The sequence below is a fragment of the Glycine max genome, chromosome 8, assembly GCF_000004515.6.
Source record: "Glycine max cultivar Williams 82 chromosome 8, Glycine_max_v4.0, whole genome shotgun sequence".
Lineage (NCBI taxonomy): Eukaryota > Viridiplantae > Streptophyta > Magnoliopsida > Fabales > Fabaceae > Glycine > Glycine max.
The window spans coordinates 46,873,651-47,017,133 of record NC_038244.2 but is presented as its reverse complement, the minus strand read 5'-3'; the positions used below and the strand labels follow the sequence as shown (position 1 = coordinate 47,017,133).

Genomic DNA, 143,483 nt, shown 5'->3' with positions numbered 1-143,483 from the left:
TCTATTATATTTAGTTATTCAACTTGTTTTCTGTTCCCATACCCATTCTGGATTTGTCAAAATGTTTTTTTAACTTGATTTTGCAATATACTCTTGCTTGTTTTTGGATTTGTCAAAATCTTTACAAAATAGTCTGTTATGATTCTCATTCTTCCTTGGCTTCCCATTCAGATGAAAAACATCAATCTATGTCTTTTTTACACATTAGGTAGACTGTACCTGTATTTTTTATTTTGACATAAATAAATATATTTTTAGTCTATGTAATTTAATATTTTTGTTTTTTTTCTTGTAAAGTTAATTTTTTATTTTTATTTTTTACAAATTATATTTGTTTTTTTTTATAGTTCTTAAAATATTTTAGATAATATTTTTTTATTTTTTAAAATGATATTTAAAGTGTCTTAAGGACTAAAAATAAAGAAAAAGGAAATATAATTTGTAACAACTAATTTTTTTTTTTACAATGATAAAAAAATAAAAGAAATGTTAATTAGAAATGTATTTAAATCTTTCATTTTTAGTTTTAAAGTGGGATGAATCTTAACTAATTCAGAGAGCTTGAATTCGTGTTTGATTGTGATTTAGCCGCACGCCTAAACATGCCTCAACTTTAAGTCTAACACTAGTTATTCCCGAGACTTCCAAAATTTGTGTAAAAAACTATATAGGTTTGCATTGCAGTATAGGAATTGGCAGGATAAATGTTAGCTAAAAAGGAAGTTTGTATTGTATTCACAGTATAATCTTTCTTGTTTTGTATTTATCATTAATTTCTTTATTGTAATCTATAAATTCAAATACACATAATTCTCTGTACTTTTTTTATATAATTAATGCTTGACTAAGTTATACACCAATGTAAATATATTATAAAAATAATACTTTTTTAAACTATTTTTTTATAAATTAAAATAATATGATATATGTGATATATAAATTATTTTAATATATATCAATATTTATAACTATGTCAATATATTTTTGAAATATTTACATATACTCACTAATATATATTTAAAATTATTAATATACTAAAATTATAAATCATTAACTTAACACTCGTATAAGACACAAATTATTATACTAATATGTGATTAAATAACTGCATCGACACTATATATAAAAATCAAAAGATGAAACAAAGCAAGGGGACGTGAAGGAGAAATAAAAATAAAAAATAAAAGAAACATATAGTTAGGTACTCCTATTCTATTTTTGCAAAAATCCTCACTAATAAACTGATGAATACTACCATCAGACCGAAAAAAATCCTGTACTGAAATAGCAAAGGAGGCAATCTTGTCACAGGTATTAACCTCCCTATAAATCTGAGAAACTCTAAAGTTCATGTTAGAGATAAGAAGGCAATTGGACAATCTAGTTTTGAGTCTCCAAGGAACTATGCAAAAGTTGAGAATCACATTCGAGTCAAAGATTTGATCATCCCTTAAAAGAGGCAATCTCAATGGCTAACATAGAACCAATTAATTCTGATTGATAATATATATATATATATATATATATATATATATAAATCTATTCATTGACCATGCATAAAAATTAAAGACTTTGTAACTAAACTTAATTAATATGAAATTCTTAGGAAAAATTAATAAGTGTTTTTAGGGAACTAACTAATGACAATTTATGATTTGATGCATATGGTTTTTGTGGTCGAAGAAGAATGGAGGAATGATTTTTCATGGATGTAAGTGTGACTTTATCAGTGCCTTGTTAGGGAAGCAATGCAGGAGACTTATCACTCGTGAGGATTCTCTTGGAGAAAAATCTTCAAGAGTAGATATTATCCTAGAAGCTAAGGAAGGATTTCAGTACTGCACTCCAGTTATGCTTTGCATACCATAATCAGTGCCTGATAGGGACTCAACATATATGGGTAATTGGGAATTATAATGTAAATATCTTGCAACTTATAAATCCTTCTTTCTTTGCGGAATCTTATCACACAACTCAATGGTGAAGTGAAATGTTAATAATGCACATTGGTTTTTAATAAGTAATATGTAAATCACACTTCTACATAATAATTAAATATGTTGTGGGTTCATAAATTTTAATCAATAAAATATAACGTGTTTGAATGAGTGAGAGAAATTATATTTCTAATATTTTTTTATTACACTAATATAACTTACACCAACTATTATATCATTCATTCTATCGAATATATGATTTTTATTGATGCATTTTTAAAATACTGTACCTATACTATCTTTGATTGATTGTGTTGAATTTTGTGATTTTTATTGGTGTTCCCTCTATTGTTATGCAATAAACTTTGCTAAATTCCAAACTTTGCCAATTTGCTGAATTTTGGTATTCATTAAGTGAGAAAGAAAAATACTTCTCTTTCATCCTCTTCCTTTTTTTTCTCGATGTTAATTAAATTTGTTAACTCTACCATATTTTATCAACCCTAGTATAACGTGGTATCCATAAAAAAAAAACTTAGTCAAATCTTGTAAATTTCAAACTTTGTCAACTCTACTATAGTTTGGCATCCATTAAAGAGAGGAAGGAGTTTTTTTTTTTTCACCATCGTCCTTTTCGCTCTCTTCTTTTTCGTGATAGAATGGTCTAGTTTCATTTAAAAAAAAAATCATAAATAGGACTAGAAATAGGGTAGATCAAACTAAACAATGGTAGGTTGAACTTGACTTTGATTAAAAATATTTTGTCCAAGTTTGACATATTAATCTATCATAAATCTTTTTTAAAAGTCTAGTCCCATTTATATAAAAGTCTTGTCTATCTTACAAGTTTGTTTAAGGATATGCTTTGTCATAATTAGAGTTAAATTTAAGTATCAGACTTTATAAAAATTAAGTTTAACTCATTAATATGATATAAATATATTTTAAGATCTAATTTGGAATTTATAATAACTGATTTAAAAACATATTTGCAATAAAACCTCTAAATAAAATATAAATTTATCTTCTATAAACTCTAATATTGCTTTAATTAGTAATGAGTAGCTGATAATTTGAAATTTTATTTAATTAGCAGTTTATGTATATTAATGATTGTTTAAATTCTTAATTGGTAATTAAGAGATCAAAGTAAGAGAGAAATATAGAAAATTAATAAAGACTACGTAATTATTATTAATTACAGTATAGGAAAAAAACAATTTCTTTGGCCAAAACTCCAAAGTTACTTTAATTAGTGTCGAGTAGCTGATAATTTGAAATTGTATTTAATTAGTATTTATATATTAATAATTATCTTAATTTATAATTAATTAATGTAAAGACAAAAATATTACAGTAATCAACTTACATTACACGATTCAAGGAAATCATATTTAAAGCTAACCCATCACAAAAAAAAAACTATCTTTTTCAAAAATTCTTAATTTAAGTAATTTACTTATGTACGCAAACGATATGTGTGGGTCCATATCTAGTTTCTTCTAAGTTACAAGGTATAATGGATGGACTTAATTTGTTATGATTGTTTTAATCCTTTAAAGATTTTGTATTTTTTATTTTAGTCACGGGCTCATTGCTACTATAGCATCAACTATTGATGGAACAATAATATTAATAATCTATTAACTTGTTACGCCACTAAATTATGTTGATAAATTATGTTGATAAATTATGTTTTTAAGTCTCTTATCAACTAATCTCACATATACTGATTTTGTAATTTGTCTCTATCTTTTTCGTTGAAATGTATTTATGAGAATTTTGTATTCGGATTAGAGTACCCTTTTACTTTATTTATTTTGTTTGTAAAATCAATTATACAATTTAGAAGGACCAACCCAATAGAAAGGGGACCTAAAGAAAACTCTTCTTTGTTTAGAATGGGTTGTGTACTATTTAAGAATGCAAAAAAAAGCTAATAAATATCTTGACCTTTTTTTTTTTTTTTTACCAAAATGGTTAATTTTGCAAAACTATTTATGAATGTTTTAGAAAGCTATTTACCTGTAGAGTGATCTTTCCCAGTTAGGATTTAGGAGGGGCTATTCTGAGTGACGCTTTATGTTTTTTGTTTGTTTTGTAACAAGAGATGTCACCTTGATTGACTCCTTCTTTTAAGTGTTTTGTCAATACAAGAAGTGTCACCATGTGTGTAGCCAACAAGAGGCATCACCCGAGTATATTTCACCTCCCTCTTTTCCTCCTTCAATTTCATGCTCTCCTTCCTTCTCTCTTTCTTTTTTTTCCTCCATTGAAATTTCCTCTCTTAAGTTTCTTATTTAGGACACTCTCTTTGTGGTGAAACTCTTTCTTCCATGGCTTATTTCCTAGTGGATGACACTTCCTCTCACCTCTTCTCCTTTATCTTTCGCTGCATCTCCATGGTGAAAAATTATTATTGAAGAACCTTATTGAAGGATAGAAGTTTCACAAACAAACTTCCATCAAGTGCTCTCTAAAATAGGTATTTAACCTCAATCAAGTTGACTTTAAAAAAGAAAAACCACAATAAATACTTATTTAATGACTAAATATCATGTGAACATTTTCACTCAAAATAATCGTGTTTGGTTCAATTCTTCTTACTTTTTATTGATGCTTTCATTAATTTTTATTTTTTTATATTAAATTTTTAAATAAAAAGAGTGATAGTTTTATATTTATTAGAGAAAGCAAAAAAAAAAAAAACTTAAATGAAACAAGTTCTAAGTAGTTTTTGGTATATTTGTTGTTTTCAATTTTTGTTGTTTTCTATGGGGTGGGGTGGGTGTGGGCATGGGTGTGTGCTCATTAATGGAAAAAATGTCATATTATTGCCTCTTATTAATTTTTTAAAAGAAAATGATGATAAAATTTCATAATATCCTAAACCCAAAAAATGATATTTTTATAGTTATTAATTTCAATGTATAAGTTTAAAATAAAAATATACAATAAATCAAATATCATAATTTTTTTAAAAAAAAGAACCAAAAAAAATGTACAAAATGACTAAGGAGTTGTATGTTGTATTTCATAAAAAAAATTTAACGTCAACTTTTCTTTTGCAGAATCGCCTTGGTCGACACACATACACACACTTTTACATGGAAGGTAATGCAAGAGTTGAAGCCTGCCTTTCTCATGGTGTTGGTGCAGGTTTCATATGCTTTTACGAGTGTGCTTTACAAGCTCGCCATAAATGATGGAATGGCGTTAGAGTAGCCAGTACCTACCGTCTCATTTTCGGAGCTGCTTACTCTTATTTTCGAAAGGTGGATTCACATTCCCGTGGCATGTTAATAGCTACAAAATTACATAATATGTATTCTGTGGTCCTTTGGCAAAAATCTAAATGATCTTGATGTTTAAAACAGAACGAACAGACCAAAGTTGACGTGGAGGGTACTTTTGATGTCATTTTTTTGCGGCCTATTTGGGTATGGTTGATGTAAACTCTTCGGTACGGTCTTCACACTTGAACGTTCTTTATTATGATTATTGGGCATGTATACATGTTCCTAAAATAATTGTGTATTGAAATTAGTTATTACCAAAACTAATAGTTATTTATTTATAATATAAACAGAGGAAGTTTATTCCTAAACCTTTGGCTTTGGTATCAGCAACATATGCTTACGCTATTTTTAATCTGGTTCCTGCAATCACTTTTGTCCTCTCCATCTTGTGCGGGTACGTACGTTTTATATTTTTATTTTTCATGGAAGAGAGTTAATTTAATTATTGCAGTACTAATTAACTCTTATATGTAATTTTGTAGCTACGAAAACTTAAATGTGCGAACCGCAGCAGGAAAGGCTAAGGTGTTAGGAACGATACTGGGAATTAACGGGTCAATGCTGCCCTCATTTTTTAAAGGGGTGAAAATTAATATTTGGAACTTTCACATTAATCTTTTGCATAGTCATCTAGGAATGCAAACTCCAAAAACAGAATGGCTGCAGGGAACTGTGACCTCTGGATTTGTGATTATTGCCACAACAGGGTGTGTAAGGAAGAGAGGTCCATTGTATGCATCTGTTTTCAACCCCCTTTACCTTGTGCTCGTGGCTTAGCTTGCTGCTACCGTCTTATTACAAGTGCACCTATACGTAGGTTTTCCTCTCTTCTCTTCCTTATTTATCAAAGCTTAATAGGATATGAATTCCTAGAATGCAACGTAATTGTCAAAGCAGCACAAACAAATGATTATATTTCCATAAAATCATGATTTTTTAGTTTAGTAATAAATCAATCAAATATTGACATTTTTTCGTATCCTAATCTTTTCTGTAGAATGTTTACTAATGCTCACTCAACTTTACTTCTTAATTAATAATACCAAAAGATGAGAATAATAATACCAATGGAATGTAATCTTTGACTAAAAAAGTTATAAAAAAAATTCACATGCATCAGTCTCACCTTTAATTTGCGGCTATTTTAGACTGAAGTTTGCAAAGTATTTTTTTTTCAAATTTTAAAATTCCAATGCTTCAAATAAAAAAAGAAAAAATGTTTTATTTTAGTATTAATATTTATTCTAAAGTAATTCTTGTAATTTATAAATTAGTTATATTTTATGAGTAAATGGAGATTACAAACTAAACCACGACTGGAGCTATAAGAAATTAAATACTTTTTTTTGAGTTATAAAAAATGCGTTTTACGAAAATGTAGGATTTATGAGAGTCTGGGGCTTTAATTTTTCTTAATTTTAAGTTGCGGGGCCATGTTGTGCTAGCTTGCAGTCACCACATGAACATAACCTTAACTGAGTCAGAGACGGATTTACTGCAGTCCGCAAAACTTATATCAATAATCTTCCCAAAGAACAATTTCTTAAATATTTTTTCCTCCACAAAATTTGTGAAAAGAAATTTAAACTTGACCACAATTTTTAAATTTGAAAATAAGCTAAAGAAATTAGTCTTAAGTCATTAAAAAGTCAATTAGCTAAACGAAACTTCTTATCTGTTTCTTTCTCTTATTGCAGTCTTTTCCACAAATACTGCTATCAAATGGGCCCATTATTTAATATTTAATCCAAAGTTAAATGCACGGATCGAGACACTATTATGTATATCAAACCTCACAAACTCCACACAGCTAAATGATTAACCAGTTAGCTAGTAATCCATGATAGCAGCTACGAGTTCCAAGTAAAAAAGAAAGGATTTGGATCTCTCAATATTGAGTAACAGGATATGGATATAGTCACCTTATAGCTAGAGAGAAAGATATAATAAGTAACATGACTCACTATGATTGGTTCCAGGACCCTCTAATTATATGTAATAAAAGTTATAGTCTTCTATCAACAACGTGATCATATCATGCTGTTTACTAATAAGAGAGAAATCAAATTCAAAAAAGAATTAGAAGTGGATTTCAGATTATTTATCAGCCAATGATCAGATTCTAACAAATATTGGGATTCTGATGGTTCAAGAAAAAAGGTTTTTGGTAAGTAACAAATTAGAGAACTTGATCAAATCCAACTGTATTTGGCTTTATGTTGAATTTGGATTCGTGTGGTCCTTGCAAGACTACAATTATGATTTGTATGTTGCGGAAAGGAGTGAAGAAATGTCCCAAACAAATTAAATGCTAGCATATCAATGAAATTGTAGCAGACTGGACAAGTAACTACTTGTTTTTAATTAAGAACATGCTGAAGTTGTAAGAGTTATTTGGTGTTGAAAGTTCAGTAGCTACATGGAAACAGGAGTATAAATTGAACATATTTACTTCACGTTGGATTGGATTGGATTGAACGCTTATTCTTAAGTTCAAAGTTACAGTTATTAGTTAGGGAGCACCTTTTTCTACTTATGTTCTTATTTCTAGCCTTTTGCTTTTGTACTGTTGGATAGTTTATATCCTTTAACATAAGCACTCCGTTTTTGGCCTCATCAACCTCCTTCAACACCTGAGCTGAGTCTGTGCACCCAAACATTGGTAGCTTCCATCATGGTATCCAGGTGATCGGTGGTTCTCACGGTACACAAAACCTTTCGGCACTCTCACACCAAATGAAACCATCAAAATTCAAAACCAATGTAGAGTTGCATTGAAACTAATTAATTCACCTCCAACTCGAATTCCAAGCAAGGAATCCATCCATCTTCCTTTAACAATTGCTCTCGTGTAAGTGGTGGCAGATAGGATAGAGTCTCAAACTTCTTCTTGCCAATCGGAGGCCATACCTGGTAGTAGAGGGTTATAGTTAGTTAATAAACTTTTATTTGCATTGTGTGTTGATGCATTGTACTCTTCCAGTGTTGCTTGCGATAGAGGTAATGTCATAGTTAGTTTTTCTAACTGGGAAGCCAGCCATAGACTTGAGGCCAGTAAATGGAGCCACCATGCTGCCCCGGTTAACGGTGGTAACAGCTGGGGAGGACATCATAGAGGAAGCCATTTCTTTTTCCCTTATCAGCTTCTACTCACACTCTGATAGCTGTTTGTTTGTTTGAGATGCAAACCTTCTACTCGAAAACTTGCTGTATATAGAGACCAAATGACCTCAAAAAACTGAGGGGATTGACTGGTGCCTAATCTCAACCGTTGGATTGTGAAAATGATTGCATTGCAGCATATTAGCCACACCAGAATGGAAAATTTTGAATGCTGGCCTTATGGAATTTTGTGACCATCCCTTCTTCACAAATACTCCATCTATCATATAAGGCATGGGTTAAGCTAAATGACATTTCAGGGTAGGAAAAATTCAATGGAAAGAACCTTCTCAAGTCTCAACTGACAGTCTCTTGCCCTTTTTGTTGGGTAGTAGTTGAGAAATGTGCTTCTTTCTTCACTAGTGCATGCATGGCAAAATCCTTTCTACATTTCCCTCAAAAGCAAAGTCTAAAGTGGATAAGCAAAATGAAATATGAAGCCAGAGCAAGAAGAATTGACTGATTAGACTCCATACCGTTCATAGTTGTTTAATGGACAAGCTTATATGTGGAAATTGGAAAACAACGATCATGACCGATCATTATGTGATTGATAAACTTTAGCAAACCATACAATGAAAACCAAAATTGTAAATCATAAGACAGCCTTAACTTGCATGATTACAACTTACAAATATCAGAAGTGACGTATTTTCAGGTACCCTCTCTCCCACTCCCTTCTTGATTCAACCAAATTGAAACTCAGAAATGAAGCTGGCACCTGAAGACAAATTGCATTATGTGACAATTTTTTCCTTTAAAATATAAGGACCAGTTAGCGAAATAAAATCTAGACCTTTAGATTGTTTTGTCTTTTCATCTCAGCTTTAAATTACTTTGGTTGGAGTATGGAAGTTTAATCCGTCATGCAGGCTTAAAGATCTTGTGTGGGCTGGGAAGAGGTTTCAAGAGATGCCTCGGTTGTTTTGCTTGATTTAAACTGTGACAAGATCGTTCCAAGAAATGGCAAGAGGAAACCATGCATAACTCACACCGCGGACCCAAGTTTACGTCATACAAACAACTCTTTAATGCAACATATTTCATTCATAATAATTATGAGATGATGTGTCTCTGAACTGACAATATAGTCATCTCTCATTTACTGGAGAATGTAAGAGTGAATTAGCAGACCGGAAGAAGCCATTACTTGTGTGGGGGAGGCCACAGCCCTATATAAGTTACAAGAGATGAAACATGCAAGAGGCTGGTTTTCAGAGTAAGATCAAATTGTTAATTAGAATTATTAGATTGGGCTTAATTGCTTGAGTATAAATCTGGCACGTGTTAGAGAGAAAAAAAAAACTTCGTACCCCATTGCCCAGAGGCTCTTCGCTATGCGAAGGTATGGGGGAGGGATACTGTACGCAGCCTTACCCTTGCATATGCAAAGAGGCTGTTTCCGGATTCGAACCCATGACCAACAGGTCATCAAGGCACAACTTTACCGTGAGAAAATTGATTTGGCAGAGAATAATGGAAGAAATTTTGTGGAGGGGGCTTTCTTCACTTTTCCCTTCATATCAGACCCACCCAATTTGAAGCTCCAGTTTCTTGAGGTCAACAAGTTTAATAAGCCACCCGAACTGGGGTTACCTGACTGGTTAGACCAACCAGCCCAAACCTGTTAGTTAGCTATATATACCTAACTACCTTAATCAAATTCCTCAAAGAACTAATCAGTAATCATCGCAAATTTGATGAAACAACGATCTATTCACCAAAAACCTTTATATTAGAGTAGTGGCATCAGGACGTTAGCAGCAGCCAGTAGTAGCATTTGATTTCCTATTAGTTTCTTTCTCCTGCGGGATAGAAACATGATCCACATATATTTCATTTTTTGACTTTACTTTTTCGGCACATAACAAGGTCCAAGACTACACAATTATATTCCCAGCAATGAAATTTTCAGGTATACAACACCAAAAATGTTTTACTTACATGAGTAAATTATTCATGGGAATATTTTAAAAATCCAAGAAACAAGTTGGTGTGGGAATGAAGTTACTAGCTGGGTTACAAGATAATTTCCAATATTCCTGAGGGAACACGCACCCCTCAACATGAAAATGAACACACAGGAATGTCATATTCCTAAGTTCACATTCCCGGAGCTTGAAAGTTGAAACAAACACAATAAGTGCAAGGGGAGTCATAATTAGAAAACACGTTCAATCGAGGTTTCTACACATATAGCCGAAATACTGCCATACAGTTAATTTCTTAGTTCCAATTGGCATACTTATGAAATTTCAGTTAAAAAATAACTGATACAATTAAAAGAAGACATCTCTGGCTAAATATTAACTCACAAACATTGCTCCTACTAATCCAAATGAGAAATAAACTGGTAAGTCCTTTCATCAATCACTCGAAACAGGATGATGGAAATGACACAGTCATCTATTCTGTTCCGATCTTTAAATTTCAACGAAATAAAAAGAATCAGTCTTAATAACTATCTATTCCAAAGACACTGATTATTTCCAGTTCAGAAAAACAACAATAATCATTCAGCTCCTCTCTCAATTTCACTAGAGTCACCAATAAAGTCCAGTGCAAATGACCTTAACACTAAACAGCATTCACCAATCCATGGTTCATGCCTCAACATTCAGAGAAACACAACCTCAACTAGCAATTAATCCTTTTAAAAAAAAAAGCGAGAGAGATTATAAGTTTAGTTTTACAATTCTGAACACCATCAGTCAACTCAACGAGCAATGCTTTGCCACGAAATCGCTGCTTTACGTTTGTTCCTATGCGCCCACGCGTCGCTATTCCTTCTCCAATGCCGAACCTCCAACGTCTCCTCCCCTCTCGCACGCTGCGCGAAGAACGGAGCCCTCGCCGCCGCAACCGCGAACCTCGGAATTCCGAGCGAAGAAACCGATTCCGATTCTGATCCCTTGGCCTTGGACGCCAACGCAGACAGAAAAAGCTCTCTGGAGGATGTTCCAGCGTGAGTGTGCGGCAGCATCGAATTGAGAGCGAAAACGCCGCGAATGCTGTTAGCGTCGTTAGTGGCGGGATCGAGATGGAGGAGCTTGGGCGAAGCGGCGTTGGCGGAGGCAGCGCGGCGGCGACGGTGATGGACGCCTTCGATCCAGCGAACGAGGGCGATTTTGGAGGAGCGGTTAGGGTCGTACTCGATCCTTTCGACGACGCCGAGAGAAGAAGCGGTATTCCGTTTGTGATCGACGGTTCGTTGCAAGCGCTTGGCTCCGCCGCCGCGGTGGAAGGACGTTATGCGCCCCGCCGAGTTGCGACCGGCGGTCTTGCCGGTTCCGAAGGTGAACTGCCTCAGTGCTCTCTTCACGCCAGACATTTTTTCTTCTTTCAGCTTAGGGTTCGTCAATCTCGTTTCCTACTCTTACACTCTTTTCTTCAGGTTAGCGTTATTCAGAGTAAAATAATTCTAATTACCTATATATATATATTCAATCTCTGTATTTTCATTTACGTGTTACTTTAATTTTTTAATAGTTTAACAATTATAAAATATTTATATTAAAAAAGATTAAATTATAATTTTGGTCTCTATATAATTCTATTCTAAAAAAAAAAGATATTTTTAATAAAAATTGAAATTTTTATTTTTTATTCATAAATATAAAAATAAATTATTAATTCACTTATTTTTTTTAATTAAATACTTTAACATTATGTTTTATGTATTATTAGTTATATGAATTATTAATTTTTTAAAATCATCAAAATTAATAAATAAAAAAATATTTAATATATAAATATTTTTAATTTTATTTTATATCATTTTATATATTTTTATTTTGAATAGTGTAATATGTAAATTATTTACATGATTTTTCTGTAAATTAATTTTAATATACAGATTATATAACAAAAAAAAAACAATGGAACACACAAGATGTAGTAATAAAGTTGTTTTTTTAATTAGTTTTAATTAAATACATTAAGTACTTTTCATTTTTCGTTTTATACATTCTTATTAAATTTTTTTATTAGATTTTTCTTAATTTCTAAATGAACTTTAAAGGAAAAAGAATCAGTTTTAATTATTAAAAAACTATAAAAATTAAATGAAAACAATTAAAATAAGGTAGACCAAAATCATTTTACAATTAAGCTAAGTTATTTTTATTAATATTATTATTTATTAAACAATAAAGCATTAAAAATTTACTTTTGTTTTAAAAATATTAAAATTAATTACTAATATGGATTATTAAAATATTACTAGTATTTATTTATTCAGTGACTTAAAATATAAGTATAAATGTTATATCAAAGAATATAACATCTTGACATTTTTTTTATTTTTTATGATAAGTTGTTTCATTTTAAGATAAGATAATACAAACATATATTAAGGAGATTTAATTCAGTTGGTTAAATATGATATATAAATATTATAAATTTTTTTATACTTGCTACATATAAAAAAGACAATACAAAAATATTTTCATGAGAAATTCACTATTAAAAAATAAAGACTTTTAACAGTTTTAACTATTTTATTGTAGCAATTTTAATCACTAGACATTTAAATGCTATAAAACAATAAGATATTTTGTTTTTTTGGCAAGTTCGGGGATAACATACCCCAATGAGAAACTTTATTTAAAATCCACAAGAAAATTGAGTATCAATTACATCAACCACAATAAAACTAGTTAGAAAAGGGGGAAATAAAAAAATGTTAACATCTCTCTGACTACTCGACAAATCCTGTTTAGCAAGCGCATCATCGACATGGTTAGCCTCTTTGTAGATATGGCTCCAGGTGGAAGCTAACACCTTTGATGGAAAATTCTTAGATAGTCTCCACTACTAGAGAAGATACATGTGAATCAACAAAATATTATAGTAGATTTAAATTGTTATAATAAGTGAAAATTTTAATATTGTTAAAAAAAAAGCCTCTTATAAATGGACTTATAAGCTTTAGGCTAGAGCGGATCAATTAAGTCAAAATAAATTCAAGCCTAATTTTGGGCAATTGTTAAATATACCTCCCCATATTATTAAATATACCTCCTTTTTCATTTTTATTTGGTCAAATGACCAATTTCATGCTTTATCTTATTTGTTTAATTTATTTTGATCCTTTATCTTTTAGAAAGTTTAATTTGATCATTTATCTTTTAAAATTGATTCAAAATGATCCTTCTATCAATTTAAAGTTAATATTGTTAAATAATTTACAAATAACAACAACTTTTAACCAACACAAAATGAACAAACTCAAATTTTCAAATTAAAAATGACAAATCCTAATTCTCAGATTGAAAATCACAAAGTGAATGATAGGCAATTTTTCGTCCTCTTCAAGCTTCTTCCAAGGCAATCAGTACAACAACACTTCCATCTTAACACATGTCCTCTATTATGAGATTTTGAGAGTTTAAATATGGTGTTGCGTTTCAAATCCACAACATTCACATATCTGAGGGTCTTCTATTATGAAATTTGGGGCTTTATATTTTTATTTTTTTGTTTTTCAGATCAATATTCACAATTTTACGGCGTTTGCGCATTTGAATCACCATCTAGAATTTTTTGTTCCCAAACCTGGTGTTGTGTTTTTGACAAATTTGGGAATTAGGTTTTGGGTTAGGGTTAAGATTGGGGTGGCAAACATGGTGGTCGTGCACCACTAGTCTTGGTGAACTAGCCATGTTGTCAGTTCTGCCACCATAACAAAGTGGAGGAACTTGTGCAAATGAGAATTGTTTTGTGAGATAATGACTTCGTGGCGTGTGGATAAGAGGATCCACACAGGTTTCTAAAATGTAAGAGGTCATTGACGTTGTCGAGGAGAAGGAGGAGGAGGTTATGTGACTCGAGGTCCGAAGAGAGAGAGAGAAAGGAAGAATGATAATAGAGAAAAAGAGAGGGAGAAGATGAAGAGAAAAAACTTATATTTTGTAGTGATTTTTAGTCATTAATATCTTTATTTCATTAACAACATCAATTTTTAATGGATGGAATGACCATTTTGAATAATTTTTTAAAAATGACCGAAATGAATATTATAAAAAATAAAGGATCAAATTGAACCAAGCAAATAAGATAAAGGACTAAATATGTTATTTGACTTCTTTTTTATTTTTCCCCCTAAAAATACCTATTTCTACAACATAAGTGATAGATTGTTTCGATACCTTTTATAGGAGATTAGAAGGTGATATACTATTTCTTCTGTTTAGTCTCTTCAATAATCAGTAATATGAACTTTTTGGGTTTGATACTAAAGTAGTGGCAAACTTCTGAGAATGTGCTTGTTGATTATCCACACAAGTTGAGTTCATGTTGTGATTGTAAATTGGTCAGTTTCAGGAGGAAAGTAGCAAGTGGGAGGGAAACATATTGGTTATGTCAACTTCATTGAAGTGCTTCTGAAAAATTCCATTGAGTTAATAACTATTTGGTAAGAAAATATTGTGTTGGATATAATTGGTGTGCACTATTTTTGTGTATATAATGATTTAGATTTGGTTCGATTATTATTTTTAATAGTTGACTATTGATTGTCTTTTCTCTCTCTCATTAAAGCACTAATGGAACAATCTATTTCTAATGTAGGACCACTTCACAAAGCTTCTTGAAAATCATGCTAAAAATATAATTGCAGTGTGTAATTTTGTGGTGAAAAATATTTATGTGGTACTAACTGTAATGGTACCTCTAACTTAGTTAACCACTTGAAATCATGTTCTGAATTTTTGCATGCTATCCTTAATCACGCCAACCAAGATGTTAATGAAGCTCAAGATGTTTAGCTCTTTTAAGAACAAGGTATAAACTTAGAAGATTTCATTTAATTAAAAACAAAAACCCAATGACTTATGCAATATGACCATTGTACTAACAACATTGTTAATTGTTAGCTGAATAAGCAAATTGAGGTTTTGGTCTTTTAAAAGGAAGACTCCCCACTATGAAAGTTGAAAGTTGGAATTAGATGTTACGTGAAGATGCAAATTGACCATTGTTGTGAAAATTTAAAATGTAATTATTATTATGACATGTAATAACCTATGGGAGTAGTACATTACTAGGCTGCATATTTGGTGCCTTAAAACTTTTTTAAGCTTTACAGATTTAGTTTGTATTTGAACATCATTTACTCATCCAGTCATTTGATGTTTTATTTTTAGTTGATTTTTTAGTCTTCTAGCCATTTAATTTCAATTAATACAAAATTTTATGGACATTAAACAACAAAGAAAAAATTGAATGATAAAATTTGGCTTGACAATATGGGCCAAACCCAAATGAATAAATTAAGAATATGAAAAAAAAGTTTAAACTCTTGGTCCAACCCATTTGAACCTAATCGACTCACCCGTAACTCGCCCAACCCAAACCCACACAACTCGAAGACAAAAAGCGATCGAAGTGAGGCCTGTTTTGTAACTTATCGAATTGGCTTGGATTGCTTGAGTTGGCCCGAAACCCGCTCGAACCCGACCCATGCTCAACCTTACCAGCATGTATTATATTTTCTATAAACTTATTTGGGAGGAGGGGAATTAAAAAAAAAAAGGTATCTTAAAAAAAATATGGAAAAATATACTTAACAACTACCCTAATTTAATGGCTAAACCTAACTTACACATTAAACTAATTGAATCAACCTATCGAACTTGACTCATTTTAAAATCTCCAGTATTTAGGATAATAAACATTTTAGAAACAGTCCAACTATTTTTATCTTTATTTAGTTTATTTATTTATCTATATTTTTTAAAATTTGAGACAATGTCAATTATTATATTTTTAATTTATCATTTTTAACTAAATGTTTATTTCTACTTAATTCTGAAATATTTTATAGAGAGAAATGATAACGAGAATCATATTAAAAAGTTAAATAATATATAAATAAAAATCTTAATTACAGTACATTTTTTAACTTTATTTCCATCTTAAAAAAATAATAAAAAGAAATAGATGTAATATTTTGTACACTTAACATAAGTATGAAAGAGATGATAATAAAAATTATATTAAAATATATTTATTATAATTCATAATCTACATGTCATTTTTTTAAAATAAAGAAAGGAGGAAGTATAATAATAGCCTGATGATGATAATTAAAATAAAACCCTCAAACATATGGACTCAACTGAAGAAATAAAAAAGAAAAGCAAAAAACATTTGACCTTCACATGAAAGCATATTTCAATGCAACAAATAGATGGCTGTTTAGAGGATTTAAGCATTTAGCTCCATCGAAAAAGTTGAGAGAAGATAGGAGTTGAATATACCATATAGTTGGTCAGCTACTGGGCCAATCCACTAATGAGTAATAATCCAAACATTTTTGGTTTAGAATTAAGAAATGATCACTAATCAAGGCTTTCACATTAATGAAGCATTCAATTCAATGAACGTAGATTGAAAATAGTAGCGTGTGGGAACCACAGCAGAGTCGCCCATAGGACTGAATCTAAACCAGAAACCAGGCATTGGTTTTTAAGAAAACCAGTGTTAGCAACACTTAACAACAATTAATTAAAGTATAGTTCCCAAAAACCAGGAGCTTAAGTGGAAAGATGGGATGAGATTCCAAATAAATTGGCTTCTGACATTCCAACCACGCGCTCTCCTCTTCTGCTTGCATGTACGCCACATTTACCACTTTCATCTCCTTCTCCACACGTGTCCACTTCAACGTAAGATTAATAATCATTTTCTCTAGCTTGATAATTTTTATTTAATATTGTAAAATACTAACACCAGCATAAAAATTTCCTAATTATGTTACATATGTTGGTTATCTTCAACGGATCGGGAATCCGTGTACGCAAAACAAAATGGCATTTTTCGTTTTCCTGAGTTTTCTTGGGTGCGTACGTAATGAGAAAAAAACTTTTACGAATAAGAATATTATGACTACAAATTGATTAAATGAATATAAGCATAAAAACCAAATTAAAGATTACAAAATGATCGAATATCTTCACGTACACGCACATGTATATATAATGTATTACTATTACGTATATAAGTAAACTCATTTTATATATGTATCAATATACATACATATGGTGTATTGAAAATTAAATAGAATTCTGAGTGGAATTATACAGTCCCCAAAACCGAGAGCTGTAAACGAAGGGGGAGGGAGACAGTATTGGATCATGGATGGCATTGTGTCGTTCACAGCTGAATGGATTTCCCTGATCTGATCACACAAACGTGACAGAAATTTAAGTCAAAAAGTGATGAGTACGTGCCACAAAGCCGTATGCAAATCGTGTTTTTCCTTCCCCTAAGCTTTTATTTCCCTCCATCTTTCTGTATCTTTTATTTTATTTTCCCTGATCAATATATAAAGTCAGCGTCTGTGCTCTGTATTGAGTGAAAGAGATTTATAAAAAGCCAATACAAAATGCTTGGAAATGAGTTCATTAACATATCGCAAAATTTGGTAATAGAAATCCTTAATTTTACTCAAATGAAACTTCACAGATAAATATTACTATAAGATATATAAAGTATCAGCAACGACTGAAACGTACATGTACATCCATATAAAATACTTGTACTAAACAACCAATTTAGTCTATATACATATTACTTTAGTTGGTATCAAAACGAATAAAATTTAGACCGAGTTTGCTGCTGAATGCAATGATCAATCATCAATCTAATACTAATATATATGTGAGGAATATCAAAGTTATATATTATACACCAAATCATATATAATGAAAATTATTTAAAAAAAACTCATTGATGATATAATTTTATGTATTTTAATAAAAATATTTATTTTTTTAACATTTAATATATATTATTTTTTAACCAATATCCTAAAAATATTGGTTAATAATAACGAAAGAACGTGAAGGAAAAGATACTAGATTAGGAAAATAAAAAAATGTATAAAAACTATGGAAGGTGTTAGTTAGAGCAAAGTGCCTAAAGAAATGCAAGTCGGGCATGTTCATTCCCCTTATTGAAGGAGTATCAATTTTTATTTAATTTTTTATATTCAAAACATAGTACTATTATTTATTATTTTCCTAAAATTGATTAGAACCAAAAAACGGCATCTCCAAAACCATATCCTCTTTGATCAACCGCGCCCACAGTCTTAAAAGCAAAACCGGAAACCAGTGTCCGGTTTAGTCCCAAAACCACTTTCCATTCAATTCCCGAAAACCAGGAGCTCTTTCCCATTTTTGATATTTTCATTAAAAAAAACCACTCTATGAAGGGATCCTTATTCCACAATATGTGGCGATTCGACCGCACTCTGTCACCTGACCGTGGCCGCCACGCGCTTCATTGTTCTCTCCTCAATTTTTGTACCCATTTGCATGCACTTCCCTCTTTCTCTCTTCCCAGTGCCAGATTCCGTAATTTTCCAACCTTGCAACTTGCACCAGACACTTTCGGGTCTGTGCCATTTAAGGCTTATCCCACGTCACCTACGTCCCAATTACAGAGGAATGAGTCTCCCTATGATTGGGAGTTGAGCGCACGCGCTTCTCACGAGACTCTCCTTTTCACTTGCAAAAGTAGCTCTTTACTTCCTCCAACTCCATCCTCTTTCAACGTGGAAACCATGGTTTGTGTGTTGCTGTTCTTTGTTACTACTACTAATACTATAAAACAATTCTTGAGAAACAACTGCGTCCCCCACAATCCAGTACCTGAAAAATCCACTGCCTCTCTCTCTCTCTCCTAACCCCCCCCCCCCAGCAAATATATACCCTTCCTTCCCACAATTCTATGATCACAATCTTCTCTTTCTCTCCTACTTCTCCGCCTCCTTCAAAATCGTCATCAATTTCGCGTCTTTCTTTCTCAATTCTCTTAGATTCTCAATTGGGTCTTCAAAAATGCGGATGAGTTGCAATGGATGTCGAGTTCTGAGAAAAGGTTGCAGTGAAAATTGCAGCATCAGACCCTGTTTACAATGGATCAAAAGCCCAGAATCCCAAGCCAATGCTACTGTGTTTCTCGCTAAGTTTTATGGTCGTGCTGGTCTCATGAACCTCGTTAACGCAGGCCCCGAACATCTTCGTCCAGGTTTGTGTCATTTTCTTGCACTTTCTTAAAGTCACACATCAACTAAGACATGAAAGGTGTTTACTAAATTTCAGTATTTTTGTTTGAATTTTCGCAGCGATCTTTCGCTCGTTGTTGTACGAGGCATGCGGTCGGATAGTGAACCCGATTTACGGGTCTGTCGGGCTATTATGGTCCGGGAGCTGGCAGCTGTGTCAAGCCGCCGTGGAAAACGTCTTGAAAGGCGCGCCGATTACGCCGATCACGTCTGAAGCCGCGGCTAGCGGGCGGTGCCCACCGCTCAAGGCTTACGACATACGCCACGTGTTCAAAGACGAGAACTCCGCCGCCGCGTCCAACGAAACTCAGCACCAACGAGTCAAGACCCGCTCTCGAGTGAAGCGACCCCTCGCCAAGCCCAAATCCACCGCCAACCAAAACAACAACATTAACACTAAGAATACGGGAACCGAATTCGGATCGGATGAACCGGGTTTGGTGGCATGCGATTGGACCGAGGAGGCGTTGAACCGGTCTGGAAGTCACGATTCGACGCTGAGCCACCAGTCGGAGGCGGCGAATGCGGTGGAAAGTGAGAGCATTTTGTCTGCTGAGACTTCGATCCTCTTCCGAGATGAACCGGAATCCAACCCGAAGCGCTTGGACCGGACCGATGATGTTGGTTTAGAGCTTACGCTAGGGTTCGAGCCGGTATCAGGTGCGCAGCACGTGGTTCCGGTGAAGAAGAGAAGGATTGATTTGAAGGATTTTAGTGGCTCGTCGTGCAAGATGGAGCTGGGGCTTGAATGCTCGGCTTGAGGACTAGTGGCTCGGCTCAGTTTTGACTCATCGGCTTTCTGTGTTTGATATAAGAGAACAGAAGTACAGAACCGTTTTAGTGTTGTTGTTGTTGTTGTTTTTTTTTTGTAATTTGGGTTATTGTTAACCCCTTTGTGAATGCGGTGCTGTACAACAGTACAAACTCAAACATGAATGCTAGTAAGTAGATGAACAGGTGCATTTCAAAATTGTTACCTTGGGCCACCAAGCTTTCTTGTCATTTTAAGTATTTTTTATTTTAAAAATACGAATGGCATAATTCATTTAGATTATAAAAGATAGAAATTTGAGTTTAAGTAAATTTATTTTTTAAAATTAACAATGTTCAATAATTTTAAACTTTTTTTTAACAACTTGAAAGAGAAAAAAAAATACCAGTAAAAGGTTTGGGTAAAAGAGTATTTATTGCATTGAAAATGTAGAAGTATAAAAAAATGGGTTTAATAAAACTTTAAACTTTTAATTGATCACTAATAACATAGTTTAGTAATTATTATAAATTATAAAAAAATTATTGTTAATAAATTATATGGTGGTTTGCATTATGGTTTGCGATTGTATTAGTGTATAGTCTAATGTTTCACATAAAATGTTTATAAATGCTTATAATGGATGATGTTAGTAAAATTCTTTTTAAATGTAAGGTAAGGTAGCTTTTGGAAAGGAATGATTTTGAATTCTTTTACAGTTAATTTTTCCTAATAACTTCTGTATTTTTTTTTTTTGTAGAATGTTGTATTGAATGCATTTAATTTTTTTTTATTAATATTCTGTTATGAATAAGAGGGTTTACAAAAAAAATAAACGACTACTCATTCTCAAGAGGTCCATGTTTTGAAGAACACTATTGTTTTTCAAAATTAAAATTTTTACCATAAAGTTATAAGATTGTAATGATTTCTGCTGCTTACCCTTAACCTTAAGCATCACGAATTTTCCTTGGACAAAAATATGAGAGACGTTGTCTATAGTGTAGTAGTAAGAGAGAGTCGGCATGTGAATCCTGAAAAAGAAAAAGACATAAAAACAGGCGTGTGTATATCCTACTATCATAGTTGTGGGGATAGGAGTAAAGCCCATATTCGGAATAATAAAAAACCAAAAGACTTGGACAATTAAGCCATTATTTCCACCCTCGATTACTGGGCTTAAATATCCATAGGAGTTATTGGGCTGGGTAAACCCTACACACACAGCACAAGCAAGTGTCATTGTCATTGTATAGAAAGCCTAGATAAGTCGATGATGCTGTACTACACATATATACGGCATTTTCTTCTGAGAAAAAAGAACAAGTTCACGTTTTTAAATTAGATGAATGCTGTGCTGTCCTTTTCTCTTCCTCCGCAAACAAATAGGAGGGAAAATATTTGGATAGACTATGAACAAAAGATAAGTTACACCATATTAGAACTTTAGGAGATAGACATTGTAAAATATTAGTGTCCAAAGGGGTGAAATAAGAGTCATTTATGATTTATGCCACTAGATCTTTATTATAGAAATACGATTCCCTATTTGATGTTTGTTTTCACTATCACCAAACATTTTAGTGCTTTTGTAGTTAACCTTATATCTTAATCTATACTTTCTTGAGTGAATTTGTAGGCTGAACCTTTTTTTTTAAAAGGTTAAATTATTTTTTATATTCAATTTGGTTCTTTAATTTTTTTTTTGTTTAATTTGGTCATTTGATTTCTTAAATTAATTCAATTTAGTCATTCACTCTAAATGGTAAAAAATCACATTTTGTAATTATTCAAAATTATCACTCAGTCAATCTAAACCGTCACAAAATACATTTTTTTTTTAAAATGAATTACAACTTAAAAAATTACAGGATTAAATTGAATAAAAAAAATACAGAATCAAATTAAACCTAAATAAAAAATTAGAGGACAAAAAATTAATTTAACCTTTTTAAAATGATTAAGAATACAGAAAATTCTCTCCATTTTACTACCAAGGCAAACCACCAAATTAATGGTTTACAAGGCAAATTACGTACATATCACTTATTGATGGAAAAAAATGTTAGTAATATATTTTTAAAACATTTTTTTTATTAGTTGAAATTTATGAAAAATTACAAAAATTCTGAGTAAGTTTCCTTATTTAATGATTTTTTTTTACTTATGATTCTATAGTTTTTGACAAAGAGAAAACAGATATGGCTACCAACATTATCTTATTTGGGAAATGAAATGTTACAAGAAGGTGTGTTGCTAGGTGCACCAACATTATTACTTGTGCACCCAATAATTTTATGTAATTCTGAAAATATCCTTTTGCTTTCTTCTTCTTTTTTAAGTTGGTTTTTTTTTTCTTTTCAATTTGAGTTATGCATTCATTCCTTCTTTTTTTCTCCGTTTCCTCTTGATTTTTCATTGTTGTGAGAGATACACGTTGTCGCTTCGATCGAGGTGAAAGATCCACGGAGGTACATCAATAGTTGGTTCGATTGTTAACGGAGATACGTCGGAGATACATCGTTAATTTTTTTTGTTTGTGTAACATACGAATTAAGTAATTCGTAAGTTTTAATATAACTTACGGATTAACTAATCTGTATATATCAATCGGGTGCAATGAGTTCAAAAAGAGTGGGATGAAACAAGGATTTTAGATATTTTAATTGGGCGATGCTCTCTTCTCTCTTTTAATCTTTTGCAATGTGTCACTGGGAGTTAGGAGTGGTGGGATCAACCCACAATGGAGAGGGAGGGATGATTTGGGTAAACGCACAATAAAGATGGGAGAACGATAAACACACACAAAGAAAAAAAGAGAAACATTCTACCCTAAACTGCTGAATTCTCCCTTTTCATTATTTGAAAATTTTCTTTTTCTTTTATTAAATATAAAATGATATATTTTATTCCATATAAGCAGTGGTTGGATGATGGTTATTACTACGTGTATCACTGCTCTATTGTGAATTATGATTCCTATTTCTACTCTAATCTTCACTTTGCCCTTTGTCTTTGAGCAGCTTGACTAAATATGCAAATCACACTTAATACTACATTGCATATCTCTATACTATTATTACTTTTTTTATTCCTTATCCCAAACCAATCATAAAAAATAATCATATTTATTGTTAAGAAAATTTTCTTAAGAAATCATAAAAGAATTATTCATATTAAGAAAAAATTGATTCAAAATCATACTGAACAGAGATGTGAAAGCAAAAGATTTGTTTGAGCTGAGGATATGACCTGTCTGCTTTTGTTCATGACATTTTAAGTTAACAGTAAACAACGTTTTAAAGGAAAACTAAAATGAAATTCCCATCAACGGTTCTCGTAATTTGGTGCAAAGCAAAAGAAAAGAAAAGAAAAGAAAAGTTCTTATCCTTAGGAATATATATGATATATGATGGTAGTGTTATACAGAACAGAATGGTGTCACTTGATTGACAACACATTTGTTTCAATTGGTTATTGGTATAGAGAGAAGTACGATCATGGTACTGTGTTAAAACAAATTCAGTCGACCCCATCTTGTAGAAGTAGAATAATAATCTCTTTAGCAAAACATGCTCCAAGTCTTCCTCTCATCCTCAACGGTGAAGTGGTCATCCACTTTGGCCACTTTAAGCAAAATGGTGCCAAACGCTGTTCATAAGTATCGCATTTTCTTGTTTGTCTCGTCATAACATAATGTTAACGTATTATAGCATTTTATCCATAGAAGGATATGATGTTGATATGTATTGGGGTGGTCACTAGCATTAGCATGTAAGTGCCTTGTCAATTCTATCAAAATACTCATCAAGGGAAGAGGGCATTGCATTGCATTGCCTTGCCATTCTTTCTGAGCCGTCACTTCTCCAATCTCAGTGCTCCAACTATGTCTATACAACTTGCCTTGCCTGCTTCATCAAATACAAATTTCAGAGGTTTTCTGTTGGACGCCTTATAACATGGGACCATTCACTTTTTCCACTCTAAATCTTTTTTTATAAACAAAATTCTAACTTAGATATCTTATTTCAAGTATATATGTACACAAGCCGAATTATAAAACCTTTTACAAATCAATGAGGGCTATACCTGAGTTGGTTAAATAAGATACTGAAGTTATGGTAAATCTCATACTTATCTTGGATTCCTATACATATAAAAAAAAAACCTTATACATATTCTCTCATATTTTATAAATATATTATCATTAGTTCAATTTTATTATCATTATTTTTAATTGTTAATATTTCATACTATTATCAAATAGGTGATCAATCCATTAAGAAGCACCTTGAATCTCTCTACCCTTGATACTTTGAACACTTGAGATCAATTTACCATGTACTTGTAGAACCGATAGAAAAGTTCCCTAGTTCACAACAGTTAAATACTTAAATTTGAGTTATAAAAGAGAATACATAACAAAAATAAGTTATTTATTCTAAATGTTGTATGCTTAATTTTTTAGAAAGTATAAAATTATTAAGAGATATTGTAAAATATATCTAGGTTTCGTTTTATCAGCTAATATTGATATTGTTAATTCCATTAAAGTACGCATGAACCGATGCTGTTATAGTGTTATTTCCATTACTATACGTGTACCCTCCAACAGATCTACCATAACCAAGGTTAATTGGAAAGCAAATCGCTTAAAATCCGATATGATAAGCATAAGTGATCAATATTATGCAATGCACAGTTCATTACGTTTCTCTTTTTTCTTTTTCCCTACCGTGGAGAAAATTAACTTGCAAGTTGCAAACAATCGTAGATCTTAATATTTATTTTTGCTGATTCTACGCGATTTTTATTAATTTCCTTACTCTTTTCTGTATGCATTGTTAATACTTATTTATTTCTCTAAAAATCAAACTCTCACTCTCATTGTCGTATCAGAGAATTACATTCTTACAAATTATACACTAATACACGTGATCTATGCGAAATTCTTAAGCCGGATCGAGTTAGAATTTTTGCTTAGCAAATTGAGGATATATTTAGATTTATGACAGAGCATGAAAAATAAAAGAATAAAATACAATAGCATTATGTTTTATTATTTAAATTGATAAAATCAAGGTGGAATATATATAGTATGAAAATTAGTGAAATCTATTTTATTCTATTGTTTAGTTTTGTTTCCCCTTCTTAAAATTTAAAATAATGAGATGGAATAAGAGTCTGATTCCCTTCTATTGACATATTTAAACCATGAAATGAATTTATTTTATTTTACTCCATTTTATTTTAATCTATTTTATTTAAAGAAAAAAATATAATTTTGGTCTTTCTAAAATTTTTGCAATTCAATTTTAATTTTTCTAAAAAAATGTCTGTTTTTCGTTTGTCTAATTTTCAAAAGCACAATTTGTAGCCCATGGACTATATAGAAATAAAAAGTGATTTAGATAGCATTTGAGAATCAAATGCAGTACATTTCAAAATTTAAGAAACAAAAAGTAGATAATTTTTTAGAGGACTAGAATCGAACTTTGAAAATTTTAGAGAATAAAATTACATTTTATTTTTATTTTGTTTCTTTTTATTAATCTGAAAATGTCATCATCATTCAAATACCAAGGAAACCTATATTAACTTTTTTGGTTATCAAAACATATAAACTAAAGTTCATTTTTTTTTTCTTTTTACGTTAACTTAAGTTCAATTTTAGATCACATGTGAATGAAAAATGCTGATAATAATGTACGTACATGAAAAAATATTTCTATTGAGAGAATGGAATTGTAAGACCAAAGCTTATAGACTTATAGTATAGCAAATCAGTCAACTCTAAAGATTTTGTACCCATTAATGCGTACCGATACTACTTATGCTTAACAGATAGATGGCATTTGATATGCAATGGCATTCCCTTCCATCAGTCGCAATAGAGAAATGGGACGATATATAGGAGTATATAAACACTCATGCATGCAGTAAATAATATAATTGAGAGAAAAAAATGAAATATAATATAATAAAATGATACAAGGGAAAGAAATAGGCACTGAAATAGTATTATATATAAATCATGAGTTATTGAATAACACAATTTGGTGCAGAAATTTCTCACTCGCTATATTTCCCTAGCCTTATGGTGAAATTTTTATTATTTAATTGAAGAAAAATACAGAGAAAAGAAAGAAAGAAACGCGCACTTAAAAAAAAAAATTTCTTCTAAATTCACATTTTAAAAAAAATTGTCCTTCTTTTGATTTTCCCCTCTGATTCGAATAAGGGTAATTTGTTGTTTCCCACACTGAACTAATTACATGTGTCCCATCACTGACTTGTATATTATTTTTTGGTCAAGCATTATGTGCCCCATGAAAGCTGTGTGGTGTGGCCACTAAAAGTCAACGGATCCGATCAAGGATACGGCAACATTCAACATTTGACCCTAAAAAACGGAAAGGTTGGTTGCATGAGGAGAATTGAGAAGGACTCTTAAAAGTGTATGGCAAGAGATTATGCGCACTGATTTATATATACAAAACCATATTCATCATTCTTTTTTGTTTTTGGATAATGAAGTTTCAGTAAGCTTTTTTGAATTGTAGGGTATATGTAGCTCAAAATTCTACCAATTGCTCTAGCAAGGTCACACTGCACTCAGCCGCCCTTAATTAAAACCAAATTTTACGCACAAAAACTAATTAACGTGAATTAATGCTGAATACGTACAGTGGATCATATATCTTGGATCCTACAGAAGACTTTTAGTGTGTTTAGAAACGAACTTGCAAAGGTTCACACATTATTCCATGAAGCAATTTATAAGGATGATCCACGTTAAGTTGATTTTACTTTTAATGGATTTCCATTAAACACACTTTGCCAATGACAATTGACAGGCAAAACTACCATACACGTACATAAGAGAGACGGTGGCGATTCTCACAATAAAGAAAGCATGATTTTCTTTCTTTCAATAGATAATGATGTTTTAAATTAAATTTGGATTTAGAAACCTTAAAACTGTAATTTGTACAAGCTTAGATGATTTAATGAAATTAACCCCTCAAAATGTTATAAAAGTTATTTAAATATATATTTTCTGTCTAATCAACTAAAATATTTTTTTTTAAAAATATTAATTATAAACAAGGAGTTTCTACCTAAAAGTACGTATATAGCTGCTCAGGATAAAAGTCACGGGGAATTTAATTAACCACTAACTTGACCCCAAATTGCGTGAATAATCATAACGATGAAAAAATGGCTTTGAAATTAGTAGATGCCAAGCGGAAGTGTTATTTTTTTTTTATATACAAATCCGGGGATGACATTAATTTAGTGGAGGGAGATGAGATCAGATCATGCGTTAAGTTTGCTTTAATATCTCCTTTAATTAATACTATATGTTAATATTAATATTATGAAGCTATACGTAGCGTCAATGTTGCCACGTTTTCAGAAAAAGTCCACATAAATTTTGTTCATAAGTTCTTTCATTTCCCTTCGAAATGTACCCATTGATTTGGTGATGCTTTGGGAGCATTACGTTTTGGGATTAAGAAAGCCAAACTCTTCATTTACCACGCTTCGAACTTACAGAACTTTCACTTAGTTTTTTTTTGTTTGACTGGTAAAAAAAAACGAGCTTTCCCTTTCTTGATGATTTCCATTATGAAGATTTCTTCTTCCCTAACGAGTTTTCAATATATACGTATCTCGGAGGTGGAGACAATGATGATAAAGTCAACCAGATAAAATGTTAAAAGATTTTGCATAATATTGTAGAAACCTGGTTGACATTTGCTCACTTTATATCTGTGTGTGTGTGTGAACTCTTTCCTCTAGCAAAACACATGGGAGTGACATCATTAAATTAATCACCAAATATGCATTTTCTATAACCTCTTTCTTCAAGTATGTTTCATTCATAAAAATTAGTCGTCACTTTTGCCAAATACAAACTTGAACAGTAGAGTCTCTATAAGGGTTACTAGCTTCCTCTCTCTTGCAATGTTGGTGTAGTAGCCTATAAGGATTAGAGCTAAACAATAAATTTTTGGATTTGTCATTTCTTTTCACAGGTTAGGATGTGGCTAAACAATGGTCTAACACAAAATAGAAAATATATAAATATTATATACATAAGTCATTTTTAGAATAATTTTTTAACAAAAAAAAATCATTAGACATTACGGGATATCTGAAGGGGACGTCCAAATTCATCATCCCTTCCATCCCTAAGCCTCCATTTCCTTATAAGATCCTATCATCCTAAAGATTTCATTAATACAGAGGGTTCAACAACCCTTGGAAAAGAATCATGAAGAATTAATGGAGTTGCGCTTCATATATATATATATATATATGTGTGTGTGTGTATTTCACTAAATCTCGTTTGGTTAGGAATATATGAACCTAATGAGAATCCTTTATAATTAAACTCTTATATTTGTGCAAGTTTTCATGAGCTTGAGTATTCATCCTTGTTTTTAATACTTTTTATTAATTGGACAATGATTGAATGATTTCAGGCTAAGTGCATAATAAGGAATCTTGTACATGTAGCTGGATCTGAGATTGATTATCATGTATGTATTGGGATGAGTCTAGGATTATAACTTCTTGAAGCATGCGTTCTTTTGGATTCTTGAACTTAATATATATGATGATGAACAAATATCTAATTATCGTGAAAAAGATATTAGTGTAAAAATTTAATATATATATATATATATTCTAATTATTTAATTTTCTCAATTGTCTATTTAATATCTAATAATTAAAAATGATTAAATTTATAATAATTATTTTTAAAATTGCATCTATAATAATTTTTGTGTAATTGATAATATAAAAACTTTACATTGTAAATTGATGACTTTTTTTTAAAAAAAAAGTTATTATTATATAATGATATATATATATATATATATTACTCTAATTCTTTTTTATTTTATTATTTTTTGATCTAAATCGCACATATCCTCAACCAGAGATAATCATGTTTTAGTTAGATAAAATTATTATGAGGAATAAAGTTCTCCCTTTAAATATTTAAGGCTTATGTCACTTTTGGTCTATTATGTTTCACAATTATTTCATTTTGATATATTAAGTTTTATTATGGTCATTTATGTTTTTGAAATATATTATTTTGTTTTTTTTCTGTTACAAATGTTAGTATTTTGTTAACTTTAAATTTTAAAAAAGGATCAAAATGATATATTTCAAAAACATAAATGACCATAATGAAATTTTTAAAATTTAATATATCAAAGTAAAACATAATTTATCAAAAGTAATATTAAGCCTTTTTTAAATAGTTAAATTTAGATAGTAATGGCTAAAAATCGTCACTTTCTTTATTTTATATTTTAAAAAAATAAACAACTTAAAAAATATCATCTCCTCCAACCTTTTTCAGATTTGAATTGAATATGCAACACCATACAAATTGAATAACGTCAACATATAATCTCGTTGGAATCATAAAATATTCTTATACTCCTCACTGAGAAACTAAAATCTTTCATACAACTATATATTATTGGAAATAGAAGAAGTCGGAGCAAGAGTTCTCTCCTCAATGAAAGACAAAAATATGACTCTAACTCGTCAATAAATCCATATTTGAATGAAGAAGTCACAATGTGACTCTTTGTGAGGTCTGCAAGCTAGACTTCCACGGTCGTGCACGATAGGGTCAGACAAGTAAAGAATTTTCTATTTGATTTCTACAATCGGGTCAAGCAAAAATGGCCAATTAATGCAAAGAGGGGTGATGTTGAGACAATTGTTGTTAGGTGAGGTGACAATTCTGACCATGTGGGGAGGTTGTATCTTTTTGGGTCGACAACGAGAGGTACAATGACGAGAGGAGAAGAGACTCTTGACTCTTATCCATTGGGATCGAGAATAATTGATGAATGAAATTATTATCGTTATTAAATGATTAAATTAAATATTATTATTATTATTATTATTATTATTATTATGAGAATGAAGGTTGTTGTTGTTTGTGGTTTCAAATTCACATTTTCTTCATTTATTTAGTGATTTTTAATTTTTTAAATAAAAAAGATAGTTACCATTTTTAGTTATCATTATGTTAACTTAACTATTTTAAAATTTAAACATAACATTTCTAATTAAAGTTTAAATTTTTTTATCAAAATGGTACATTTAAAAAATATAAAGAATAATAATAAAAACTTTTAATACATAATACACCAAAGTGTGTAAAATATAATCAACTAAAAGTAATATTAAAATATTTTAAAATTTAAAAGTTAATAAAATACTGACGTTTTTAATAGAAAATTAAAAAATATTAAAATAATATATTTTAAAAATATAAAAAATTAAAATAAAACTTTTAAAATTGAATGTATTAAAATAAAAAAGTGTAAAATACAATAAATTAAAACTGGCATTAAGTACATATTTAATACTATTAATTTTTAACATTGGAGTATTTGTAAGTATCCCACTACCGTCCAAATGGACCTGGAAAGCCTGGTGAGAGCAACAACAATTCTCTTTTGGTAATCGAAAAGCTTACCTTTCATTTCAACATCATTAACGGAGATGCATACATAACTGTGGACGTGAACATCCATCAAACAAGTAACAAGGGAAAGCATGATTTTCCATGAGTTGCGCATGTGATTCTACAATGTCAGAAGTTTTAATGATTAAGTTCAATTCAATTACTGGACAATATATATAGACGTTGAATTATATTTGAAAGGTGCTAAAAAGCAAGCAACGATTATTTTGAAAATTAAAAATTTTAAAACACTAATCAACAATTTCTCTCACAATATATCTTTCTTTTTATTGTATTACATTATCAATTAAATTAATTATTTATCTTTTATTTTTATTTTTTTAAAATAAATGTATTTGACTGATCAGTATATAATTCTTTTAATACTACTTGTATTTTTTTTTTTGTAACAGTCATTATTTTTTTAATTGTTTTCAGGGTTTTTTATTCTCGAATTTATTAAGTATCATATCAATTATAACATAATAATATTATTAAAAGTGCGAAACAATAATGACTTGCATAATTAAATGATATACATCAAATAATAATAAAAACACTTTTTACATACTAAAATATTCTTACCCTTTGTTCGGCAAGACAGAACAAAATGATAAAAAGCACGATTAAAAAAATTATAAGTAGAATTTTTATGGTTTGCTATAATAGGATGTCACCAACATGGTTACATGATTGAACCAGAATTTTGTGTCATTTAAACATGTGACTGAAAATTCTATTTTATGTTAGTACATATGAAAAAAATATTTATTAAAAAAAATAATCTCTTAAATAAATTTTATTATCTCAAGAAATTAATCTTTAATTGTTGATTAAGAAATCTCTTGGTTCAACTCCAAAGTTAAACGAAAGTATATTTTAACTGATAATGAGATATTACGCATTAAGAAAAACCAACACCAATCAAGTTTCCTTATAAAAATTGTATAACTCAAATTCAAAATTATTGATTGAAGAAGCTAAAATAACCCTACTTTAATTTATTTACGCGCATGGTAGTTATTTTTTTTTTTTATATCTTTTGTCTTGTTTAGTTAGTTACACTCCTATATTATAAAATCATGTTATATATGATGAACTATATTTATCGACTGATATAATTTATAAAAAAATATTTCTCTGTATAATATAAGAAAAATCCCCCTCACATGTTTGAGTATATAATTTTGAATTGTATATTCTTTTTGCTCATTTCCCCTCTGTTCTTTTTTTCTTCTGAAAATGAGAAGATTAAAATTTGTTGAGTTACATGTTTTCTTTCCCTTCTTTCCAATCAGAAAAGAGACATCAGAAACCGTTTTTTTTTTGTCCTTGACCTCTCCTTCTAAACGGTAGTTTAGAGTTTCTAATTATGAAAATCAGTGTTGATGGCTCACAGGAAGCCTAAAAGGTGGCCTATATCCCAGTGGCACGCAGCATCATGAAGATTATCATTCACGTAATCATCATTCACCTATGTATCATCATGCGTACAATTATTAAAGCATAATCAATCACTTTACTGATTTTACAACACTAACTAATGCAAGATATTGCCCTAAATGTGCCCGAAACTAAAAGAAGATCATCAATCTTTTAATCATAATCTTGCAACTCTAGCAGATTGGTTAGTGGGATTTTGCTGGGATTTTCGCCTGCATCAGTCAAAGAATATATATATATTAATGGGGGAGAAATAGTTCTTGCACATTATTTTTTATGGAATAAATTGTACTGTACCTTATATCATTAATTATATAAATAGAATGCGGAAATATCACGATGCATTTGATCAATTTTTTTTGTAAATTTTCATTAAGATTATTTGACTGTCGAATCATTCTCTTTTGCCTTGAAGACATTTTGTTCAAATATGTTCCACATATATATAACCGTAGCATTTAAAAGTTTGACAGAGTTAACGACCAAGAAAAAAAGGTTTGACTGAGAAAGCTCCAACTTAAATAACCACCACAGTAAGTCAAAGTGGAACGTACATTTGAGTATGTTTAAAATATTTGCAAAGAAGGACTCTTATTATTTTAAAAAAGATTTATGTCGCCTTTAAAAATTAGTTTAAAAATGATCGTAATAAAAAGACATGGGTCACTTGTGGTATTGGAGTCGAAATGTACAAAAAAATGCCTCGTGGTAATTAAGAATAAAAATGCCTGGTCGGGCATTGATACCGCATTAAAAAAGTACGAACACATCTTGTGATTCTAAAATTAAACAAGTTCATATTAATATATTTTGAAATTGGAAAAAGATTGGTGGATACCAATCTCTAATTAAGACCGTTAAAGTAGAAGGATACATTCAATATATGTTGATGTTTTAATTTCTCTCAAGAATGACATTCTGTTGAAGACTCTCAACACTAACCTTTGGTGTAAAGTCCCTGTAAAATTTAGGCACGTTAAATTCATTGTCATTATCACTTGTCAAACACTTTAGTGTTTGGTGTTATATTGAGGTTCAATGAATGAAATAAATTTGATAAGATGTTATCTAGTTTCATTTTTGGATTTTATCACAATTATCCAATTAAGTGTGTGTTTGCTATGACTATCTACTAAGGTTAAAAAATATCCATGCTTAAGAAGTGAAGGAATTGAACAAAGTCCCAATATATCAGCATGCAATAAATCAAAGGTACCCGTGGTTTTTGTATTACTGTTAATGTTAAAGTATGGCATTTTACATATCGCAAGGCAGTACACAATAGTAATATGAAATGAAATAATTGAAAACTAAGAAGCGATACAACTATTTAGAGTTTGCTACATTATCGAGCTTATATATTATGCGAAAGCAGAGAATTATTTACATTTTAATTTGTGATATCGAATTACGTACAAAATTATTGCGATCGGCTTGGGTGTTTCTTTTTATCATAGGGGTGATTCTTGATGGTGTAGGAGTAATATATTTTGTCACTACATCCTTAGTACGTAATTAATTCATATATACACAGTGGAGGAAAATGTGGAACATAGGCCACAAGTTACGTATATGTATTCGTGTATGGAGAGTTTGATATCTATTTCACCTTGTATCTTGCACAACTGGTACCCATATCCTCTCTTAAATTAATGAATTCTTTTGCCAATCAAAAGAATTTTTTTTTTTTTTTAAAAGTGTTGTGGTTAATCTTGTGATCGCATACAGTCCATGATACCAATTCTCCTTTCTGATTGAAAAGAAGAGAAAGAAAACACCGTAGGTAACCCAAAACAATTTTTAATCTTCTCATTTTCAGAATAAGAAAAAAAGAAATAGGAAATAAGTGAAAAGAATATATACGATTAAAAAATATACTCTCAAACATGTGAGATAGATTTTTCTTCTCTTAGATAGAGAAATATAATTATCTATAATTATATCACAACTTAAGAAACTTTATCTAACTTTTTTCTTAAAAGTAATAATGAGACTTGTTATAATTATTTTTGTATCATTTTTATTGCAAGAAGACTCAGCAACAAGTTTATTTTAGTCATTTTTATTTTATGTCGAGAATATCATAAAGTGAATCAAAACTCATTATTATGCAAACATATTTTCATGGACAAAAAGAAGAACCATTTGATAAATTTATTTTATTCGTGCGTATATAAATTAAGGACTTGAACCAATGATAACAAATAATAAATTGATTAATGTACTTTTATTTGATTGATAATTATTTCAAAATAATGGCAGAAAAGATTAGTAGTTACTGTACAACTTACTAGTATTTTAGAACATCTTGTTGGGCTAAGTGGGCTTGTCTTAACGGTCTATTCACAGTTCCAGTCTCAAGGTGAGACTTGACAACCGGTAAGTGTTAACTCAAACTCGATCAAGTCTTAGTCAACTACATGAATCATTTGCCACGTACGAAGACAATAAAATTGAATCTAAAAAGTTAAGCCTAAATAAAACGTTTTTGCATGCTTCCTACATACTCCTATAAAATCCACATAAAAAAAAAAATACTCCTATAAAATTTGTCCACAATTTATTAGATGTCGAACAGCGTTCAGAAAGAAATGATGGTCGCAATAAAAGAATGATAAAAACCAACTAGTGGAAGAAGCAGAATCGAGGACTGGTGGAATCAGATGATAAGGTGGCTGAGAAAACAACTCCCTTTAACTCCAAAATGGAGATACGGACCCTACCTTAGTTTCTGTCACACACAACAAGTTGCCTTATTTTTTCATTCAGCAAAGTTAGAGCACTTAATTAAAATCATCTCAATAGAGAGAGAAACAAAACTAAAGAATTATTCTCAAGTGTTATGGAGCATCTAAGCTAAAAAGGGAAAAGCCGTTTGTACCCATCACATTCTATTTGGGTCGTTTTTAATCATTATGGCCATTTGTTTATATTTTTTTCTTAGAGATAACCTTAAATATAGAACTAATATGAGTTATCAAAAAGTTTTTCATTTCAAATATTTAACAAAACAATATAATTAAAACTAAAATTCAAAATTACTAATTAAGTTAAAATTACTTCCTTCATTCTAATTAATTCACGTGCTAAGCAGTAATAATTGCTTGGAAACTTATCTAAACAGCTCCTCCAATTTCTCTCTCTCGTCTTACATATGTGAGTATGAGGTTTTGAGCTACTTACTCAATTTGTGCATCATGAAGGGATAAATACGTGTGCTTTCATTCAAGTTTTTAATTTACATATCCTAATCCTTGCAATCATTATTTCATCTCTCTATCTCCCGATCGTTGTAAAAAAAAAAAAAGTAGAAAATGAAATAAAAAATTACAAGAATGCTCATCAAGATCAAGATGACCATATATATCCGCATCATAAAAGACAAAAACTCCCTTTCAACTCTCAATACTCTCCACAATCGACGATCCTTCATGGCTCCAAGGGCTTCAAACAAACTTGAACCCCATATTTGGGCTTAATTGTGAGGACAACCACAGGGGCATGACGGTAATTTTCAGAAATAGTGAAGCTAAACCGAGAAATCAACATGGCTAATATAATCTTAGCTTCCATTAAGGCAAATGCTTGTCCAACACAATTTCTAGGGCCAGAAGCAAATGGTAAAAAACGGCCAGGAACAAATGACTTTGAAGTAAATCTCTCTGGGTTAAACTCATTTGCATCTTTACCCCATAGTTTTTCACTATGATGAATAGCCAGCACAGGGATCCAAATTGATAAGCCCTTAGGGATATAAAGGTCACCTAGCACTATGTCTTCAAACACCATTCTAGGGAGCACAGATGCTGGGGGATACAACCTCATTGATTCGTTGATCACCATATGCAACTGAAATATCAAATAACAACTTTGGTTAGTTGATTATTGTGTTGGCCACGGAAGCCAAATCAAATGCTGCAGCTTGAACTATATTCCTTGTGAAAATTAATGCTGAATCTTTGACCATCTTTAGGAAAATCTAGCATTTAAATATAATAATTACTACTGCATTCTATGGTACACATGAATATTCTAGTTAGTCTTCCGAGCTATCTATCAATCGAAGAAAATCTCTTAAATTTTCCAAGTGGGTAGCCATGAACCTTGCCATTGAGTTGAGTAGGGTCAACTTATTTTCTCTCTCTCTCTCTCTCTCTCTTTTTTCCTTTGTCTCTTTTGAAGAAAAATACAAATGCAAAAGTCACAAAGATTGAAATTCTGAGTATGATTTTTTTTCCTCAAAAAAGTATTGCCGTATCGTTATTCAGAAAATGAATTAATAGCTTTAAACTTTTGCTCCCTTGGACACTCTAAAAAGAAAGATAACCATTATAAATATTCTTTAAAATAACACCAACTACCGGCGCACGGGTGCAAAGATGATCGTTAGATAAATTATTTTTTGTTTGTTTCTTTATACACAAATATTTGGGTTAGATTAAAATATTTCTTAGCTGTCCTTTCTGATCGTCGTGCTAATAATAACTTAAAAGCCTAATGTAAAAAAAAAGCCTAAGATGTTTAGATTAATTAGCCTTTTGGCCAAGAAACTACAGGCTAAACTTATATAACCCTATTTATTAATGAATAACTGTAAATACCTATATATATATATATATATATATATATATATATATATTATTTTATTAAATTCTATGGACCACCCAATTAAAGTTTTCCTAAAACTGGCTCATGCTGGGTTTTAAAAGCAACTATCGTGTAGGCTCTATAAAAAGTAATACTTGACACCTCTAAAAGTAAAATTTATATAAAATTACAATAAAATAAAAAAATAAATTTTGTTTAAGATACAAATTTGACCAACCTGCCGCTTCCCACTGATCCCCTAAAACTAGCCTAAAATAACCCTCTCTCTCTCTCTTTGTGAAATCAAAAGAAGATTTTCCAACCTTCACAGGACAGGGGAGATGGTTTAAACTTTAAACACAATGAGAGAAAATTATTTATTAATTAATAATTTAAATATGTTTAACGTCCTTTTGATAAATTATTAAATTTTATTTTGAATTCTTAATAAAAAAATTGTTTTGAGTCTATAATATATTAAATTTTTTTGTTTTAAATTCTATCGTTAGTAAAGTAATGATGGGACATAATTATAACGGTTGATAATGTTTAAAAAATGAATTTTTAAGATCCTTAATTAATTAAATTATTGCAACACAAAAGTGATTTTGGTTACTTACAAGAGTGAGCTTGGAGAGTTGATCTAGAGAGGGAATTCCCCCATCGCAGACATTTGTAACCTCAGCTCTGACTTTGTCTTGCCAAGATTTGTTGCTGGCTAGTAACATAACTGTCCAAGTGAGTAAAAGTGCAGTGGTTTCATGTCCTGCAAAGAAAAATGTTTTGCATTGATCCATCACTAGCTGCAGATTGATGCTGCTGTTGTTATTGTTTCCATTCCCTTTTTTCTTCTGCATCTCATTCAGGAGCATCCCCAGCAAATCATTCCCATAAGAATTGCTCCTTCCAATCTCCACACAGTCTTTTCTGCTTTGTATGATCTCCATCAGCAGAGTCTCCACCTCCATCTTCAATGACTTTATCTCTCTGTTATACTTGCTTGGAAAAAACCTGTGCAAACACATTGATATTGACATCAATTAAAAAAAAGGGAGGGGGACAAGGACAGACAAAAATGCTTGGAGATAAAAACAACTAAGATGGAATAAGACCGACACAACTATAATGCAAACCATGGTGGAATAAGAGATATTAAAAATGTGATTATTCACATGCTTCCGGATAAAAAAAAAGCAAGGAATCCACTCAGGTTAAAACACTGACAGGTTTATCATCATGCACAGAAATAAACATTGATTTAGCAAAATTGATTTTGAAGTGGTGCGGATGTTTTTATTCTAAAAGGGAATTAGTGGTCCAAAGCAAAAAGTTATTATAGTTCAATCAATTTTGAACTTGGAATCAAATATGTGAATATTTACTTAAAGTCATGTTGTGAGGTGATATTTGAACGTGAATCTGGAACTACACACACGAGGAATCACAGAAATTTAAAAAAGGAAAATACAAAGAGTTTTGAAAACTAAGAAACCTGCTTCCAGGGATGCAAAGATGACGACTTGCTTGAGCACAACGAGTCTGCAGCAGCGTGAGGAGGTGGAATATTTTCTTCCCTTTCTGGTAGCTGGTACCAAACTCAGTCCTAGAGATAATATCCGCAGTGAGTTTAGTCATGTAGTGACCAATCTCCACCTCAGTCTGGCCACTCTCCAACGCAATTTTCATTGATTGGAGCATCTCCTTAGTGCATTCCACCATGTGCCCAGCATAGCTCTAAAAGAGATTTTTAACACCAACCAACCGTTTGTTAAACCACCCAAATTTATAAAAAAAGGGGAGACTCCAAAACAGTAACAAATTTAGTAATAAGAGTATCAAATACCTTAAGTCTGTCTCCCATGAATGCTGGGGCAACGATGTGACGTTGGTGGTACCAATCTTCTCCATTTGCCATCAACAATCCTTCCCCAATGAAATTCTTGGAACCTTGTCTTTGCTGCCAGGATTTCCCAGATACCGTGCTGTGTTTTGAAAGGAACTCTTTGATCAATTTAGTCTCGGTGAGACACAACCTTGGTTCTGAACCATTCCAATATAGAAACCTCTTTCCTGCCACAGTCAAAATTAACTTCATCAAAATAAAATTATAGAGATCATATTGTTGTATAAGTTTGATTAATTTGTACACACATATATAAATATATAATTTATGCACAACATACCAAATTGGCCAGACCAAAGTAGAAAATGTGGGAGAAGACGGCCAACAATGTCATGGCTTATGGTTTTCATGTCTTGGGAGGTTGCTTTGGAGACAAGGGAAGCCATGTCTAGGATGTTGCCTGTGAAGAAACAAGGTTTAGGGCCACGGACACCTTGCATATCCATCATCTTTTTTATGCGTAGTGGTGTGAGCCAGTAACATGAGAGGTTGTCATAGACGAGTTTAAGTAGGAGAATAATACCGACTATGGCCAAAAGGGGTGTGAGGACCACCATAGTCATATTAGAGAAATCAGAACTAGCTAGTGATCGAGGGTGGCTAAGCTATTGTGTAAGTAATAAGATGCTTGTGATGGGAATTTGATGCGTGACTCTACATATATATATATATATATATAGTGGGAATTTGATGATGATCGCTTCCATTTTATATAATACTAAACTGCTAGTGAAAGCCTATAGTTTGGTTTAGTGGGTGTGTTGCCCATGATCTTAATTTGCCTATGTTCCAATTTCAAGAGAATTTATTCAACCAATTGTACTACTATTTCTAGGCGAGTTGTTTTGGTGCATACGTGCTACCATTTCAAGAAAACTAGGTGAATGTTTAGTGTTGCCTTGTTGGAGTTATTTTTTCGAAAACCAATCGTTTTTATTTTCTCTCACAAAGGTGTCACGGTCTTCCTATCACTTCTAAGCCGGCCGGTGTAGTATGTACATAAAAATGAGAATGTCTTGGCCACAAGAATGTTGTACATGATCAATGAGAACAAATAATAACGGGTGGAAAGACAATTGATTATGTACTAATGGACTAATTTTTAAAGCAAAATATTGACTATGAAGTATTTATGAGATTATGTAGGAATAAAGTTTAGATTAAGTTCTTCGTATTTTTTTCATTAAGTTCTCAAATTAAAATGTCACATGTAAATAGATATATTTTTTTTAATTATATTTTTAAGGGTTTGATTTTTGAACATGTGAAGAAATTAGGAGAGGCAAAACTCACTTATATAATTTTTATTCTTAAAAAACAATTAGTTTTTAGTGTGTGTTTTATCCATGGGAATGGAACTTGGATATCGGACTACTTAGTATCTATATAAAAAAAAACTAACTCCTTGGTAATGGTCTTAAGGCACACCAAAAAAATAATGTCATGTATTATTGTTTTTATTTTTTTTTATACCTATTTGATTAGGATTTTTGTCTCATTAATCGAACCTTCAGATATTTATGTAAATTTTGATTATTTAGACTGGTTATGAAATTAATTGTTGGCTTAACAATTATTCATACTTAAAGTTTGTCACTCTTCATGTTAATCACAAATCGAACTTAGTACTCTCCCACAAATTCAACTGATATAAGAACATCTTTAATAAGTTAGATTACCTTGAGTTCAAGAATCCTTAACTAGATATGTTATTATTCTTGCTTAAGATTTCTTCATGTCGGAGGTTGGATTTTAGAAGAACTCTCAAGAACTTTATTTTTTTTTCAAAAAATGTTATTTGTAACGCCATTTAAGAGAAAAGAGAGATTATGTTTTTTTTGTGAAGTAAAATGGAAGAACCAATACAACTATAGCAAAAAATGACAAAAAATCTTGCATTCTATGTGGTATTATAGGACTTACAAAAATAATTCAAGAATTTAAAATAAATTCTTTTACTAAAGATGTTCTTATAAATTAGGTCACATATATTATTGCAATGAGTTTAATATATATGATCAGATAGTATAAAATAATTTTATAGAGTCATCTAATCACAATCCATATAATAAGTTTTACTTTTTACATGTGAGTTAAAAACTTTTTTGTTCTCTATTTTAATTTAGCAATAAATTCTAAAAAGATGATATTCAATGTTAGAAAAAAGAGAGAGGATAGTCTTAAAAGAGGATAAAATCTTAAATGAAAAACTAGGCTCATAAACTAGTTATCTTTTACTTAATTTTTTTTTATGGAGAAAACATTTATGATTTGACTCTTATCATTCCCCCACATGTATAATCACATAACATTTGATATTTATCAAGCTAACAGATATATGTCGAATTGGTCCTACAATCAAGTGAGATAAACATTTCATCTTTATAAATGGAAAATGATGAAGATCAACCCATGTATGTTTTTAATATTGTAACTAAAATGTCGAATTCTCATGTAAAAACCAAAATAAAAAAATTAAGATGAAATATAAGCATAATTTTTTTAACTAAATAATTTACACATTAATTGATTAAGAATATTAATAATAATAATATAAAATCATCTCTATTTCAACAACTTACTTTTATTTTTGAGAAAATAGATTATGTAGTAATGTAAAATAATTTTATATTGTCATTTATCATAATTTATTATGCGTGATAAATTTGTTAAGTTTCATAATAATTATTTTAAAAAAGTATATCAATTATATTTTGTAATTGAAGGATAATATAAAGTTATTCTGCTGTATAAATATTCACTCTTTATTTATTTTTTACTTTTTAATATGCTTAATTGAGTTTCAATAAAAAACATCACCTATTTCTACTTTTTATAATTTAAATAATTAACATTTTAACCCCCAAAATTCTATAAACTTTAATTAGGCATGACACCCGCGCGGGGCAGGGGCGGAGAGTACTCTCCCGCTCTCCGTCCCCGAACCTTACCCTGCTCTCCATCCGCTTCCCCGTTCCTCATTGTGGGGGTATTTATTGTCCTGTCCCCGTGCCCCGACTCCCTACAAGGACCCCGTTTTAGGTTAAGGTGAAACGAACGGTGAAGAAGGTGAAGACAGTGTGAAACGGTGAAACGAACAGTGAAGAAGGAACGAAGATGAAACAGTGAAGAAGAAACAAAGGTGAAAAATGAAGTCAAGGAAGGAAGTCTAAATGTTTGATGCAACATTTTAGGGTTTGGATAATGTGTGTGTGTCTTTGTCACTTGTGAGATATTTCATATATATATATATATATATATATATATGATAATTTTATTTTGTATTTTTTTTACTAGTAAAATACTATATTAACCCTTATATTTATGTTATACATATTATATATAAGTAAAATTCTATATGCGTGGATATATGGGAACCCGGCGGAGACGGGGAACATAGTCCCCATCCTCGTTCCTGAATTAGTTGCGGGAGATTTTTCATTCTCATTCCCGTCTCCACGAGAAATTTTTCTCCGTCCACAGAGCTCCGATTTGGACAGTCCCCACAAAGATCACAAGTTGTGGGAAGAATTGTCATCCCTAACTTTACTAAATAAGTGCTATAAATAATCCCAGGATACCAGATGCATTTTATCACTATTTCATATGAAAACATGCGCACGAGTTTCACAAAATTTTTAAAGATTGGCACTTAAGCACCTGCAACTTCATGAGTGCTTGAATCTTGATAACAACTTGCTCTTAATAATTACCGGTGTTTAATAAATTTCCAGCTGAGAAATTTGATCTGACATTGCCTAATCATAGCAAGTTATAGACACAATCTAACATGTTTTGCCTAAAATATAATAGGAATAGGTCATGATTCACGTAAAATAGAATTCAATTTATAGCTAATTATTTTCTTTACTCCTTTCATTTATTACTTTTCAAATTAAAATGACACATAAGAAATATTTTTTAAGATTATAATTTTCTATTTATTACTAGTTTTTCACGGAGGTGTTATTTTTTAATAGAAGAATATAAAAAACATGTAATTTTATTTTGATAAATAGACAACTTGACCGCTTAATATAATACGCATGCGGCAACTCGTTTACATGGATTTACTTGTTCACTTTTTTAAAAAAATACAAAATAAAAAATACATGTAAATAAACCAACATGCTTATAAAATAAATTGTAAATAAACCAACATCGCCTGATATGATTGAATGATAATTATGCTTCTTAAGTTTGCAGTCTGGATTAATTTCGATACGTGATTATGGATTATGGGAGAGTATATATTAGATATTATAAAAAAAAGTATATATTAGAGAAGTTAGTCTTTTAAATAAGTTTTCATATATAAAGAGATTAATCTTTCACTCTTGGGATATATATCATAAAAAGTTATTTTTAGAATAAATGAATTTCTCTTCATATATATATATAAAACAATCTTTCTAGCATAACTTGTGCTGATATAGAAATTGAATATATGACAGATGAAATACAGAGTCTTTTCAAGAATACTTCGAATTTGCAAAGAAAATGGATGAAAAGCAACCACAGGCTGGGCGTGGAAGATCTCGGGATTAAGAAGGAAAGCCAACCATAATGCACCACGGTCTCCCTGGGGCACAAACCATAGTTTCGGTTTGAAAAATGTAAATCTTTTACCCGAATTAATTTGAAAAAATATTTCAAATTGTCGAATTCGTCATATTGATTTGGATAGATGAATATTCCTATTATCTGAACACTGAAAAGCTTTCTAATAATTAAAATAGTTAAGCTAACTTATTGATTTATAAATTTAGTAAAATTATATTTTAAAGTAACTAATAAACATAAAAGAAAAAATTGAACGTGTTTAATAGTTTTAATTTTATTATATTTATAAAAAATATATTTTGGGATAATTATATTTTTGTTTTTTAATTAATTTTAAATTTTTTAATTTTTATTTATAAATCAAGTATTTAATTATATCTTATTTTACTTTTTATATATTTTTTCATACTTTACATTTTAATATTAATATTAATTTATATTATATCTTAAAATATTTTTAAGTAAGTTTAAAATAAATAAAGAATAAAAAAAACTTAAGTAGATGTCATATTTTATCATGTTAATTAGTATAATAGTTAAAATATTTCAAAGTATAATGTTAAAATCATAGAATGAACAATATAAATAATGTGATGGTTGAAATAAAAATATCTAAAAAAGTAATAGAAAAATAAAATAAACCTATCATCGATATTAACAATATCTTTTATTAATACTTCAAAATAAAAGAGAGAGAGAATGAGCAAGAAGGGTGACAGCCAACTAGTAATGAAAAATATATATAAAAGAGTTACACATATTTATTTTTTGGCTAAAATATAATTTTCACACCTTATTTTTTTAAATCTATGATTTTAGTTTCTTTATTTTTTAATTGAGATATTTTGTCTCTTATTTTTTAAAATTATGAAGATTTTAGTTTTCTTATTTTTCAATTAAGATATTTTGTGACCACTTTTAAAAATATACAAGTTTAGTCCCTTTAGTCAATTTTAAACTTTTGACTATCTAGTTTTTAATTCTTTGTTTTAATAAATTAAGTTTATTAATAATTAAATAATTTTTTAAAAATTATCATGTGGATAGTAAACAAACATGTAATAATGGTTATAATGACTAAATTTGTAGATTTTTTAAAAATGAGATATGAAATGTCTGAATTAAAAAATAAAAAATAAAAATCGTAAATTTTTTAAAAGTAAAAAATAAAATATCTTAATTAAAAAATAAAAAATTAAAAACACATTTTAAAAAATAGAGCAACAAAATTTATATTTTAACCTTATCTTTTAGTATGAATATGTTAATCAATTGTTATCGTAAAATACATTAATAAAGTAACTTGTCAACGAATTTATACTTAAAAAAAAATGTGTACATTGACAAATTTGCACCCTTATTTTTTGGGTAGGAACACGTTGAAAGTTATAACCATATAATAAAACAAACACCTATACAAGTTGATATGAGAAAAAAAAAATTGAAAGTACTTTAACGTATGAATATAGAAAATTGTTGAACCGTTCATTGCACCCAATGAGAGATAGCTACTATTTACCAGATCAGCATGCATGCCAGCATATATGGCAGGCTTTGTTCCTGCTCAGATGTCTCCCCAATCAGTGGGGAAGAAGCCTGGCTTTTCAGCTACTCCATATATAAAGAACACTACTCACTACTGCTTAAGAAATGCACATTCACTCTAGCTGTCAAATTTGATTTTATATATTAGTTTTCTATTTTTTCTTTGGGGTAAAATGTACAGATTTTCGTGTCAGAAGAACTTACTAGGAAAGCATTTAAGTTGACTTTGTTGAAAAAAATAAAAGTCTGTAGTTGTCAGTTATTAGTTGGGACTTGGGACAGAAGACTGAAAATAAAAAACACGTACACCTTAATTTACTGGTTCTTCTGCTAGGCACCAGCAGAGTGAGAAAATAACATCGATCATTCAAATAAAGTGATCAGTATCCTACAATAAAAATTAATTAGATGGTAAAAAGAATTAGGATCCCTAGCTATGTAAGACTCTTCTAGATGTAATGTAATGCTTTTCTGAATAGATCGACTAGAATAGCATATATTGTATCAAAACTTGCGGTGTTTTCCACCATGCTGCTACGCTTACAGGTTGCCTTCACTTGCCTTTACAACTCATGATCAACTACCCTTTTAGTCTGTTATATAATTTTTTTTATTCTATCTTATGCAAGCTATAATTATGATATAGAAACTATTTTTTGAAGATGATATCCAAACATAAAATTAAAACTCTAAATAAATGTATCCATTTTGTCCTATTTGAGTGAGGATTTTTTGCCGTCTGATTTGTGTATATTCAGGGATTGATCCTGTGGTTATATGACCGTCGACTTGTTGCTTTGCTGTGTTCATGTCCCAAAAGAAAAAATAAACAATGAAAATGGCTATTTTGACATAACTAATTATAAATTTAACGATACATTGCTTTAATTTTCGCTTTTCCCTTGGCACAATGGCATGCATGATAAGGATTGATTCCATTTTTGTTACAGACATCTTAAATATTAATTTAGTCATGTCATAAGTAATCTTGGTAGATATATATTCATGATAGACATTCAAACAAATATTTTTAATTTTTTAACTGTAATTTATATTTTTCCTTTACTGTTATGTTTTAAACTTAATTTTAGACCAATACAATTGGAAACTTACAATAATTTGATAAGTTTGTAATTTAGTTGCATCTAAAATGATTCATACTCATTTCAAATTAAAACAAGAGTTCACTTTTATGGTTTAAGATTTTTAATTTAGATTAATTTTATATGATTTTTTAAACAAAATATATTAGACGACTATAAATATAATACGACATATAAAATACTATCTCAAACTATTGTTAGTTAATTTGAGTTATTATATATGGATTTCATTTATTGACAAATACGGAGTAGTTAAGAAAAATGCGTACCATCATCAAATTAAATGTTCACGTTTGGATTAGATCTTTTCTTTCTTCTTACATGAACATCTGAATAGAGAGATGATCGCAAATTTTGTAATGTACTCTTCAAATGTCTACAAAAGCCAATTTGTTGTATATTTGCTTTGTTTTGATTTCTAGACACTCTTCTGATATTCCTAGTAGTATTTAATAACATGAGAAAACTTAGATCCTTCGTCCTTGACATTTCTTACACCATCAAACATAATTTGCATAAGGCATAATTTATTACCACCCTTAAAGTCGATACCCAACGGGGAAAAAAATGTCTTTGATAGGACAGAAATGATTGTGAAAGCAAACTACTAGAAAGTTAGTTAAGTGGAATATATAGCAAATAGTCATACATCAATAATTTTTTATGAAAAACAAAAGAAAAGCAAATACTCGATCTGAAAGCTTTTAAAATTTCGATGATGCAAAAAGGATGTGTAAACAGCTTTTGTATGAAGAATTGTTTGTGAATCGTTATCGTTATCATTATCATTATTTGTGATATAATTGACTACATTTAAATTTAATATTAGGTAATTAAACCTATTTTTAGTTTTTACTAAACTGAAATTCAATTACATGATCAATAGTTAAATTCAACAGCTATATAATATACTTGCAAAGAAAATTTAGAGGCTACGTGAAATTTGTTTGAAGACTATCGGTAAAGAGTAGATTTGGAAATAGTAAAAGAGTTCAATTTTGATGTATAGTGTAAAAAAATTATATTATTAGGTAATTGAAATTATCATAAATATGATTTTTAAAATAATTATTATAAAAGATAATTAATTTTATCATACACATTAATTTATAATTAAATGATAATATATATATATATATATATATATATATATATTACAATGTTAATATATTTAAATTAAATTCAAATTAATTTGTAGTAGAAAGAAAATATTTGTTTGGTAAACAGTGTTTCTTTCCAAGCCAAGCCTTTTCGCCAAAAGGTTATCTAAACATTACAACTAGGGCGGCCCTTTTGGAAGCCCTTTGTTCTAAAGTAGAAGATGCCTTTGACATTGTGTGTACTGAAACTGGCATATTAATTAATCCAACTATGAAAGGAAAGGGTTGTTCAGATAAAGAGAAATTTTTTTTTATGGTTAATTTGGAGTTACCTAATAAGAATAAAGTATAAAACTTTAACACGATTATTCTTTTATAAACCAGAAGAATATCTAGCTATCCATGGCTTATATAAAAAAATGTAGGCATGTGGCACATTTTGGAGAATGCATGCATGTGTTTGACTCTTCTAGCAACACACGACTAGTCTCTTTAATAGTTATCGTTTCTTTTTCTTTAGTACATGTAGATGCTTGATAATATTATCATAGAACAAAATTGCATGCAAACCAAATTAATTATTACATATTATTGATTACTTGATTACTATAACGGGAAATAACTATTTTTATTTTTGAATGTGTAATTTGTTGATAAATACATTCTTAAAAGATAAAAAGTATAAAATTTAATCATCGAACATGTAAAAAGTATAACAAATATATTCGGTCATTAACTTCTGTCCATCACCGTTAATAAAATAGTTTACGTGGCATAGATAGACAAATTTGTCACTGAAATAATTGTCAATGTGATCATCTCTAATTACCAACATAGAGACATATTTGTTATATAATATTTTCTTGACTTTCTATATTCTCACTCTCTTGGAATAGGAATGGGTAAATAGTCACTTTTGTTCCTAAATGTATAATTTATTGACAAATGCGTTCCAGAAAGATAAAAATACAAAATTTAATCTCAAAAATGTAAAAAGTACAACAAATATATTCAGTATTCATTAACTTCTATTTGTTGTCATTAATAAAATAGCCAAAACTTGAAGAAGTAAAGTATGAGATATATTTATCTTTTATTTGTAGCATATTATGACTAATCATTATAACTTAGAAAAATTGGTCATGATTAGTACATTATTATAATGTTTATTTTGAATAATTTTTATTGTGACAGAATATATTATGGTTGATAATTAATATTATCGTTATTATTATGTATGTTTTAAATTATGTTTGCCAATATATTTTTTAATTGATTATTGTTATGTTATATTTGTAACGATAAAAAATGATAAAAATTTATTCTAAAACTATATTTTATTCTTACATGAAATAAAATTTTATATATAACAAATTAGTCCAATAAAAACATACTGATATTTAGGTCCAATAGAAAAATTACTGACATTTTTATCTATGTAAGAAAAAATGACTCACATTTTCCTCCAAAATCAAAATATTGACATTTTCATCCAATAAAAAATTACTAATATTTACGTCTAAAAATAATATCTTACTGATATTCTCATTCAATCTAATCAGTATGGTCACATTAATAATCATTTCAATAACAAATTTGTCTCTCTATGTCACATAGATTGTTTTAATAACGATGATAACAAACGAAAATTAATGATCAAATATATTTGTCGTATTTTTCATACTTTTAAAGACTATATTTTATATTTTTATTTTTCAGAGACGCATTTATTAACGAATTATATATTCAGGGACAAAAATAATTATTTATCCTTATTTAATGTTCAAAATTACACAGAACAAAGAACATGAAGAACCAACTAGTACAAGAGAACGATACTTTAGTTTTTGAAATGGAGAATTAAGAGAAATATATATAATTCTATTCCAAAATTGGTCAAGGCCATCATTTGAAGAAGATCGCGAGTAATAATAATCTCACTTTTTGCACATGAATATGAGTCAACGTGAAGAAATATTTTATATATTTAGAATTACTTTTGAATTTTCCGAGTCTTCTATTCTTTGAACTACGTACGTATCTAGGCTAATATGTACCAAAGTAGTTTAAGAATCCGTCCATGGAACCCAACCGAAAGCTTAACAAAGCAATTCCTTAATATTAAAGATCAACAACTTAATTAATAATGTGCTTATAAAAAGAAAAAGATTAATCAGAATCTAGTCCAAGAATCCAACACCTTTTTGGCTTTGGATATGTTCTATATATCAAGATGCCATGCACTATCAAACGGTGGTGATTGGCATGACGGTGCGTGGAAAATATCCGTAATTATAGTAATTTTGAACGTTAAGAAAGATAGTAAATTAAAGGAAGCAGAGTATCATTATAGGATATGGTTGTAGTTTGAAAACGGATTTCTAGTAAAATGTCATCCTTGGCGGAAAGGGCTTATAGAAAATAATCAAAAATGTGCTAATGATTAAAACGTAAGTTTTCCATGGTATAAAAGTGAGAGGGGTTGTTGTTGACCTGCAATTCAAAATCTAATTGCACGACAATCTCACAGCCTTCAGCTTTTTGTATTATGTTTATACAATTTTCTTCGTCTTTATAGAACAATTTTGTAACGAGTAATTATTAAAATCACATCTGTAATTGAAAATTAACTGCATGCGATCGGAATCTAGAAAATGGTAGGGGCATATTCCCATGTGGGAGTTGGCAGTCCTTAATAGGGACATGCTGCAAAAATCAAATAATTAAGAATGGAGAACAATCATAGTATAGATGCCCTTGTACCTTTAAGATGGGGATATATCGGAGAAAGCATGCACAATCTCTTGGTGTATATTTTGCTTCGTAGCTCCCTTTTTCTCCCATCATTGAAATGGAACGACACAAATTAATTAACAAACTTCGTTCCCAAACTGAACATGTGAAATCTTCTTAGGATCTTACTTGATGCGTACGGTGGCTCTTTTTCATGGGGAAGAAACACAGAAGAGACGCTTTTATTCATATCAAAAGAAACAAGACCCTTGTTACCACATTGTCAATTGCTACATCTTTTCTAGGGACATACCTACTATTCGACCCGTTTAAGGTTAAATCAGAACCGGCATGTTGATTCAAGATATATAGGAATAGAAGCTATTAATGCGTATATATTTAAATTTAGGAGACTAATTAAATCAAATATATGTTTAGGGATAAATTTTGAAATTAAATTGAAAAATGCATGATTCTCTAAAAAAAAAATGAAAATTAGAATCAATTTAATTTCCTACAAGAGTTTTATAATGTGTTTGGTTTTACTTCGATAACTAGCTCTTATAATGATGATTTTTCACGTCCAATAGTTATTGATTCAAAAGACGCGTGCCACATGGTATTGAATGAGAAACCAAGCATGCGCTTAATAATAGAATAGTGCTGGGTAAGTAAGACCAAAAATAGAAATAAATATTAAAAGAGCCAAAGAAGGAGAAGAGTAGCAAGACGGAAAATTTGATAACAAAAATAGAGAATTTAAAAAGAAATGCAAAGATAAAAATAAAAAAGAGTTAAAAGGATACTCTTGTTTTTTTGTGAACAAGTAGGCACGAGCATTAAACATGTTATACTTTAAAGAGGGAGTTGCAGTGTTGTATAGATAGTAATGGAGCTAATGCATGCATGCCTCAAAATACATATTTATACGTAAAAAATAAATGTTAAATTCCAAAGATTTACTCCAAAGGGTGAAAAAAAGCCCTCCAAATCCATCCAATACTCCAAAGGTTAATCTATATTTATATGCTTGCATAGCATATAAATACCTATTAACCAATGCAGATTACAAACGCATTATGAATTCGATCTGTGTGTTTGTGCATATATCTCTACCCTCTTTTCAATTCTTTAGTTGCTATAACACTTAGAATTGAGATCTTTGGTACGCATGACAAATAGAAAATTGGGTGTGAAAAAACTTTGAATATTACAATTTAAATAAAGCTCAACTTTATATTAATATTCAGTCCAAATTAAAACTCATAACGTTATAAATAAAGTTTGCTTGATATTAATATTTAGTTATACCTATAAGACTATAACAATAATAAAGGTGATATACTACAATTTAATTTACACATGTTTTTAGATAATTTTAATCTTAACTGATTTTGTAAACTACACTATGTGTATTTAATTTAGTTTTAACCTTTCACATATAAATTTTTTTTTCTATATATATTTGGTTAGGAAAGAGAAGTGGAGTAGGGGTGAAAGGAAAAACAGGAAAAAAATAGTGAAAAGTAAAAAATGAGATGATTTTTTAGGTTGTTATATGATAAAGAGAGTAAAAGAAAGACATATTTATACCTTTTATTCTTAATTTTTTATTTTTTTAATATATTTTACACCGTTCATTTAATTTGACTTATTTTACCTCCAAATTTTAAGAAATTTATAAGTTTTATCCTCTATTATTTATTAATAAACATAAAAGTAAAATTTGGTCGAAAAATAAAAAAATAATTATGGATAAAATTTATAAAAAATTAAAAAGTTGGGATAAAAATTGTCAAAAAACTAAATTAGAGATAAAAAAAGTATAATTATGTTACTAATAAAATGACCGAGGAAAAAATTTACAAAATTAAAAGTTGGAAATAAAATGTGCTAAATTAAAAATTTGATGATAAAATTCACCAAAATTTAGAAAATTGGGATAAAAAGTACCATTAAGTCTAAAAAAAAGAAAAAAATATATATATGTAAAAATATAACATAAATGTTCCAAATGAAGAAAAAAATGTGATATACAAATAAAGGTTAGTTTGTCTTATATATTTATACACTTTCTATTTTCCATTTTATTTTCAAATTGAAACAAAAGAATTTTGTGTGGGGTCCACTATAATTTCTTTCTTTTATTTGTCTCTTTTGAAGCTCTTAAATTGTAATGTTTTCTTTCCACTCATAATCCTTTGTTGTTCTTGTCTTTAAAATGTTGTTAATATTACTTCATAGATTTAAAATTATTAAGCTATAGGTATTCAGCAAAATATAAAAGACACTATGATAAAATATCAAATTTTACATTTTATTCAAAAAAATTATAAAAAATGCGAACAGATGGTTATGTCAGTAGTTATATTTCCACTAGTAGCAATTAATGACTTTGATTTTTTAAGGAATTAATTAATTAATAATGACTTTGATAAATTCACTAACTAAGTTCTATGTTTTTTTTCCCTCAAATGACACGGATAAAATTTGTTACCCCAACATCTTATTACAATTATTGTTCTGTATTATTTTATACTGATTAAGAAAAATTAATAAATAAAGAAAAAAAAATTAAAATTTATAAAATTAATCTTATTATTATTATTATTTTATTTTTTTAGCTTATATAATTAATATATTTAGGGATATAAGTAAAAATAATAATTAATGTTACATTAAATAATTAAAATTATAATTATTTTGGAAAAAAAATTCTTCACGATTATTATGGGACAAAGGAAGAAGTACGTTTATAATTATTTTAATGGAAAAATATTAATGGTTACATTTTTATATTTCATTAAATTTATGATATTTATATTTTTAATATACTATATTTTTTATATTATTTTAATCTAATATTATTTCATGTAATTATAGAATGATTTTAATGAAAAGAAATTTAATATGATAGTTATTAGACTTAAATATATTAAAGTCATTGAAGTTATTTTAGATTTATTAAAATTAATTCTCTCTCTTCTCACTCCATTAAGAATAATTTTGACATTAATTCTAAAGTGCATTATAGATATGGATATGTTATCTAAGTCTCTTATAGAAGTTACAAAATATTATAGTAGTAAGAAGAAGGTTATCTAAGATCCTTTAGTGTAATTTATTGTATATTGAATTTCAAGAAATTACATATGAAAGTATAATTTTGTTAACATATATAATTTTATAAAAAAAAATGTTAAATGTAAAATACATTTTTAATTGTTATAAAATGAATGAATTTTGGTTTTCATCATTTAAAAAAAAATCTTTGGATTTAATCTTTAGAAAATCTAAAATCATTGATTTTGATCCCTACTTTCATGTGAAACTCATTAATTACTGATGTGTTTACGGAAGATTAAGTGATCATCCTAAATAGCACCTCAAACTCATTCGTGTACATATTACAAAGTCAACATGTGACGTTTAATTTCAAAAGTTTTTTTTTCAAAATTTTTATTATTGATATGATTCATCTTAAATGAACGTTAGCTAGGACCGAAAATAATGCTTCAAATTTTAGAAGGATGAAAACCGCGTTTCTTTCATAGGAACCAAAATTAAAATTAGTTTATTTTATATTGAGAAAAAACATTAACTTTACTTTTTGGTAGGGTAAAAAAAACATAGGAATTAAAATCAAAACTTGCTTATTTTACTTAGACTAATAATATATTTATGTCAAAATATTAATTAAAGTTAAAATAATTCTTTTTAATAATTTTTTCTATTAAAAGATTTAAATTATAATAGAAAATTTATTTAAATATTTATGTAAAGAACTATGCATCTACAGCCTAGGATACAATTTTTTTTATACAATCATTTAATCATAATTTCTATGTATAATAAATTTGTTTATTTTTAAAATAATTAACTTAAATAATTAAAACGATAATTTATAATTAAACAATAATATTGTCGGTGTATAAACATTTAATTTTATTAATAAATAAGAATCATATAAACAATAACTAATTTTTTTTATCAAGCATGGCATGATGCCACTTCTTATGTACAACCAAACTCGTCGTCACTGTAGTAGGAGTGGGAAGTGTTTTTTTTTTTTTTCAAATGATGATACATGCAATGGCTGGGAAATATTTTTAATACGGTAGAATAGATAGAAAAATATGTACTGCCCTAACCAATTACAAACTGATACATACGTAAATTTGGTCACATATATGTATCTTTTGGGGAAGAAAAAAAAAGCTTTTCATTGTGAAGACAGGTTTATGATGAAAGTCTTATCAGTAGATGAAGAGGCCGACAGAAAGACAAATTGGAATGCACCAAGTGAGTTAAATAAAATTGGATAGCTAGCATATTATACGTTAGAAAATCATTATAAAAAAAATGTCATGTACATTGTAGCGTTGCCTTATAATCTAGTTCTTATACTTTAGCCCACATTTATTTGGCAAATCAGAATTGTTTTATGGTTCTCACTCACCTAACATGTACTGAAGCCCTGTATTAATTTAATTAGATATCTATTTTGCTCTGTGTTAGGTTTTAAATCTATTCATAACAGATTGTTTAGATACTGTGTTGGTCTGTTAGGTTTTAAATCTAGATTTGTTATGCATACATAGCTTTTGTAGGTTTTGTTCGTCTTTAATATCCCATATATTATCCCATAGGTTTCTACGGACGATTAAAGTAGAGAAATCTGCCCTACCATATATATATATATAACGATGACATTTATTTTTCTGAAGATATGCTCATGTGGATAATTAGTTAGATTCAGCGAAAAGAATTGGTCTCTTATAATTTGGTGAACCAAAATTTAAATTTCTGTTAACGGATGTGTTACATTTAGTATTTGATAGTGGCTCAAATAATTGTTCCTGAACGAAAATACTTATGAAAAAAATGTGCATGTGATGTGGGTGGACAAGAGAATGATGCAATAAACTAAAATAAACTAAAGTACCTTACATTTGTCAAACGCTAAAATATATAAATGATCTCTTCACTTATTTTTTTGTTTTAAATTAGTTATTTACAAAATCATAAAAAAATTGATTATTTAATTTTTAAAAATTTTAAAATGATCTTCTTATTTACTTGATTTCTAATAAATTAGTCATTTTAAAAAATTGATCATTTTCAATTTGAATATTTTTTATTGATTCAATGTATAAAATTTATCTCATTAAATTCATTTACATGAAAATTATGAAAATCAACTAATATTTAAAAAAAAAACATAAATAAGGTAAAAATGGATGAAAAGTTAATCTCATGATCAATCAAAAACCTAAAAATCTAATGTTATATTTTTTCTTATTATTTGTGACATTAATTTTTCACATGATTTTTGAGTATTAGTTGATTCCTATAATTTTTATATATGTGAATTTAATGAAACAAATTTCACGTATTGAATCCGTATAAAAAAAAGGTCCAAAATCATATTCAAAAATCAAAAGAATAATCAATATTTTGAAAGAACTAATTTATCACCAATTAAATAAGGACCATTTTAAAAATTAAAGGTTTAATTAAAAAAAAATAAGATAAGGGATTATTCCTATATTTTAGCCATTGAAAAAGCAAAATTTTAGTATATATAATTCTCCGTAAAACGTACAGTTAATTGAGGTTTAATTGTGAGCTTTAAGTTAATGTTTATTTAAGCGATAACAATGATAGTATTAGAATTTAACCAAGTGTGCTACTGCAGAGATATTAAGCATGCCCCGACTTCTTTGGCTTTTTCTGCTGGATGCTAATGCTAAGGGAAGTGAGTTATCAAAGGCTTTAGTTAGTTTTCTTCTGCTTTTCTTTTTGTTTGTTTTCTCTCCGGTCATAAAAAAAACTCAAAAATATATATAGGATGTGTATCAAGTGAAGATAATTCTCATTTTAAAAAAGTTATCATAACATTAAATTTAAGTCATATAATCATATATAAATAATAATGATTAACAATTATTTAGTTATCACATGCATGATTATTTACAATTAACTATCGTGTACATTTTTATTCTAATATTAACCATTCAAACTGATATATAATTATTTGTTTTTTTTAAAGGTGAAAATTAAAAAAAAATGTTATGAGATTTATAAGAACTTATGTATTATATTTAACTAACTGAATTACATCGCTTGATAATTATTTATGTTTATAGTTCTCATTTCAAAACTTTTTAAAACTAATCTACTTTTTTTAGAGTGATAATTTTCAGAATAATTCATGAGATCGATACTTTATCAAATAATGTTTGATCATTATTTAACTTTTCTAAGAATAATATGTTTATTTGTTGTTAGTTACAATAGAAAATTTTAGTAACTTCACAGACGCACAATTACCACAGAAATGTTTTATTCTTTTTTATGAAGGTGAGAAAAATTTATTTTCATTTATTCATAAATTAACATTTATACAAATCTTTTATACGTACTCAAAAAATAATTTTATTCTTTGTCAAATATGGAAAAAAAAAAGCTTACATTATTTTTCTAAATATGTTAAAATATTTCCCATGCTAAATATATCTTCCTATCGTGTGTCCCATGCATTTGGTTGGCATTTGGTATGAATATTTTTGTATCCAGGCCATGCTTAAGGAAGATACTTTTAGCATGCTTAAGGAATTTAAATCATTTATGCCAATAAGTTTGAGAAATTCAATCATTTACAACTGTTTGGAACTTCTCGGTTTGCTATCTTAATTATTGATTTTGAAAAATAAGTACTAATATTACTTTTTTATGAATATTTTTTTATAAAGTATACTAATTCTTGCTTATATAATAAATAAAAATGTATGACATCTTCTATTTTCCGTAATAAAGGGAAAGCTGTCGACAAATTAAAGGTGGTAAATGATGAACAATGGTCAAATGTTTAAAGGGAGGAGGGACGCCATAATGGTACCAATATGTACAGTGACGTAACTGAGCAACCTATGCCATCAATATTTGGCCCCCAACCATATCAAAGCAAACAAACACCAGTGTGTGACTCTAAAATTGTAACGCACTTTGCGCCATAAGGAAGATCCAATTTTCAATCACTATTAGTGATACTAAATTGACTATCTTGAATAAGATCTTTAAGTTCAAACTTTGATAAAAAAAAAAATCCAACATTATATATATATATATATATAAATAATAAACCAGTTATATACTAGTCACAACTTTTACCCAACACATCAACCTCAGGCTCCAACTTTTGGGTCCAAAGAGCCTTACCAACCGACATCAATGGTGGCATCCAATTCAGACGATTCTATAACTGTTCAATCACCTTCCCCCAATACCCAACTCTTCAGTGTGCGGAATTTTGCAGAAACAGTCCCATTAGTTACTAGTTACATCAAGTCATCAACTTTAGTTATTAGCAAGTGCGTGAATCAATAAATTGATGCAAGATTGTTTCAACATAATTAGTCGCCTTAAGTTCGATGTAATATGTTAAATATTCACAAGGAAAATTGTATCGTCGGTAAAAGATACTAGTACTTGTGTTTCGTACCAAAGAAATATAGTCTTGCACGCTTTCTTTTCAAAAGTATTTACCAGTCCCACGTAAGTGCTCCACAAAAAGAAAATCAGACAGAAACTTAAAAACAAGTTTAAGCTAGAGACTTGTACAGTACTGTTAAATATTATCTTTTTAAGTAAAATTTGCTCGTTGAGCAATATGATATGTGACTAGATAATTAAATTTGCTTTATGTGAAAGATGAGATCTGAGCTGTAAGATTTAGGCTGTATCACAACTAGTGCATGCAAGAATGGATTGTAAGAAATGTGGACCATGTATACATTGGGAAAAAGAATGAATTCCATAATAAACTAATTGAGTAATTTGGTGGTTTGCTTGTGTCCATTTGAATGTGAGTGCTCATATATATAAGCTATTGGAGTTGACTTGTAATAGTGAAATTTGAACGTGAATCCTTTCTTTCCCGTGACAACAATAACTTTATACCCCATTTCTAGGCTCGTTGTTTCAATATAATTGAACATTTTCTTTTGATTGAGTCTTAATCAATGTTCAAGTAAAACTGTTGGATTCTGTGAAGTTCTAAACATTTTAAGAGCGTGTCATCCGAATGAATCAGACATGTATAGTTTGTTAGCTTGTATGGATGTTGTATTTGTTCTCCTCAACACATTGCTGAGGACAACATTCTTCAAGCAGCCACATTTTCTGAGTGTAGCTCTAATAACAATTGAAGATGTATCCAGAACACAATTTGAGCTACTACTGCAAGAATAAGCTTGGAACATGATATGTTCTAAAATGATGTGCCTAGTAGCCAGTAGGCTAGTACTATAAAAAGTAAAAACCTCCAAAACTGCATTGAAGGTTAGTTTAGAGCAGATAGTCATGTAGCTTGTGGGCTTGTGCATATATGCTTGTCATGATAAGCCCTTTCTACATTTAAATAGTTCACACCAATCTTGACTTGGGTATTGATCCATAGGCCCAATAAAGTCTGGATACAAATTCTGGAAATGAAGATGTAGGAAAAGAACCATCAAACAGGGGAAAACAACATTTGACTGCATTTGCATCATTTGCATTTTGTATTCCATAGATAACTCTCACACCTTATTTTAGGTTCTTTGACATACAACTTCAAAACATTTTATTGTAGCGAATACAATCTTCTAAATCATGTCCTTTTAAGATAATAGATTTTACCTTAAGTGACAGTTACTTGTACTTATCTCATTTTGCTCTAACCAATTATGTTCCTTAAGTGGGCTACAAGGCAACTTCGATATACACTAAGTGTGCTACGTGAAATAAAAATTTTATAGGAGAAAATTGTCAAACAAACACATGTTTAAATTATTTTTGGATAAAAAAATATTTTCAAACATTTTTAATAATTAAACAAACATATTTTTATATGGAAATAATATTCTTGGGACTAAAAAATATATCCGTGAAATGAATGTCCGGTAGAGAAATAGTAATTTATTTGCATAAGATACTAGATTTAAATTCCATTATTATCTCTGGAGCCAAAATATATTAATTATATTAATTTTTCACAACAATTTATATACACTTAGTCTTCTCTTTATCACATTATTACACTTTTTTTTTTAATATTTTTTCTGTCGTCTTTTTCAAAATATATATGTAGGATACAAAAATGTAAAAAGGACAACATATTTAGGAAATCGAATTTACATACTAATAATTTATGTTTTGTAATTCAAATAATTTTACTAAATTATTTTTATTAATTTATATACATTTTTTCTCCTTATTGTTTTTATTGCACCATTCATTTTAACACATATTTTTCTTTATTTTCTTTCTCTCTCTCTCTCTCTTCTATTTTATATTTTCGTTTAAAAAATGAAGTAGAAATATTGTGGAGAATGAAGGAAAGAAATAAAGCATAAATGCAATAGTTTATATAATGTGATTAAGAAAAAGATATAAACATTTTTGTATTATGCATGTGTAGAAATATAAAAAAAACTTTTTTTTAAGTTTTGATATACATTTGTTCAAACTAATTGTTTTAATTTTTTTTAATCAACTTTCTTCAGATAAAAAACTATTATATCAAAGAATCTCATGGCACCTTTATCTTGTTCTACACCTTTCCTCACCGAAAAAAAGAAGGTTCTTTTCATAATGGGTGCAACTGAGAGAGGCAAAACCAAGTTATCCATTAACTTGGACACTCAATTTCCTTCTGAAATCATTAACTCTGACAAAATTCAAATCTATAAGGGCCTTGACATTATCACCAACAAGGTACCAGAGTCAGAATGTCGTGGTATTTCCCATCATCTGATAGGCATTATTAACGATCCTGACTATGATTTCACTGTTGATGACTTTTGCAAACATGTCCTCAATGCTCTCGATCTCATCTTTGAAAATGGACACCTACCTATTATCGTGGGAGGCTCAAACACTTATCTTGCAACATTGCTTGAGGATCTCAACATGACTTTTCATTCCAAATATGATTGTTGCTTCATTTGGGTTGATGTATCTTTAACTGTGTTGTTTTAGTATTTAGATAAAAGAGTGGACAAAATGGTTGATGCGGGAGTTGTGGATGAGATTCAAGAAAACTTTGTGCCTGGAGCAAATTACTCTCGTGGGGTTAGAAGAGCCATCAGGGTTCCTGAGCTAGGAGAGTATTTCCTGGTTGAGAAGGAAATTAGTGATAAGGCTGAAAAAGAGAAGATGCTACAACATGCTATTGCTAGAACCAAAGAGAACACTTGTAAATTGGTTGAGATGCAACTCTTGAAGATCCATAGGATTAACTATGAGCTTGGATGGGGAATGACCAAAATTGATTCCACAGTAGTGTTTGAGGCTATCTTAAAAGGAGTTGACTATAAGAACTTGTATCATGAAATTATATTCAAACCAAGCATGGAGATAGTGAAAAGATTCCTGCAGGAGACAACTCGAATGTGGGGAAAGACACCATGCCAATATGACGAACAAGTGACAATTTATACTTAAAACATTGTTGAACTGTGCTTAGGACCAACTTGTTGCTGTTAATAATAAATAATATGAGGAAAAATATGGAAGCAAAATTAGATGTCAGTGAAAGATGACTTCTATTACAAATAAAACAAGTTGTGTTAACTTGAACTTCATGATTGTTATTTTGCTTCATTGGCTTGACAGTGCATTCTTGGAATTGTCACGCAGTTGTTTTATTTCCAATAGCAATAGGTGTTTATGAAAGTTATCTAATATTTGGAATTTTTGCATGTCATTCTCATTATTGTAAAAATAGTAAAGCAATAGAAAATGCATCCAATTGAAGCGGCAAAAGAATATTGTGCTTTGAGCTTTTTTTTTTACTGTTATATCATATATGGTCTTTAAAAAAGGATTTTAGGGCACAATATATCCTTTTAAAATGGCCAGACATAGGTTTAAAAAAAAGCATTTTTCTGTAGAAATGGATTTCTTCAAGCATTTATTTTCTCGTCTCAAAGGCAGGCTTCTATTGTTTGTACTTTTGACATGTCCTGCTTGTGAATTATTTTTGTTCATGCCTTCTTCTTCCTCTTCCACTTTTATAATAAAACAACTTAAATATAATTCCTTAGGTGTGGTTTTCCTATCAAAATTGGAGTTTCACCTTAGTAATGCATAATCTTTTAATGCATACTTTTATTATGCGAATTCCCTAAGAGTGTGTTTGGATGAGGAAATTTAAAATTCTAGAGAATTTTAAATTTTGAGAATTTCAAATTCTTCAATTTAAATTCCTTCATTTCTAAAATTTTGTGTTTGGATAAGAAATTAGATTTCTTCATTTTTAAAATTTTGTGTTTGGATGATGAAATTAAATTTCTTCATTTTCAAAATTTTGTGTTTGGATAAGAAAATTGAATTTCTTTATTTTTAAAATTTCTTATTTTGATAAAATAATCAAATGCATTCTCTTTTAAAATTTTATATTTTAATAAAACAATTTTTAATAAAATAATTATTTTTTTCATTAATAAATTCTATGTACTATTTGTCGAGTGTGATATTCCAATAAATATATACTATTTTAATCTATTTCAATTAAAAATATATAATTTAACTATTTAAATTATTATTTCATTTACGACACACTACACCACTCACAACATAAACAATATTTAGTATCATTTCACCTTAGAATGTTATTTAGAAGTCTATAGATGAAACTTATTTTTTTGCCAAAGTCATTGGTCAGTAATGCAATTACACCAAAAAAACTTAGACGGAAATAAAATCTAGTCACAAAATAAGTCCAACTTCCAAAATAATTTTGAATTTTCTAATTGCATTTGCTTCAACACAGGAATTCCTTCACATATTTTCTGCAAAAGAAGACATAATGTTAAGTGTCACTAAATAAATCATATTTATTAAAACATAATTTGTTATATAAAATGAAAGATATAAATGTAAAACATAATTATACAACATCAACATACTTGTCATGATATCAAACGTACCAGTAATTTGACATCAAGGCATAAAAGATAAGATGTAATCCTCTTTCTCATCCAATGGAAGAGCTTTTATAATCGCAAACTTAATGGGATTTTCTGTCAACCAATCAATTGCTCTATGTCTAAGTGCACCATTAAAATTAGGTATATTATCTAGCTCACTCACCACTTCATGTACCACTTCTTAAGCTTCTTTTATCTCCATCTTTTTTTTGTTCTCCATCTTCTTCTTAGTCACTTCAACAAATTCTTTCAATGACTCGGCTACTTCTTTCATTGAGGAAATCATCCCTTCTTTCTCTCCACTCTTACTTGGGCGAATGTTTTTTCTCGTGGCAGAACTTGATCCCTCTAAGTCAAAACTCACACTATGAATTGCTTCCTCTTCATTTGTTTCTTTGCTCATGATATCATCTGCATCTAATGCATTTTCTGCTCCGAGTCCAGTAGCTCTATCCTTTGCACATAGGTCAACAATATCATCCCAATTAGGAATAACTTTGAATCGAAATCGTTTGGCCTCTTCATGTGACTTGAAAAAAATAGAAACATGTTAATAACAACACAAATAATAACTACTATTGAATAAAATTAAAAGATAATTGGCTACCTTAACATATTCATTCCATGCAATTTCATTTTCAACGGTAATCATGTACTTTGTGCTATCCCAGTCAAATCCACTTTGACTAAGAATGTCACTCACAATTCCATACCATGTTCTCCAAAGCTTAAAACGATTCTTAACATTATCTGCCATGAGGTGAACTCCAAAACGCTTGGACAAAATTTGAGCTGCAGTACTGTATGCTACTGCTTTCCAATTTCCATCACCTTTATTGCCCAAATTTCTTTGATCTCTAAGCACATCAGCTAGCACACGTTCCATTTCCAAGTTCCATGCGAAGTAACTTCTTGTGTCCTCACTAGACATCTTTCTTTTTCCACCTGACTTGTTCTTCACATTGCTTGATTCCATTTCTCTAGACAAAAAAAATAATCTCACATATATAATTACATATATATAAAGGTGAGACATGCCAAATTAGCATTCTACGAAAGTATAAAATTAACTACACATAGAAAGAAAACAAAATCCAAAGTATTATGAAATACAAAAATCCAAAGTATCACACATACATGAGTATAGAGTCAATTACACATAAGAAACAAAATCCAAATCCACTAAAAACATCTCTCTAATCAAAGTTTCTTCTTATTTGATAGGTGGCAAACATATTCATTGCTAAAGTATCACGGAATCTTGTCCATTCCTCAGTTGCTTGGATAGTTGTGACTTCATCTCCAATATTATTTGTGACTCTTTCCATTTGTTGATTGATTAACTCATTATCAACAATAGATAAAAGTTCCAAGTCTTTGGCTTCCAAAATTGGATCACTATGTTGTTCATCTCTTATGAAATTATGTAGCATGAAACAAGCATTAATAATTCTTATTTGTGTTTTTATATCAAAAAAAGAAGGAGTTCTTAATATACTCCATCTTTTCTTCAATACCCCAAATGACCTTTCAATAACATTCCTTGCACTTGCATGACGAAGATTAAATAACTCCTTGTAGTTTTGAGGAGTGTTTCCGATCCACTCATTAAGATGATATCTAGTCCCTCGATAAGGTGCTAAAAATCCAGGGCCATTTGTATACCCCGCATCCACAAGAAAATATTTACCTACAATGGTTAAAAAAATATTATATATAAAAATATGCATATTTCTTCTATATGTTAAATAAAGTTTCATCATTTCATGATATTACCATTTGGTATATGGAGACAATTTTGACGACGCAAAGCATCTCGCAATACTCGAGAATCTCCTGCTGACCCTTCCCACCCGGGCAACACATATATAAACCTTAAATCTGAACCACAAACTCCTAAAACATTTGTAGAGATATCACCCTTTCTATTACGATATCTAGGTCTATCTTCTGCAGAAACTGTTACTGGAATATGTATCCCATCAAGTGCTCCAATCGAATTCTAAAAACATTCCAAAATAAAAAATAAGTCACAATCACTTAAAGTACCTTATAATTACTAACAAATGAAAAACTTACCTTAAACCATCTCCATTTGTTTTCCACCGAGCCCTCTAGATTATACTCATAGAACTTCAAATATTCTTTGCTTACTTTCATTATAGCTCGCAGGACATTCTTGAATTGCCTACTAATTGTTTCCATGGATCTACAATAACTAAAGTGCACAACTCTATACTTTAGGTTGTGAGCAAGGATATGCAAAAACATCGCCACAGCTTCATCTATAGGAACATTTTTTGTTTTTACCAATTGCCCTTTCTCTTGTAAAATTCTACAAAGCTTAAAAAATGTCTTTTTACTGACCCTTAATTGTTCAATGCAATCAGTTTCTGTTCCCCTGTATAGACTATTGAGGAAACTATGCCTTTCTAATTCCAAATTTCGGGCAGGTTCCTTAACAAAATACTTGTCATGATACCAAGTCAGTGCACCCAAAAGCATAGTGACAACACTAACAATAATGAAAAATATTTGTTCAAGTTCTTCTTCCTCCTCTTCATCTCTTCTACGTTTTCTTGAAGTAGCCGAAGCATTAACTATACTACTTTCCATTTCTTGACTATCCACACTATATAACTAAAAGAAAAATAATATAATAACAAAGGATTAATTAAGAAGCTGATGCATATGCTTATCAAGAATAATGATAAAAATTCAATTGAACAATCAATAGAAATTCAAATACATCATTAACATCTCTTATCAAACATGTGTCATACTCAAGAAAAAAAAAAGACAAAGCAAGATGTGAAGGCAGAAAAGGACCACGTATATGCACTTTCTTCCTTCGTATGTAGTCCTCTCTTTTTTATGTTTATATATTGAAACACTAATCAATGCTAGGATATATCCATCTTAATTATACCGTTTAACTTGGTAGCACCAGTGTACTCTTTATCCTAGCTAAGAAGCCATGTATTAACAATTTAACATCTGGTTCAGGTTTAAGGCTCTACTATAAGACCCAGGACCAATATATCAATTACATAAAAATAAATTTTGCTTTCAAAATCATACATATAATAAAAAGAAATAAATTAAAGGAGTATAAAATAATTTAAAATTCAGTCCTACTGACGTGTGCTCAAAAAATTATAAAGAATTAATAAATAGAAAACATGTATTTAAAATTACTACTATAATGAAAATACATCATTACAATAAATAGAGTTGCAGATGTAGGGTGTCCTAGCTATAATATATATTGTTTCAGACATAAGTAATTTTTTACGCTCATATCATGTTGGTTTATTCATACATGCTTTAAGTAACTCCATATGGCTGGAAAAGCTGAGATCAATGAACTAATGTTCACAGTTGCAGAGATGTATGAATACGAGGAGGGGCAGTATATTTATTTACATACATGCATATATACTAGTGGAAACTTATGCTAAATATCTGAAACTTTACTCATTAAAAATACTATAACTAATGTTTTGTTTGACGACCAAAAAACTCTGAAAAAGAATCTAGCTACGTAATATATGAAGAATCCTGAAACTTTGCTTGATCAATTTTTTATGGAGGCACATGGCAGGGTTGTTGTCGGCTTGAGAATGGATAAAAGCATATCTGACAAGGATTCGGGAGCTCTTGTAGAAGGTTTTGATTTTTGTTTGCCTGAGGTTTTGATTCATGGGAGGTTCTTCTGAGTTTGAGACTTTGGATAGATAATATTGATCTTTACTCAATCCTTTCAAGGTCAGTTAATTAAGTCATTCATGTAATTAATTATTTCAATTTGTTTACTGTTATATCATTGCTATGTATTAAATATAAGGATTCATCACATCCAACAATAATTGATTCTTTTATTGGATTATTGAGCTAACCCAGTTGGCATTTCTGGTAGAATATTGGTTTATTCATTTTCTGTAAACAGGAAATGCAAGTTGGGTTATTTAAGTTCTACATTATTCTTTTCTTTAAGGAGAAGATTGGATTTTATTTTTTTTACTTCTGATTTAGTGTTTCTGGACTGGATCTGATTATATTCATTTTTTTCTTTATCAGTTGAACTCCATATGGTTTATTCATATACGATTGTAACACAAACTTAATACATACATGCTTTTAGTTTCTAACCAACATTCATGTATGACACAATGCTAGGACACCCTACATCTGCAAAAAAAAAAAAATATTATTCATACATATGGTTTATTCATACATGCTTTAAGTAATTTGCACATATCTGGTGTACTCATAAATATATGGTTTATTCATACATGGTCAATTAGGATTATTATATAAATATATTCCTCTATGAGGAAATCAATAAATGAAAAATGAGTTTCTATTTTATCTTCTTCATAGTTTTTCTATAGTCTTTTATTGTGTTTTCTTAGGAGTAGTGGTAGTGTAGTATTCTGCACTCTAGTTTAGGCATAGTTCAATATTACAAAATTAGTTTTTCTTGACTTATATATTTTAATTTTATCATACCTAAAGGCAGCCTAAAATAAGAAAGCGGGGGTGAACTTAAATTCCTAGAAGCCTAAAATTAGAAGGCGTTTATGAACTTAAACCCCATCAAGGAATGAATACCATGGTCCATATTCTATTTAGTATTGTATCAACAAATTTCCAATTACTAACATTGCTAATATATATAGTCTTTAATAGTGGTACAAGGATTTTAAAAGTGTCATGAGCACCTTAAAGTCTGAAATCCTGCAATAAGAAGACCTCTTCTCATTAAGTTCAGCTTTGGACATTTCTGTTCGATATAGGAGTAAACTATAGCAAACTAAATTAAGTGAAACCTAGCTGAAATAGCTCAATTAGGAAAGGGAAATTATGTCAAGATAAATGGCAAATCTGGTGTACTGTGAGTTATCCCTAGAAAGTTTGGAAACCGTATCATATAGTGTAATGGAAAAGGCAGAGACATATCAAATTATTGGAGATACCAAAATTCTTGTATTCAATAAGAGCAAGGATATCACTTTAAAGTTTAAACCAGCAGAATATATGCTAATGCTATGCTATCATTGTCAATCCAGCTTCATCATTACTGCATTTTGAAAACCATAGCAAAAAGTCTCTTTTTTCTCTATTTCTATAAGGTTCATCAGAGTATATATCCTAGTGTTTTAACTTGTTACATTCAAATTGTTCGTCTAGGACATGGGACATGAATCGAAGTTAACATATGTTGGATATCAATACTGTATATTTTAAAGTATAAGCATACAAAAAAACAAAAAAACTGGTTCTTTTATTAATATACTAGAGAACTTCATTCTTAAATTCTGAATTAATAATCCTCTGTTAACACAAGTATAAAAAGCTACTCAAGAAGGAATTTATCAGCATGATGAGAAAGTTATTCACCTTCAACTTTGAAAGAAATTCCTGTAACTTGTAACAAATTTACAGGCTTCACTGTAAAGAACATGACAGGGCTCTCAGGTAAGATTTGTTTGGTTTTATTCCAATTTCTTTTGAAATATATTTTAAGCTGTTGAGATTATTGGTTCATTCCAATCTGGCAAAACTTACAATCTCACAGGAAGTAAAGTTAAGTTATATGAAGTGTAGTGGGGACATGCATGAATTTTATTTTGGTTTGGTTTTCAGATGATCTGAGGAACACGCACTTGAAAGAGTTTGAAGGAGCTTTCAAGTTAAGTCATATAGAATACATCTTGAAGCAATGTATAAATTAGTGACCAATATTTGTTTTAACAGCAACTAAATTCTTAAATTGATAAGATTTTCTCACTCTAAAGAAGAACAAGACAAAAACAACAGGAAGATCATAAACAACTAGTAAATAAATCTTGAAAATAGAATCTGTTGCACGAACAAGGCACAATAAGAATTAGAAATTCCAGCACAAACTACATATCATATGGAAATAGACAAGAAATAGATGAACACTGTGATTTCTAGATCTACGCCTTATTACGCTTAGATTGAACAATAAAGATAGAGATAGAAATAATAATCGTAGGAATAATGAAAAATGAACCATCTATTTGAAAAATGCATTGATGGAGGCGAGAACTGACCTTCCTTGTGATCGGCACCTTTTTCGGAATAATGCAGAGAGAGAAACGAAACTGTTGCAAGAGAAAGAGAAGAGTGAAAAACTTAGCAAGAATGAAGGATCGAGAGAGAACCTATCAAAATCCTAACACAATCACCTTCTTTTTCTTCTTCCTTTCCGATGCAGTCACCAGAAACCACCGATGCAGTCACCAGAAACCACCGATGCAGTCACCAGAAACCACCGCCGGCAGCTGAACAAGTGTGGAGGTTTCCGGCAGAAGCTGTTGCAAGAGAGAGAACGAAGGATTTTGAAAGAAGTTGTTGCAAGAGAATGAAAGAGCCAGAGAATGAAGGAGCCACAGAATGAAGGGTTTCGGGAGAAGCTACCTCAGAAAAGAATTTCAAATTCTTTCATAAATGGAAAGAATTTAAAATGCTAATATTTAAGTTAACTAAAATCCCTTATCAAAATCCTCAAATTTTAATTTTTTTAAAATTTTTTATCCAAACATCTTATTTGATTGGAAAGTAATTAAAATCCTTTAAAAAATTGAATTACCCTATTAAATTCCCCCATCCAAACACACTCTAAGTGAAATTCTAATTCTGATCGGAGAACACCATCACCAACACCTAAAGAATTATATATAAGTTTTGTCCTTTATAATAATATCATGAAAGCTACAATGACAATTATGTCTTGAATGTAACGGGTAGCAGCACTATATGTTGGTGCATAACCATGACAGTTACACACCTCCCTCCCCCCAAAATAAAAGTTACTGACTAGGATATTTTGGCATTCTTTGCATGCAATAAAAACGAGGATCCAGCACCCAACTATTTATTGGATCACCAGCATGAATTTATGCCTATGGGCTAGTCAAAATTCAAATTCATCTTCTCCAACTGATCCTTTTGTGTGATTTTGTATTCTGCAATCTTTGGAGAAGTGCCAATGTTAATATTCTATATCTTTCTATTGACCTTTGGAACCATAGCATCGGTACATCGTTTACTGCCATTGACTAGAAAACAGAAACGTGTTGAGGAAAAAGGCCATTTTCTCCAGTTTTATTTTTTCACTTATTTGACTGTCTATTATTTACATAATGAGAAGGTAGAAACTTCATGAACTTCGAGGCAAATGGTCAAGTCATTTTAGATGGCGAAATGTTTGTGAACCAGTACATGCACGAGGAGTTGTGGGGAAGGAGGTCTTGTATACGTACACCTGTTTTTTGGGTTGGGTGCGTTAAACAACACGTCATTTTAATCTATACCAGTAGTACACTATGTTTTAAATAAAAAAAAAATATTTTATGAGGACCAAAACCAAAATTGGCTCTTTTTACGGAAACTATGTTTTAAATTTTAGAGGAGAAAAAAAAAAGAAAGAAAATGTTATACAGATCAAAATCAAAACATGCTTATTTTGTAGGGGCTAAAAATATGTTTAATCTTAATATTTTAAGTATAATAATTGTATGATCAAAATTTATTATTATACCCTTTTCAAAATTACAACTATTATCATGCATCTATTAGGCTAATTTCATGTGTATCTATGCAAAGATATACTTTAACAGTTTAACTAATTACTATCATTCCGTAAAAAAAAAAAAAAAAAAACTAATTACCATCATCTTAGCACTCGCATAAAAAAATACTTATGTAAATTGGATTACAGGGTCATAATAGAGATGGTTTTTGGAGGAGAGTTGTGTTAGGTTCTTGAGAACCAACATAAAATTTGTCCTTATACCAAACATGGATTGATAAATAGATCTGTAAATTTGTGAACTCAACTATTTATATTTGTTCTCTATTTTTTGTTTTGGTATTCAACTCTTTATATTTGTTCTGTGCACCAAGTAGTGAATTCTTCAGTAAAATTAACTGGATCCAGCTATTGAGTTGAGTCTAAAATGTGAAATTAATACGAACTATGTTACGTATCTCAAAAAATTTGCACGTTTTAGTTTTCAATTCGTTTCATTGTATTGTGCGTGGGCTACAGTCTTGACCACAATGACAGCTACCACGCACACCAGGCAGGTGCTACCTTGTCATGGCAGCAAAATCATCTCTTTCAATTTTTCTTCTTCTTCTTCTCTCTGTTTATTTAATATATTTTTTTTCTGAAAACATTGTACACTACAGACTTTATTTATTCCCTAGTTAGAAAGAATCCACATAAGGAAAGCTATTACTACGCGCCTCAGATTTTCAATATTTGCTAAACTCAATTTATGGTGGCTAAGAAAATGCTTACCAAACCAACGCTTTGCTGCAACTTCTTCAACCAAATAGGGCAAAATAAATAATTCACAAAACGCACACAGCAATAGTATAAGGTTTTTGACCTTTCCAATTCCAAACTAGTTGCATGAGAAGGGGTCATATCCCACGTGACATCCATGTCGTGGACCCTTTTGAAAATTGACGAGTTTCCAACAGAAATCATCAAAGCTTCTAGTATTTATGTTACCGAAAGGAAGCATATAAGAACTACTCAAACTTGGATTAGGCCAATTCAAAATAAAAACTCTCCTATTCATATTTATGATACTGGGGACAATTTCATTATTAAATGACCGGCAAACATTATCGTATACAATAAAGTCAATTTTGAACTCTTTTATGTGCTAACTATCGTGGTTTTCTTATAAAAGGAGTCTCCGATCAAAAAATCATTCATTCATCCTCCCCTTCCCTTTTGGATACACCCTAACAACGTATCTGGTGGTGCTAGCAAATTCCATTCATAACATAATTACATGGGCCTACTTGGAAAAAGCTTCACTTCAAAATTCAAAAGCATCACAACACTTGCTGTTTCTAGGATAGTTATCTTGAAGAACCAGCACAAAGCTCGAGCCTCTTATGCTCGCTCCGATGTTGCTCAACTCTTGGACCTTGGTTACCATGACCGTGCTCTACTTCGTGTAAGTTATAATAATTAATTATAAACACCCACCAACACTTCTCTTTCTTTCTCTTACAAGCAAATATTTATTTCATCATCTATTTATTAACAGGTGGAGCAATGGGTAATAGAACAAAACATGTTGGAAGTATTTGCTATGATAGAAAGTTATAGTAATTTCCTGAGAGAAAGAGCTGAAGCTCTTGAAAGGAACAAGTAAGTTTTGTTCTCTCCTTGCTTATATGGTTGTTGAGTGAATACATCAAACTGAAGTAGTGATGAATTCTTCAATCACACATGCATTTTACTATATTGATTTAATTACTAATTTGGATTTTTTGGAAACGTGTTTATGTAGGGAGTGCCCCGTTGAGCTCAAGGAAGCAGTCTCTAGCCTTGTCTTTGCATCCTCAAGGTGTGGAGAATTTCCAGAGCTGCACAAGATAAGAGAGATTTTGACATCCAAGTTTGGGAAAGAATTTGCAGGCCATGCTGTTGAGTTGCACAAAAATAATAGAGTGAACTCTAAGGTGCTGATTTGTTATTAATTACAAACATCTTGTGAGAACTCATTTCTTGAGAATCTTCCCACTATTCTGATAACTTTTCTTTGGCTTGTGTAGATGATACAAAAGCTTTCACCAAGATGCCCAAACATGGAAATCAAAATGAAAGCGCTGAAGCAAATTGCTTCAGATATTGGAGTTAATTTGCGTTTGGAGCAGGACCCTATATTGATCAATGAGGTAAGAGAACCTTGTCTCAAAAAGAAATAACAACATGCACTAACTTAATTGTGATATTTTAGAATGAAAAATTCTCTTACACTAATGCAGGACAAATTGAGTGTTGACCGAAGGCAAGATGAACCTGAAATCAGAAATGGTAGTGTTGATGGTCCTAACCATAAAGAAAATATCCAAAATAATCCGGGAAACACAATCCAGGATGAACATTTATCTGATAAGAATGAAGAAAGGAAGAGGTATACGGATACAGCTACTGCTGTTACTGAAAAAGCCTTGGAATCTGGGATTGAAGTCAGAAAACACTCAGATCATAGTGTTTCTCTTCAAAAGATGCATGTGCATCCTATGGTGAACTGTAGTTCTAAACAAGAGGGTGAAGTTATATCAAAACGCAACCATGATATTGAACTCAAAGGATTGGAAAGGAGGGAAATTAAAAAACAATTTGCATGGGAAGAATATCATTTAAGTCAGAATCCAAGAGATGATGTGATAACATCAAGGATTGTAGAGTTCATTTCCAAGGAACACGTAGAGGAAGCAAATAGAGAGGGCCACATAGTTGGTGAGTTAAGCTCAGCCAAGAGCTTCCAAATGGATAACAATGATCACAGTAGTCACTCTGATGCAGCTACAGAAAATGAACACTTGAGTGAAGAAAGAGTTCACCCTTCTTCCCATGCTATTAGATGGAATTCACAGAGGTCTCAATCTGATTCCACTCTAAATACTATCTATGGCAAGAAGGCATGAGATGGAAACTAGTGATCCAACACATTTTCAGAAGCAGGTACATACACATGTGGACCGGAAGATGATGTCAGTGAGGACTAGATAAGCCAAAAGGCGAACAAATTTTTTTTTGTGTGTGGAGGATTCAAACATATTATTTCTTCAAAAGTGTACAAAATGCAAATTCTCAAAATTATTTAACAATTAAAATAAAAATAAAAATAATGTGGAAATCTATGTACCAGAATATGTAAAATCCAATCGAGATCCTAATAGCAACATTTTTTTAAGGCAACTCTGCCGCCATGTGGTTTCCCTCTTGCAAACATATTAGTGTAACAAGCATTAAAAAAAATATTAGTTTAACAATTTAGCCTCATGAAGCCTTGAAGCTTATTCTATTCGTGAATGTCAGATGTAGCTAACCATAAAGGCAACATCAATAAGTTGCTGTAGGACTTAAAAGCAAAAATGTTCCAAGGGGCAAGCTAATACTCATTTGTCTTAACTATAAGAGGATAGTCCATGGTACATTTTATATTTACCCTCAATCAATAATGGTGAAAATCAGGATAGGCAGTGATGCTAAATGATCACAGTTAAATCATGGTTGCTAGCAGAAGGGATAGTCAAATTTGAAAAAATAGTATTATAAACTAATGATCTTATTGATAAATGATGGCAAGGTTTCCCGTAACATGGTTTTGTGGGAGAAACAGACTTACATAAATTTACAGATTTCGGTGCTTCATCTGAAAAAACTAAAAAGGTAATTTAGCTCTCAAGGAGCTACTTTACTTCAACACCTGATTACCCATCAATGGGTAATATACAGTTTTAAATGGAAAGTTGAGGATAGCATTTAAGATAAATTGTTTGAAAGCTTATATTCTACTTGGGTACAAATTGGTTAAATAGATTACCACACACCACGGGTGGCAAGTTTTGATAGCAATATCTGCATCTGATGAACAAAACTTTAATCAGGGTGAGCAGTGAAATATCCAACCTTGTAAATCACAATATGAATTGTAAAATACAAACCCAGGATGTAATTCACTTCGCAACTAAAGAGACAATAACTAAACTTCAGAACGTACTCCTCATAATGCATGACAAGGTCCAAGTTCATTCTTAAGATCAGATGTTTCTAGACATTTTAAAACTTCATTTATCGTACCCCGAATTCTACAGATCACCATATATTTGGACGAAGTTTTTACATTGTGACAGCGGTTGTGGTTTGATCCCGTTTCTTGATAATATGAGAAATTGCAGACCAATGTTGCTGAAGGGATCATATTTACAGTCTCAAACACCCTCAAAATCGCCCCCAAATCACATCTTTTTTGGGCCTGTTTGGGTAAACATTTTTAGAAACACTTGTGGAAAAGAAAATAAGAAAAAAATGAAACAAACTTCTTTATAAACCATAATTAACTCTCAGTTAGCTAATTTATAGATGTCCTCTCATCTTTTAGAGAAATTATATGATAGAATTTCTACAAATTAACTAATGAAGAACTAATTTAGCATATGAAGAAACTCATTTCATTTTTTTCTTCTTATTTTCTTTCCATATATGTATGATAGGGTATCGACTAGTGTTAGGACACAGGGTGAAGAGTCAGACGATTTTCCCATCACAATTGGTTTACATCAAGGGTCAACCCTTAGCCCCTACCTTTTTACCTTAATTTTGGATGTCCTCACGGAACAAATCCAAGAGATAGCGCCGAGATGCATGCTTTTTGCAGATGACATAGTCCTCCTTGGAGAGTCGAGGGAGGAGTTGAATGAGAGGTTGGAAACTTGGAGACGAGCTCTAGAAACACATGGCTTTCGCCTAAGCAGAAGCAAATCGGAGTATATGGAATGTAAGTTCAACAAAAGAAGGAGGGTTTCTAACTCAGAGGTGAAAATAGGAGACCATATTATCCCTCAAGTCACACGGTTTAAATATCTTGGGTCTGTAATACAGGATGATGGGGAAATTGAAGGGGATATGAATCATCGCATTCAAGCAGGATGGATGAAATGGAGAAAAGCATCGGGGGTGTTATGTGATGCAAAGGTACCGATCAAGCTAAAGGGAAAGTTTTATCGGACTGCGGTAAGACCGGCGATTTTGTACGGAACAGAATGTTGGGTGGTCAAGAGCCAACATGAGAATAAAGTAGGTGTAGCGGAGATGAGGATGTTGCGGTGGATGTGTGGTAAGACTCGACAGGATAAAATTAGAAACAAAACTATTAGAGAGAGGGTTGGAGTAGCGCCTATTGTAGAGAAGATGGTGGAAAATAGACTTAGGTGGTTTGGGCATGTAGAGAGAAGACCGATAGACTCTGTAGTGAGGAGAGTAGACCAGATGGAGAGAAGACAAACAATTCGAGAAGGAAGACCCAAAAAGACTATAAGAGAGGTTATAAAAAAGGATCTCAAAATTAATGGTTTGGATAAAAGTATGGTACTTGATAGAACATTATGGCGGAAGTTGATCCATGTAGCCGACCCCACCTAGTGGGATAAGGCGTTGTTGTTGTATTTTCTTTCCATATAATTGTTTCTAGAGAAGCTTAAAACTAATTTGTATCATATGGTCACCAAGAGGTTTGCAATCAAACATTAGTCAGTGATATAAAATATGACAGAGAAAAAACTAATGAATCACGAGAAAGAATTTATGGATTAGTTGATAGTAATAATAATCAAGCACATGCCAGGCATACATAGAAAGAGGAAGAGCACAGCCGAAAATGCAGTACAAGAGAAAAACATAACATGAAAAGGAAAAACATCATTGAAATATGTTGGCACATGAATGAGTTCAGGATAAGTTGCCACCACTCTGTTGCCACAAATTGATGATATCAGTGGCCTGATTGAGAAGAATAATCATCTGCTTCTGAGAGATCCAAGGCTTGTTCTCAAGCAACTCCTTGAGCTCTTCCCAGGCATCTTTTCGGGGCCAAAAGTAATATGGGCTCAGAGGAATGGTGCCATGGCCCGGTACCATCTGGTCAAGCGCAATTCCAATGTTCTTCTCCATCCATATGAACTTCAACACAAGTCTCGGCTTCTCCGTTGGCTTAACTACAACTCCAAGCTTCTAATAATCACAGCAATTAAGTGAGAGAAATTGAAAGAAAGAGAAAAGGAGGGTGGAAAAGTGAGAGAAGAGAAGCACCTCAGGTTGGGGAGTGGGAGGGGCGGCAAAAGCGGTGGTTTCCGCCGCGGAAACAGAGAGACTGAAGCGTGTGGGGGTTGGAGAAGGCACGTGCGAGAGTGAGGGTTTGAGTTTGATGGAAGGAAAGGTAAGAGTGTTGGAATTGAAAGTGGGAAGAAGATTTGGGTGGAGAAGTGCCATTGATAAACTGTTCATTTTCTGATGCCACACACAGCTTTTGAGTCAAAGCCAACAAGATAAGGAACCTGCCTCACTTTCAATCGGGTCACCCGCAATTTCTTTACGGATCTTAGATTTAGGAAAGTTTTTTCTTTTTGCCTTTTAAATTATTTTTTTAATTCCTATAGAATTAAAATAGGGACCCAAAAACAATTCATTAGTCACATAAGAAAAGAGGCAAATATTTTTTTTTAATTACAACTAATTTAAGCTACTAAAAATAAACTATTGCAAAAAAAAAAACAAACTTATCACTAATTTAAGCTACTAAAAATATGTTTAAACTATTGCAAAAAAAAAAACATAATTAAAATATTTTTTTTATAGTAAAATTGTACGCCCATCTTCTACTTGCAAAAATTACTTTAGCTCCCTTAATTAAACCACATATTCCTCCCCAGTTAAACCGTGAGAGTTGATCAATTTGGCATTGCATTTCCTAATCCTAACTTTTTTTTTTCTTTTGTAAATTTTAGCCCAACAAATTATTCAAATGTATTTTACTCCACACTTTTAAAAATATTGTGAATTATGTCTTTTGTCATATTTTTTTTCAAATTTTAAACAATGTTAAACTTAATAGTGACAGTTTTTAAATATCCCTATGTTAAAAACGCATATTTTAAATGTGCATTTAGTGTTGATTAAAACCACCATAAAGTGTCAGTACCATTCAAAATTTAACAAAGATATAATGAAAGGTAAAATTCATAATATTTTTAAAAATGTGGGATAATTTTTTTTTAAAATTTCACCATGCAACAAAATTGTTTGTTTTAGATAAAAAATTTCACAAAGAAAAAGTTGGAAATATAAAGTGCATTTAAGTCAATCAATTTTATGGAAACGTAACAATTTGGGGGATGGGTGTTAGTGTTAAGTTACAAATACACTTGGTCATAATAAGTCACTTGTTATTAACATATTCAAAAATAAAATATAATAAATTATTCAAGGTCATTAGTTCATGTCATCATATTTACAATGTGTAAATTCAATATCCGAACTAATTAAGATCAAATTTCATTAGTTCAATTCAAGTATGACCCAATCAAGAAAAAGATCCTATTGTCGGAATTGAACTGAACTAATGAACATATCAAAGTTTTTCTTTTTTAATAAAGTGAAGCTAATAAGGTCTCTTTGTGTAAAATTTTCAATTTCTCAGTAGGAAAATAAGATAAGAAGATAAATGAATAAGTTTATTTCCTCAGTTAATATTAACCCTTTTTTTAGGAGAAATTAAAAATAACTTCCAAGTTAAAATCTAACTTTTGAAAAAAAATTAAATGAGAAAACTTTTATACATTAACCTATGCCTAAATTAATTTTACTTATAGAATAAGCTTAATTCATTTTGTTTTCTCATTTTTTTCCCCAGTAAGTTCACATGGATTCCATTTTAAGTTTGTAATGGAATTCTTCCCTAAGTCACAGTAGAAGCCGTTCTTACATATACTAATGATCACAGATTTGTGTTATCCTCAAGAAACACCTCAATAAGACCACAACAGAATCTCAATTATTTTTTTTTTTATCAACAGAATCTCAATTATAGTTTCCCTACCACACAGTCATTGTACATTAAGCTGGTTGAAACTTATTAGCAACTAGATTCAATATCATTCTTTTTTTAACACTCATACTAAGTAAATAGCTGATCCCAAACCAAAACAGTGAATACACCCAAAGTATTGCTTTATTGTACAAGCTTTAGACCTTTGATGGCATGTTGGCATCGCCCGCATTCTTGTTCTTGTCAGCTTCAAACTTATCAATTGCTACCTGCAGTTCATCAGTGCCTCCAACAGCCCTCATGGTGTAGAAGTAGGCACCAAAGACAAAAGCTGTCAAACCCCCAGCAACTACCAAATTCTTTGCCTTAGGTGGAAGGCTCCTATATCCCAAAAGTCCAGCCATCTTGATCAATGGGGGAAAAAGGGTTAGCACAATTTCACACAATTGCAATTACCCTTTGTTGATGCAAGTGCAGAAAACACAAAAGATAAGTAATTCTAAATTGTGATGATGAGGAGAGTGGAAGAAAGTAAAAGGTAGACATTTCCACAAACAGAATGAGGGCAAGGCAGCCCCAACACAATTGAAAGAGGAGTAAAACGAAACGGGGAGGAGATCAAATTGTTTCATCAAACAGAAAAAGTTTTGATGGGTATTACTCATATTGCTACAAAGAAAACCTTTCAATTAAGTTTCTATGATATGAACCAGACAGCATCAGCAATATCAAAATTTTCAGAAATGATGACATAATATGAAATGAAGAAACCAAAGAAAAAGTGGGAAAAAAAAAGAGAGGGAATTTGCATTACCTTATGGAACAGAACAGATCCTCCGATTCACTTCAGTTTGTAAAAGGGATAGTCTTTTAGGAACGGAACAGGACACACCGTCGTGCACTTTAAATATCAAAATCAAACGACGGAAATTTATAAGTGGCATTTTATTTTATATTTTTTAATATATAAAATTTATTTTTGACGCTGACAAACGAGAAGAGTTTTCTGTAGTTCAAATTTTCCGATTCCTCTAATACCCATCATATTTAAGATTTTCCTAAAAAGAAAATCATATTTCAGATTTATGTACTAAGCACATAAAGCCTAATATAAAACATTTATAATTTATTAATTTTTAAGAATCAAAATAAATTTTTCAAAAAATTAAAACACATAAGTTTGCTGCGAATTTTTCAAAGACAAAATATATTTGTAAAAATAATAATATTTAACAACTTTTTTCTTAGTTTATTTATAAGAAGTGCGAAAGTTATGTCAATTACTTTATTTTCTTTGACACATCTTATGTTAAATATCAGTTTGAATCAATGCTCAGTTTAGCTTTTTCAAAAAAAGAAGTGCGAAAGTTGTCATATTATTATTTAAGTGTTTTATTAAGTTATTACAAAGTTAAACTTTTTAACAATAATACATAATTAGATTATAATGTAAAATTTATATTAAAAAAATATAATCACACAAAAAATGAAAATCGAATTAAATGAAATTAATGCCATTCCATTTTAATTGTATTTTTTATGCAGTGACAAGATTAATTATTAATTAACTGTACATATCCATCCTCAAATGTACAAGTGATATCAATTTAAAAATTTAAATGATACCTAATATAGAGCAATTTGGGAGTAAACTTAGATGACTTTAGTACCATCGTAATCTTCAGGTTAATTTAGAGGAAAGAAATGAATGGAACCAGAAAATTTTAAAATATGAATTATAGAGAAATAAAAAATGAATATATTTTTGTTTAAAAAATCAAGTTTTTTCCCCTCGTCGTTAAAAAAACAAGAAAGATACATTTATTTTCTCCTGTTTTCTTTCATCTAATCCAAAGATATCATAAGAGATAGTTTAGAAAAGCCAATTGCACAAGAACAACAATGAGAAGCTGACCTTTGCATTATTATAGTTTCCTTATTAAGAAATGACTCTAGGAATGCATTTATATTAGAGCTACGTTGAGAATATGACCTTATTACTGTACAATTATAAATCCCGTCTTCGTTGGCCAAGTGCATGCACATCATTTTCTTTTGATACAATTTCCTTCCTCAAAAGCTGATGCTAGGCTATGCTCCCTCTTCTTATGATCTCAACATAAACCTTCTGGGGCTGGTCTCTTGAGAAAGCAACCCCCACCCTTTGCTTCTGAAAGAACCCCGTTCTTCTGTGAATGATTAACTCAACCACAAGTGACGGTACAGAAAATAATTGGAGCAGTGGAATCACAACATGATAGACATTGTGGGGGGGGGGTCTAATGCCCAAGGACTACTAAGTGGCAAGTGAAATTCAATTTCACAATCAGTCTTCAAAAAGATATTGATACCCACTTGTACAGCTCTTGAATCTGTTTTTCAATTCCACAAGACCTAAAAGACAAAAAGCCTACACACTCAGACCCAGCTAATTGGAAATCATCTCATCACACATAACCTCAACAACTAGGATAAAACCACTAGAGAATCCAAAGAGAAGAAAGAGGTTCCCCACACCCCATGGGGAATCAAATATCAATTAAGTCAACATACGGCAAACATAGAATCAGTGCATATGGTTTTCATTTTAGGTTTGAAATGGCATTCTGCCCTAAGTTCCATACACGATAGCAGTAGCAGCTGTTCTTTCTATGATCGCAGATTTGTGTTATCATCAAAACCCCTCAATAAGGCCAAACCAGGATCTCAATTATAGTTTCCCTACCACTCAGTCATTGTAGATAAAGCCAATTGACACTTATTAGCTATTGGATTCAAATATCAATCTTTTTTAATATTCTCATGCCAAGTAAAAAACTTGATCCCAAAAGCAAAACAGTGAATACACCCAACGTATTCTATGGGCTAAAGCAGGAATGTGATTCTCTAAATGCAAGAACTATTTTTATGAGGCAGTTTCAAACATAGGACCAAATTCTACTAACTAGATAACACAGCCCTCAACCAATACAAATGTAGAACTGCAAGGAGCTCAAAGATGCATTATTTCAACCATAGCTTCCACAACTTTTTTCTCAAGATTGCCTTCTTCAATCCACGCCGAACTTTGTCGGTGCAGAAACTCTTTCTTCTCAGCCTTCTTCTCTTCATGCATTTTGACTTTCATCTTCCAGTTTTCAAGTTTCTCTGCTCTTTCTTTTAACTGATTCACAAAAATTAGAAATCAACCAATCATTCCATCAGAATAAGCTAATTAAGACTGTGCGAATTTGATTTCTCTTATTCTAAAGAAACAATTGCTTATTTTGTCACTTTTTTTTAGAAAGCTTTTGAAAAATAAGCAATTAGCTCCCGAAAAGTAATCTAAAGCGAACATGAAATGAACTTTGCAAAAAGCAATTTGATCAAAGTTTTTCTCAAACACAATAAAAACAAGAAAAAGAAGGAAACAGGTCCAATTGCATAATAGATCACTTGAATGATACATTTGCAATATAAAGAGATGACAAAAAATCCAAAGAGAGAAATCAAAGACATATTGTACCACTAAAATCCACCTAGACTACAACAATAATTAGATCTATAAGTCTAAACCCCAAGAGAACAAGGTACTAATTGGATAAATTTCTCAAAAAGCATCTATAGGAAAAGAAAATATGAAGACAAAATGAATTAAGCTTTTTCCATAAGCTAAAATTAGCTTACGCATAAGATAATTTTAACTTATAAAAAAGCTTAACTCATTTTACCTTCATATTTTCTTCTCTTTTATTGAGAATTTATCCAAACATGGCCTATTTTAGATTTGTACTTCTTTTCAAAGAGTAGGACACAATAACAAGCGTATTCAGCGGTTCACCACATAACAAAATGATCACACATGAAGAACAGACTTTGAACTTCAAAGTGAAATCAAAATCCAGAATTTGAACCCTCAACAAGTAAATTGACGTGCCAGTAAATCCAGGTTCATTTTAACTTTTCGGCAATCGTATATACTAGTTAGGGCAAAACTTAAAAATGCAGCCTCTTAGGTGCTCTTGGAGTTGTTCTGTAATCAAAATTGAAACAGCACCAAAGTGAAACTTCAATTTCTAAATGGAGAATTATACTAAATGCACGAACCTAAGGAACTGCATCTAAGTAATTATTCAGAGTCCAAAGAAACAAGAATTGGAAAGGAGGAAGATGAACATACTAGGGTTTCTCGAAACTGTTGTCGTTCGATGTCGCGTTCCTGCGCTCTGAGCTGCGCGGCTTGAGCCTTGAGCTTCTTGCGCTCTTCGTTGGCGACTCTGAGTGCTTCCCTGCGAGCCTCGTCCTTGCGCTCCTTCTCAATCTTCATGACCTCCATCTCTCTTATGTATTCCTTCCGAACCTCCTTCACTTGCAATGCGTATTCTCTTCGAAGACGCGTTAGCTTCGCCTCCGCCTCCTTGGGGTCCCGTGGCGCATCCCAGCTTCCCAGGAACGAGTTCTTAGAGAGAAACTCGTGGTTCTCGCAGTGCTTCAACGCCCTCGCCGACGTCGTCGAAAACGGGCGGCGGAGCAATGAACGGAACATGCTAATTCGCAGAAAACACGAATGAGAGGTGAGCATTTCAACAAACAGAATGAGGGCAACACGAGACAATTGAAAGAGTTGTAAAACGAAACGTTTTGAGAGAGGCACATTTGTTGATTGAGTTTGGTTTCATCTAACAGTAATTCCAAGAAACTATGATATGAACTAAGCAGCATTAGTAATTCCAAGTTTTCAGAAATCATTACCTTACCTTACCTTACCCAACACAACAACAGATCCTACCATTCACTTCTTTCTCTTCCTTTTATACGCTTCATTAAAATTTGTTATTGTGCATTGAAATTTTCAAAAATATTTTTCAAATTTTAATCCTAACATAATCATACATGTTGAGAGGATAACTATTGCAATTCAAAAGTGAGAAAATAGGGTATGCACTTATAAAAAATTGATACTTAAATCCAATTACAAATTATCATATGGAGTAATTGTATTAATTAATTAATATCAAAATGAATGCAATTCCATTTTAATTGTATATTTATGCAGTGAAGATAGTAATTGTAAGTCAACGAACTACTCATATTAATCTTTATATCATTGATATCAACTTTAAATCTTACCGTGAGTACACTACAAATGATTTTAAGGGGCTTAATTGATATTAGTAGTTTCTTAAAGTCAAAACAATAAATTAAGATGGCTCTTAATTGGATTGTCAAGAGATGGTTTAAGAAAGCACTGCACAAGAACTACAATGATTTTTATCATTCTATCAAGCTACATCGAGTATATGACCTTATTGTATAATTATAAATCCCATCTCCGTTGGTCAAGTGCATTCGAAATACTTTTCAGAAACCAGGGAAATAAAGTGTTTACAATATATATGTAATTGAAAGAACAAAATTTCCTTTATACCACATATGATAATAATCATTATAAACAAATAAATATTCATTGGTCAATAATTGCACTACCAAAGGTCTAAAAATCAGGAGTCCGAGACTTGTTCATTCTAAGACTATGCCTCAATATGAAACTTACCACACTTTTCTAATGCTCTAATCCACCTAACTGCATCTTCTCTTGAAACCTCATTTTCCTTGGATACAATTTCCTCAAAAGCTGATGTTACATCTGCAGGCATTTTCCTTGAAAAACCTGCTATATAAACAGCAGCCCCCTCAGCTAATAGGTTCCAGATCCTTTGGCTCTGCTCCCTCATCTTATGTTGAACATAAACCTTCTGGGGCTGGTCTCTAGAGAATGCAACATAGAAACCTCCACCTTTTGCTTCTGAAAGCACCCCTTTGTTCTGTGAATGACTCAACCAAAAGTCACGGTACAGAAAGTCACCATTTTCATTCCAACAGCCAAAGAAAAAAATAATTGGATCAGTGGAATTAGTTCTACTTTGCAATGCTCTTTCCTCTACAAATCCACAAAAAGGTGCACATCCTGTTCCAGGTCCAACAAGTATGAGGGGGAGTGACGGTGATGGTGTAGGAAGTAAACCTTTATGGAACCAGGCTGGAACATGGATACCTGCTTAAAAGAAGAAAAAAAAAATACTTAAGTACATATAGAGATAAACTGATGGTTACTTAAATAAACTGCAATAAGTGGCTTGTTTTGTGTTCATACCAGCGCGGGGATCTAATGCAGCTAGCCACGAGGAGCATAGTCCTTTTTTTTTCCCTCTTGTAAGGTGTTGTCCAAGACACCACATTCACAGTCAAGTGTACTTGATTGGGGTGAGCTGATTGAGAAGAAGATATGGAGAAGGCTCTTGGTTGCAGGGGGGGAACTAATTGGACTAGCCACTCAAACCGCATTTGTACAGAAGGAATATCCTCTATCGCCTTTTCCCCGCCAAACAAAGAGAACAGATACATGCATAATTTTAAATGAACCAGACAAAAAATAAAAAACAGAGAATCAAGGGATATCTGAATAACTGTTAAATGGAAGCTAAATTAGAAAACTATCAATTCATTATGGAGCCTATAATATCCTCTTACATTTTTGTTCCCTTCCAATGAAATTTCTTTTATTATCCATGAAAGAAAACATATTATGATCTTATTTGTCTAATATCACTAATTTCGGTAGACAATATTTATATGCTCCCACTATATCTACTTTTGCAGCAAATTTGAATAAGAGTTTAAGAACCACCACGACTTATTAGTTACTGTAAATTTAATTCTTGTACATTCATGGACCAGTTTTAGACACAACCCTTTAACCATTCACCATTTTCTAAGAAGCTCCTTAACACACAACAGAGAATTCAGCACGACATATGATTCGTTGACCTTACCTCAAGAACCGTTCTTCTTTCTTTCTGGTTATATTGTTACAGATCATCTCTTCCTTCAGGTGAAGCAAAATATTCAAGTCTCTCCCTCTCGTGTTCCGCTGTTTCAAAAAAACTCATAACATTTCCTTTATAACTTGTAATGAACATAAGCCACTAGAATACTAAATATCAAATGTATTATTATATACTATAAAAGAGATGATGAGTTGATCTATTTACTATACAGGGTTTACTAATGGACAATACACAGCACCCCAATTATTGATAACTGTTACTGGACACTAATGATCAGCATAATGGGCATATTCTAATAAATATTGCTTACAACTACTAATGATAGAGTGTCTTATCCAATACCATCTTAAGAAAGCAGCCAGGCCTACTTCTGTCAGAAGATGATTTTCCAGGGTGCACTGATCGAGCACTCCCAATTTGCACATTAAGACATGTTAAATCTGAAACAGTCGCATGTTATTCTAGTAAATAATAATAATAAGTCTTATCAACAACGGTGGTCATGTGTAACTCAATCAAATAATTACAGCCACAACTCAACCAAAGTGAGCCATGCATAGTATTGGGAACACCAAAGCAAAATTTCCGCTACAGCTATAATGTGTTTGCCCAAATGTGACGGACTAAATCAAAATGCTCTTGAAAGTTTAAGCATCAACAACTTTAAACACTTCACCATAAGCAATTCAAACACAACTTATATCCCATATCCAATAACAGGTCAAAGATTCCAGAAAATGGTAAGTAATGAAATAATAAAAGGGCTTCTACCAATTTGGGACTAGTTCATTACTTCATATCATAAAATAATTGCTTTGGAAATTGGAAACATTGCAAGTCAACCAAGAATAACCAGTTTGGGATACCCGAGGCACTAGAAAAATGAGACTTGTCATTTGCAATGTTGTGATACGTGATCTGGACTTTGGGTTGATGAATCAGTACTGTATCTTGAATCACAACATCAGGACCATTTGGTAAGAATTCTGGTTTAATCATGCTTAACATTCTCCACAAAGAAGACAGCCAAGGATCCAGAGAAGCTTCGTAGCTACAAATAATTATACCATCTTTAGTCACTTGGAAGATAATTTGTATATACAACGAAGAGGAAAATATTAATTTTTATAAAAAAAAAAGTATAAGAATTTAATGTGTTAAGATAATATATTTTCTACTAAAGAATTAACCAAAGAACAGGAGAAGTATCTGATGTTTGAATGAATATCAATAATTAAAATAAAAAAAGAATTGAACACTCAATTAGTGCATTCTAGATAGATGAATCAGTAATCCAATAACATAATGCATTCATACTTGACAAGCATAAAGGTGTATATTTGAACTATATAAAGTAAAACTATCTTAATTGACAGCATAATCCGTAACCATACCCTGAAGGGTGCTGATCAAAATGCATCAAACAAAGTCATTAAATGACGCGTCCAATGCATTGCCGTTCTGAGAGGCGTAAAGTATGCCTTTCATCTTCAGCTTCAACGCTGCATATATTTTATTATTTTTATATTTTTAACAAGTATGATAGGTTTAGCCCTTTATGGTTCCATTAGAACAAAATAAATATATTAGATTGAATTTCAGACTAAAATCACATATCAAAAAGAAAAGGGAGATAAATAAATATGCAATGAAGTGATAATCAATATATCTTGTGCCCTACAATTAACTTACTCTTTATGGTCTTCAGCAAATGGTTCTGATTTTGTACTATTATGTACACTCTCTATTGGACTTTCAGACATTTCTAGCTGCGGGTGATGACTCTCATTTTCATTAACACTGTCCTTCTCAGCATCTTCATCACACCTGTTAGGCTGTTCAGAAACCCCCTGTTGAAGTGTCAGAGAATCTGACACTACTTCCTCTTCAATTGATCCTTCAGCTTCTACCTCACGTTTCTGATCACAAGAAATTAGTTCATTTCCTGGGATTGATGTCCCCTCTTCTTGAAGCCCTGAATTTTGCAATTTTTTCTCCATCTCAGCTTCTACCTCAGGCTTTTGATCACAAGAAACTCGTTCATTTCCGGGGATTGATGCCTCCTCTTCATGAAGCCCAGAGTTTTGCATTTTTTTCCTCCACCTCGGCTTCTACCTCAGGCTTTTGATCACAAGAAACTCGTTCATTTCCTGGTATTGATGCCCCCTCTCCTTGAAGCCCCGAGTTTTGCAAATTTTCCTCCATCTTAGCCTCTACCTCAGGCTTCTGATCACAAGAAACTAGTTCACTTCCTGGGATTGATGTCCCCTTTTCTCGAGCCACCGAGGTTTGCAATTTTCCCTCCATCTCTTGATTCTCATTATCATGTGGCTTGTTAGTACTAGGATAAGTTTGATCATGTTTCTCTTTGACAGCCTCCAGACATTCATCACCTTTCAGCTCCTTTTCACTATTGATGGATTTGGAAATAAAAAAATCTTGAAACTCAACACCTCCAATAGAACTTTCTATTTCTGATGACATTTTAACTGTGCTAGGATCCTTGCCTTCAGCAACATGCTCTGTTTTTGAATCATCTTCATCCTCACTTTTAGAGACAGGAAACGACTGAAATGCATCCCAATCATCTTCACTAAACTCATCTTCTTCCTTGTCATTTTCATCTGTCTGCATCACAGCAGCAGATGATGGTATGGTATGTTTCTCTTCAGTTCCTTCCGATGGCTTTGGCATTTTTATGTCCAAAACTGGTACTTTTATATCTGTTGGATTTTTATCATGAGTTACAGAAGCTCGTATTACACCCTGCACGTAGATTATAATTAGAAATTAGTGGGAGGATATTATTTTAATGGACAGAAAAAGAAATTTATCATTTCAAAAAATATAATCTACATCAGGGTCTTTCAGATGGTCAATTAGTAATTGTAGAAAATCGCAAGAGGATATGCTAATTGAGCAAAATAAATGCCAATAATCTGTTCACTTACACATCCATCAGTAGCATAGAAGTACCTGAAGTTGCTGGCGGTGAAGAGGAGGCATTGATAGTAAAACATCCTTGACATGAATGGCTGATGAAGGAATTTGAGCAAGGCGAGAAACAAGTTTAACAGTTGTGCTTCTTAAATTATTGACTTCCTGTCATTTGTTCGCATGATCAAAAGAATGTATAAAAAATAAAGAGCTAACTTCAGCAACAGAAAATCCCAGCTCATATTACCTGAGAGATCCCGTCTTCTGTTGACAAGAAAATCATGACAATGGCCTCCAGAAGTAGGTTCATAAAGCTTCTCTGGCAGTCATCACCTTTTGACAAGGTTTGTAACAGCACCAGGAGACTCAAGCATTCACTAGCAATGGTTACAGATTCTCTTGTTATGGTATTCTGTTATCAATACAAATATAGAATCCTTTAGCTACACCGTGAATTGCAAAGTTCACTATTAACAGGAACTGATGACAGTATTAATTGCACTAAGGGAAAAACATATGCAAGCATTGCCTATACCTTCAACATTTTTTGGATCAAAGTGAAAATATCAGCAATTAGCTCCCCAACAAGAAACATTATAAAAGAGTTATCTTCTGTATTTACACCTCTTTGAATCCTGGCTTTAAGAAATTGCAATCCTATTACTTGAACCTGTTAAGAAGAAAGTTGTCATTTGTATTTCTTTCTGGGAAACAGTCATGGCGTGTGTGATATTTCTTACATACTCATTTACCTGCATATTTGAATCACTAAGTACAGTATGAAAACATTGAATGCAATATCTCACTGCACCAACACAGATGGAGTTCCTTGCTTCACAATCTTTGGCATATTTACTTTCAAGAGCTAGTGTAGAAATGGATATAATTTGTTCAAGAGAAAATGCAAGCTTTGTGTGTATTAGCCTGCGTTGGTTGAAACTTTTAACCTCCTGCAAATGAAATCCCTCAATGCAATCCTTAGTCAGAGCAGCAACTACACTCAGACAAGTTCTAAACATATCTCTTAGAGGGAACACGCTATCATCAGGCTCGGCCTCATCTACAAAACAAAGTTGGGTAAAAGATTCATCAGTTGTGCTGTTGAACGAATCAAAATCGATTCTTATCACCTATATTGAATAGCTTGTTGCCAAGATACAGCTCTCGAAACTCAAGGGACTCAAATCATTTTCTTGACAAAGATTGTAACTTTTTTTCCATTAAACTAAAACTAGTAAAAATGCATGAGCAAACAATGAGGAAATACATGTCAAATATTGACATTCAAACTAATGATTCACATGGAGGCATGCATGAATATGGACCAAAGTCACCAAACTAGCTCCAAATAAATTGGCTTACCATCAATGATTCTCTTTAATAAAGGACTTGTACAGTTAACCATGTCAATGGTTTCTGATAAGCACACCTCAGTTGAAGCCTCCCTAATGCACTTGTAGCCAAGTAAAACTAATGCCAGGACCACTGATTTGGGATTCTTATGCATCTATAATAATCATAAGAACAAATCATCAATGAAGATCATTGTTTACAACAAATATATTAAAAGACCAATTTGCAATAAAATATTGCACAAGTACTTCCATGAATTCATAATTATAGATGTTTGACAAAAAGACAATGGCAAAGACAGAAATAAGTTATCCAGTATCATAGGCAACAGACACACCTTGGTCTCAATACGATTAATGATTGCCTTTGTTGTGCTACATAGTGTTTGTATCACATTTACTTCAGAGTTTGGATGAGTAACTGTAATTGTGTCGGTACTATACAACAGATATACAGGAACTCTTTAGCATAGTATATATATCCAATGCAAAATGTCCATCAAATAATTGAGACTGCATTAAATCATCAGTCACTGGAAATTAAATACCTCCGAAACACTTTAAAAAAGTAGTCCAAACAAAGTTCGATTGTTATCAAAGCAAAATTTTCACTATTGAAAATTTCTTGTGGACAATTCTGTGCAACCTGTAAGGAAAAAATTGAAACTTGAACTTCACAAGGCTCAAAAAAATTGAATGGAGCAGTATAAAGCTTACTAAACTACCAATGAGAACCTATTCTGCCTTAGGAATAGAGTGCTTAAAGGGTTATCATGAACCATAAATTTACTACAAAAAGGAGAAAAATAGAATGCAGAGTCACAATCCTTAAATCAGTTTATGTAATATCTACCTGTGATAAAATGGATATCGCAAGACTAGTCCAAGAATTATCCATGTATGTGGAATATGAAAGAATCTGCATCCATTAAACAGAATAAGAAATGTAAGAATAGTCTTTATTTATGCCCATTCCATATAATATGCATTCAAGCATACGAGCATAGGAATTATTATGAATGTAAACATGCAGAACTCTTCCACACTCCACTCTCCTTAGACACTGTAGTGGGTTACCACTGATATATTAACATAGTGCAGATTCGTCATCAATTATTTCTTCCTTTAAATAGTCAAACATTCTACTCCCAACCAGTAAAGACAAAAGAAAAAACATCACTAATTTATATAGGATGCCAGTAGATTTAATATCTCGGAATTGATGATCGTTCAGGGACTTGAGCATGGATCCGGCAAAATGGTGTGTGCGGGATTGTAATGTGTAATAATTTTTAATTACACTGTGTTGATTGTTTGCCCAAGGGGATGCTACTAGCTGGTGCAGTTTCAATACTTTGTAGTGTTCTCAGGCTTAGCTTATGGACCAGTGTTTTTAATGAAGTTGTTTTTGCCTCTAAAGTTTATTTATTTTACAGAAATTTAGTTTTTTTATTAAGTAAGTAAATCTAATTTGAAACTGAATATTATATTTTTAAAATTTAAATTATTATGTAATTAGTTTTTATCTCTCAACAATATTTTTTTAAAATTATAAAATCAATAGTATTTTTTTTTAAGAAATCTTATCTCAATACATTTTATCAAATTCAGTTATTATATAATCAGTTTTTATCTCCTACTTTTTAAAAATTATAAAATTAATGATAATTTTACCTTTTTTGCGTTATATTTCATTAACTTTATAATTATTAGATAATCAATTTTCTTTTTTTTGACTTTGTTAATATCTAATTGTTAAACTCTTTTTTCCTTGTAATGGAAGGAATTGTTATTTTTCAAATTTCATATAAAGCGTCATTAAATTAGTTGGAGATTGTTATAATTTTTAAATTATAGAAACACATATATAATAGTTGTTGTAGGCATTGAGTTGCGACATTGGTAAGATCGGCATCATATCACAAGAAAGACTGCACCTTGTGATAAGATTAAAGTTAACTTTTTTATTGAATATTTGTTAGTATATATTAAAAAGAAAATTGTTGAAAAACTAAAAATTATTAATAAATTTTGACATACAAGAAATTATTGATATTTGTCAAACACAAATATTAATAGAATCTCTTGTTTTTTCATTCAGTTTGGGATCACTGAAACTAATAATTTATTGGTAACAATATATAGGTATTGGGAATGAATTTAATTTTTGGTGATTGATCTCCCCTCTCATCCCAGGATCCGCCTCTGTTTGAAATGTCCGCAAGATATTATTGGTGAGGGTGTTTTAGTTTAAGTAGAGCAGTGTGCTCTTACTCTGTACCGATAGGAGGGAAAGAGAAAAATAGTGAAGGAAAAAGAAAGAAAAAAGTTTAATGGATCCATACTGCATAGAATACTGACACATGTTTGCATCTCAACAAATATACAAATATACAAGTACGTCAAATTTGTTGGAAGAAGAGTTTTTTTCTTTTTTAATTCAAAGGTGGCAAAGCTATGATGTCCATAATGTTCCCATAGTGGTCCTTATGGGACAATTACGTCTTCCTTGTAAATAAAGCACCATTCCCTTTCAAGAAGTTCTCAAGAGCCCCAGAGGACTCACTAGAATAAGGTTGGTCAAAGACAATGAATGTCTAAAGATAGAATAAAGATACTCAACAACATGGACCACCCCTTTTATATATTCATGGATGTACTCTCTGTCTGTTTCCCTTTCATTTCTGTTACTGCATTCTTTTCCAATTAGACTGAAACCTGCACGTCAAAGTAGCTTTCAGCGAGACTATTCTGATCTTAACTCTAGGTACAACAGTAACAGAATATGGTACAAAAAGGAATAACAACACCATATCTATCAAAATTTCTCAACTTATTTCTTAATCCCTTCTTCGTTTGCAGAAAAGAGAGCCGAAAAGAAAAAAAAAATTAACAGTAAAATAAGGAAAAGGGGGAAGGGGATTGAGGGTGTATATTACTGTTTAACAAAAACCAAAAAGGCTATTTTTTTTTTTTTTTGTATTATGAGATAAAGTTGATTTTCTGTTACAGAAACCAGTGTTGTGATCGATCACCCAGAACAGCAGCTACATAAATGCCTATCAATCCCAGATTTGAGTATTACAAATATTTCTCAAACTCTTCTAAATCTTTTGTACGTAACGGATTGAAACTATAGATACTAAAGCTACCACTCTAGCTACCTAGTCATCACGTGCTATCGAACAGAAAACAACACACATAAAACACAGGAGTTACTGGTTAAGAAAGTTCCTGATATGAGATATCATGTCTTGGGTTCGGGAATGGGAAAGCTGGTAATTATGCAGCACATGGAACGCATGGCCAACTCCTTTGTAAACAACCGTCTCAACCCTTTTCCCTGCTTTGGCCAAAGCGTTTGAGAACTCCAAGTTCCTATCTCTCAGTATATCCATTTCTGCGACACACACCATAGTGGATGGAAGCCTCAAATCTCTCAACTTGACCGAGCCATCTGCAAGAAGGTTGCAATAAGAGTGGTCACGTGTAGCCCCAAGAGGAAGTGCCAAGCGCCAATAAGTGTCAGAAACGGATAAAGTGAGTGCTGAATTGGGTGGCTGAAGGGAATGTTTCTCAGAGAAAGTTCTTTCTTCTCCTCCAAAGAAAGGTTGGATCAATATAACACCCTTGAGAGATAATAATGGTGTGTTTGATGTTGATCCCATATGCATGCGTGTGGCCACATTGTAGGCTATGTTGGCACCTGCACTATCACCAGCTAGGAAAAGGGAAGACATGTTGCAATGACTCAGCCACCACTTTTGCACACAAGAGCCATTTAAAGCTTCTCTTTTCACCCACATGAGAGCATTACAACCATCATCATATGCCATTGGAAGACGGTTCTCAGGGGCTAAGTGGTAATCCACAGAGAGAATGACACAGTTTGCTTTGGAAGCAAGGTTGGTCAAGAACTCATGGTAACAGCTCCAAGCTGCAGAACCAACACAGAATCCACCACCGTGGAAGTAAACAAGCAAAGGAAGAAGCTTTGAGTAGTGACAAGCACTTATTGGCACATAAACACGTGCCCACAAATTGGTCTCTTTGTTGATCATAACATCTTTGGCAGTGACACCACGTTCTGATGCCACTGTGCTGGAGACACTAGGCACAATCGATGGCCTTTCTACACGTCCATCTCTGTGGACTCTTATGAGTCCTTGGATTTCTTCAGTGATGATTTCACGTTGCTGGTTAGTGTTGTTTGCTTGAGGGTTGTGCCTGAGTGAAATGGCAGCCATGTAAAGATATTGAGAAGAGTGAAAATTCGAATTCTCCTTAAGTCTGTGTGATGCCATAGTGGTGTTATGATTTGCTCCTTTTATAGAAGATTAGAGAGTAAAAAGACAAAGGGATTGGGCCAATGAAAAGGTTTCAAGTTGGCAAGAAGGTCGAGAAGAAGTTTCATTCTCATAACCATGTGCTATTATAAAGATTCCCGCGTGAAGTTGGAAAATCTTAATATTTTGTCTCTTCGGGATTGCATTTAAGATTTAAGATTTCTTTTCTTATGTGAAATTAATTCTTTGTTGTTGCTTAAGGCACACTGGAAATCTAGCTAGTGTGAAATTGAACACGGAGAATCTGATTAAAATGAGGGGAGTTTTCAGGATAAACATTATTCTTATCTGATGATGGAGGTAAATGCAGCACTTCATGCGTTACTTTTGTAATAAGCATGAGTTGCAACTTGCACCGCTGTTATGACATATAAATTCTGTGACTTTTTTTCTGCACTTAAGGATGTAGATATTGACAATTAGACGTGGCTTATCTGTTTGAGATTTTGATACCCAATCCATAAAGTGAAGTGAATTAGGACATCTGTCATAGGTCACTTCTGGGCTGCTTTATCCTTGTGCAATCTTCTATTCATTAATAATGGTTGCTTAGATTGTTACAATCCACAAATAAGAGATGGTCTAGTTGATATCATAGTTACGGATACACGGTACGTGGAGTACAGGGTACATGGTACTAGTACACGTTTCTGTAAGTATGCAATTAGTCACATTTTATATTATTATTACAAGACTTTCTTTGTAAATGCACTGGTTAGCCTAGTGGTGGGAGATTGGAGTAGCTTGCATGTGGTCTTGATTTAAACTTTCTAATTGTACACACACACAAAATGGAAGAATTGTGTAACTATGATTGATATGGTCTGGTAAAACATGTATTTCTGCTAATATATTAATTATTCTAGTCAATTGATCAATGTTAATCTTCAAATAAATAATCCAGCGTCAACTCACTCATCTTGACCAAAGTCCACATCTTATAGTGTTTGACTTGTTTCCTTTTCTTTATATATAATTCCAGCAAATTGATGGTTGTGTTAGAAGCTGCGAAAGATATGGGAATGGACCTGAATGGACCAGACAGAAAGACTACCAAAATAAAAAATAAATAAAGGATATTCTTCTAATTCCAAGTACATGCAAATGGAAAGTTAACTTTATTCTCTATATATCTCATATCTCTCTACAAATATGCCTTCCCTCTATTCTCATTGATCTTATTATTCTAATGTCGCTTTCAATTCTTTATTTCTTTATAAATTGAAAGAAACAAAACAACTTTATGCATCTCTCTACAAATATGTCTTATTCCAACGCGCACACGGATGCTAACATACATACATACACATTTTTCATTTATCTGATTTTTTTGTCAAGCAATTATAAAAAGTTACTATCTAGCAATATTTAGCAAACTGCGCTTGTTTTTCACCAAAAGTGTTCGTTATGACAAGATATAAGGGTCTACTTTGTTAGTCACAGGTGAAAAGGTAAAAAATAAAAATAAAAACCATATTAGATTTGCTTGTAAACATGACCACAGAAAATAATATATATACTTCAAGTTTGGACCGTATAACTTTTTGGAGTATCATTTATATTGTGCTTTTCATTTCAGCTTATCAATTTTTTTTGTTAAGTTTCAAATTTTTCTGTTACTTTTATTAATTTTAAAAAATAATCACTTTAAAGTTTGCTTTTTAGGCCTGAAAATAAGTAGAGTTGGTCCTCATCTATGAAGCACGGACACCTCAACCCCTTACCGTGTCCGGTCCAACACGACACCAGCACGGACATGACACCCACGTTTATGTCCAGGTTGAGTTTGATGTGTTTGACAGGTATCCACATGTCCGTGTCCGTATCGTGTCTGGTGTCCATGTCAATGTTGGCACTTCATAGGCTCTGACTGTATTTCACGCCCGACGCGATAGTTTGGCTATCCAACATGAACATTCACTTGGATTAAAAAAAAAGAGGCATGTTTTGTCTTAAATTGAAATGTCAATGACATGTGTACATTTAGCTAAAACGTACTGAACATTGAACAAGGTGAATCACACTACTGATGGCATTTAGCACCATAATCTTGAACAAATTTCAATCTCTACGGGCTGGGTCAGATTCTACATATATATTCTTCATATTTAGGTGTGCTTATCGTTGCACAATCATCCTGGATACCATTGCAAAGTTTACCTATTTCAACTAACAGTGCCGGATAACTACTATACTGGATTATGCACAGGTTATTAATTACTAGTGCAGAAGTACGAACGTTTTGCTTCTTTTTTTTAGTTTCATATATATTTCATGATTTAAGGTAAACTAGCTTGCATTTGGCAAAAAGAATCAAACCTTGTTGTGAACGTGTCACAATATGATACATACCCTTTAATATGCATGTGTTTATTCATTTTTTCACGCACAACGCTATTCTTGATTAATCATTAGTGTTAAGTTTGAATTCTAAATATATAATTAGTAAATTTTTATTATATATAATAATTTTATTTGGCTTAAGTAAGATTGACTGATCATGCATGTGAAAAATACATCTAATACGTAAAAAAAAAAAAAAAATCAAATTTTGTTGTTGGATTCCACCAATTCTTTAACTGTTGCGTCTAAACCGAAAGTAATTATTAACTGAATACTGCTTTTGGATTGCTGCTATTTCAGTGGAATGTTAGGCCTTCTTTGAAACAAATAGTATTAATTGAGAAATTATAAAATGAGCTTTTGACCAAAACAAATGTGGTTCATGTAGTAACTATTACAAGTATTTTCTTAGTCTTTTTTTATGGGGTTATTAGCAGAGGATTAATTAGGTAAATGTGCTTAGAGCTTTTTACCTTGGTCTGGAAAGGTTTAAAATATTCATCAGGTCCCATTTGGAAGATTTTATTCGAAGAATCAAAATCTGATGCAAATGCAATTACTTAACGTCGTGGAGGTTCATGATCCACTGATCTAACTGAAGCGTGGAGATGTACCTCCAATCCAAACAATTACAATATTTTTTTATTTTATACTAGATTCTGCAGTGGAACCCACGTACAAAACAAGGTGTCATATTAACCTTACATAAAATTTCATGGTGGTAACAGTCAAGATTCTTCTCATCTATATAGATCCATATGGGCCTGTCAAATTTCAAAACCCATTGACATGCCAAAGGCTTTTCATCTTTATTCTTTAGGTTAATTATTCCTTCCTTTCTCTTATCCTTTTTGACCATCTCCATCCATATGTGTGTAGCCAGAATTGAGATAAAACCAGTGTGAAACGGTGAAAAGGTAAAGTGACACTCTCACCAGAGTGCTTTAGATATGTATAATATATTTATTCACTTTAGCTAAGGATACAGTTGAAGATTTATGCAAACAACAAAATATTGTTTTCATCATTTCATGTACGTTTCTTTCAAACCAGAAATTAAAGTGAAAACGTGACATTTTTGTAACTATTAATAAAAATAGAGAATATTTCCTTAAACCAAACATATATATATATATATAACCTTTATCTTAAGTGAGTGATCCTTTATACTAAGCACACAGATTAACACAACATTATGAACTAGTGATTTATTCCTTCTAGTTAGTACTTAGTAGCAGGCCCTAAACATTGTGCACAAGAAAGTCTTACAGAACTAAAAAGGAAACACAATCAATAATCATCTACAGATTTCAAGAATAGGCAAAAGCAGCATGTGCCCCATATACGAAAATATCGGTTATGGATTAAAATATTTTTTAATCCGAAAGCATGAATTAAAAAAATCTTGCATCTGAATAAACTAATAATCTACCAACATTACATTGGTCAAGCTGGAACTCGGTTAGTATCCCTTGAATCTTAGTCTTACATCATGTTTTAGTTTTGCTAATGGAAAAAATGTGGCTAGAGGGAAAACTATACTGAAAATGGTCAATCAGTTTCTTTGACAAAGATTAGTAATGAACAAAATTGATTGATATTTGATACTAATATTATGATATAAAAAATACTAATAATCTAGGATATGAACCAACAATTAAAGTTGGCGCAGGATAAAGAAATTCAAGGGAAGACAAAGGCAGACAAAGTAGTCATCATAAACAGGAGTGGAGTAAAATCTACACAGCATTTCAACCACAATTTATTATGCGTTCAATGTTCTAAAGCAAGATAATATTAAATAAACTAAAGGCCATAATCCATCTGAATTAGTTTCAACTTTCAATCCTAACATATAACTAATTAATGCTACCCTTTTCTTCCAAACTGCTGATGACAATAAACTCAAATAGATCCAAAGTGAAATCGAATCATCCTAGTTAGTAAATTACTTGCCAAGCAGTGTTCTGAGACGCATAAGCGGATAAAGAGAGAGTGCATAACTTCAACTACAGAAAAGTTAAACTACAACCATTGGCTCTACTAATTGATTGGTATCAAGTGCCAACCTTCACGGTTTATGCCCATTCAGCTAAAAGACGCCTATCTACATTTTATGTCAAATTGTCAATGATCAAGAACCTGCATTGGTTCAATAATTTGAACATGAAAAACAATCAAGGCAAAGGTACTGATAGGTTGGGTCCTATTAGTATATGTACCACTAGAGTCTAGAATGAGTTTAAACTTTAGACCAATATAGGTTATAGCTAAACCATTTGGATGGTCCATATTTTTCAAAACGTCACGAGAAACATGTCTAATATAGCCCGAAATCCTAAATCAAGCACATGGCAATGTGTGAATGCTAGTAAAGGCAAGCTGGCAATCATCTACAAAGCTAATATGCGACTACTCTCAATCTATAGCCAAAATAATCCATTTCCATTTTGCAAATGAGATATAAAAAAAAAGACTTAGGTCCATTGAATTTCTCAACGAATAACAGGACACATGACCATGATTCATGAATCATAATAAAACTGATATAACATACACTAATTTTAAAAATATAACAATATTAACCTAATTAATACTATATTTAATGAATTTAACTGACGAATATTAAAAAAAAATAAAAAAAAATACGTATATTTAATAAAAATTTAGTAATTTAGGAATACTTTTTTTTGTCAATAGTATTAGACCTAAATTTATTTATGTTTTTGTCAATAGAATAAGACTTAAATAGTAATAAGACCTAAATTTGTTATTTGGTCACACACAGACACAAAAAAAAAGACATTTGTGTGGCCATACCACTCATGTTGGATAGGCCCAAAAAAAGTGTACAAAACAAAAAAGAGAGTATCCGCATAAACGACAATGCGTATTTGGGCTCGGGCGTATAAACATAAACATAAAGCACCCATCAGGTGCCGTTTCATTCAGAGTTGCATCGACTGAAACCCCTAGGAAAAACCCCAGTTTCTCTCTTTCACTAGTTCCGTTCAAGTTCTAACCAAGCACTCACAGTACTTTTGCTTCTCTCGAAGATGTCTCTACGAGTGCTGAACCCTAACGCCGAAGTGCTGAACAAATCGGCGGCACTTCACATGAACATCAATGCCGCCAAGGGTTTGCAAGATGTCCTCAAAACCAACCTCGGTCCCAAAGGAACCATCAAAATGTATCTCTCTCTCTCTCTCTATTTCATTTTTTTTTATGTTTTCCTTTTCCCTCACTCTCTTTGAATCAGGCTCGTTGGTGGTGCTGGTGATATCAAGCTTACCAAAGATGGCAACACTCTCTTGAAAGAGATGGTTAGTTTTTTTTTTTCTTACTTTTTTTTAAGATTTTATAATTTTTCACTGGTTTTTAGTTTTATTAATTGAGATCTACGAGTACGAACGCTAGAAAACCGTTAGGGTGAAGTGTTGTTGATGTTGTTTGTTGTGTTCTCAGCAAATCCAAAACCCGACGGCGATTATGATTGCTAGAACGGCTGTGGCGCAGGATGATGCTAGTGGTGATGGCACCACTTCTACTGTCATCTTCATTGGCGAGCTTATGAAACAATCGGAGCGTTACATTGATGAAGGTTAATGAGTTTGTCACTCTGTTGGTGTTTGTATTTACTTCTTTATTGAGCTATTCTTTGCATTGCGGCACTTGGTACTCTTTGTGTGTGTTTGTAGCTGTACACTCTAATGTGTAACTATTTTTCTAAATCCAGCTTTGTTGGTGGTTTTATTACTGTGAACCACTGTTAATTTTTTTGCTGCTTTTAGTGGTTAAGTGGTATTTCTTTTATAGTTAGTTAGGGAGAGATTTAGAGAAGCGTAAAAATGCGAGTAAGGTGATGACAGATGCAATATCCTCTAAAACAGGTTTAGAAAAAAAAAAGGACTATGCTTGTAAAAGACATGAGAACACAAGAGTATAAATGGGAAGGGCTCTTTGCATTTCAGCAAGAGCAATGCCGTTGAAACAACCATGAACTGTATACCAAAAGAGAAGTGTTAAATGTAATCCTATTCTATAGTAAGTTTAGGAGCAAAGAGATATCCCTAAAATGGGGGGAAAGGGTTGAGTATTTTTTTCGTTTTGGTGACTTTTCTGTCATTTCCTACTCTGCTAATGTTAAGATGATGTATGAATATTCTAGGTATGCATCCTCGTGTGTTGGTTGATGGTTTTGATATTGCAAAGCGAGCAACTCTGCAATTCCTTGAAAAGTTTAAGACTCCTGTTGTGATGGGTGGTGAGCCTGATAAAGAGATTCTCAAGATGGTAGCAAGAACAACCGTCCGGACTAAGGTAAAAATTATTTTGTCTTATCTTTGTTTTAGGTGACGTTTTATCATACTTTGATATTGTGGACAATTTTTATATTCTTACTATTTTTATATTTCCTCATCATTTGCAGTTGTACGAATCACTTGCAGATCAATTGACAGATATAATTGTTGATGCAGTGAGTACACATTGAAGTGTTGACATTTATTTTGAATCCTTGTAAATATGAGATTTTTGTTTGCATGTTGTTTGGTCATTTGAACTAGTAGATTTTGTTTTTTTATTGGACCTGGACCTTTTACAGCTGGGTGTTTGTGTTTTGCTATGATATCAGGTTTTATGTATTCAGAAGCCTGAGGAAGAAATTGATCTGTTTATGGTGGAGATCATGCATATGCGACACAAATTTGATGTTGACACACGCTTGGTATATTTTATGAATGATTGTAGCCACTCTTTTGCTGCACTTTGATGATTTTCCTGAATTTCATACATGTGTTGTATACATCTAAGATTTTAATATGTTGTTCCCTTTCCATCAATATTTTGGTAGCAAATTAAAATTAAAATTCTAAACTTAATATTACTCAAGTAAAAATTGGGATGTGATGAGGAATCAACTTAGTTTACCAGGGAGCTCCCTTTTCATTATAGTAACAGTTTTAGACAAAGTTAGAATATCATTGCTACTGCAGCAATGCCAGTATTCATCATCCTACAATAACGCAAATAGCAACCCATATTTAACTATAACTTAACTCCATTGTCTTACTTCACTTGTAATTGTATTATTATAGTGCAGCTTACGTACTGGGTCTACCTATACAATATCTATGTGGTTCTTGCACCAATGAGTTCATTCCTCTGTGTTTTTCTAGGTTGAGGGTATTGTCCTTGATCATGGTTCTAGGCACCCTGACATGAAGCGACGTGCAGAAAACTGCTATATCTTGACATGTAATGTATCTTTGGAGTATGAGAAGAGGTAATCAAGCTGATATTTGTCGATTTCTTCCTTAAACAAATCAATATGTGGATGTTGTATAGTAACGAGTATGCTCACATGACATTACATGTTCTCATTAGTGTAGGTTTTATGTTTACTCTGTCTTACTAAGGAAGGCTTAGTTAACCTGAAACAAATCAAGTATTCATACTATATAAGAAAATTAGATGTCACATTTAAAATGTCTTTTTTATTAATCTGAATTTTCTGTTTGCTCTTTCTGAAAAAAAGGATTTTCACCTAAAACAAATCAAGCCTAAATGTACTACTACAAGGAAAATCTATTTTGTTTATTTCTTCTATGCAGGCTTTTTAATGATAAATTTAATTATTTCAACTCACATAAGCATTGACTGTTATATATCACTTCGGTCAATGCTGTATATATTGTGTGGTTTTTCAGTGTCAGATGTCTAGCCTTTCTGAACTCATTAGTTATCTTGGTTGTATTGTATGTAGCCCGTGAGACTAATGAAGTCAATATTTTCTCCTCAGTGAAGTAAACTCAGGCTTTTTCTACTCAAGTGCGGAACAGAGAGAAGCTATGGTTGCAGCTGAAAGACGACAGGTTGATGAAAAAGTTAAAAAAATCATTGAACTGAAGAATAAGGTAGAAAATATTTTGCTCTTGTATGTATTTATCTTTACATGTTTCTCTGGTCTAAAATTCGGCCATTGTTATGTTACCATAATAAGAATAATTTTATTTGACTGCTCTTGACTAAATACTTTCATACTTGTGTGTATGCAGGTTTGTTCTGGTAATGATAGCAATTTTGTTGTCCTCAATCAAAAAGGAATTGATCCCCCATCTCTGGACCTGCTTGCAAGGGAAGGAGTAAGTGACATACCATTATATTTAAGTTTTTTTCATTAGAATAATGTTTATCAAACCTAATTGGGGATTTCAAACACCATCCAAAGAGTGTCTTTGGTTGAAAAATATGACATACCTGAAAATAATGGAACTGTTAGAATATCCCACAACACAAGTTACCCATTGCTTATGTAATATGAAGTGAACTCAGAAGCATTAACATAATCCCTAGCCTGTTTTCCTTATGTTGATATTTTGTCCTTGTGTTTTAGATAATTGCTCTTCGGAGAGCAAAGAGGAGAAACATGGAAAGATTGGTTTTGGCCTGTGGAGGGGAGGCAGTAAACTCTGTAGATGATTTGACTCCTGAATGTCTGGGTTGGGCAGGATTGGTATATGAACATGTCCTTGGTGAAGAGAAATATACATTCGTAGAAAATGTTAAGAATCCTTTTTCCTGCACAATCTTGATTAAAGGTAACCTTGGCTCCTTGCACCTGTTGTGAGTTTGTTAAGCAGATCCTTCTGTACTACTATTTACTCCCTCCGTTCCTATATGTAAGACCCATTACCTAATTCATCAAGATTAAGAAAAGTGGTTAATTTAGTTTATAACAATAAATTTGTCTTAAATTTATAACTTTTTCAAAACTATCCTTGTTATTAATACTCCTCTCTTCTACTTGTTTGTTAATTCATTCTCTTTGTTTAATGAAGGGTATTTCTAGTCTAAAATTAATTAATGCATGAAACATTATAGGTTGGGTCTTATAAAAAGGAACAAGCACCATTTCAAACTTGGGTCCTATAAATAGGAACAGAGGGAGTGTTATCTTTTCATGATGTTTGCTTTATGTCTTTGGAACAACACTGTCTTTTTATTGGCACTGACAGATTTAAGATGATATGATTTGCAATGCTGTCATGATGATACAGGTCCTAATGACCATACAATAGCTCAGATTAAAGATGCTGTTCGTGATGGTTTGAGGGCTGTTAAGAATACCCTTGAAGATGAATCTGTTGTCTTAGTAAGACCTTTTTCTGAGCCAATCAATTACTTTGATACTTGTATTGTACAATTTTTCTCCTCTTTTCTTATGTGCATGCCCATGCTATTGATTCACTTTATTTTCTTGTGGTAATTTCCTCTGTCAAATGAATTTTCAGATGTTCCCTAAAATGCACACATGGTTTGATTAACCTTAGTACAAAAACTAAGATAATTATTGGAGTTCTGATTTAAATCAAGGAAAGATGAATGTAGAATTTGACATGCTTTCAGCAAGTCCTTAATTGAGTTATATAAAAAGAGCCAGAATATTTGATCTGACATTATTGTAATAAGGTGCATGTCTATACTCTCTTGTGTGCTTGTGTTGATGAGTGAATCTAATTGGGAGAAAAAAAATGTGCTTTTACATATGTTTAGGTTAATAACTTGATATGTTTCCATAGTTGATTGAATAATTTTGAGCTTCTAGTTGAATCCACTTTTTCAAGTAGTTAATAGTAGGAAAGAAACCAGTACAACTACAAGGAAGCTGGATACATGCAATAACACAGCAGTTGCAGCTAACTCTTTTATAGCACTTTATAGAATTCATATATCCTTCAATACAGAACTCTTGTTTGCACTTTATTTTTATTGTGATTGTAATAGACTTGAAGAGAATTTTCTTTCCCATGATCAGGGTGCTGGTGCATTTGAAGTTGCTGCTAGACAATATCTGATGAATGAAGTTAAGAAAACAGTTCAAGGGGTAAATAATGAGTGTCTCTGGTTTTCCATGTTTTTATTGTTCTTTAATTGTCACATGTCAATTTTCAATACTGATATTTATAACCTTGAACAGCGTGCACAACTTGGTGTTGAGGCTTTTGCTGATGCACTTCTTGTGGTGCCTAAGACACTTGCTGAAAACTCTGGGCTTGACACTCAAGATGTGATTATTGCCCTTACGGTATACTTCCCTTAAATTTATTCCACTTGTCTCCTTTCCCCTAATTGTGAATGAACGGAAGTAGAAGACTGATTAGCAATATTGTACTTGCTGAATGCTGTATCAGGGAGAGCATGACAAAGGGAATATTGTGGGGTTGAGCCTGAACACAGGAGAACCTATAGACCCTGCAATGGAGGGTATTTTTGACAACTACTCTGTGAAGCGCCAAATTATAAACTCAGGGTATGGTTGAATCTTGAACAATTGACACCATCAATTTGTTGTTTGTTTGAAACTAGGATCACATTAAATACTAGAAAGTGAGGGAGGAAAGAGAGTTTTGAAATTTAAATTGAAGGGAAAGTGAAAGGAGAGAAATGTGAATTTTTGTTTTTAGAAGTCAATTTTTCTCTCTTTTCTTTCCACTGTCTCCAACCAAACAAAAGAAATACATTTTTATCTGTTTTTCCCCTCTCTATTATTTTCTTTCCTCCCATCCAAACATTACCATAAGCTTGGAGCTTTTTTCTTTACCTGCTCATGATGGGTGTGCTTTGGATTTTGTTTATTTTTCTGAATAAAACTAGGCCAATCCATAAATTTAAATAAAATAATATAATAAAGTTTCAAACGAAATCACTAGTCTAAATTGAAATGAGCATATGTTTTGCACGGTGGTGACATCTCTCTTTCGACCATCTAAGCTAACAGTAAATAATGATTGGAACCCAAAATCACATCTCTAGACTCTAGGATAACCATTTAAAAAGTTCCATTGCACCAAAACAATAAGTTTCATTTAAGTTGGCTTGGTTACAATTATGTAGTTATTTTTCTCTTATCTGTACATATGCTATACAGGCCAGTTATAGTATCTCAGTTACTGGTGGTGGACGAAGTAATTCGTGCTGGACGTAACATGCGGAAGCCAACTTAAGTGTTCTTTCTTACTCGAAGTTTCTCTTTTGAATAGGGTGTGCCAGCAGCATTCGTTGGGATTGTTATGATTCGCTTCTTTTAATCTGCTCTAATGAAACATTGCTTCTGGGTTTTGTTTTTTCCCATTTTATTTTTATTCTCTCGATGACACTGTCATATAAGTGTACCATGGCTGAATTTTGGTCTCCTTTTGAAATTTGTAAGCATAATTATTTTGTAGAAAATTAGTTGAAAGAATGCTTTACCTTTGATAAGTTGCTTGCTTTAACCAGCAAATCTCTCCCTGACTCGCACACACACACGAGCAACCCCAGGTCCCAAGATGGCATCATCTTTGTAATTTTGTATGAAACGTCGATGGCATTGAATTAATATAGTTTTAAAATGGGAAGATTTTAATTTTTGGTATTCTTCGACTACGTCAGGTGCCTGATGGAGAAAAACTACTGCACAGTCTGCACTACTGTGATGACCTGTAGTTTGCTATGCAATATACTAATTTACAATAAGCTAAGATATGTTTGCTTTGCGTGTACCTACATCGTTGGTATCTGCAAATTTGAATATATTTTTATTTCCTTAAAGTATGATTTTATTCTTATATTTAATTAATTAATCACTTTTCTGGTTGCTCAGAAAACTTTGTTTAATTTGTATCTTGTTTATCTTTTTTTCTTTATATTAGTTGGTTTACATGGAGATGAATTTAATGGGTTTAGTTTTATGTCTTAAATCAATAAAAAGAAGTTAAAAAATATGCTCAAAAATTGAAAATGATTAATTATATAAGGAGATTATATTTGAATTTTAGAAAATTAGGAGATCAATTTAAATTTAAAACAAAAATAAGTTAAGAAGCATTTGTATGTTTTAAACTAAAGTTATTGAGTTTTTTTTTCAATAATTACATTTTAAAGTATTTTTAATTAGTTAATAATGTAAAAAAATCTTATATTAACAATTAACAAATTTAAACTCATTGGAGGTCGGGATGCATTATTCAACTTGCTCATTTTTTCAAGTTGTTGATTTAAAAGTAGTATATTTTTATTTTAAGTAAAATCTTAAATTCAAGGTTAAAGTATGAAGCAAAAATTTGCTCGAAAAGTGAATTTGATCAATTTGTAGATAAATAGTGGAAAGTAAGATGACTTTTAAATAAAAATTAAAAAAGTGTAGGCACCACAATTTGTTAACATATTTGTATTGTTGAACAAAAATTATAGTAACCTTATTAAATAAAAGAAAAATGATTAAAATACGTACTTTTGAGAATTTTTTTTATTAACTGAAATTTATTAAAAATGATAAAATTATGTGAATTTCATTAATGTCCACCCATATAATACTAAAAAAAATGTAAATAAAGGAAGACGGGTGTAGTTTTGTTTTGCAGATCCACGAGTGGCAACTCAGACGCGTGGAGGGTGTTATCTAGTGGAAGTCATGAGGTGGTTGTACTACAATTACATAACGTAACATTTTTGTTTTCTTTGCATTGTGTGGCGCTGAACTTGAACTTGTTCTCCTCTTGCATTTGGATCCCACCAGGTAACTAACTAACTAATTAACTCTTTTCAAATCATTTATATATACACTATGCACCAACTGTAAAATTGTGTGTTATTTTGATGATGAAGGCACTTGAATGATTCGGTGTGATAATCCAAATTACAAGCCTGGGAAGAATATAGCCACATCCGAAGAATTCACCCAGATCATGCCATTCCTCTCTCCTTCCATGTCGGTCTTCTTGGTATGGACCCTCAATCTAATTAGGAATCATTTTCTGAATCCTCTTTCGCAGCTACAACCAAGAAATTAAATAAAATTAATTTCCCTCTAGATAATTGATCTGCATTCTCTGTCTAAGGCTCTTGCATTTATAACAGAATAGAATATTCTGCCCGCGTGCCACAGTTTCCCTTTCTAACCTGTTCCTTCTTCTCCAGAGTAATCTCTCCATATATTATTATATTACGCCCAGCATGGCCTTCATCCACTAATTGGCCTCTCTAATAGAGTGCTAATACTTTCAGATTTCAATAACTTCAAAGTGTTGATAGTTTCTTTCGGCCTATTTAAGCACTATTTTCTGCATAGTTATTATTTTCAGATTATGAGGTTGTCATAGAGCGAATCTTCTAGTTTAGAGAGTTCCTTAGTTTGTTTGTTTTTTTTTTTTTTTATGGCATAATTGTTAAAACCTTGCATATCCTTTTACCATAGGCTTTGTGTTTTTATTTTTTCTGGCTTGTGTATGGAAGTGAAATCATTTTCCAGTCTTCTAGTGGTGCTCCAGTTTTACAAATAATTAACCCTTCAATTTTCCTTTTACTTTTATAGGAATGCCAGGTTTTACTGCTTATGCAGGATTTTATGAGGTCTGCACCCCAAGCAAAGGAGAATATGTTTTTGTATCTGCAGCATCTGATGCCGTAGGTCAGCTTGTAGGCCAACTTGCTAAGTTGCATGGTTGCTATGTAGTTGGAAGTGCTGGATCAAAGGAAAAGGTGAATTTCACTAATTATTTATCGTATAATGATTGTCCAAAAAAAACAACTCTTCTTGAATTAGTTATTCCTTCATGTATACAATATATGAAGTATTGCCATTTAGACACACATGGATGTACACACAAACACTAGAACCCATTATTTTTGTTCATTTTCTCATTAAATCTGTTATATTAGATTGACCTTCTACAGAACAAGCTTGGATTCGATGAAGCTTTTAATTACAAGGAAGAATTAGACTTGAATGCAGCTCTACAAAGGTGTGTAACAAGCTCGAAAAGAATACAAGTTTGAATTGTTAGCTATTGTCTAAGGAAAGGGAAATGATTTTTAAAAAAAAAACTGTTTTGAGAAGGTTCCAAATATTAGTGCTTCTCAGTCTTTTCCTTCATGACTTCCACAATCAAAACTGGAAACTTCATTTATCCTGGATCACATGATAGGTATTTCCGGCAAGGCATAGATATCTACTTTGACAATGTGGGCGAGGATATGCTCAATGCTGCACTCCTTAACATGAGGATTCATGGTAGAATTGCAGTTTGTGGAATGGTATCTCAGCAAAGCCTTTCCAAGCCCATAGGGATATACAATTTATTCAACCTCATTACAAAGCACATCAAAATGTAGGGTTTTTTGCGAAGTGATTACTTGCACCTATACCCGCACTTTGTGGAAGATGTTTCAAGTTACTACAAGCAAGGAAAGATTGTGTATATTGAAGACATGAATGAAGGCTTGGAAAATGCTCCAGCTGCATTCGTTGGGCTTTTCCATGGCAAGAACGTTGGTAAGCAAGTCATTCGTGTTGCCCCTGAATGATTTTTTCAGTATTTTGATAGTTGAAGCTTGATATGTTTTAAACATATTCAATTGAGAATCTTTTATGTACTTGAACTGCGGCAGCTGGCAAGGCCTTATTCTCACCTTCTGCCTTGAGCAGAAAATGTAAAATTTTCAGTATGCATAAATTATGTAGAAGATAAAGTAGCTGCATTAGGTGGATTTGGCTCTCCTAAAATAATGAGATATGTAAAATGAGAAAATCAACAGTAGATACGTTCATTCTCTCTCACTTAAGAGACAAAGCTAAATTTGCATCTGGTTTGGTTGAATTAGAACTACAAAGTAGATGATTGAAACTGTGAAAGAAATAGATGAGAGGTATAGACCTACCAAGTTCAAGGCATATTTTCTATTTAAGTTTCATGATCAGTTGGAATTATAGATAATAATTTCACCATAACAGATGATCAAGATAAAGAAAGGTTAAATGTGGTTACAGCCACGATAATTGATAATTCGCTGGCCATTTTGAATGCACTTCTGAGGTGAACAAGTCCATTGCACACAAATGCTCTATGCTCTCAAACCAAATAATTCTTAGACCTGACATATTTGTTATGCTAGAGTAGAGGCTTTAAAATATTTCGCAATTAAGGGAATTTACGTTGCAGAGGATTAGCCTCATAGATATGTGCAAATGTATTCACTATAACTAACCCGCACCTAAGCCCTATAATTCTTCTTTTTTTGGTGCTTACCTAAGCCCTATAAATATAGCATACAGAGGACCACCATGTACACATATTTTTCCATATATCATTACACTACTGATTCATTCATTGACTTTAATATTGAAATGTTTTTATAACTACTTCTACTTTCAGCTCATCTTGAGTCAGCTTCCTCTACATCATCTCCTATCAAAAGTAAATCTAAAGCGTAGACCATTGAAGGCTCAACCACTCGATTAAATCCATTTTTTTTGGTCGGCGCTCAAGTAAACAACTTGTAAGCATGACAATTGTACAATCAACATAATGTTTAATTAGCACTCTGCTCCATCCATTTTCACCACATAATTGCAGAAACTAGAATTGTTTTAGCACTAGCTATAATGCTATATATAGATATAAGAATTTTGACATGACTTTGACAGCTTTTGTGACTGTGATCCTCAAAGCAATTTCATACCGAAGTAAGAAGTTTATTATTAGTATTACTATATGCTTGGAATCATAGAGTCTCTAGGGACTTCTGTTTAAATTTATTGTGATCATATATATTTAGTAATAACCATAACTTGATGAATTAAAATAATGATACTACTATATGCTTTAATACATGCCTATAAAAACCTGATGTAGTAATAAAGGAAAAGAAAAAAATAAAGTACCGGACGGGTAAATTTTCGGTGGGGGTTGAGATTTGAGAAGTTTAAGGGTGTTGCTAGGTACATCTAGCACTATTGTTGGTGCACCTAGCATTTTTTATTAATGTCCAAAATACTCCTGACTCGTTGTTCCTTTTTAAGTTGTTTTTTCTGGTTAAGTTGTGATCCGTAAGCAAATTTTTCACATACAAATCAACTTCATTCGTATAAATTATACAGATGAAGTTAATCCATAAATATGAAGTTTATTTGTATAAAGCATACGGATTAAGTTTATCGATTTATACAGATGAAGTTCATTTGTATAAAACATACGGATGAACTTTATCTGCATGTTTTAGACGGATGAAGCTCATCTGTATGATTTATACGGATGAAGTTCATCCGTATTGGTTGATTTTTTTTTTAATTCCTTGAAGTTTTATTTTTTAATTATTAATAGGTTAAATTACTCATTTGTGCATTAAATTTTTATTATTATTACAAAATTTAATATATATTAAATTTTGTAATAATAAATATTTTTTATTTATAAAAAAATATATGGATTAAATAATTCGTATGATTTATATCAAAATTAATTATTACAAATTTTATTATTTAAATTTACATGCATAATATATAACAACATTATTTATTTTATAATATAATTAACTCATTAGCTTGACAAATTTGTAGAGTTGTAGAGGATTTATGTTGATAGATGAATAACTAAATTTACTAAATGAAGTTTAAGGATCACAATGTAGCATAATTTTATTTAACATCAATTTTTTTAAAGAGATAGATAAAATTTGTTTCGGAAAAAAAAATAGAAAATTACTTATTTTAAATAAAAATAATTTAAATAAACATATTAAAAAAATATTTAAGGAAAAATTACTTATTTTATTAAAATAAACTTGAACAAATTGAGCTTGCATAATTTTTGTTGTTGTTGATTATATTCAAAACCGAGAGAGTAGCCTTTTTACACGCCAAAGAGAATCTGAAATACTAAGAAAACACAAGAAAGGCAAAGCAGACATGAAAAGCATGTCAGCGTGAAGTGCGACGGCAGGCTAGGCCCCACCACCTAACAAGACAAACTCAACAACGGTCAACGCTTCCCACTTCTCACGGAATCCCCGCCACCCACCACGTGCCATCTTCTCATTGGACCTCCCCCTTCTTCATCTCCTCTCCTATATCTACGCCTTCAATTCTCTTCCATTTTGCTACGCTTTCTTTTCCTTCAGGTTCGTCTTCTCCACTCTCTCTTACCTCATCATCTCTTTTTAGGGTTTCGATTGCGCCTATTCTTTTCTCATTTTTGTTTCTCCTAGGTTTCTTTCTTCCCGATCTGCATCTTCACTTCTTACTGCTTATTCTTCTTCTTTCCGATTCCCATTTATTCCTTCTTTCTTCTCGATTTCGTATATTTGTATTTTCTCCTCTTTTTTCTTCCCGCGAAGAATAAAAAAAACACTGGAGAAATAGATCGTGTTGTGTGTTGTATTTTAGTGAAATTGATTGTGAAGTGATGGAATCTATATTTGAATGTTTTTATTCTAAAATCAAATTAATGATAAAATTGAGTAGTGTTATTTATTTAGGGCAAAAATACTCAATTGCTCAAACTCAAATCAATTTTGGATCTAGAATCAATTATGTAGTATTATGAATATTTACCTATGATTACGTGTGACACACACTTGTCACTTAATTATGAATTGCGTAATATTGTGAAATTTATCTTGCAGGGTTAAGCGGTGAGATTTGCGAATCTGAGAAATGGCGGATTCTTCTCGGGAGGAGAACGTTTACATGGCGAAATTGGCGGAGCAGGCCGAGCGTTACGAGGAGATGGTTGAGTTCATGGAGAAGGTTGCAAAGACTGTGGAGGTTGAGGAGTTGACGGTGGAGGAGAGGAATCTCCTCTCTGTGGCTTACAAGAACGTGATTGGTGCGAGGAGGGCTTCGTGGAGGATCATATCCTCCATTGAGCAGAAGGAGGAGAGCAGGGGCAATGAGGACCACGTGGCCATTATAAAGGAGTACAGGGGCAAAATTGAGGCTGAACTCAGCAAGATCTGTGATGGGATTTTGAACCTCCTTGAGTCCAACCTCATTCCTTCCGCTGCATCTCCCGAGAGCAAAGTCTTTTACCTTAAAATGAAGGGTGATTACCACAGGTACCTTGCTGAGTTCAAGACCGGGGCAGAGAGGAAAGAGGCTGCAGAGAGTACTTTGCTTGCTTACAAATCCGCTCAGGTATATATAATTATATATTGCTTTTGTGGAATTGTAGTTGTTACTAGAACTTGCTAGTTACTGATTTACTCAACTTAAAAACTTGTGTTTACTTGATGCAGGATATTGCTCTTGCTGACTTGGCCCCCACTCACCCCATTAGGTTGGGACTTGCTCTCAACTTTTCTGTGTTCTATTATGAAATCCTTAACTCGCCAGATCGTGCTTGTAATCTTGCCAAGCAGGTATATCTAAAGGCTTTTTTTGTTTTGTTTTTTTTTTTCAATTCCTTGTTTTTACTTGTATGTCTCCATTGTTCATTGACGATTAAATTGTACTTAGGTTGAATTACTCATTTGGTCCCTGAACTTGCACCATCTTTAAATCTTTATGTTTTAGTCCCTACGCATAGAAACTGCCTACATACACTTTTTAATCCGTTTTAGTTCTTTCACATACACCTTTCATTGGTTTTAGTCCCGACAATTTTGGATGGCAAAGACTAAAATGGATTAAAGTGTTTGAGAAGGACCAAAATGAGCTTTTAGGTGTAGGGACTAAAATGTAAAGATTATGCAGGCATATGGACCAAATAAGTAAATCTTGTATTTGTGTTATAGAGTGGGGCCTCAGTCTTCAGTGATATTTTGTTGGTAAACTGATTTCAATACTGTTCATTCCTTGGTCATTTTACGGTTTTCTTGTTTGACAATATTGATGGATTATGCCTATGATGTGTTTTTTTTCCTTGATGCATGGCATTCCCCTATTCTGCTTTCTCTTCTCTTTGATGATTAGTGAAATATGCTTGACTATGGCAGGCATTTGATGAGGCAATTTCCGAGCTTGACACATTGGGTGAAGAGTCATACAAAGATAGTACATTGATCATGCAACTTCTCCGTGACAATCTGACTTTGTGGACATCAGACATCACGGTTTCTTTCTCTCTCTCTATTTCTCTCTTATTGTATATTGTAAATATTTCTTTATGTGTTTAACTGTAGACTTTGAAGTAGATTTTTTTTCATGTATGTTGTGTAATCTGTTAATTTTGTAGTCTAATTCTTGATGGCTGGACAAAATTAAATTGTAAAGGAACAGGCCATGATTAATAGTTCTTTAATAAGCTGAGCAGCTACACCATAAACTATTCTTTTGTAAGAGCCAGGCTTACTAAACTTATTTGGTTGTACATTCTTCTAGGTACAAATCCAAGCTTACTAATTAACATCTTTCTTGTTTTTGTTGGTGCGCTGTAGTAGTGTAGGAGTTAGGCTTTTGAGCTTTTCTTCATTTGCTAATTTAGTTTTATCCTCATACTTACTGAAGCTGTTTCTAATGCATTACCCTGCCTATGCTTTATGTTGCTGTTGACAGCTTTTAGACATGGAGTATTTTGGAGTGGAATGTTTTCCATTCTTTTCTGTCTCAGCTGCACATTGATTTGAGAATAATTAGTTATTAATTTTTTTACTCGAATTGCCTTTAATATTCAGGACGATGCTGGAGATGAGATCAAGGAAACATCTAAGCAACAACCAGGCGAATAGGCGATGGCAGTTGCGATGTGGTAGTTGATTGGATATGTATTACCGATAATATGGATCCAATGTGGCTTGCCATAGTGGGATTATTGTATTAATGAATTTTATGATTTCAAGTGCGCGTTGCGCTTGGGATTTACAATGTTTCAGTGGATTGTCTAATGTGTTTTATGGATGAGAAGAATGTGGTTTAGTGATTTATAAATTTTTTATTGTTGCTAGTAGCGTTTTTGTGAGATTCATTTTTCATTTGATGTTGTTTGTTTATGCTCCTAAATCACTTGCTGAGCACAGGCCGTGACATACTCCCTCCATCCTGTAATAAATCTTCGTGTGTAAGGAGAAAAAATGAGTTTCAAAATACTTGTCATTTACTCATTTTAGCTTTCAATGTTATTTTCTTTTTTCACTCATTTCTTATAATATTATTGATGAAGAACAAAAATTAAAAATGAATTTAGGATGATAAGGTTAATTTCATTCAAATTGTTTTAGTAATGTATTTTTATTTTTATATGTATAATAACAATCAAATTTGAACTTGAGACCAACAATCCAAATTTCTCACTACTAAAATTGGTAATAAATTTTTGAATTACTATTTTTTTACATTTAAGTATCAAATTCGGTAGAACTGATAAAAAAAAATACAAAATACAAAAGATTTTATAATAATTCACCCACAATGTTGACTCTTAATATTATTGATTTTTCTTTTTGTGTAATCAAGAAATATCTATACTTTTTGTTTAACACCTAACTTTCAGGTTAATCCATTTTGACTCAAGCGGAAAATCAAATCTTATATTCAAATCTTATATTTTATTTTAGTTAAGAGACTTAAATGTGAAATTACTTGTGTTAATAACTTTTGATTTAATATTATCGAATATCCATTAACATTTTGAATAACTAATTTTTATAATTGTGTAAAAAAAACTAATTTCTATAAAAGAATTTTACTGACGACCTTCCTATTTAGTATTTATCATGGTTACACCACGCGTTATCCCTCGTGCCCAGGATGAAGAAAAAGGAACATTTGTATGAGAAACGTAGAATAAAGATCACGCAGAAAACAATTTTATCTAATACTCCAAGCTGCATCGGATGACTGTTCCTTTCCCTTACTCCACTTGGGAAGAATTTGTCACATTTTCCTATTGATCAACGGCCGCACAGGTGTTCTGCTACAACGGGTGAAAGATGAGTGACCTTAAATTAACCATACCATGAGGGATCTTAATATTTATACAGATGCCTTGCAAGAAAGATAATTATATATGTTAGTTTTGTTTTTGTGAGAAGATTTGTAATTTTATGTCCTAAATGTTTATTGCTTAAGTATTAATGTCTCATTTATCCTATTTATGATTCAGGCATACAATGAATTCTTGCATCCTGTGTCATATCATGAAATTCATAAAAAATTATCTAAAAAATTCAAAATGAATTTTTATATCAAAGATTCTCTACAGGACATATGGAAATATGTGATGTCTAACAAAAGATTAAAATATGATAACATTATTTCTTTTATATTGTCATCTAAATATAAGTTATGTATGCTGATGTTAATCACTTTAAAATCATATCAAGATTATTCTTAATCGGTTGATAGTCTTCATTCTTCAATAAAACTATCTTTGTAGCTGATGTAATCAGATAACTGTGTTGCATGGTCATTATTTATTGGTATAACAGTGAATTTCAAAATATGTTTTCTAACTTTCTATGAATTTGAACTTTGAAATGCATTTCAGACATTTCAAAGTGGGTTTGCTTTTTTCAACCAATAAAGAAATGGTGCTTGTGAAACTCATACAGTACACAGACACACTCAACACTGGTTATTTTCAGCATATTTGTGCATCATCAATCTCTTAATTTTTTCCAAAAAAAAAAAAAAATCACCCCAGATCTACCCCCTCATTACGTAAATATCTGAAGCACCTGAATGCGTAATCAGTTCAATAAAAGAATGAAATAAAATATCAGTTAAACTCTCTGAAAGCTTCAACTGTTGAGCAAACAATGATTATGTGGGCTAAAATTATTAAATTTATCATGATAAAGCCTGCATAGAGAAAATAAACGAAATAGATTTTCCATGTAGCAATACGTTTAGCTTGGTTTGTTTTATAGGCTAAAATAAGTCTTCTTCGAAAGTGTAAACAGAAAATTCAGATAAATAGAAAAGACAATTCAAGTGTGACAGTATCCAAATTTTTTTATATAGTAAATGAATACACTAATGGGAACATTTCACGTAAAACCTACACTAATAGAAAAGACAATTCAAGTATGACAGTATCCAATTGATTTGTTTGAGGTTAACTAAGCCTTCCTTGGTAAGACAGTAAACGTAAAACCTACACTAATGGGAACATATGAAGAAGACAATTATTTTTGTGACATTTTTGTCTTTGTCATATAATTTCTTTCATTAACAGTAGCAGATAAAAATTAATGAGTGAATCAATTTGTCGCATTTTCTTTTCATTTTTAGAGATTAAAATTTGAATTTTTATGTTTCGAAAATGAATTTATCAGTACTCTATACCATGAGGATGAAAATGATTATTTAACCGAAGAAGTCAAGTTGAGCAAGAAATAAAAGGAAGTGCTGGAAGCAATTAGTAATCTAGTTGGGTAAGGCCCAAGTGAGCCCAGGCCTATAGCACTAAAAAAGGCGTTGATTGGAACACCGTTACTTACCCTATGCTGAAGAGTTTGGTATGCTGAAGCATTTAGTGAGAGTGAGAGCGATAGCAAAAACAGCAATATCTTCTTCCTTCCCTAAGCCTAAAAATAAAATATCTTGTCATTCAATTCCACTCACATTCGCCATATCGTCTTCTCCCATGGCCGCCACCGATGAATCCCTCCGCAAATCCCTCGCCGAGAAGCACGCCGCAGTGGAAGCCCAAGGCAACGCCGTCCGCGCCCTCAAGGCCGCCAAAGCCGCCAAACCCGAAATCGACGCCGCAATCGAAGCCCTAAACGCGCTGAAGCTCGAAAAAAGCTCCATCGAGCACTCCCTCCTCGGCGGCTCCGACAGCCGCGAGGCCTTCCGTCAGTCCGTGGTGAACACCCTTGAACGGCGCCTCTTCTACATCCCCTCCTTCAAGATCTACCGCGGCGTCGCCGGCCTCTTCGACTACGGCCCTCCCGGCTGCTCCGTCAAGTCCAACGTGCTCTCGTTCTGGCGCCAACACTTCGTCCTGGAAGAGAACATGCTCGAAGTCGATTGCCCCTGCGTCACTCCCGAAATCGTTCTCAAGGCCTCTGGGCACGTGGACAAATTCACCGATCTCATGGTCAAAGACGAGAAGACCGGCACGTGCTACCGCGCCGATCACCTGCTCAAGGACTTCTGCAACGACAAGCTCCAGCGTGACCTTGCGTTGTCTTCTGATAAGGTTGCGGAGCTTAAGCACGTGCTTGCCATGCTGGATGATTTCTCTGCTGAAGAGCTTGGTGCCAAGATTAAGGACTATGGGATTGTTTCTCCTGAGACTAAGAACTCTCTCTCTGATCCCTACCCTTTCAATTTGATGTTTCAGACTTCCATTGGTCCCTCCGGCTTCAGCCCTGGCTTTATGAGACCCGAGACTGCCCAGGGCATTTTCGTCAATTTTAAGGATTTGTATTATTACAATGGCAACAAGCTTCCTTTCGCTGCTGCGCAGATTGGCCAAGCGTTTAGGAATGAGGTGGGTTCATGATTTTCGTGGCAATTTAGACTTTATTTTTTTTATACTTTCTAAATTAGATATAGTCTTTGCATGAATTGGGTTGGATGTTGTTTGTGTGTTTAGATATCTCCACGACAGGGGCTTCTGAGAGTGCGGGAGTTCACGTTGGCGGAGATTGAGCACTTTGTTGACCCTCTAGATAAGTCTCATCCCAAGTACCCTGAGGTAGCTGACTTGGAGTTCTTGATGTTCCCGAGGGAGGAGCAAATGTCGGGTCAGTCTGCCAAGAGGATTCCTCTTCGTGATGCTGTTTCCAAGGTAAGGTTGGTTTGGTTTCAAGATTGAACTTATCATTATGATAGTTTTTTAGGTTTTTTTCTTCTTCTTCTTCTTATTCTTTGTGCTTTTTATGGTGTGTTTTGGTCAGGGAATTGTCAACAATGAGACACTTGGTTACTTCATCGGGAGAGTGTATCTATTCTTGACGCGTCTTGGTATAGACAAGGACCGATTGAGGTTTAGGCAACATCTCGCCAATGAGATGGCCCACTATGCTGCTGACTGTTGGGATGCCGAGATTGAGTGCTCCTATGGTTGGATTGAGTGTGTTGGCATTGCCGATAGATCTGCATATGATTTGCGTGCTCACTCGGTAACCACTCTGCTCAACTCTAAATAATGGCTTCTTTGTTGTAACTTTGATAAATTGTGGGGTTGGGTTACTGTAAAATCACAATGTTTTCCTTGCATCATTACTCATGAAACTTGCTACGAAAACCGAAAATACATTTACCTCCATGAGGATAGTACTCTCTCAACCTACCATCCTCCCTGTCATTTTTGGTTTTGGCCAGAAAATGTAATTCTTTTCATTTAAATCAAGCAAAATGTAAGGCATGTGAACAACTATTAGTAACGGATAGGGTATCACTCAGGGGCGGATCTTCATTAGGACAGGGGGGAGCCATGCCCCCCCCCCCCCAATTTTTTTTAGAAATATATGTATATTATAATTATAATATAATTAAAAAGTAAGAAAGAATACTTAGAGAATTATTTCTTGACTGTTAGGAGATATAAAATATCTCGCCCTCTTAGTAAAAAAATTATAAATATACATCCATATTATTTTTATTTATGCATTGATTTTTATATACTTCTTTTATTTAATTTATGATAATTATGTAGATGCATTTTCTCTTTTTCCATGTAATTGATAAATTTATATTAGAAAAATAATGATTTAAGAGTGAAAGAAATAATTTCTTTAAAGAGAAAAACTAGTGAGAAAGATGAACAAAATTAACTTCGACATCTATTTGAACCCAACAATTATCTTGAGTTCACAAGGATTGAAGCAAATAAGAAGCAATTTTTCTAAGTTCCTAGTGACATATGATGAAATTTTTTATAATTCTTTATAATGTGATCTTGACAATTACTTTCAATTTAGTATTATTCATCTATATTAAATTTATGCATTAATTTTTATTAGCTATAATAGAAATTGTGTCTCTAAGCTATATTTTATGTTCCAATTTGGTCACTTTGAGTTTAAAAAGATTTATTTTGGTCTCTTATAATGTATCTATTAGACCAAAATGAACCTTCTATAAGTTTTTGGCACTAATGGTGCCAAATTTTGTTGGCGTGACGTTTCTCACATTTTGTCACATTATCAGGTTGACTAAATTTGTGTAAAAATTAATGGAATGACCAATTTAATATATTGAAAAAACTTTAAGAGATCAAAATGAAACTTTTTAGACATGAATGACTAAATTCAAATCTAAAATGTAGATAAGTGAATAAAGTTTCATATTATTTAATTTTATTTTGACTCCCACGAAGTTTCGAAGCTCCGCCACTGGTATCTATCACTTGACCATCTCTAAGTTTGGTTTTAAGTGTGTGGAGTCTAACTTGCATTTGATTTGACTAAAAGTTAAACTTTTACTTAAAATGTATCTTACATAACTTACATTGAAGTTGAAGAATGATTATACCTGGATGGGGTAAAATGTATCTTATATAATATAGTATTAAAACAAGTAAAGAAATTCTAGTCATGTAATGTTAGAGTTTCTGCATTCTCACAATGCCTGTACTTTATATCGCAGGATAAAAGTGGTGTTCCGTTAGTGGCTCATGAAAAATTTGCAGAACCTAAGGAAGTGGAGGTACTGTTTAATGCTTAAGATGTTGATTTGTTTATGAATATACATGACTTGTCCCTTCCCTTCAACTTCATGCTCAAGCACAACTCTAGAAAATATTTGGACATCACTGATTGACTTGTTCTGTACATTGTTTCAGAAATTGGTTATAACTCCAGTAAAGAAAGAGCTGGGTCTGGCATTCAAGGGGAACCAGAGGATGGTGGTTGAAGCACTTGAGGTAATTGATGTTGTTGTATTTTTGTTAGTGTGTGTTTAGTAGCACCGTGGGTCTTTGTCAAGAGCTGATTGCATTACTTGACACACGGAATCTTCTCTCGCAGGCAATGGCTGAGAAAGAAGCTTTGGATATGAAGGCTGCTCTGGAGTCAAAAGGGGAGGTGGAGTTTCAAGTGTGTACACTTGGGAAAAATGTGACTATTAAGAAGAGTATGCTGACCATTCAAAAGGAGATAAAGAAAGAGCACCAGCGAGTTTTTACACCATCTGTGATTGAACCATCATTTGGAATTGGACGTATAATCTATTGCCTCTTTGAGCACACATTCTACACGAGGCCAAGCAAAGCTGGGGATGAACAGTTAAATGTATTTCGTTTCCCTTCACTTGTAGCCCCTATTAAGTGTACAGTTTTCCCACTGGTTCAGAATCAGAAGTATGAGGAGGTTGCCAAACTCATTTCCAAGTCATTGACTGCTGTTGGAATTTCACACAAGATTGACACTACAGGTATGTGGATTAAGTTCTCTTTAATATGTAAATGCACCTGTTGATAATGTTAGAACTTTATAGGTTTACAGTTTACACTGATTAATTGCATAAATACTTGTAGAAAAATGTGTGTATCATATAAATAAAGAAGATAAGTAAGACGAAAAGTAGATCTTTTTTTAAAAAAATTGGAGCCTTGGAAGATTGGACTTCATTCTGAGAAAAGGAAAAGTAAAACAGAGAGAGAGAGAGAGAACACTATTTATTTGATTAAGGCAACCCCGTGAAGGAACAATATGCTCACACTAAATAGAAACAAACCCCTAATCTTCACAAATTACGGTTGCTCAAACTTTACTTACATATAATATGAATGACATTTTATAGTCATATCTATTTTTTTTTCTGGTTTCTGGTTTCAGAATTTGGTGAATTATGTATACTGGAATCTGTATACTGATATGTTTCTGGTTTTTAGTTTGAGAATTTATTTCATTGTTTCTGGTTTCCATTTGCTGGTCCAATATCATAGTGTAGTGGATATGAAATCTCAAATATGTCTCTGCCATCTGAAATTTGTTCAAAAACTGCTAGAATTGATCCTGTCATGAGCAATTACTTAATTTGATATTATTTTGTTATAAAATCTGCTTCAGAATCAGATTGTAATTAAATCTAAATCCCCATTAGATTATAGCAGATTTGGTATTTATTTTTGATTGATTTTGTTCCTTGTTTGTAGCAGATTAATTTCCTTTTTATGAACAACTTTGCATTTAGGAATTTAATATTTTGGCAGCTTTTGAACAAATTTCAGATGGCAGAAAGCCAGAAACATATTGGAGATTCCATATCCTGTCATGAGTAATTACTTTAATATTATTTTGTTATAAAATGTGCATCAGAATCAGATTGTAATCAAATCTGAATCACGATTAGCAGATTTGATATTTTTTTTATTGATTTTGTTCCTTGTTTGTAGCAGATTGGTTTGCCTTTAGGAATTTAACGGTCAATTCTAGGAATTTAATGGCAGGACTAAAATCACCCATTTTTAAAAATGGGAAGACTAAAATTGCTAAAAACAAAATAGAGGGACCAAAATTGAATTTCTGAAAAATAGGGGGACTAAAATTGTAAATTAGCCTTTCAAAATTAGAAATGCAACCTTTGGGGTGAGGAACTGAGGATCTTGTTCTTCAAACTGTACAGTTTGTTTATGTATCAGTTGTCTGTATTTCATGTTTTTGGTTTTTAAAACTGTTAAGATTATGCTTCTCCTCAAAAGTGATTAATTTGAAAACTGAAGAAATCTGCTCATGCTCATTCATGGGATAATGTCACACAGCTACCATTGGTAGTATGCCTATGGTTGGTTGAAGCTCACACTTATACACATTGAGCATTGATCTCAATTCCATAATCATCAAGGATATCTATATTGTGTTCAAGGCTGTGGGAATACTCACCGAATAAATCTTTGAAACTTTATGTCTTGGCAAGAGCAATATTCTTTTAAAATTACATCTTGGGGAGGGTGACAGTAAATGTGGTCTAGGCACTTGCGCTGTTTTTTATTTATTTTTCCTATAATGTAGGCTTTGCTTTGTAGGCTAGTTGCAAGTTTGGTCTTTTGGTCTTATGTTCAAGTGTTTTTTTCCTGATAAAACTGATTAGAAGGATTAAACTCTGTCCTAAGGTATTTAACGTGTCTTGCATTCATAATTTTGTTTTAGGGATGGATTTATCCCAATTTTTGTTGTGATAATACCCAAATACTAATGTTATATTTTTATTAACTTTTATAAATCTTTTAAAAATGTTATATAGGTACATCAATAGGAAAACGATATGCAAGAACAGATGAACTTGGCGTGCCCTTTGCTATCACTGTAGATTCAACATCATCAGTGACTATTCGGGAGAGGGACAGCAAGGATCAAGTGCGTGTTGATGTGGATAAAGCTGCCTCTGTTGTTAGGGAGGTGACTGAAGGCCAGAGGACATGGGAAGATGTGTGGTCAACTTTTCCTCATCATTCCTCTACATCTGCAGATGAATGATTGAGTTTTATTAGTCACCATCTAGGTTGACCCATCATAGTTTTCTGTTGCAAAATTGTGTTTTTTGAGTAGCGAATCAAACTACAGGGATATTACCAGTTGTCAACTATTAGATACCCATTTCTTTTGTGCAACATATGCAGTTGTTTGTAGTCATAGATATGTTATTTTGAGAAATTTCTGGTTTGCCAATTGCTTCTCCAGGTTTTCTCGTGGGGGTTGGGTCTTACTGTCTATCCTAGCTGATATCAGGGGGAATCCGAAGATTATTTAATAAATAATGTCTTTTTTGCTGTGGATTTTAGGCTACGTGGCTTAACCAAAAGATGTTTGGTTTGGGTTACTGAAATTGCTCTATTATGCTAGGCACGAGCAAGTGATTTCACCTCAACGTAATGAAACCTCCAACTCTCACTATACATAAGTTATTTGTCCAGGTTTTATAAGGGCCTTAGCATGGCAATAAATAAATTTTGTAGAATACTTGCATCTAGGGGTGAGCAAAATCAACTTGAGTGAACTGAAATGCACTGAATTGCTCCACAAAGTTTCTTTCAGATGATACAAGATGCAGAGTTTCTATTTATGGTTAACACTCGAAGAGAAATTTCCGCTGAAGAAGCTTTTTATTTTCACTTGTCAATATAAAGATTTAGTATCAATCAATTAAAAATTTGATTTTTCAAAATAATTATTGTAAAATAATTTCTTAAAAGAATTATGATATACTGACTTAATTAACTTTTTTTCTTAAAAAAATCCTTTTGAATGGCGGTGGTATTGACATCCTTTTATCCTTTCGTTTGGATTGGAATTAGAGTCATATTGGCCAACCACTTAAAAACACTTTTCAACCATAAGAAAGCCCAAAGCATTTATCGCGAACTTAAATTTTTGCATCCAAGTTGTGGTAGCTCAAAATGATTGGCTTCCCACTTCAAGGGTGGCAAAAAGATAAGACCCAATAAGGTTTTGCTTTATGACACCTTATCCTCCACATTTTTTTTGGTCGACATCTTTCGCATTTTCATATTTGCTTTATTTTTTGGAGCGGAATGGGTCCCACGAAATCTTTTATTTATAAAGGACCTTGTCGCTATCTGAAACGAGTATTTAGTGGGGTATTATGTTAGTGAAAAATGAAATAGAAGAGCACAAGTGTAACAATTCAAAAGGAGATAAAGTGAAAATGAAAAAAGGTACCTTGAATTTTGTCTATTAGCATTTATCAACTGAAGCTTCTAGTCGCATGAACGGTGTGAAAAGAGTTTGTTTGCTTTCATTAAAGCCCTGTAGGGTTTTATGCAAATAGTACATCAGATTTATACAGAAGACATTTTTCGAGATTAGTTAATTTCAGAATTAAGTATTAAGAATTCGATTATAACTTTAAGTTGTCCCTATTACACATGGAAGAACGCAAGCATTGGCATGATTAAAGAAAGTTTTGCTAGATCCAATAATAGAGAGAGCCTGCTCATACAGAAGAAATTGACATTTCTAGGCTAATAGTAACAATAAATTAAAAAATCTAAAACTAAATTTTACATCAATATCGTGTCCAATGGTTACTCTCTTGAAATCATTTCAAGGATATGAAGTAAAAGTACACATTATATTGCAGTGGTGCTATTATAAACAAAAGCTGCTTTCCATATATAGAAAGGTTATGCCATCAAGAGATATAGCGAACTCTAAACTATATCCATCATCCATGCAGGTGACGTCATCAAGAGATTAGAGGAATATGATACACCCGTTCTTGTTCTTGATCAAAAGATTAGCTCCAAAACTCGGGTAATAATCAATAAACACCGCGTGGTAGCCAATTTCTTTTACAGTAAAACATGTCTCACTGTCTTACTGCATATAATCTTTATCCACGAGCATGTGTATGTGCCTCTCTTCAAGTACCAACTCCAATTAACTTGAGCTGTGATAGGAAATTGCAATCAGATTACATTATCAGCATGTGCAGAATATAAACGTGCAAGTAGATTACTGAATCTTTACAAGTCACAATAGAAAATTATGATTATGAAAGTAGGATTAAAACCAAACTGGAGAGGGACAAAGAAATTACAATGTTATTGTGAGGACTTCCCCAATAAAATCCTTGAAGGAAAATTGGAAAAACATTGCAAGCCGCAAGGATATAAATCATTAATGCATGCATGCCCATCCACTCCAGAACCAAGGTCATGCGACGACACCCACATACATCAACCTGCACAGAGGGGGGAAAACACTTAAGAATGTATCCAGAAGATGATTAAAGAATAATGCTATCCTAAAGCAAATTTCATGAGAACAAAAAATTGTATAGTTATCAAAAGAGGGAAATCATGTAAACATTTAAGTCGATACCAGTACATAGACCTATAACTTTTTGTCTATATAGTTAGAAAGCTCTTTTAAAAGCAAGAAATTAAAATCTAACCATCAAGTATATTCCAACAAAGAGGATGCCTGCAGCACCAGCAGTGACACATGTGTAACTAAGCGAGTAGAGAACCTTATTTATATGCATTCCTGCAAGAAGAACCATGTCAATATCTACAAGCAATATAAATGTCAGTGGAACAATGGTCCTGTGCAAGAAATAGGTAAAAAGAATGCCATACCAAATAAGTCCAACGCAAGGCCAAAAACTACAAGACAAGAGGTCGGGATCATCCAGTATATGATTCTCACTCTGTGGTCCTGCATGCAGCAACAAGGAAATAAGTCAGTAACTTACAAGTAAAACAGGAAAAAGACAATAGAAGAACAAGTATTACCTTAAAATGGACAATAATATGTCCGTAGTGCAGCCCAATCAAGCAGGTGACAATAGCCATCACTGAACTATAAATCCACACAATGGAACACAAATTAGGGACATGGAAAAGCACTCATTTTTAGGAACTAAATTTCACATTCAAGTATTGGCCATTCTTTTTTTCTCTTTTCCCCTCCCCCATTGAGATTTGAGAGTGACATGGTGAGTTCACCTTAGGAGTCCTTCGGGATCAAAAGGGGCCTGACACCAAGCAGGAGCGTCAGGAGGCAATGGTCCATAGTTGGGAGAATTAATACTGCATTCCTATTGATAATGATAAAAGGAAAAGAAAAAGGTAACATATTTGTAAAAAATATGAAAAGCAACAAGAACTATCATATTGGATAAGAATCTAAGAGAGGATCATACAGGCATCCGAGCATATATTGGTCTCTGGTACAGGTGGTGTATACCCAATATCGTTCGATCAATCATTCCAACTGCATTGCAGGCTGGCCCAGTGTTACCCCTTACTCCACATTTAACCTAGCAAATGTATAAATATAAACATAAATCCTGTTCTAAACCAATACCAGAAGCTATATTATTCCAAAGTAACCTCAAACCAACAATGAGAAAAAACAGAAGACATCAACACTCACTGAAAATGTCTTTGGCTCTGAAGAAGGTTCTGTTTGAATTTGATACACCCAATCAGGAACGTACAATCCATATAGCAAGCAAAGATAAAGGAAAGAAAGAATCAAAGCCACAGCCCTGTTACAGTCAAACAGATTAACAAGGCATTGCCATGGTGAGGTAAAATCCCACTAGAAAACCATGATTTGAGATACAGATTCAATGGAAAAGCAGCATTATTAGGACTAATCATGAACAATAGAATTGCATTGCCAACAGAATATTCTTGATTAAAAGAGATATGGACATGTTGCAAATAAACTGTCATGCCATGCACAAAAATAAATAAAATTAAAAAGAATTGAGATGCATGCCGGTGTATGCTTCCAGGTTAAAAAATTTGTACTGTTGTAGCTTTATCAAATGTCAAGTAAGAAAGTAAAAGTTCAGAGGAAAATTAAGCTTACCACTGGTACCGATACTTCCTTAACAGGGATGGTCCTGAATTAACAGTATCATCACTCTTGAGCCAAATTTCACACAGTGCGGCAACCAAATATGCTACCCCAATTCTCTGGCATCCGATGAAGAAAATAGGGAACAATAATTAATATACAGGAAAGAATATAGACAAACAGAAAATTTTATGATTATCTTCAACTTATTGGTCAATTGGAAAAATGTAAAAATTATCATAGCCTAAAAAGCAAAACTCAATTGGGCAAAGGATTAGATGGTTAACTGTTCATTTTTGTTTTTAACTTGTGTTCAAATTTCTTGCGAGGGAAAAAAAGTTGGTGTTTCTACTTTACAACTAATCACAAGGAGAGGCAAAGAAAACCCTGCCGAAGAAAGCATACCTGTAGTATTCCCATCCATCTTATCTGTTTCAAATCCACTCCATAGGTCAGATCATTCACCCGATGGAAATAACCTCCTGTAGAAGGCAAATTTTAGACATTTGACAGAGAAATGTATAACAAAATCCATGTTCTCAGCATCTAACACACACATTGTTAAACACTATACTGTTTTCAACATTTAATACTTTCGGCTCAACATTCATTAAAAGGAACAGATGCTAAAAAAGCTTAAAATTTAGCCAAGAACTTGCCACAAACAAAGACAAAGATTCAGTTAACCACCTTGAAGGAAAAGGCCTAACACAAGAAGTTTTAGAGCCCGTAAACTTGCTTTCCTAGATGCATCAACTCCGCAAGACAGTTTCTGTTGGAAAAAAACAGTAGTTAGGTTAAATGGAGCATTTATCATGAGATTTCCACAACAAATTATTGTACTTAAATAATATAAAACAATCTAGATTGCAGAATTGCAAGAAATTGCATTACTAAGCAACATTATCGCACTTGGTTTTGGCTGTACTTTGTTAATTTATACAACAGATTCAATTGAATACCTTGTATGTGAGTGCAAGCGAAACACCAACAATAAATAGGAAAAATGGCATGACATAATCAGCTAGCGTTAAACCATTCCATGGTGAATGATTGAGTGCAGGAATGAGTCCGCCAGCATCATCAACAAGTATCATAAGCTGCATAAAGATTGATAAATTCAGTAAGAAAATGCAATAAAATGAAAAGGAAATCAAAGATCCTAAGTTTGTAATACACACGTTCCTTTCTGCCTAAATATGAAAGGTTTAGCGGGAGTCCCATTAGTTTGATATTGAGAGATTATTGAATCCTTAGATTAATCTTATCCTTTAAGGTCATTGCAATTTTATCTTCATCTTCATCAAAGATCCAGTGGTTTGGTCATGCTTACCAGCAAATAGCATAACTTACACTATATGGCTAGATAGGGCAGCTTATCCTACCCAGTCCATTTTTATTAGGCGCACCAATCAAGTTCTAAAGTCAAAGAATTCCACATAGGAAATAATGGATTTACAAATGTCATAAGTTGCATAAAATTCATTTATTATAATAATAGACTTGTTATTGAATGATGCATATTTGCCAACAACATAGGATATGCATGTTACTTCTAACGTGTTAAAATGATCAAGTGTGCATGATGCCATTTTCTAAAGCGAATGGGAAGCATTGCGTTTCTTTGTCATCTCCAATTGATAAAGTAATACAAAAGTAAGACATAGTGGTGACCAGTCGGCATTACATCTAACCGACTGCACGTTATGCCACCACCACCACCACTCTTTCTACGATGTATTAGTAACATAATCCATTTAGAATATTTATTTTTCTGGCCTTGTTGAATGAAAGAAAACTACCAAATTCGTGCCATGCGTGAAAAGAGGTGAAACTGAGACCGAATCAGAACTGATATTTGCAAATACTGACGTTTACAGTGAAACGGTTTTGAGAGTGGCCAAAAATGCTCAACAACTATTATCATCATTACGAGTGATAATATATTTTATCCCATGGAGATTTTAGTTAATTCTGATTAACTAAAAAGAAAAGAAGCGCAAGTGTGCCCTTTTTTGGCTTGTAAACAAGTAGTAGTATTTTTACTTTCATTTGGTAATAATCAATATTTATATTGTTACTAGGAGAATCTTTTTTTTCTCTAAAAATTGAACATATATGTTCAATAACATACAAACAAAAAATAATTAATCGGGAAGGAAACCTAATAATAAGAGGCCGTTACAAGACACGAAAGTACTTAATCGCTTGGGAGTTGGGATACTACTATTTATTTCTCAAGTCAATAATTGCAAAAACTACTCCTATTTTTCTTAAAGCATTTTGTGGGGAAAAAACAGAAGAAATTAAAAACATACTTGAATTAGAAACGTAATTAAAATTAATTAATACACGATAATACGAACAAGAACAATGATAAAAGTGAATAGACAGGATGAAGTTAAGAACAAATAGAGATGTTATGATTTTTTATCCTATGTAAAAGACATGTGTCCTCCAACCTAACTAATGGTGTTTCCTAACTTACCAACTAGGTCAGAGAGTAATCTTATTCACAGTGCCAGGGAAATTTTTACACAAAAAGAATTTAAATATAAATTTTTCGTTAAATAGATTATTCAAGGCCAACCCTTTGGATTATAGAAATTATGATTTAAAGAAATACTAGCAACATCTATTTTAACAAAAGTAAATATTATTATAATCAGAGAATATTGTTAGATTTTGATCGAAAAGGCAAGTAGCCGTAATGCTCTTTAAATGGACGGCTCTCCAAAAGGACTAAAGAGAAATCACCCAAAGTCTCTAAAAACGGTGGGTGATTAAAAAACAATTTTATAATTAAAAATGCAATTTAATATATGAGAATAAGTAGATAAAAAAATTAAATATATTTAAAATAAGTTGGTGGTAGATTTTTTATGTTAAATAAGAATGAAAAGTAGTGGAAGATAATAATAGTTTGTGTTAAAAGTAAAAAGGGAGAATATTGAGGAAGTTGATCGGAACAGGCAAGTAGCAGCAGTGCTATTTATATGGACGGTTTTCCGAATAACAAGAGATGAGATGAATAATGAGTAACAAACACCAAACGCTATTCTTTCCTTCAAAGTAAAGCAATATTACTTCAACACGTGCACACTCTTTGCGTTTTGGAGTCAAATTGAATTTGGGATCACAAATTAAAGCCAGAAAAAAAAACTCCAGGAATCAATCTTCCAATAATAACCATTAAAAATTCCAAAACAAGCACCACCGGTGAGTCAAGCCTCATTAGTGAGTGGTTCGTTACTTCAATTATTTTTGGACTACCACCAAGTCCAAATCTAAGGAAGGAATGAGGAAAGGACTCAAACGACGTCGTTTGGCTCTTCCCAAAGTTGTAAGGAAGGAAACATCTTAGCATTTGACACTATTATCCAACAACCACATGCTAAACTTTTTAAAAAAGACCCTCATTTCTCACACAATATATTCCTATAACTTGTAACTGAGTTCTTGATAAAGATTAATCTCAAAAAATATATATATATAGAAATAGGTCGAGGTCCCACCGAAAAAACAAAAAGGCGTGACCAAAAAATCTTACTAAACATGACAGCTAAAAAAAAAAATGGTTCCCCTTTATTAGATTTAATGATTTATTTTCTATTGAAGAAAAAAAAAAGGAATAAAAGACGGAAGAGAAAGAGGAGGAGAGAGATTACCGCGACGGTGAGACCACGAAAAACATCAAGAGAAACTAGACGGGGAGATTTGGGTTGGGGTTGAGGTTGGTGCCTTGCGATTATGTGTTGTTCCTCAATAATGTTGTTGATGTGAAGGTGAAGCGGGGTAGTTTGGGCAATGGTGGGAGAAACAGTGGCAGATCTTGATTCAGAGATCTGGTTATGGAGGAGTGCCATCTCCACATCTTCATCATCATCATCATCAAAGTTCTTAATAGCCTCGTAACTCGCCATCTCCGAAATTAACAATGTCTTTTGCTCTTGATGCCTCTTGCTACCATCTATTTATACATACATGATAATATTCCCATTACATCACATCACATCAAACAAATAATAATAATTATTGATTAGGAGAATGGGGAATCCTTCGGAAAAAAGAAAGAAAGAAAGAAAGAAAGAGTCTTCTTCTTACTTGAAGAAAAGAAAGAATGCAGTACTAGTTGAAGGAGTCTTTTTTCCTTCAACTTGTTCTTTGCCTTCTTTTCCCTTCTTCCCAGCTTTTATAGGCCTTTTCGGAGAAGGACCTGCCACACACAACACAAGCATTTTTTATATTTATTATTTATGCCCCCCAAAAAAGCTTTCTCGGATAAGATTTCTAGCTCCTTTTTTAAAAATACTATAAATGAAAAAAGATTATTGAAAATTCACTATTATTGCACTTAACTTGATTCTATCTTTATTTCAAAAATAGATATTTATGATTTTATTCATTGATTGATGCGCGTACCATTAACCATTAACCATTAACCATTAACGAGGATCACCCCCCCTATACGTTACCATGCTCTTGCTAACTCCTCATCATCAACACCATGGCCATTCCTTATCCCAAAAAATATGTACTAGTCCAGTACTGCATTAGTAATAATTAAATAATTCATCATTTCATTTTGTCTTAATTCATCCTTTTCATATTTTTTCACCAATTAAATGAGATTTAAATAATCCTACCATTTAGATATTTTATGTTCACAAAATATTAATTGTATTTATTTTTTTACTGATTGTACTTTTTCTATTATTCAAAAACTATCACACATCTGCTTCAATCAATGAGTTAAATTCATTGGTAATCCATTGTTTTTCTTAATGAATCTTTTTAATATATAACTTTTCAAATATATATACTATCATATCAATAACAATGGTATCTCTTTTTAGGAAACCTTCTTTACATATTATATTTTGTCAATGTTAGTTACTATACAATTAGTTTTTACTTCCTGACTTTTTTAAATTATAAAATTAATAATAATTTATCTTTTTTTTAAAATAAATTTTATGTGAAGATTATATTTTACTAATTTTAGTTATTCTATAATCATTTCTATCTCTTGAATTTTTTTTTCTAAACTATAAAATCAATACCAATCTTATCTTTTTCTGGGAAAGTATATTTAAATATTATATTTTATCAAATTTTAGTTGTTATCCAATCAGTTTTTGTTTCCTCAATTTTAAAATTATAAAATCAATAATAATTTTATCTTTTGTATATGAATTTTATCTAAACACTGTAGTATTTTATTAATTTTAGTTATTATATATTAAGTTTTTATTTTTCTTGAGCTTTGTTAAACTCTGATGTTACTGTACCAAAAAAACTCTAATTGTTAAATTATTTTTTTGCAATTGAAGGAGTTATTGGCTCTTAAAGACATGCCACATAAAAAAACAATTAATTTAATTATTAATTTAATTTTTTAAACCAAATATTAATGTAATTAAAGTATTGGAATATCAATTTATGAATATTCTTGTATAGAAATTGATGGTACTTATTTGTTACTTGTTAGATGAATATTCTTTTTATGGTAGTTTTCATTCCTTTTATTGAAATCTCGACCCACCTCTAATCTATATATATATATATATTAATTTTAATCTCTTTTACTTCTTACACATGTCATTTTAATCCTTTTTTAGGGACTAAAAGAATGATACTACCTTTTTTTTTGTTACATATGACAAAAAACAAAGCAAAACCAAACAAAAAATAAATAGGAAAAGAAAATAAACTCCCGTGAAGAAACATTGTGTCTATAGGTTATAGCATATGAATGAAAAACAGTGGTGACCTGAGCACGGTTGAAGTGGGTGACCACCCATGACCTCATTTTTAGGGAGACACCAAAAAAAAATATTTAGTTTAAATGGGTATTAAAATAAAATTAAAATGATCCAATTTTTAAATTATATAAAAAATGTTATAAAAATAAAATGATTTCTAGTAATTTTTTTAGGGATACAATTATCAAAAATTAGTCAACTAATGATGGTAGTTTCACTTATAAACAAAATTTTATACATAATTTTTTAAAATAATAAAAGGATGTGTGATGATATATGAACAATTTTATCAATAAAATGTAAAGATAGATAAGTTAGAAGCATAAAAGAAAACAATATAAATTAAAACTTATCTAAAATATGATAATTCTTATGATTTTTTATGATGAAATCTTATTTGGATAATTAAAAGTCATTAGAGAGGTTTTCACAATTGAATCAAAATGAAGCTTTATGATACTGAGTTATTTTAACATATTAAGTATTTTCCTAATTCAAATACAACTTATAAAATAAGATTAACTATTGTTGTTACCATCCATTGTATATACTGAAGAAAAAAAAGTTTATCAAATTTGGAATTGTAAAAATTTTATTTGAAATTTTTTATGTCACGAGATAAATTAAATATTTTTTTATTTCTATAGAAAATAACTTTTTAAAAAAATGATTTTGAATAAATTATTAAATATTTTGCAACAAAAATTATAAGAAAGACAAAATTCAAATGATACCATTTTATTCAAGACACGAAAAATATGAGGGCCAGACCCCCTGAATCCTGACGGAGAGTGAGGAGGCTCATGAAAAATCTATATTGGACTTTGGATGCATAGTTCCCACTTTGGCAAGGCTATCTGCACCTGATTAGCTTCACTAAGGGTGTGATCTAGGGTGGTTATCAAATATTTAATATTAATTATATTTTTATTACCTAATATATATTAGTAGTAATTAACTAATTAATAGATTATTTTCTTAATTCATATTTTTTTACCAATTCAATAACATTTAAGTAATCCTAAAACGTAACATTAAAATACTTTATGTTCGCAAAAACCAATGAGTTTAATAGTCAGAATTTTTACATAAATAATAAAAAAAAACTTTATTATTTATCCAAATAATACAAGTCAAATATTATTTATATTTATGATATAAATGATTATTTATAAGTGAGAAATCAGTTTCTCCCAAACTCATTTCTCACCTCTTTTTATTTTCTAACCTCTTTTTATTTTTATTTTAGTTGTGAAATCGATTCTCTAAGAATTGATAGTGTTATTTTAAATTTAGTGTTGGTCAAGCTAAGTTAAATACATGAGCATATTTGATATAAAAGTAATATCATATATAAAAAAGTTTAGCATTGACCAAATCAATACAAAATACTTATATTAGATTATAAAAAATATAAAATTATTTATTTTATTAAAAAAATAAGTTTAAAAACATAAGTACTTTTTCATTCATATATATACTTTGTTAATAAAAGTGACGTATTTTTTTTATAAAAAAAAAAACATAGGTCAGAATTTTTTTTCGTTTATTTATTTAGTTGGGTTTTTTTTTATTTTTTGAAATATTTTTCTAAATTTTTGTTACCTTTGTTTTTTAAAAAAATATGTTTGTTTTTTTATTTTTTTGCTACAACTTTTTTTAAAGAAAATTTAGTGTTTTTTTGTTTTAACTTATTTAAATTTTTTTAGTTTACTAATATATATATATATATATATATATATATATATTAATTTAAAAGAATATAATTTATGTACACTTGTGTAAAAACTTGAATATAAAATACATGTTTAAAATGATTAATAAATCAAGTTAAACTTTTAAATAGATTAAATTAAAGCTAAAAATAAAATCTATATCTGATTATAGATCAAACTCATTAGTTACATTTTTTACCTACTTATTAACATATTTTATTTTTTTATCATATCATAAATTTTTAAAAGTTATATTTTTTATAATTATTTTTTTCTCTCCCCAAATGTTTGATAATAACATTGCAAATTCTCATCAAATATTTTTCCTATGAAATAATATCACTTACGATATTTATACATATCAAATATTTTGAATTACTGAAAAGAAAGTAACATTGAATAAAATTTTAAAACTCACTTTTTAAATTAGAAAAAAATTAAGTTAATGATAAAAGTTGATTTTATTTGATTTTCAAAATTTAATTTAATAAAAACATTTAGCCTATTAAAAATAAGTTGAAAAAATATAAATGATAATAAAAAGAAAAAGAGCATGTAGCAAACAATCAGAAGAAGATTAAAAATATAGAAACAAATTCAATTGAAGTAAAATATTTAAATTTGAATTAATACAACAACATTTTACAAACATAAATAATATGGCATGCATTCAATGTTATTGGCTTGAACTTACACAGTGAAAGCAAGTTTTTTTTGTATGACCTACAATGTAACACACGGAACATTGATTTAGTTGATTTGGTTCTCAAATATCCATTATGGTGTGATATGAGTAAAGATAAGACGACCCTTAATACTTATTTTATTTTCTTTTCTAGGTCAGGAGAGATCATTGGTTCATGACACAATGACCAATAAGTTTCGTTGCACAATTCTCCAACCAATCATTTGTATATGTTGGAGACACTTTCTAACATATACACGGGATGTATGTAGTTTTTGTACTAATGATGAGCATGCTTACAAGCAGCAACAACATGAGAACAAGACATGTGCAACTTATGAAATTTGTCATAGTCTCACCACCTTTCATCCAGCCTAACTGTGAAATCTCCAGCAGACTAACCTCTCTCAAGTTTTTTCTCTCTTGGACCTAGAACTATGTGTCACATTGATCGAACTTAAGAACATTATGAGTGTTTATCTTTCTAAGTGCGTATTCGATGACCTTGTTTAGTAATTTTGTATAAACTTTGCTAGATGCAAGTATTATTGTGATTTCTCTCATTCTTTTGTTGAACAATGCATTACACCATACATGTGTGGATTTTACTAGCGCACCTATTGACAGATTTCTTGAGTACGAAATTAATTGACTTAGCAAGATTAGTGGTCATGTGTCCCCATTGTCGGTCACTATCCCAAGCGATAATCTATTTTTCTCGCAGAATCTTGCTGAGCAATTAATTGTTTGATCTGCTTCCCCCCTCAACATGTTGTAGATGTTGTAGAAATAATTGAACGTATGCTCTCTATCTTTGCATATGTTGAGTAGTTATAAACATATAATTTCATTATTGTGAATAATACAAAATGAAGTAATATTTAATATGAAGAGAAAAAAGTTTGACACTCACCCATATTAATAATTAATTTTTTGAGGGGATTGTTCTTATACCTCCTCGTATAATTTTGTGCAAAATAAATAAATAAAATAAACAAAATAAATATTAATTAAAAAACAAAATAAAAAAACTCAAATAAATTAAAATAAAAACCAAACAAAAATAGATATTTTTTAAATAATAATTAAAAAAACTCAATTAAATAAATGAGAAAGAAAAACACATTCTAATCTACATTTTAAAAAAATGCCTTACGACATCGTTAGGAACCGATGTAGTAAGATTGTTACGAAAAAATAAAACATGTTAAGAAATTGATTCTCTAGGAACCGCATTTCTTAATGCCAAAATTAAAAAATAAAAATAAAAGAAAGGTAAGAAATCAATTTGGGGAGAATCGATTTCTTACATATGAACAATAATTTGTAACATGGATTTAAATAATAATTGCTTTTAATCATTTGGGTAAATAATAATTTTTTTGTATTGTTTATGTCAAAAATTCACAAAAATGAAGAGATGTTATAATTACAAAGTTTACAATGAAATACAATTATATAGTGAAAGGTGTTTGTGAATATGGTGGTTGAATATGTATTTAGCATTAGCTTGCTTAATGCTAAATTAAAAAAGCGTTGTGAAATTAGTTTGTGGGAAATAGATTTCACAATTAAAATAAAAAAAAAGATGAGAAATCGATTTGGAAAAACCAATTTGTGACATGGAAATAAATAATAGTTGACTTGCATCATTTGGGTAAATAATAAATTTTCATTATTATTTATGTAAAAAATTCTTAATAGTCATGTAGTGACGGTGTAAACTAGTTTTACATTATCAATAATTTATTTATTCAATCACAAATAATTATTGATATGTCTTTTATAGTGATTATCATAAAAGTTAACAATTTTATCATATATGATAATTTGTGATCGAATGATAATATGAAATTATTTTATAATGTGCTATATATTTTTTTTCAAAATTAATTGTATTTATTTTTTATTACCAAAAGTATATGAAGTAATAATAAACTAATAATTCTGTTTATTTTTATTTAATATTCTATATTAAAGAAAGGATGCAAGATTATTAAAAAAAATACTCCATTTTAGAGAAAATAATAACAAATCTCTTAATTTCCGAGCCTCGTGGGCATTGTTTTCGGCCACTGAGTGAGACGTTTGAATTTTGAGCCGGTTAACGTGTAAAATCGAAAAAACAAAACAATAAAGCTTCGTAGAAAGATAATCAAAACATTAGTTAGACGTTTTCTATATTAGTTTCACATAACTTTTTATTATAAAAAAAGATTGATAATTTGATCTATGGATCCCATAAAACGATATAGGTTTTATTAATGAGACTGAGTTCAACGATTAATAATGTTTTTTTATTATTAATTAAAATTTATAGGAGTCTTATTAAATAAGATTTTTTTTAATTCAACGAGTCTTATTTCTAATTTAATAAATCCCATGTAAACGTTAGGTAATTAGAAACAGTGTTAATAAAAATATGCAACAGGATGTAGATCCATATGAGTATATGTTAGTGTTGGGCACATTACGCTAAACTGTTGTTACTTGATCATTGAAAGAATGGGATGAAGAATTGCCCCAAAAATCAACGAGGCGTACGAGTGAGGAATTGTTCAAGTGAGATGAAGAATTGTTCGGGTCATGTTAACTTACTTACCCTTTTGGACCTAGCCAAGCCAATATGCCTTATTTTTAAACCACTTCACTCTTATTAAATTCATATACTTCTCACCTCAGAAAACAAAAAATTGCCTCATGTTAATCTATTTACATGTAAGCTACTGCCTTTGTCTCCATTTTCAACTAATGATTGAAGAAACTATATTTTAATTAATTAAGCACCATATTTTTAGAGGAAGATTTTATAAAAATTCACAAATGAAAATTATCTTACATAACAAATAAGGTAGTATACACAACTTTATTTACCAATATTACAAGAAGAAAAAACTTTAGTTACCAATATTGGGAGTTTCGAGCACATGCACCTTAAAAATGTGAGATTATAAAGAAAACACGATAATAATTGTGAATTGAAAAAAAAATATTAAGTGTATGCCGTTGAATTAAAAAAAAAACACGAAACTTTAGTACGAAAATAGTAAAATATCTAAAAGTAAATAAATAAAAATAAATAATAATCCGCACCTCATGTACCGCGATATTTGTGCATGATATCCAATATAACATTGCTAATAAAAAGCTTGGATGTGACAATGGCATTTAATTATGCATTTTGTCGCATTAGTATATGTATCTTATAATTGATGAAATTGAAATATATACTTAATACCAAAAAATACACATGAGTGAAGGATTCAACCAACCATGTTAGTTACATAATAATAATAAATAAATAAATATGTTAGTTGAACTGGTTAGGATCGAGACTCTTTAATGTGATTAAGAATTCAAATCTTAATTGATGCGTGAGAAAAAAATTATTATTAAAAAAAAAAAGACAATCTACCTAATCCTAAAGGAAAACAAGGTTGAATTCCTATAAATGGATTATATTTGTCATGAGATATATATAACCATTGGTCCTGATTAACAATGTGATTAATAAGAGTTTTTAATATTTAAAACGTGTAAAGAATCTTTATTCGTAAATTTAGTTTTAGAACTAAGATATATTTTTCATTCAATATAATTTAGTAAAAAAACAATGTGCACACTCATTCTCAATATGGAAACACGTTAATAAATAATTTTAATGTATGAAAAAAAAACATAGTCAATAATCAGTATGATCTTTATCTAAAAAAAAATAATCAGTATGATCTAAAAGTGAGAGAAAATTAATACTAAAATTGAAATTTTAAAAAATCAAGCTAGATCTATTTCTACAAAAGTAATGTTTTTAATTTTTGTCATCTTCAAAAAAGTTTGATGCATTTTAAAGCAAGAAGTATTTGTCGTTAAATAATAAAAAAATGGTTAAAAGTGAAAAATATGACACTATTAAAATTTTCTAATCAATCTGTCAAAGAAAAAAAAATTCTAATAAATAGTTACCTCACTCTCACTTCATATTTTCGAAGAGTCAAATCTAACAACAAATAAAATATTGGTTATTACTTATTAGGCTTGTTCATTAGTATAACCTTTATTGGAATATTTATCTATTAATATAAACATTACGAGTGATCTAGAAAATATTTAAAGGTTGGAAAATAAATAAATAAATAAATAAATTTAAACATATATAACTAGAGTGAGGCTAATAACAACATGTAATTAGTTTGAGTTGAAATCAAATTCCTACTAAAAAATAATCAATCAAATTTATTAACAAAAATACTCCGAATGAATATTAATCTAAAAAAAAAGGTGAGGCTATTGACATTTCATATCTTTTCAGATTCCTCACATTATTCTTGTTTTATTTTAAAATTTTATCTTATTTTAGTTGCCTTTATTTAAAACTTTAAATGCCAATCTTCTGTTAATTATTTTACTATTTGTTCATATTCTATAATTAAATATTGTTTCTAAAATCTAGCTATTTTCTATCATATAACAAACAGTGAGGTTGAGTCTAATAGAATGAACTAATTCACTGCAATTTGATAAAATAAGATTCAAAATCCTATTATAAAAAGTGACCATATTTAATGTCGGTTTGTACCTGAATTTTTTTTAAGTAGTTTGTCCCTGAATTAAGATTTTCTTTTAATAAATAAAAGATATGAAAAAAAGGCTCCCTCATCTTTACTCCTCTTCCTTCTCTATTTTTCTTTAATATCTTTCATTTCTTAAACACTAATAAAATAGAAAGGAACACTAGCAAGGACTTTCTTAACTCGTACGAATTAGAGAAGTTATCTGACTTTCCTTTTCTTTAGGTATATTTTCAAACTATTATGTACGTTTGTGATCGAGAAATTTCAATGACTACAAGTGGCCTGAAAATAATTTTTTCTCCCCATTATTTGGACATATAGATATTTGTTGTCCCCTTTATGTAATGACTACTTTAAATTTCAGGCAACCATGATACTTTTTGACATATGATCACAAATTCACAATTGATTTGCTTTTCATTAACACCATGGAAATTTGAGTGACAAATGAAGCTTATTTAGTCGCAATTGTGACCTGAGATTTAAAATTTATCTGACATACCTGTGCATTATTGCTTTCGGCTCTAAATCAACACTATCAAGCTCTCACAAAGAAACGTACACATTAGTTGGATTGACCTTTTTTTTCTTTTTCAATTCATATGCTTCCCCTACATTTATTATTCTTTAAATTAACTTTAGGTCGACGTTTGTTACTAGATTTTTTTATTAATTATATTATATTTTATGCAAATAAAACTATCTTCTTTTTTTTCAAGTTTTGAAAAGTGAATTCTAGAAGAAAAGAGCTTCATATAACAAAAAAAAAAAATATTTGACGTGTCATCTTTTTTAACTACTATATTTGCTTTGGTGATTGAAGTATTAATGGATATGTTTTTGATGAGTGAAGTATTATGAATATAAAATTTGTATATAGATTTTCAAGTATTAGTTTTAAAAAAAATAATATCTTATACTACTATGTATCAGATTCGTTTTTGTTTTGAAAGAAAAAAATATATATGCATGTACCTACGAGTTTTGTATATCATGCTAAAACATGTTGTGTTTTGAGAAAATTTCAAAAGGTTTATGTCCCACATTATTTGGTTTTACTCACCTTTATGTGTTTATATATCAACATGTTTTAAGAACTTTTTAAGAAACAATTGACTTGAACTGGTGTAGGGGTGAAAGAGGGTACAAGACCTGCCAACCCAAATTGATTCAAACCAATTTAAATAATTTGAGTTGGACAATTTTTATGTTTGGATCAGATTCAAATTAAACCAATCAAATTTGCTAAGTTTTGAGTTGATTCATGAGTTTTAATATTTAAACTTGTTGATCCATTAATTTGTATTAAATTATTATTATTAATATATGTAATATATAATATATATTTTTTAAAAATCAAATACTATTGACTACTGATTACATAAACTTATCGACCTGAATTGAGTAAGCATTAATGCATTTTTAACCTTCAAGATTAAAGTGACAATGATTTTATTGATTGAAGCCATTTCAGATGGGATTCTAAAAATATTTTGAATCTATTTACAAAAAGTAGGTCTTATAATGTCTCATTGATTTTGATAGAAAAAAATGTTTGGAATCTATCTTCACTATGTTTATTGAAACTCCTTATCTCGAATATGGTATGCTTAATTTCTCATCCTATAAATATATAGATAGATAGGAGTTAGTGAAGTGAGATGTGACAGCATCACAAAAAATTATTTTTAATAAAAAATCTAACAAGAAACAATTATATCTAATTCATTTAATAAAAACTTTAACTTATAAAAAATATTACATTAAAAAAACAAATAAAATTAGGGGGTGTTTGGTTTGGTTGTTTTTTGTTTTCATTTTAACTGAAAATAGAAAATGGTGATGGAAATATGTTTGGTTGGATTTCTGTTTTCATTTTCAGTGAAAATATTTTCTCAAACGAATTAAAAATTGGAAACAATAAAATCTCGTTTTCAGTTGAAATCAGGAACCTCATTTTGAGTAAAATGAAAACGTGGTGACAAAGAATGTAATTTTAAGCAAATCTAAAAATACATTTCCTTTTGAAAACGCATTTTCAGTGTTTTTATTTTTTGAAAGTATAAAACAAGAAGTCAAACTAAACATGTTTTCAGAATTTTAATCTTTTAAAAATAAAAACAGTTTTCAGAAAATAAAAACAGGAAATGAAAACAGAAAATGAAAATGAAAACCAAACACAACCTTAAATTTTTGAGTTGTTGACCCAATCCAATCCAAACCGTTTATAAACATGTTTGTTTGGATTGAGTTTCATTTTTTTTTCTTCAAAAAAACTACCCTCGATTCATGCCTCAAAAAGGTTGATAATAAGTATAAAAAAATCAATAAATTCATGATAAAACCCTTTTGTGTTTTTTTATTATAAATTTTTTTTGTCAATAAAGGGATCAAGGGGTTGGGGGATCAAATGGTAAAGTTCTTTTGTTGGTAAATTGGAGGATTAGAAACATGATTATTGCTTTCCAATTAGTTATTTTTGCATTAATTGTTATTTCATTTATTTTATTGATTAGTGTACCTGTTGTATTTGCTTCTCCTAAAGGTTGGTCGAATAACAAAAATGTTGTATTTTTCGGTACATCATTATGGATTGGATTAGTGTTTCTCGTGGGTATTTTTAATTCTCTCATTTCTTGAAGCTCTATTTATTCTAGATCAAAAACGAAATGATCCCTCCCCCAAAATTCTTTCGGATTGTCGGGCACATTAAAAAGGGAATGGATAAGTTCCTAAAAATAAAGAAAACTATAACACATTATAAGGAGAGGTCAAATATTAATTAAGATAAAAGATATAGAATATATATATATATATATATATATATATATATATATAATTTATTAATAATTAGAACTTTCTTTTTTCTTAAAAAATAAAAAAGAAAGTAAATAAAAAGATTTGATAGAATCGTAATTTCAATTTGATTATATAGATACATAGAAAAAAAGAATATATAATAATAGAAGTAGGAATTATTGATAGAAATTAATTAAAAAAATGAATTCTTAATTAATAGTAATATAAAAGATTTTATTTAAAAGAGAATATCTATTATAATAGATTATATCTATATAGATATAATTATTTAAATATGTATTTAAGGAGAAGACGTGGGTTCGATTCCTGCTGTTCACCCCTACTTAATTATTTAAATAAATATGTATTTAATAGTCATAGTAAGACTATTAACTTCAAAATGACCCTTTCTATTTAGTGAACCCTTGTTTTTATCAAATTCAAAATGTTGTGGAGATGGGATTTGAACCCGTGACCTCAAGGTTATGAGCCTTGCGAGCTACCAAGTTGCTCTACTTTGCGATAAAGAGAAAATTTGATAACTAAAGAACAAAAACAAAGATGGAATGTGGCTATTTAGCCCAAACCTAACTGAGGAAGCGTAAAACAACAAAAATGAGGATTAAAAGATTAGGACATACTGGATTTATTTAATAATATCCATGATTTATGGATTTTTTTTAATAAACAGGAAACAGTAAGGTAAGGCCATTCCATTTCTACAAAGTACTCACAAGTTTCATAGCTTTGGGTTCGCTAGCCTGATCATGATTTTCCTACCCCCAGAGGGAAAAATCCTTCCCTTTTTTGGCCGGTTGTGGGCGAGGAGGAATTCGAACCCCCGACATTGTGGTTCGTAGCCACGTGCTCTAATCCTCGGAGTTACAGGTCCCACCCCATCATCTCCACTAGATATCTGTTCCCCGGAGTATCCTAAAAAATGGGAACATTTCCTCTTCTCAGCCTAAGAAGATGTGAAAGCGCCTCTCTCTATAAGAATGGTACGTTCCGAGGTGTGAAGTGGGAGATAGGGGATTTCATAATTGGTTGGGATTTTGAATAAGACGACCTTTTCATTTTTCATTCTTATTACTTTTTCAATATTGAAAAAGTAATAAGAATGAAGACCTCCTAAGCATGTGTGTAGGCTCGAAATGAAGGATGCGATCTTGCTCGTGAAGGTAATGAAATTATCCGTGAGGCTAGCAAATGGAGTCCTGAATTAGCTGCTGCTTGTGAAGTATGGAAGGAGATTAAATTTGAATTCGAAGCAATGGATACTTTGTAAACAGAGAATTAATTGCAATTAAACTTGGCTCAACCTTTTCCTAAAAGGATTGAATTGTTAAGAAAACTAACTCAAACCAACCCGTTCAAATTTGATTGGGTTAGATCATGAATTTGATTAAACTCAACCCAAATCGATCCGCTTATACTCTAAACATGTGTGCGTGAGATTGGATCAAGTGAGCTTGATACAATGTAAATACTTTTATTAGAGATATGAAAATAAAGGGAGCATGCAAATGTTAAAAATAAGAGGAGATTCAAAAAACTATACATAAAAGCATTAAAAATATATTTAGAAACCAATAATTTCGTTATTAATATAATTTACAACGGAACATTATAATATCATTTAATATATATAGCCGACCTTATCTAATAAAAAAAACGTTTCTTCATTATTGTTATTATTCTAATGATTAAAGGAGGGGAAATACCTTTACTCCTTTCTCGTTGAAATAATATATATTTGCATTTCATTAGTTAAACATTATTCGAAAAATTTAAAGTGGAGAAAAAAGAATTCAAATATACTTTTTAAGAATTATATTTGTCACTAAAATTTAGTGTCTCCATAATTAATGTAGAAAAATAAGTTTTGTTACTAAATTTACTCATTAATTCATTATTTTTTAATAGTTAAAATCTACCAACAAGAACAAATTTAACTAAGTACTAACCAATAATATGTGATTCTTTTAATATAATTTCTGATAGATAAAAACTCCTTAATTAGAACAGACAAACTTAATTGCTAACATGTGTTTGTTTGTTATGATCGATATAACAACGTTAACTTTAGTGTATAATAAATTTGAACATGTTTTTTTTTTCTTTTGGTACAAAAAAAAGTTGAATGGGGTTTTAGTTCAATTAAGATATAATAAAAAATAACTAAATACCTAAATTGATGAAAAAATAATTAACACTCAGTTTAATCCTGAAAAAATGATCACTAAAAAATTCCTCAAAATCATAAATATATAAACAACTTCCAAGTTCAAGTTCAGGCACAAGCTGTTTTTTCCCACTAATATACATAATAGAAACAGGACATATATTATTATTTAATTAGATTGGTTAACTTTTACCTACTCTTTTAGCCACTAATAAACTAACGTACAGTTAGAAATTACAATAGTGTATAGATGCTGGACTAGTAGTGGTTGCTTTATATTTCAGTTGTATTTGTATATAGTAATATAAAAGTGTAAGCACCATCGTATCATATATTTGGAATTTGGTTAATGTAACAATGCTTGTAGTTGTTTACTTTTTGTTTTTAGGAACACTTGAGATAAAGCGAAAGCTTGAATGATTCTAAGGGTTAAATTAAAATTCAGTTATAGTTGATTAAACTAAATAAACGAATACAAAGTACACGTATGTGTCGAATGAGTGAGGGGGAGTTGTAGTTCAATACTGATTTAATAAGCCTCAAAATAATGCACATGCTAATGTTGGAGATTTGCATTTCATGAAACCATTTTTTTAACTTACACTTTACTGTTTAATTATGTGTCTATAAATATTAAAAAAAAAACCGAAGTTGAAGAGCAGTTTAATAATAAAAAAGAGTTAGCTAGAACAACTACCTTAATGATCATTGGATTAGGTTAATCTGTCCAGTTTTGTGGACATCACTAACCACGCAAAGGAAAAATGCTTGTAATTATTAATTAAATTGAAACTGGAGTTGCATGCAATGCATAAATAATAATGCATTGTTCATGCCATTTCGACTCAGTTACGTATTGGCATTGGGCGGTGCAACGTCCTCGTCATACTTATCTC

At 31.2% G+C, this 143,483-nt stretch overlaps 15 protein-coding genes, 1 long non-coding RNA gene and 4 pseudogenes across 20 annotated transcripts; 7 read left to right on the top strand and 13 right to left on the bottom strand.

Annotated features, from left to right (window-relative positions):
• Nucleotides 1-7,478: 7,478 nt before the first annotated feature.
• LOC121175217 (ribulose bisphosphate carboxylase small chain 1, chloroplastic-like) lies at nt 7,479-8,877 on the bottom strand (annotated as a pseudogene).
• A 2,007-nt stretch (nt 8,878-10,884) lies between these two features.
• Nucleotides 10,885-11,805, bottom strand: LOC100813518 (60S ribosomal protein L2, mitochondrial). Its single transcript, XM_003532292.5, has one exon. The coding sequence runs from the start codon at nt 11,727-11,729 to the stop codon at nt 11,115-11,117; it is 615 nt and encodes a 204-aa protein (XP_003532340.1). The 5' UTR covers nt 11,730-11,805; the 3' UTR covers nt 10,885-11,114.
• A 7,300-nt stretch (nt 11,806-19,105) lies between these two features.
• Nucleotides 19,106-20,548, top strand: LBD37 (LBD domain-containing transcription factor). Its single transcript, NM_001354072.1, has 2 exons — nt 19,106-19,435; nt 19,533-20,548. Exons 1-2 carry the CDS (start codon nt 19,246-19,248, stop codon nt 20,231-20,233), a joined length of 891 nt encoding a protein of 296 aa, NP_001341001.1. The 5' UTR covers nt 19,106-19,245; the 3' UTR covers nt 20,234-20,548.
• Nucleotides 20,549-35,376: 14,828 nt separating this feature from the next.
• Nucleotides 35,377-39,446, bottom strand: LOC100812443 (cytokinin hydroxylase). Its single transcript, XM_003532290.5, has 5 exons — nt 38,947-39,446; nt 38,607-38,833; nt 38,256-38,497; nt 37,384-37,774; nt 35,377-36,025 (listed from the first exon to the last, which is right to left on the bottom strand). Exons 1-5 carry the CDS (start codon nt 39,227-39,229, stop codon nt 35,606-35,608), a joined length of 1,563 nt encoding a protein of 520 aa, XP_003532338.1. The 5' UTR covers nt 39,230-39,446; the 3' UTR covers nt 35,377-35,605.
• Nucleotides 39,447-59,271: 19,825 nt separating this feature from the next.
• LOC100806906 (adenylate isopentenyltransferase 5, chloroplastic-like) lies at nt 59,272-60,198 on the top strand (annotated as a pseudogene).
• A 1,668-nt stretch (nt 60,199-61,866) lies between these two features.
• On the bottom strand, nt 61,867-62,661 carry LOC102659822 (uncharacterized). The gene is made up of 2 exons (XM_014779526.3): nt 62,293-62,661; nt 61,867-62,214 (listed from the first exon to the last, which is right to left on the bottom strand). The coding sequence occupies exons 1-2, from the start codon at nt 62,659-62,661 to the stop codon at nt 61,867-61,869; spliced, it is 717 nt and encodes a 238-aa protein (XP_014635012.1).
• Nucleotides 62,662-62,833: 172 nt separating this feature from the next.
• On the bottom strand, nt 62,834-63,956 carry LOC100806372 (uncharacterized). Its single transcript, XM_041017733.1, has 4 exons — nt 63,765-63,956; nt 63,462-63,687; nt 63,331-63,375; nt 62,834-63,003 (listed from the first exon to the last, which is right to left on the bottom strand). Exons 1-4 carry the CDS (start codon nt 63,954-63,956, stop codon nt 62,882-62,884), a joined length of 585 nt encoding a protein of 194 aa, XP_040873667.1. The 3' UTR covers nt 62,834-62,881.
• A 6,335-nt stretch (nt 63,957-70,291) lies between these two features.
• On the top strand, nt 70,292-72,453 carry LOC102659568 (uncharacterized). Its single transcript, XM_006586224.4, has 5 exons — nt 70,292-70,696; nt 70,790-70,893; nt 71,036-71,207; nt 71,301-71,423; nt 71,514-72,453. The coding sequence occupies exons 1-5, from the start codon at nt 70,529-70,531 to the stop codon at nt 72,177-72,179; spliced, it is 1,233 nt and encodes a 410-aa protein (XP_006586287.1). The 5' UTR covers nt 70,292-70,528; the 3' UTR covers nt 72,180-72,453.
• Nucleotides 70,834-71,618, bottom strand: LOC106799822 (uncharacterized). Its single transcript, XR_001389663.2, has 2 exons — nt 71,504-71,618; nt 70,834-71,111 (listed from the first exon to the last, which is right to left on the bottom strand). It is a non-coding gene; the product is annotated as an uncharacterized lncRNA (long non-coding RNA).
• Nucleotides 72,454-74,806: 2,353 nt separating the features above from the next.
• On the bottom strand, nt 74,807-75,553 carry LOC100306266 (uncharacterized). The gene is given in 2 exon segments (NM_001249314.2): nt 74,807-75,267; nt 75,346-75,553. Coding segments are annotated over 2 exon segments (477 nt in total). The 5' UTR covers nt 75,541-75,553; the 3' UTR covers nt 74,807-74,985.
• Nucleotides 75,554-77,042: 1,489 nt separating this feature from the next.
• Nucleotides 77,043-78,048, bottom strand: LOC100811894 (uncharacterized). The gene is made up of 2 exons (XM_003532289.5): nt 77,895-78,048; nt 77,043-77,484 (listed from the first exon to the last, which is right to left on the bottom strand). Exon 2 carries the CDS (start codon nt 77,482-77,484, stop codon nt 77,278-77,280), a length of 207 nt encoding a protein of 68 aa, XP_003532337.1. The 5' UTR covers nt 77,895-78,048; the 3' UTR covers nt 77,043-77,277.
• A 1,787-nt stretch (nt 78,049-79,835) lies between these two features.
• Nucleotides 79,836-81,965, bottom strand: LOC100527774 (uncharacterized). Of its 3 annotated transcripts, none has more exon segments than NM_001250269.2 (3): nt 79,836-80,243; nt 81,240-81,606; nt 81,812-81,846. In NM_001250269.2, coding segments are annotated over 2 exon segments (537 nt in total). In that variant the 5' UTR covers nt 81,606; nt 81,812-81,846; the 3' UTR covers nt 79,836-80,072.
• A 231-nt stretch (nt 81,966-82,196) lies between these two features.
• Nucleotides 82,197-85,731, bottom strand: LOC100805309 (NADPH-dependent diflavin oxidoreductase 1-like; annotated as a pseudogene).
• Nucleotides 85,732-85,831: 100 nt separating this feature from the next.
• LOC102662918 (protein SWEETIE) lies at nt 85,832-89,306 on the bottom strand. The gene is made up of 8 exons (XM_041017791.1): nt 89,274-89,306; nt 89,050-89,115; nt 88,274-88,351; nt 87,597-87,974; nt 87,380-87,514; nt 87,092-87,256; nt 86,884-87,009; nt 85,832-86,673 (listed from the first exon to the last, which is right to left on the bottom strand). The coding sequence occupies exons 1-8, from the start codon at nt 89,304-89,306 to the stop codon at nt 85,975-85,977; spliced, it is 1,680 nt and encodes a 559-aa protein (XP_040873725.1). The 3' UTR covers nt 85,832-85,974.
• A 1,400-nt stretch (nt 89,307-90,706) lies between these two features.
• On the bottom strand, nt 90,707-92,820 carry LOC100804774 (probable carboxylesterase 17). Its single transcript, XM_003530862.5, has one exon. It carries the CDS (start codon nt 92,498-92,500, stop codon nt 91,412-91,414), a length of 1,089 nt encoding a protein of 362 aa, XP_003530910.1. The 5' UTR covers nt 92,501-92,820; the 3' UTR covers nt 90,707-91,411.
• A 4,952-nt stretch (nt 92,821-97,772) lies between these two features.
• LOC100809943 (T-complex protein 1 subunit zeta 1) lies at nt 97,773-104,146 on the top strand. 2 transcript variants are annotated; one of them, XM_003532286.5, is made up of 15 exons: nt 97,773-98,075; nt 98,145-98,208; nt 98,351-98,486; nt 99,054-99,205; nt 99,315-99,362; nt 99,519-99,611; nt 100,063-100,169; nt 100,686-100,800; nt 100,942-101,028; nt 101,280-101,484; nt 101,944-102,038; nt 102,702-102,770; nt 102,864-102,971; nt 103,078-103,196; nt 103,815-104,146. In XM_003532286.5, the coding sequence occupies exons 1-15, from the start codon at nt 97,942-97,944 to the stop codon at nt 103,888-103,890; spliced, it is 1,608 nt and encodes a 535-aa protein (XP_003532334.1). In that variant the 5' UTR covers nt 97,773-97,941; the 3' UTR covers nt 103,891-104,146. The 2 variants fall into 2 exon arrangements, with proteins under 2 accessions (XP_003532334.1, XP_040873666.1); XM_041017732.1 differs by having other exon boundaries at nt 97,811-98,075; nt 102,702-102,971.
• Nucleotides 104,147-105,273: 1,127 nt separating this feature from the next.
• Nucleotides 105,274-108,070, top strand: LOC100804248 (2-alkenal reductase (NADP(+)-dependent)-like; annotated as a pseudogene).
• Nucleotides 108,071-109,614: 1,544 nt separating this feature from the next.
• Nucleotides 109,615-112,740, top strand: SGF14M (14-3-3 protein SGF14m). Of its 2 annotated transcripts, none has more exons than NM_001249076.2 (5): nt 109,615-109,822; nt 110,327-110,837; nt 110,939-111,061; nt 111,638-111,754; nt 112,316-112,740. In NM_001249076.2, exons 2-5 carry the CDS (start codon nt 110,358-110,360, stop codon nt 112,367-112,369), a joined length of 774 nt encoding a protein of 257 aa, NP_001236005.2. In that variant the 5' UTR covers nt 109,615-109,822; nt 110,327-110,357; the 3' UTR covers nt 112,370-112,740. The 2 variants fall into 2 exon arrangements, with proteins under 2 accessions (NP_001236005.2, NP_001335849.1); NM_001348920.1 differs by lacking the exon at nt 109,615-109,822 and adding an exon at nt 109,847-109,909.
• A 2,215-nt stretch (nt 112,741-114,955) lies between these two features.
• LOC100810476 (glycine--tRNA ligase, mitochondrial 1) lies at nt 114,956-121,204 on the top strand. The gene is made up of 7 exons (XM_003532287.5): nt 114,956-116,079; nt 116,185-116,379; nt 116,489-116,713; nt 118,182-118,241; nt 118,378-118,458; nt 118,562-118,967; nt 120,780-121,204. The coding sequence occupies exons 1-7, from the start codon at nt 115,102-115,104 to the stop codon at nt 121,010-121,012; spliced, it is 2,178 nt and encodes a 725-aa protein (XP_003532335.1). The 5' UTR covers nt 114,956-115,101; the 3' UTR covers nt 121,013-121,204.
• Nucleotides 121,205-122,438: 1,234 nt separating this feature from the next.
• LOC100811013 (heparan-alpha-glucosaminide N-acetyltransferase) lies at nt 122,439-129,128 on the bottom strand. Its single transcript, XM_003532288.4, has 14 exons — nt 128,972-129,128; nt 128,536-128,837; nt 125,830-125,967; nt 125,558-125,639; nt 125,273-125,349; nt 124,880-124,986; nt 124,436-124,550; nt 124,203-124,319; nt 124,006-124,097; nt 123,793-123,859; nt 123,637-123,715; nt 123,453-123,544; nt 123,096-123,239; nt 122,439-122,945 (listed from the first exon to the last, which is right to left on the bottom strand). Exons 2-14 carry the CDS (start codon nt 128,788-128,790, stop codon nt 122,919-122,921), a joined length of 1,392 nt encoding a protein of 463 aa, XP_003532336.1. The 5' UTR covers nt 128,791-128,837; nt 128,972-129,128; the 3' UTR covers nt 122,439-122,918.
• Nucleotides 129,129-143,483: the final 14,355 nt, after the last annotated feature.

What these genes read in the sequence shown, in the direction of transcription:
- LOC102659568 (XM_006586224.4), top strand. Translation starts at nt 70,529, where the DNA reads ATGGGCCTACTTGGAAAAAGCTTCACTTCAAAATTCAAAAGCATCACA. An exon ending in GAAGCTCTTGAAAGGAACAA is followed by an intron (nt 70,894 to 71,035) that starts GTAAGTTTTGTT and finishes GTGTTTATGTAG; the next exon opens with GGAGTGCCCCGTTGAGCTCA. An exon ending in ACCCTATATTGATCAATGAG is followed by an intron (nt 71,424 to 71,513) that starts GTAAGAGAACCT and finishes ACACTAATGCAG; the next exon opens with GACAAATTGAGTGTTGACCG.
- LOC100804774 (XM_003530862.5), bottom strand. Translation starts at nt 92,500, where the DNA reads ATGGCATCACACAGACTTAAGGAGAATTCGAATTTTCACTCTTCTCAA.
- LOC100811894 (XM_003532289.5), bottom strand. Translation starts at nt 77,484, where the DNA reads ATGGCTGGACTTTTGGGATATAGGAGCCTTCCACCTAAGGCAAAGAAT.
- LBD37 (NM_001354072.1), top strand. Translation starts at nt 19,246, where the DNA reads ATGCGGATGAGTTGCAATGGATGTCGAGTTCTGAGAAAAGGTTGCAGT. An exon ending in CCCCGAACATCTTCGTCCAG is followed by an intron (nt 19,436 to 19,532) that starts GTTTGTGTCATT and finishes GAATTTTCGCAG; the next exon opens with CGATCTTTCGCTCGTTGTTG.
- LOC100813518 (XM_003532292.5), bottom strand. Translation starts at nt 11,729, where the DNA reads ATGTCTGGCGTGAAGAGAGCACTGAGGCAGTTCACCTTCGGAACCGGC.
- LOC100810476 (XM_003532287.5), top strand. Translation starts at nt 115,102, where the DNA reads ATGCTGAAGCATTTAGTGAGAGTGAGAGCGATAGCAAAAACAGCAATA. An exon ending in TGGTGGTTGAAGCACTTGAG is followed by an intron (nt 118,459 to 118,561) that starts GTAATTGATGTT and finishes CTTCTCTCGCAG; the next exon opens with GCAATGGCTGAGAAAGAAGC. An exon ending in ACACAAGATTGACACTACAG is followed by an intron (nt 118,968 to 120,779) that starts GTATGTGGATTA and finishes AATGTTATATAG; the next exon opens with GTACATCAATAGGAAAACGA.
- LOC100527774 (XM_006584477.4), bottom strand. Translation starts at nt 81,851, where the DNA reads ATGGTAGGATCTGTTGTTGTGTTGGGTAAGGTAAG. An exon ending in GTTGTGTTGGGTAAGGTAAG is followed by an intron (nt 81,607 to 81,816) that starts GTAAGGTAATGA and finishes TCTGCGAATTAG; the next exon opens with CATGTTCCGTTCATTGCTCC. An exon ending in AACAGTTTCGAGAAACCCTA is followed by an intron (nt 80,244 to 81,239) that starts GTATGTTCATCT and finishes TTTGTGAATCAG; the next exon opens with TTAAAAGAAAGAGCAGAGAA.
- LOC100811013 (XM_003532288.4), bottom strand. Translation starts at nt 128,790, where the DNA reads ATGGCGAGTTACGAGGCTATTAAGAACTTTGATGATGATGATGATGAA. An exon ending in GTTAGGCCTTTTCCTTCAAG is followed by an intron (nt 125,350 to 125,557) that starts GTGGTTAACTGA and finishes TGCCTTCTACAG; the next exon opens with GAGGTTATTTCCATCGGGTG. An exon ending in CCTTGCGTTGGACTTATTTG is followed by an intron (nt 123,545 to 123,636) that starts GTATGGCATTCT and finishes TTCTTCTTGCAG; the next exon opens with GAATGCATATAAATAAGGTT.
- LOC100812443 (XM_003532290.5), bottom strand. Translation starts at nt 39,229, where the DNA reads ATGACTATGGTGGTCCTCACACCCCTTTTGGCCATAGTCGGTATTATT. An exon ending in ACTTTGGTCTGGCCAATTTG is followed by an intron (nt 38,834 to 38,946) that starts GTATGTTGTGCA and finishes TGACTGTGGCAG; the next exon opens with GAAAGAGGTTTCTATATTGG. An exon ending in AACTCTCCAAGCTCACTCTT is followed by an intron (nt 36,026 to 37,383) that starts GTAAGTAACCAA and finishes TTGATATTTCAG; the next exon opens with TTGCATATGGTGATCAACGA.
- LOC100806372 (XM_041017733.1), bottom strand. Translation starts at nt 63,956, where the DNA reads ATGTTTTTGCATATCCTTGCTCACAACCTAAAGTATAGAGTTGTGCAC. An exon ending in ACAAATGGAGATGGTTTAAG is followed by an intron (nt 63,688 to 63,764) that starts GTAAGTTTTTCA and finishes GAATGTTTTTAG; the next exon opens with AATTCGATTGGAGCACTTGA. An exon ending in GTATACAAATGGCCCTGGAT is followed by an intron (nt 63,004 to 63,330) that starts TTTTAGCACCTT and finishes AAATGGAAAGAG; the next exon opens with TCACAAATAATATTGGAGAT.
- LOC102659822 (XM_014779526.3), bottom strand. Translation starts at nt 62,661, where the DNA reads ATGGAATCAAGCAATGTGAAGAACAAGTCAGGTGGAAAAAGAAAGATG. An exon ending in CATGGAATGAATATGTTAAG is followed by an intron (nt 62,215 to 62,292) that starts GTAGCCAATTAT and finishes ATTTTTTTCAAG; the next exon opens with TCACATGAAGAGGCCAAACG.
- LOC102662918 (XM_041017791.1), bottom strand. Translation starts at nt 89,306, where the DNA reads ATGACGAATCTGCACTATGTTAATATATCAGTG. An exon ending in CGATATCCATTTTATCACAG is followed by an intron (nt 88,352 to 89,049) that starts GTAGATATTACA and finishes TGATTATTATAG; the next exon opens with ATGCATAAGAATCCCAAATC. An exon ending in TTAGGGAGGCTTCAACTGAG is followed by an intron (nt 87,975 to 88,273) that starts GTGTGCTTATCA and finishes TATTCAATATAG; the next exon opens with GTGATAAGAATCGATTTTGA.
- LOC100809943 (XM_041017732.1), top strand. Translation starts at nt 97,942, where the DNA reads ATGTCTCTACGAGTGCTGAACCCTAACGCCGAAGTGCTGAACAAATCG. An exon ending in CCCAAAGGAACCATCAAAAT is followed by an intron (nt 98,076 to 98,144) that starts GTATCTCTCTCT and finishes TCTTTGAATCAG; the next exon opens with GCTCGTTGGTGGTGCTGGTG. An exon ending in TTGATGTTGACACACGCTTG is followed by an intron (nt 99,612 to 100,062) that starts GTATATTTTATG and finishes GTGTTTTTCTAG; the next exon opens with GTTGAGGGTATTGTCCTTGA.
- SGF14M (NM_001249076.2), top strand. Translation starts at nt 110,358, where the DNA reads ATGGCGGATTCTTCTCGGGAGGAGAACGTTTACATGGCGAAATTGGCG. An exon ending in CTTGTAATCTTGCCAAGCAG is followed by an intron (nt 111,062 to 111,637) that starts GTATATCTAAAG and finishes TGACTATGGCAG; the next exon opens with GCATTTGATGAGGCAATTTC. An exon ending in TGTGGACATCAGACATCACG is followed by an intron (nt 111,755 to 112,315) that starts GTTTCTTTCTCT and finishes TTTAATATTCAG; the next exon opens with GACGATGCTGGAGATGAGAT.